General features: G+C 42.1%; 1 protein-coding gene across 1 annotated transcript; it reads right to left on the minus strand.

Moving 5' to 3' along the window:
- Positions 1–3,968: 3,968 nt before the first annotated feature.
- Positions 3,969–120,912, minus strand: LOC124805517 (trypsin alpha-3-like). Its single transcript, XM_047266080.1, has 5 exons — positions 120,822–120,912; positions 106,882–107,029; positions 32,035–32,173; positions 20,851–21,017; positions 3,969–4,128 (listed from the first exon to the last, which is right to left on the minus strand). Exons 1-5 carry the CDS (start codon positions 120,910–120,912, stop codon positions 3,969–3,971), a joined length of 705 nt encoding a protein of 234 aa, XP_047122036.1.
- Positions 120,913–144,179: the final 23,267 nt, after the last annotated feature.

Raw genomic sequence — 144,179 nt, forward strand, 5'->3', positions numbered from 1 at the left:
CCTCTCGTGATGGATATGTAACATTGGAATACGTTTAAACAAATTTTACTCGTGATTTGGAGGTCTGCAGATCGCTTCCTTCACACAATGGTAATGCTTCTTCTGAGTAAAGATTGTAAAGTTTCTACTGCATTGCTTATTGGTTCCAAATACGCAACAGCAACCACATCTGCACTCCGCAAGTGATTGGGCAGTCTGTATTAATTGGTATTTGTAGTACTTGAATTACTCTCCCTTTCTTGTTCAAGTCACGAATTATGTACAAGATGAGAGTTTGGTGATACAGCTTCCTTTACTCCGAATTTCTCTACTTTTATCACCAGTATCATTACTTTGAGGGAAGTATGTTATTGCACTTGTTTTTAAAATCAGAATTTCAGATTTTCGATACGAAGACTATCCTCTGCCCTAGGTCTTTCTTGTAGCTTCCCCCATTGATTAGACTTGTCTTTCAGATAGCTGCAGTAGTACAGAAGTTTTAAATATTATCTCGTCTAAATAGTTGCAAATATAGATCAAATTGTGAGCACCTTTGCATTCCAAGCAAATTGCTTTTAAATAGAAGACAGTGGCTGGACATTTCGGTACAGTTCCATTAAATTATTATTATTATTGTTAGAATATGTGAATACAGATGAACGCGTGAACTGAAGTTTGAAAATGTACGATACAGAAATGAAATGTCTTTGTTAAGCTGTTTCACTTATAGAGTAGCAAAATTATTATGAAGGGAAATAATTTTGTGACAAGTGAGTCATAATGGCCATGCCTTAGAGAAGGGGGAAAACTATGTAAAACATTAAAATAGTCAGTTGCCTGGCATTAGAACAGCATGCTGCGACTGAAAACCACGAAACTAAGACACGAAATATTTAAAATGGCAAATTAGTATGGAACAATAACTCCCCACCCAAAATTCCTTTAAGAATCGAAGCCTCATGTGTAAAAAATTCGTTTCACAGATCTCCGTGTTTATGACATAATTTTGCTAAGCTATGTGTGCCACACAATTTAGCAGTTACTTTCGATGTTGTGTGTGGATACTGTGAAAGGGGACTGTCTTACTGGCCATGTCGATTTTCAAGAAGTTTTGGGCGTCAATGTGAATGGAGTTACGATTTGATAAACGTTAAGCCGGCCGCGGTGGCCATGCGGTTCTAGGCGTTTCAGTCCGGAACTTAGTGACTGCTACGGTCGCAGGTTCGAATCCTGCCTTGGGCATGGATGTGTGTGATGTCCATAGGTTAGTTAGGTTTAAGTAGTTCTAAGTTCTAGGGGACTGATGACCTTTTAGAAGTTAAGTCCCATAGTGCTCAGAGCCATTTGATAAATGTAAACTCTGTAGTATCGATATTTTTGGAAATTTGTGTTAAGTTCCTGTGGGATCAAACTGCTGAGTTCATAGGTCCTTGGGCTTACTCACTACTTAATTTAACTTACGCTAAGGTCATCACACACGCCCATGCCCCGAGGGAGGACTCGAACCTCCGAAGGGAGGTAGATGCGCAAACCGTGACAAGGCCCCCAAGACCGCGCGGCTACCCCGCACGGCAGTTTCGATATAATCAAATTCTTTGTAAGTCTGTGATTTGAGACCAAAGAGCTTACAGTAAGTTAGAGAGTAGTAGTGTGCAGTGTGTGTTCGACAGTCTGGCAGAGTGCTTGGTCTGAAAAGGAAGGAAGCTTGTCTGCTGTGTAATTACTGGAGGTAGCATTATTAAAAAAGTTATTTTGTAATAATATATTTTGAGGAAGTACATTGGTGAAACTACAGTAGTCGAGTAATGATAAAATCAACTGTTTAGGTTCTACAGTGTTTTTATCCATATATTAGTAAAATTGTATTTTCTTAATGTTAGAACATTGTGTATGATTAAAGTTTGCTGTAGAAATTTAATGGCGAAGCACATGGACTTACCTAATACTTGTCATGAAAGGCAATTACACACAAGAAAATTATTAAGAAATATTTTTGTCATTTTTGAGAATTTTATAAAAAGGTTTATTGTTGTCATGGCTTAATGAAGCCTAGTTATACTTGGAATCTTTGTTTTCATTTACCAGTGGTTGAGTTTACTTTTTCATTCTTCATTCTTCACTTTCATGACCATTTTTTCACATTGCAGATTGCGAGTTGGGTACTAGGAAGCATTTTGTGAAAATTGTTAAGAGCCCATCTTGCATTGCCCATCGCAAGTACGGTAAATGAAATTTGATTTTTCACAGAGCCATCATCATGCTAATAATAACAGGTTGCACAACAGACGAGCCTTCCCAGTGCACAGGTATGCCGATAAATTTAATTACCATCAATGTTCATGTGCATTGTAAGGCACAGTGATTTCAGTGTGTTTTTGTGAGGCTTATGACCAATAAAATATTTCAAAAATGTCTGTCTTTTCAATTTTCAAGCAGTTTTAACAGAAAGTCAGGTTCGTTGATTTTTATGTTCATTTGCCGTTTAATTATAATAACTGTTCCGGTACAATGATTGCTTAAAAGACTAAAGATAAAGATTAGCAATATTCAGAGTCAACATTTTAATCTGAAGCATTTTGTGTTGCTGTTAGTTTGCATACGTCACTTTCATTGAAAACGGATTCATTTCGCGCAGGCGAATTATTTGATGTCACGGCTAGTCTGGGCTTCGAATAAGGTAGTGTGCGGCCTGCATATCTCCGTTCAAAATTAAATTTTCACATAATTGTGTTGTCCTGTAACGAAATTTACGCATGTCGGTATCAAAATAAGTTTTATCAATTTTTTCAGATTCCAACATGAGACTTACAAAATCAAAACGTTGTGTTTGATGCTAAGGCTCAACTGTACAAACAGTGAATATGGAGAAGTGAGAAATATTTTTTCCTAATTGTTTTGTGGGAAGGGAGGAGTGTGTCTCCCGAAAAAGTTCCAGAATGGTTTGAAATTATACTGTATGAATACAATCTGAGTCATTTTCGCGCCGTGAGTTGCGATGCCTCATCACCCGCCAGGTTACCTGAGAGCCCTAACGCGCTGCTTCCTGGACTCGGGTAGGCGCGCCAGCCCTGTATCGAATCCGCCCGGCGGATTTAACAACAACGGCCAGTGTGCCGGCCAGCCTGAATGTTGTTTTTAGGCGGTTTTCCACACACCCCTAGGTGAATACCGGGCTGTTCCCCACGTCCCGCCTCAGTTACACGGCTCGCAGGCATCTGAACACTTTCGCACTCTTCCATGGATTACACTAGCCACAGACAGTTGGGGTACACTCATTCTGTCCCGGGTGTATGGGGTGGCGGCAGGAAGGGCATCCAGCCAACCCTTCCACTAACATTGCCACATCCGATTAGCCATTCCGACCCTGCATATCCGTGGGAAAACAGGCACAAGTAATAGAAATAAAGAAAGTTACGGTGCCTCGTGTTATACACACAGCTTCTAATACTTGACTTATTGTGTTAAACGTTTCGCGTAAGATTATTCGTCTCTGTCAGTTGATTATGACAGCGTCATAATTTTTTAATGTGGTCAATAATTACACGAAGAACTTAAAGTGTCATTTCTGTTGTCCCTTGCACCTGTTGATGGTGTGACCTTGTAGCCCGTTAGTAATATAGAAGGAATGCAATGATGAAAAAGAGGCGCAGGTGTGGATGAGAAACATATACGGTTAACGTGTGTATTATTTTTTATTGTTGTACATAATTATCGGTTCTCGACACAACAATGAATGAGCTAGTCACATGCATAGATCCACGTCACAACCTCGTCAATGATTCTTATCGACTGAAATGAAGATAAGTACTCTTAAATAGCGCACTGCCGCAATACAGTTGTGGTAATATCCATTCGACACATAAATCGTGGACAGTTACGAGGTGTAGAATAAGGCACAGGATTTGGACTGCACGGTAAAGGAACGAAAAATTGACAAGTGAGAGACATCTGAGATGGTAGTTGATGCGGTGCAGGCATGGGTGGTGCTTTCAGGCAGAGTCGTAGTTGCGGACGTACTCGAGCACCCAGTCGGCCATCTCCGAAACGTCGGCGTAGACACCGGGGTGTCCGGCGGACACGCAGCCGGTGGCCCACGATACGACGCCGATGAGTCGCCCGTTCGCCACCAGGGGGCCGCCGGGATCGACGCTGCACGCCGCCCCCGCCTCCGGCGCCGCCACGGCGCACAGCATCCTCCTCGTCACCTCGCCCACCTTGGCGTACTTCGTTATGCAGAGCGATCTGCAAAGACAATATAGCGTTGCTGCGTATAACGTCTTTCGTCGACTGATCTACATTTTCGGTATGTGGTTGCCCTTGTAATACCACTCTCTTCAGAGGTGAAAAATTGCTATCGTCACATTATAATTATAATAATTTTCAACTTCGTCTTGCGAAAGGTCATTCAAGAGTGGAGAAAGTTGTTAGCCCAAGAAGTAACAAATGAAGCGGTTCAGATTCAGTCCTAAGAACAAAGGGGTTTACGTTGACTGGTTGGCCTTTGCGGATGACCTGGCCATTTTTGCTGACAACATAGAGGCAGCAGTCAACAAAATCAATAGACTGTCAGAAATTGCTGGAAAAGATATACTTCAGATCTCTATTCAAAAGACAAAATATATGACGAACATCTGTGATGGACCTGAATGGGTGATCACCAATCTGGGAAAAATCGGACGAGTTAAGAATTTCAGGTACCTCGGTGGAATCATCCAGGAGAATGGATTAGAAGAAGAAGTAATAAATGCCAGGATGAGGAAGTTAGACCAGTCATGCCGACTGACAAAGAATACTTATAACAAAAAGTCTATGAGTATAGGGACCAAGTTCCGATATTATAATACAGTTGTAAAACCTGAGGGCTTATATGTGTCCGAAACTTTGACCATGAATAGACAAGGTCAAGCTGAGCGGCTGGAAAAGCGAGAGCGCAGGATATCCTAGGTAATAGATGGGTTGATGGACAATGGCGATTGAGAGCAAATGAGGACTTGTACAGCAAGACAGAACCTACCGCAGCATCCATTAAGAAGAGATGATTGTTATTTTATGGTCATCTCATGTGCTCCCTGCCGCCGTTGGATAAGCACCTGCAGCAGCAAGTCGTATACTCCTGGCTCACTCATTTGTTACATAGTTTAATTCTTAATTTCTTTGCGTGTTTTTGATACTTGCATTGTTTAATTCATAAATTTCTGGCGTATTATAGTATTTGAGAGTTGTAGCATCGCGTTTTAGTACCTGAATAGTGTAAATTCGCGTAGTCGTCTGTCTTCTGTTTTTGTTTTGAACGGCCAGTGTCGGTTGGTCACAGTCAGTGTGCTCCCCGCCGCCGTTGGATAAGCAGCTGCAGCAGTAAGTCGTACACTCCTAGCTCACTCATTTGTTATATATTTTAATTCTTAATTTCTTTGCGTGTTTTTGGTACTTGCATTGTTTAATTCATAAATTTCGGGCGTATTACAGTATTTGAGAGTTGTAGCATCGCGTTTTAGTACCTGAATAGTGTAAAATCGCATAGTCTCCTTCCGCCGCCGAGCAGTGCGTCAGCAGTGCGCAAGTAGCAGCATTACTGCATTTACTAGGCAATCTTGTATTTTAATAACCGTTTAAATTTAGTGTCGATTTGTTTGCGCTATCTGTGGATTAGTTCAGACGTTCTTTGCACAACAGTTTTTAGCATGGATAGGGACTGCAACTGCTGTGTTCGGATGCAGGCTGAGTTGGCATCCCTTCGCGCCCAGCTTCAGGCAGTGTCGGTTTCGGTCACACAGCTTGAGGCCGTTGCCAATGGGCATCACTGTGGGGGTCCGGATGGGGGTTTGTCGGGGACGGCCAGCTCGTCCCACGCATCCCCCGATCGGACTACGAATGTGGTTGCCCGGGATACTGCCCACATTGAGGCTGATCCCTCACCTGTGGTAGAGTGGGAGATCGTCTCAAGGTGTGGCAGCGGGCGAAAGACATTCCGGAGGGCTGAACGGAAAGCCTCTCCAGTTTGTCTGACGAACCGGTTTCAGGCTCTGTCTCAGGCTGATACTGATCTTCGGCCTGACATGGCTGCTTGTCCTGTTCCAGAGGTTGCCCCTCAGTCTGCAAGATCCGGGCAGTCGCAGAGGGTGGGCTTACTGGTAGTTGGGAGCTCCAACGCCAGGCGCGTAATGGGGCCCCTTAGGGATTTGGCAGAAAGAGAGGGGAAGAAAACCAATGTGCACTCCGTGTGCATACCGGGGGGAGTCATTCCAGATGTGGAAAGGGTCCTTCCGGATGCCATGAAGGGTACAGGGTGCACCCATCTGCAGGTGGTCGCTCATGTCGGCACCAATGATGTGTGTCGCAATGGATCGGAGGAAATCCTCTCTGGCTTCCGGCGGCTATCTGATTTGGTGAAGACTGCCAGTCTCGCTAGCGGGATGAAAGCAGAGCTCACCATCTGCAGCATCGTCGACAGGACTGACTGCGGACCTTTGTACAGAGCCGAGTGGAGGGTCTGAATCAGAGGCTGAGACGGTTCTGCTACCATGTGGGCTGCAGATTCCTCGACTTGCGCCTTAGGGTGGTGGGGTTTCGGGTTCCGCTGGATAGGTCAGGAGTCCACTACACGCAGCAAGCGGCTGTACGGGTAGCAGGGGTTGTATGGCGTGGACTGGGTGGTTTTTTAGGTTAGATGGCCTCGGGCAAGTACTGAAAGGGCAGCAGCCTCAAAGGGTGCGGGGCAAAGTCAGGACATGCGGGGGCCAAGCTGCAATCGGTATTGTAATTTTAAACTGTCGAAGCTGCATTGGTAAAGTACCGGTACTTCAAGCGCTGATAGAAAGCACCGAAGCTGAAATCGTTATAGGTACAGAAAGCTGGCTGAAGCCAGAGATAAATTCTGCCGAAAATTTTACAGAGGTACAGACGGTGTTTAGAAAGGATAGATTGCATGCAACCGGTGGTGGAGTGTTCGTCGCTGTTAGTAGTAGTTTATCCTGTAGTGAAGTACAAGTGGATAGTTCCTGTGAATTATTATAGGTGGAGGTTACACTCAACAACCGAGCTACGTTAATAATTGGCTCCTTTTACCGACCTCCCGACTCAGCAGCATTAGTGGCAGAACAACTGAGAGAAAATCTGGAATACATTTCACATAAATTTTCTCTGCATGTTATAGTCTTAGGTGGAGATTTCAATTTACCAGATATATACTGCGACACTCAGATGTTTAGGACGGGTGGTAGGGACAGAGCATCGAGTGACAATATACTGAGAGCACTATCCGAAAATTACCTCGAGCAATTAAACAGAGAACCGACTCGTGAACATCTTGGACCTACTGATAACAAACAGACCCGAACTTTTCGACTCTGTATGTGCAGAACAGGGAATCAGTGATCATAAGGCCGTTGCAGCATCCCTGAATATGGAAGTTAATAGGAATATAAAAAAAAGGGAGGAAGGTTTATCTGTTTAGCAAGAGTAATAGAAGGCAGATTTCAGACTACCTAGCAGATCAAAACGAAAATTTCTGTTCCGACACTGACAATGTTGAGTGTTTATGGAAAAAGTTCAAGGCAATCGTAAAATGCGTTTTAGACAGGTAAGTGCCGAGTAAAACTGTGAGGGACGGGAAAAACCCACCGTGGTACAACAACAAAGTTAGGAAACTACTGCTAAAGCAAAGAGAGCTTCACTCCAAGTTTAAACGCAGCCAAAACCTCTCAGACAAACAGAAGCTAAACGATGTCAAAGTTAGCGTAAGGAGGGCTATGCGTGAAGCGTTCAGTGAATGCGAAAGTAAAATTCTATGTACCGACTTGACAGAAAACCCTAGGAAGTTCTGGTCTTACGTTAAATCAGTAAGTGGCTCGAAACAACATATCCAGACACTCCGGGATGATGATGGCATTGAAACAGAGGATGACACGCGTAAAGCTGAAATACTAAACACCTTTTTCCAAAGCTGTTTCACAGAGGAAGACCGCACTGCAGTTCCTTCTCTAAATCCTCGCACAAACGAAAAAATGGCTGACATCGAAATAAGTGTTCAAGGAATAGAAAAGCAACTGGAATCACTCAACAGAGGAAAGTCCACTGGACCTGACGGATATGAATTCGATTCTACACAGAGTACGCGAAAGAACTTGCCCCCATTCTAACAGCCGTGTACCGCAAGTCTCTAGAGGAACGGAAGGTTCCAAATGATTGGAAAAGAGCACAGGTAGTCCCAGTCTTCAAGAAGGGTCGTCGAGCAGATGCGCAAAACTATAGACCTATATCTCTGACGTCTATCTGTTGTAGAATTTTAGAACATGTTTTTTGCTCGAGTAGCATGTCGTTTTTGGAAAACCAGAATCTACTATGTAGGAATCAACATGGATTTCGGAAACAGCGATCGTGTGAGACCCAACTCGCTTTATTTGTTCATGAGACCCAGAAAATATTAGATACAGGCTCCCAGGTAGATGCTATTTTTCTTGACTTCCGGAAGGCGTTCAATACAGATCCGCACTGTCGCCTGATAAACAAAGTAAGAGCCTACGGAATATCAGACCAGCTGTGCGGCTGGATTGAAGAGTTTTTAGCAAACGGAACACAGCATGTTGTTATCAAAGGAGAGACGTCTACAGACGTTAAAGTAACCTCTGGCGTGCCACAGGGGAGTGTTATGGGACCATTGCTTTTCACAATATGTATAAATGACCTAGTAGATAATGTCGGAAGTTCCATGCGCCTTTTCGCGGATGATGCTGTAGTATACAGAGAAGTTGCAGCATTAGAAAATGGTTGCGAAATGCAGGAAGATCTGCAGCGGATAGGCACTTGGTGCAGGGAGTGGCAACTGACCCTTAACATAGACAAATGTAATGTATTGCGAATACATAGAAAGAAGGATCCTTTATTGTATGATTATATGATAGCGGAACAAACACTGGTAGCAGTTACTTCTGTAAAATATCTGGGAGTATGCGTGCGGAACGATTTGAAGTGGGATGATCATATAAAATTAATTGTTGGTAAGGCGGGTACCAGGTTGAGATTCTTTGGGAGAGTGCTTAGAGAATGTAGTCCATCAACAAAGGAGGCGGCTTACAAAACACTCGTTCGACCTATACTTGAGTATTGCTCATCAGTGTGGGATCCGTACCAGATCGTGTTGACGGAGGAGATAGGGAAGATCCAAAGAAGAGCGGCGCGTTTCGTCACAGGGTTATTTGGTAACCGTGATAGCGTTACGGAGATGTTTAACAAACTCAAGTGGCAGACTCTGCAAGAGAGGCGCTCTGCATCGCGGTGTAGCTTGCTCGCCAGGTTTCGAGAGGGTGCGTTTCTGGATGAGGTATCGAATATATTGCTTCCCCCTACTTATACCTCCCGAGGAGATCACGAATGTAAAATTAGAGAGATTAGAGCACGCACGGAGGCTTTCAGACAGTCGTTCTTCCCGCGAACCATACGCGACTGGAACAGGAAAAGGAGGTAATGACAGTGGCACGTAAAGTGCCCTCCGCCACACACCGTTGGGTGGCTTGCGGAGTATAAATGTAGATGTAGATGTAGATGTAGGATGGACGGTGACAGACTAACTAAAAGAAAAGGGAGTTTTATCCAATCTAAGAAGATGATTCGAAAAATGTGTAACAGATCTTAGGTAGATTGGTATCTCAGTAAGAGAAATTGCTGACAGGAACAAATTTAGAAGGTTGGTGAACAACGTGAACAACTACCAAGCTTTTAAAATGGCATAAACAGGCACTTCGTGTGGGCTCAGAAGATACTGGCAGGAAATCAAAGCTAGAACATGAACAAGACCTAGACACTAAAATGAATTTGGTTGTTACCACGTGGTTCATAGAGACTCAGCTCGATAATAATAAAAAATTAGGTTAATTACAGATTATTAGCTATCAATCGTAGTCTCACATGAGTTAATCGAGCTGTGACTATCGACGGCTCGTCCTTGACCCTGCATGCGGCAAAGTAACATAAATTCCATGCGCGGAAGCGGATGGAAAGCCGTCCTCACATGGAAGAGCTAACATTGATCCGGAGCTGTTTTGTCACATCGTGTTATTTCACTTTGAGGAGCCACACACATAAAATAAGTCCTGCGATATTTCGGATATGTGTTACAAAAGGATGAACCATTAATTGGTAAGAACTCTCTCAACCTCGCGAGCAGAAATTGCGAGACGTCACGGTGTATTTGTCTTTTTCAGCTGAAGCCCAAATTTGGTAGGTTTCATGCGATAACCTACACTCTATGAACACATGCTGTTTGCTAAGCACCATCAGACTGAGGATCTGTCGAAAAGGCGCTGTTATTAGGACGATTTGCTGTAATACATTTCCGGGAAATGTTATACAGGTGGTTAATAAATGTTCACCTCTAGCTATTTTCGTGTTACAACTCGAATGTTATGAAAGCACCCCGTTCTGAGGCTACGGCAATTTGGAGATTCATCAAAAACTTCTCGTTCATGGTACGTTTTTTTAATATTTACAGCTCAGTTAATAACATATCCGTGATTAGACAAGGCCTTCAGAAGATCGTAACTAATATACCAGGTAACTAGTCGTCGAAGTTCAGCGTAGTGTAGCTGGTAGAGATACCGAACTGGGAAACGACGAGTAGCTATTTGCTACCATGGCCATCTTCTGCAGCAGCTGTTAAAATCAGTTATTATTGGTTTCTCCGTCGTATGCTTACCGCATTTAATTAAAGAGAATTTTACCTCAGACGAGTTCCCCTTTTATTTACAAAGTGTCTTCTGTATTCATTTCTGTTTGTACATTTGTGGTTGCTTTAGATTAAAAATAGCAATTTGCTTATAAAGTTGATGTGCAATTTACTTACAGTGTTTCTGCCTCTTGTTTACATATTCTCCAAATCACTGCTTCTTCCCTCTCTGTAACCAGAGGTTGAGGCCGAAAGAAACATATGTACTAGGTAAGAAAAAGTGCAAAAAAGCAAAGACTGTCTTGTGTAAATGTGCAGCGAAGTTTATTTCGTATGCTAACAAAAAGGGAACAAGTAGTTTTAATCCTAGACAAATAAAAATGTTTAAACACACACATCCAATTTGCAGAATGAGCAAAGAAGTTGGTTTGTAAATAATAGCGGAACGAGTCTGGTGCAAAATTCTCTTCCATTAATTGTTATAGGCTTAAGACGGGAAAACTAATAGTAATTGAAGTGTAGCTGATTCGCGTCTTTTTGAATTCAGTTTTCCCCACCTCTGCATTTCTGAAAGGCCGTGTGACTTTCTTAATAAATTAGTAAACATATGTTCTGTAGTGTTCGATATTACCTAATTATAAGTGCGCTTTCTCTCAGGAGTGATAATGTCCATTTTTGTGAGGTTTTACTAGCTGATGTTCTTACTCACTGGATATGTAACTTTCTTTTTGTCTTATAACGTGTTTGAGTTTTTATTTATGCACGCCACAGACAGAACAACATGACTAGCTTGTGGACAAGGGAGGAAATGTTGTGTTTTAACTGAGCTAACGCAGCAGTTTTACGCGCGTCCACTTTCGTGAACAAACTGTGTGGTTTCGGAGCCACATTTAATGGACAGCTGCACCTGGAGAGCGATACAGTCGCAAATCACGTTAACTAACATGTCCGACCAGGTGGGTTTCACGTGCGCGTCCACGTCAACGTTAGCAGTCTCGTCCCGTGTGAGGACGGCTTTACAAGGAAGTGAACATGACCGGTTAGCGATGGCAGTGTGTGAGGCGACACCTCAGTAAACATTTACTGTGGAGATTACACTAGTAGGAGGAAGTCAGCTGTAAACTGTACTAGTAGTGTCGCCCATGTCAACAAGCATACGGCCGAGCTAACAACACGAAGATTCCGTGGTTTGTTTACATAGGCTCGCTGGCTGAAGATTCAAATGGTTCCGAGCACTATGGGACTTAACATCTATGGTCATCAGGCCCCTAGAACTGAGGACTACTTAAACCTAACTAAACTAAGGACATCACACAACACCCAGTCATCACGAGGCAGAGAAAATCCCTGACCCCGCCGGGAATCGAACCCGGAAACCCGCTGGCTGAAGACTGTGGTGTTCTGCAATACGGCGCGTTGTGTGTCTGTCGCTAATACGTGGCTGTGTGTTATTGAGGTGCGAGACTTCTGATGTGGGAAAGTTCTTCTGCCACATCTATCGCAGCTGGGAGTATCAGGTTAAGCGTCTTACCAAATTTGTGACTGATATGGCTTAACACAACTTTTGAGTTGTAGCTAAATATATTGATCTTCATTCTCCCAACAACAGTTGTTTTAAACAATCTGCACTGAAATGTTAGTAATTTAGACTGCTTTGGGTAGCACGTTGGAGCTTCCCTTAAAATAATACTGCGCTTCTGAGCTTTTCGTGTACCGTTCTCATTACAGAGTTTAAGTGTGAATATTTTTGTGGTCAGTATTAGGGCTAGCGTTGAAATTATTTTATATTCACTTTTCAACTGAATAATTCACATGCCCAAAGGAGGGAATTATAGGATAGTTCTGTTTTTATAGGAAATTTAAAGGTAGAACTTCTTTTATGCTACAGCGTCTAAATGTCCGCCAGAGGGATTTATCAAGAGCGCGGTTTGGTAGTTCAAGGTGCTGGAAAGGCTCGACAAGAGTGTGTTTCATTGTTGATTAATTAATTGAATTTGTTAAACTGTTTCCCACGCCCAGTTTCCCGGGTTCGATTCCCGGCTGGGTCAGGGATTTTCTCTGCCTCGTGATGGCTGGGAGTTGTGTGCTGTCCTCAGGTTAGTTAGGATTAAGTAGTTCTAAGTTCTAGGGGACTGATGACCATAGATGTTAAGTCCCATAGTGCTCACAGCCATTTTTTTGTTAAACTGTATGAAGAGCCAGTGGCTTTCAATGACCTTTGAAACAAAGCTGTTTGTTTATAATCTTGACACTTTAATCTTTTATTGGATTATAAGTGTTTCAAAGTAGATGGAAAACCAGTGATAAGCAGAGAAGGAAAAACAGAAAGGTGGAAGGAGTGTGTAGAGGGTCTATACAAGGGAGATATACTTGACGGCAATACTATGGAAATGAAAGAGGACGTAGATGGAGATGAGATGGGAGATATGATACCGCGTGAAGAATTTGACGTGCACTAAAATACCCAAGTCGAAAGAAGGCCCCAGGAATAGACAACATTCCGTTAGAATTAGTGATAGCCTTGGAAGAGTCAGCCGTGACAAAAGTCTTCCATCTGGTGAGCAATATGTAAAAGACAGGTGAAACACCCTCTTATTTCAAGAAGAATATAATAATACCAAATCTAAAGAAAGCAGGTACTAACATATGTGAAAATTAACGAACTATCAGTTTAATAAGCCACGGTTGCAAAATTCTAGCACGAATTCCTTACAGACGAATGGAAACTGGTAGAAGCCAACTGCGGGCAAGATCAGTTTTGATTGCGGAGAAATGTAGGAACAGGAGACAATAAGAACACTACCATTTTTATGGAAGAAAGGTTAAGGAAAAGCAGTAGTAGACTAAGAGAAAGCTTTTGAAAATGTTGTTTGGAATACTCTCTTTCAAATTGTAAAGGTGGTAGGGTTAAAACACAGAGAGAGAAAGGCTATTTATAATTTGTACGGAAATCAGATGGCAGTTATAAGAGTCGAGGGGTAGGAAAGGGGAGCAAAAATTGAGAAGGGAGTGAGGCAGTGTGGTAGCCTACCCCGTATGTTATTCAGTCTGTACGTTGAACAAACAGTGAAGGGAACAAAAGAAAAATTTCGAGTAGGAATTAAAGACCAGGGAGACGATATAAAAGCTCTGAGGTTTTCCAATGATATTGTAATTCTGTCAGAGAAATCAAAGCACTTGGAAGAGCAGTCGAACGGAATGGAAAAGGAGAATATAAGCTGAACATCAACAAAAGCAAAACGAGGATACTAAAATGTACTTTAAATAAATCAGGTAATGCTGAGGGAATTAGATTAAGAAATGAGATACTTAAAGTAGAAGATGAGTTTTACTATTTGGCCAGCAAAATAACTTATGATGGTCGTAGTAGAGAGGATATAAAATGTAGACCGGCAATGGCCAGAAGAACGCTTGTGAAGAAGAGAAATTTGTTAACACCGAGTATAAATTTAAGTGTCAGGAAATCTATTCATGTATTGAAATGAAACATGGAGGGTAACCAGTTTACACAATAACAGAATAGAAGCTTTTGAAATGAGGTGCTACAGAATAATGCTGAAGATTAGATGGGTAAATCACGTAACTAATGAAGAGGTACTGAGTAGAACTGGGGAGTAGAGGAATTTCTACATCTGCATCTACATGGATAATCTGCAAATCTCATTTAAATGTCTGGCAAAGAGTTCATCGAACCACCTTCACAATTCTCTATTATTCCAATCTCGTATAACGAGCGGAAAGAATGAAAACCTATAATTTTTCGTACGAGCTCTGATTTCACTTATTTTACCGTGGTGATCGTTCCTCCCTATGTAGTTCGGTGTCAAAAAACTATTTTCGCATTCGGAGGAGAATGTTGGTGATTGTAATTTCGTGAGAAGATTCCGTCGCAACGAAAAACGTCTTTCTTTTAATGATGTCCAGCCCAAATCCTGTATCATTTCTGTGACACTCTCTCCGATATTTCGCGATAATACAAAACATGCTGTCTTTCTTTGAAATTTTTCGATGTACTCCGTCAGTCCTATCTGGTAAGGGTCCCGCACCGCGCAGAATCATTCTAAAAGAGGACGGACAAGCGTCGTGTAGGTCTCCTTAGTAGGTCTGTTACATTTTCTGAGTGTCCCGCCAACAAAACGCAGTCTTTGTTTAGCCTTCCCCACAACATGATCTATGTGTTCCTTCCAATTTAAGTTGTTTGTAATTGCAATACCCTGGTATTTAGTTGAATTTACGGCTTTTAGATTAGACTGATTTATCGTGTAACCGAAGTTTAACGAGTTCATTTTAACACTTATGTGGATGACCTCACACTTTTCGTTATTTAGGGTCAACTGCCACTTTTCGCATCATTCAGATATCTTTTCTAAATCGTTTTGCAGATTGTTTTGAGCTTATGATGACTTTATTAGTCGATAAACGACAGCATCATCTGCAAACAACCGAAGACGGCTTCTCAGATTGCCTCCCAAATCGTTTATATAGATAAGGAACAGCAAAGTACCTGCAACACTACCTTGGGGAACGGCAGAAATCACTTCAGTTTTGCTCGATGACTTTCCGTCAGCTACTACGAACTGTGACGTCTCTGACAGGAAACCACAAATCCAGTCACATAACTGAGACGATATTCCATCAGCACGCAATTTCACTACGAGCCGCTTGTGTGGTACAGTGCCAAAATCCTTCCGCAATTCCAGAAATACAGAATCGATCTGAAATCCCTGGTCAGTAGCAGTTAACACAACCAAGAGCTAGTTGTGTTTCAGGGGAACGATGTTTTCTAATCCCAAGTTGACTGTGTTTCAATAGACCGTTTTCTTCGAGGTGATTCATAATGTTCGAACACAATATATGTTCCGAAATCCTGCTGCATATCGACGTTAACGATATGGGCCTGTAATTGGTGGGTTACTTCTATTACCTTTCTTGAATATTGGTGTGACCTGTGCAACTTTCCAGCCTTTGGGTGCGATCTTTCGTCGAGTGTACGGTTGCATACGATTGTTAAGTATGGAGCTAATGCATCAGCATATCACGAAAGGAATCTAATTAGTATACAGTCTGGACCAGAAGACTTGCTTTTATTAGGTAATTTAAGTTGCATCACCACTCGAAGGATATTTACTTCTACATTACTCATGTTGGCAGCTGTTCTCGAATCGAATTCTGGAATATTTACTTCTTTTGTGAAGGCATTTCGGAAGGCTGTGTTTAGGAACTTTGCTTTGGCAGCACTGACTTCCATTGCTCCATTGCTATAACGCAGAGAAGGCATTGATTGTTTGTTGCCGTTAACATACTTCACGTACGACCAGAATCTCTTTGGATATTCTGCCAGGTTTGGAGACAAAGTTTCGTTGTGGAATCTGTTATAAGCATCTTGCATTGAAGTCTGCGCTAAATTTCGAGTTTCAGTAAACGATCGCCAATCTTGGGGATTTTGCGTCTGTTTAAATTTGGCATGTTTGTTTCGTTGTTTTAGCAACAGTGTTCTAATCCGTTTTGTGTACCAAAGAGGATCAGCTCCACCGTTTGTTAATGTATTTGGTACAGATCACTCAATTGCTGCCAATAATATTTCTTTGAATTTTAGCCACATCTGGTCTACACGTATATTATTAATTTGGAATGAGTGGAGATTGTTCTCTCAGGAAGGCATCAAGTGAATTTTAATCTGCCTTTTTTAATAGGTATATTTTTCGCTTATTTTTCGAGGATTTGGGGTTACAATATTCAATTTCGCTACGAGGACCCTGTGTTCACTAATCCCTGAATCGGTTTTGATACTCATTATTCACTCAGGATTATCAAGTGTGTTTTCACAACCGTTTACTATTCACGTGGTCTCATGAACTAACTGCTCGAAATCATTTTCAGAGAATACGTTTAGCACAATTTCGGATGATATTTTACGCATACCTCCGGAATTAAACATTTATTTTCTCCAAAATATCGAGGGTAAATTAAAGTCACCACCAACTATTATCGTATGAGGAGGGTATGTTTTTGAAATCAAATTCAAGTTTTCTTTGAACTTTTCAGCAACTGTATCATCTGAATTGGGAGGTCGGTAAAAGGATCTAATTATTATTTTATTCCGTTTGCCAACAATGACCTGTGGCACGACTCGACTAGAAGATGGGATAAGTCGGTAGGACACTTTAGGAGGCATGAAGAAATTACGAATTTAGTATTAGAGGGAAGCGTAGTGTGTAAAAATCGTAAATGGAGACCAATACAGTGAGCAGGTTTAGAAGAATATAGGTTGCAGTAGGTACTCGCAAGTGAAGAGGCTTGCACAGGAAAGAGCAGCATGGAGAATTATATCAAACCAGTATTTGGACTGAAGACAACAACAACAACACACAATTTTCATCGTTTTTTAGTGCTAAGGCATTCAGTAATATTTATTATGAATGAGACAGCTAACGAAACATATTCTTAGAAATTTTCTTAAGGTAACTGGGATCGCTAGTACGTTTATTTACGGTTAAGGCGTGAAGTCAGAGCCCGCATACCAGTCAGGAACGACAGGGAAGAGAGAGCTGTGAGAAGAGGACAGACAGTCGCGCGCTGACCGACCGGCTTCCAGGACGACAACGCGACAGCAGCGGCCTTTAGGTGAAGACGACACAAGAGCCGCGTTCGACTGGTGGCGGCCCACTTTCATAGCAGCTTCAATGTTAGCCACTTCGTTAGCCGACGCATCGTAGCCTCTATCATTAACAATATCTACGTAGCACAGACTCGTGTTTGTTCTGAAAAAGATTGATTATTTTGCATGTCGCAATTTGCTTGCGACACATCTATCAAAGCTAAGTATTTGTATTGACTTCTTTAAAAAAAGCTCATTAATACGAGTTGTTTGACTGTTTGTCTAGCGAACCGTGTATGCAGATTTCTTAGACACAACTGTGGAAACTGTGAACAGACAGTTCGGTCTTCTTGAATAATGTGAAAGTGTTTTGAAAGAAACATTATACGTGGTGTATAAATCACAAATACGCTCCACTTTCTAATGAGCCCGTTACCACTGTTCCATTAACTCGGACTGTAATTGGTTTCGTGATTTTGTGTGCGATGCGAGCGTGGACGAGAGATTCCAAACAGACGGTAATGGTGACACTGTATACAGATATTGTTCGTAATTTGTACTGATCGTAATTCCAGATTAATTGAGAAGTTAGTAATTTTTAACAAGATAGCGTTTTCCGTTTTAGGGGAACCCTTTCAGCAAAGTTTGAATGGTCCTTCGAGCATCACTTACACCAGGCAGGCGCCAGACTAGCAGCTCTGGCCGTCAGAACTCTCAGTCTGACAACGAAACTAAGCAATTACCCCCGGAACGACCTGTAGGTTCTTTGTCAAAAGATGAACGGTCTGCGCAGTCGGATGTTTTTCTGGGAACGTGATATTTTAAATAACTCCCACAGCAAAAGCCTTGCCTCAGACGCTGTTCATCACGTCTTCCATGCGACGCCAAACGTCGATGGAAATGTCGGTTTGTTTCCGTTACAAACAAAATTATTTTTTAAGTGAAATTTTACGCGCCCTTTCGATATATCGGATCCAATTAGTCCCGTGCGATATTCCGTTTATCGATGTGCTAAAGTAAAACACGAAGATTAACCAACACTCCCGCAATGACAGCGCCGCCTTGGCTCGTGACGACTGTTACCGCAATGCAGAAGCGCTGATCATTCATTGCTGGAGTTCTTACAATTCTTCGTGTTTTACGCTACCTTTTAATACGTATCACTTAAACGAATAGCGCGTTAGACTAATTTGGGACCACTCTGTTGAAGGGACTCGTCATTCTACTTTGAAAGACATTTAGTTGATAGGTTTCATGTATAGTTTTGGTATATGAATTTTTGAAATCTGAATCGATTGTGAGCGAGCAGCGATGTTGTAAGCTATATCGCAGAAGTTAAGTGAGTATCTTTGAGCTGCGCGAGGGCGCAGTAGAGCAGACAATGTTTAGCTTTGGTACAGAGAGATGTCGAAGGTCAGCTGTGTTAGAGTTAGGCAAGTGAGGAAGCTATGGAAATATTATGATTCGAATTTAATGTCTCAATTTATCAGTTTCTTCAATCGACGTGGGTTGTGGAGGAAGAAATCTAATGGAATGTCAGGTAAATACAATAATGATGTCACTTTTTTTCACTATAGCTGCGCCATCGAGCTAACGTGGTCACTGCACTGAAAGTTGTTTGATTTGAGAGATAGGAGAGTGTATTGTTTGAATTTTGAGAAGTTCATTAAATTTAAAATCTGCCTTGAGCACTTTATCTCAATATACAGAAAGAACATAACGTTATCGTTTATGAGCATATTTCATTTTCTTACCAATCTTTCTCTTACAGTTCTTTTTAATGGTTGATTCAACCAAAAATGTTCAATAAACAGTTCGATTTGGAATGAACAGAGAACGCACTGCACCTCTAGAGTGTCTCTGCGTAGATATAATAATTTGCAGTTTTAGCATAGTGGCGCGCAAGACAGAGCAGTATTGCAACGCGTTGTCCAAATTTGCGCAGAATAGAGGTAAGAAGAGAATTTTATTTAATCAATCAGGGCCAACTTACTTTATTCAGAGACAGTTTTTGTGATGTAATTTGTACAAAGCCCATTACTCTAGGTTTCATGTCCAAGTTATTCAGGCAGTTTATACTGCTCAAAACTCTCGCAGCCAGATTAATAACTTACACAGTATGAAATACTTCCTGTTTCAAGACGACATGCATGCATCACCCTTGCGCTGGCGTACGGGACTGCAAGTCCCACCGCCACACCTTCACCCGCCCATGTTAGGCAAAATTCTTCTGCCTGACTCATGTAGCACTATCACCGTCAGAGGGTGGTACGGAACTACAAGTCCCACCGCCACACCTCCAAAGTGAATTGCAGTGACGGAGTCACTGCCCTGTGGAAATTTACTGCCTCACCAACACAGTTAGACCGCAATAGACCGGTGATGCTGTATTGTAACATATCACCCCGGACTACAAGTCCATTAAAAATAAAAAAAAGATGACAAATTCATTACAGTTTAAGGATGTCGCGTGAGTGTGTCCTTACGTTGGGTAGATCGTTCACCGGATCTCAACTTTTGCTTACAGTCAGTCCCTATTTTTACTTATATAACTCTCAAAGAAACTGCAAATATCTGCCGAATCGCCGGCGAAGTGTGCCTTACGATTCGTAGGAGAGGCAGCTGGTATACATACACATATATAGTGAAAAATAGTAATCTTGTAATACTCCATTGGGGCACGCCCGAAGTTAATTTTACATTTTACGTCTTATCTCCGCTGAGAATGACATGGTGTGTTCGCTTAGCTCGAAACTGTTCAGTCCAATCACAGGGCTGACTTTGTATTCCATAGGCTCGTATTTTGTTCACTAGGCGGCAATACAGACCTGTGTCGAATGCCTTAAGTCAAAGAACACGGTACTTACGTGGGACATCGTGGAATATTCCCGCTTCAGCCTCTACAAGTTCAGTTATAAATAGCCTTCAGAGTGGCGTCTGGAACGGTGGTATGTTCAAAGCAGAGAGTCGTCACTGAGTTTCCAGATATTCATAGGCACCTACGGAAACTTGGCAGTGAACAAAAGCACGGTGAGTCGGTGACGCGCCTGATATCATTGCAACAAGGTCGCGCAAACCCGTTCGATCTCCCGCGTGCCGGCTAGCCGCAGCCACCTGTGGCTCCTGTAATGTTGGAACTTGCGGACGTTCTCATTCAAGGTGATTGACGGATCACAATCAAACACCTCACTGCTCCACTTGAAGTCTCTGTTGGCAGTGTTTACGCGCAGGAGCTCACAAAGCTTCATTTGACTGTACTTCCTCATCCGCCCTACTGCCCGCACCTCACACCTTTCGACTTACATCAATTTGACCCGATAAAGTATGTGTTCCTTGGGAAGTAGTAAGTGGATGATGGGGTGGATACTGATGCAGCAAGCTGTTGGTTTAAATATCGACCAGCCTGGTAAGGTGGCGTAAGGCCGTCGAATTGAACGGAGATTGTATTAAAAAATACGATTTTGTAGCCAAAAGAATAGGGAATGATATGGTGTATTGGTATCCTCAGGAAAAAGTCTTGAATTACTTATTGAACGCCCGTCGTACATTTCAGGTTTTTATTATACTTGTGAACCATCTCTGTAAGACAGCAGCCATTACGAAGACAACTCACCTGTTGGCTACCTGTAGCGTGTCCACCAGCAGGCTGTCAGACAGGAGTCGCGGTTGTCCAGCGCCGGATCCCCAACCAGTCTGCACAGCGACGGCTCCAGTTTGGGGCTCCGTCCTGGCCAGAGGAAGGGGGCGCGCCAGCCGTCCGAGCTTGAAAGCCGAATCCACCTGCGGGACAGCACAATACATTTTGTGAAGGTAAACAGCTGGTTCATAGTCTTGTGCGAGCAGCGATTAAGGACGAAACTGCCGAAATTAACGGGTAAGCAAAGCTTATGGATGTGCCGGCAACTCCCTCACGTAAGGAAGCAGGCGTGTTGAGCTTCAACATATTGCACTACACTATATGATTATTTTTGATGATTATTTTTGCTGTATCACATGACATAACTTCTGTTTAATTACATGTTCACGGTGTTAATAGTTCTGAGTTTTCCGATTAATCCAAGGTTTAGCTGAAATAATTAACTGAAAGTACCAAAATAAAATATTCGCAACAAAATGATAACTAAGTCTTTCGCGACGGTACTGTTGTATAAAATATTCTCGGACTTCTTGCCGCGTCAGTTCAGGGTAAGACCTCGAGCCTTGGACGACTACCTCTTTTGTCTTCGTCAGGAGCAACTGACAGTCTGAACTGCTGTTGTGGTGGCCTTATACAGCCCATAGACGGCTTGTGATTTGTTGGTATTTACGTAATTCAGCCGTGGATGGTGCCAACGTCTGCGCTGGTGGTGCCACCACTCCCATAGAAACGTAAACATTGCGACTAATATCTCTGCATCTTTCCTGCACCGACAGCTCGCTTTCCGGCCGGTGTGACCGAGCGGTTCTAGGCGCTTCAGTCTGGTACCGCGACACCGCTACGGTCGCAGATTCGAATCCTGCCTCGGGAATGGATATGTGTGATGTCCTTAGGTTAGTTAGATTTAAGTAGTTCTAAGTTCTAGGGGACTGATGACCTCAGATGTTAAGTCCCATAGCGCTCATAGCCATTTGACAGCTCGCTTCCATGCACCGCTAAGATTCTATCTGCTGTCACGCTGAAGTTCTTCTGTCTTCTTATTTCTACAAGCTCCTTAATTACAGAATCCCAATATTTATGGAGATGGGACAATAATCTGTTTTGTCACACAACATTTTATACTTGTTTCTATGGCCGTGCTCAGCAACTGCAGATTTGTTCAGGTCTCGATTTTTAATATTGATGTTTTGCACAGCGGTCGGAAAGGATGTGTATGGGTTGACTGATGTAATTGCTTCCGCAATAAGGGATGTTATAAAGCCCAGGGATCCTTTCCTGCGTGATGACTGGGTGTTGTGTGATGTCCTTAGGTTAGTTAGGTTTAAGTATTTCTAAGTTCTAGGGGACTGATGACCATAGATGTTAAGTCCCATAGTACTCAGAGCCATTTGAACCATTTGATCCTTTCCTGTTTTGAGAGCAGCAAGAAAATGGTTCAAATCGCTCGGAGCACTATGGGACTCAACTGCTGAGGTCATTAGGCCCCTAGAACTAAGAACTAGTTAAACCTAACTAACCTAAGGACATCACAAACATCCATGCCCGAGGCAGGATTCGAACCTGCGACCGTAGCGGTCTCTCGGTTCCAGACTGCAGCGCGTTTAACCGCACGGCCACTTCGGCCGGCGAGAGCAGCAAGAATGATATCTTAGATGCTCCTGTGCGCGATGTAATTAATGTAACCTGTCTTTGCAGTCTTTTAAGGAGCCATACGGGATTGTGCTATATTCCTATATTCATCAATTAAAGTTGCCTCGAGGAACAGCGGAAGCAGTCTTTCACTGGTTAACTTACGTCTATCTTTAAGCGTCCGCAACTTACGTTTCTCCACCATCTCCATGACGCCCTCGCATATTCTGCCCATCGCCGTATACGCGCGTGATTGCGGAAATCTTCACTTACCTGCTCATAGAATTGCTTCAGTATCTGATGAACAATAACTAATGTGTAAGGCGTGGTATCCCAACAGTTGCTACGAGTAATCTTGACTAACATTGAAACTAAAGCAAGGTACAGACTGACTGAAAGTTTTTCAGTGATATCAGTGTAGCAAGCATCTATAGCGATGTACGGCTAAGAATGCTGTCTGTAGAAGCAGAACTGACACTAATTTTAGCTGTTTTCACACCATTTTCAATGGGCAAAGACCGTAGTATCTCCAATTAGATACGATATACTGGAAGTTGTTTTCTGTTATCCAGTTTTTGTGTGAGCGGGCCTGGTTCCCGTAAGTAAACCTGCAACAACAATGCGCCCACACGGCTGCTACAAGGGCCATGACATTTTCCACTGTGGACTCCAGGAAAAGAATCTCTTCCAATAAACGCTATATTTGTTGATGATTGGATTTCAGGCAGAAATATTGTGATGTAACTTCCATAGTTCCTGAGCTTCGAGAACCACCCACTTGGCTATGGCAAAAATCTTCAGCTTGGCAGACAAAATATTTCTGAATCCCTATGTGAAGTTAAAAAGTATGATCTCTTTAAAGTAATTATCATTTATTTAAAAAAATTTCAGGATGACCACTGTAACTCTGCGGATGGGAGTCTACGCGCGAACATCTTTCGGCTGTCCACAAGCGCCATGATAGATGCCTCTGTTCAGTTTAAATCTGTTTGTGTTTATGCGTAACTGGAAGTACGGATGAGAGACATGCACGCAGCGATTCGCTATTAATCAACTATTGAAAACACAAGCCTTGCACACTAGTTATTCTTTCATCAAATACCGAAAGATGTGAAAGCAACCGAAATTAGTTGGTAGCCTGTGATGTTTACGCAGAAAACACCATGGACGTTGGGATTACAGTAAATTCAGACTGTGCGTTTAAAGACGACCTTATTGATGTTTGTGATGAAGTGCCAAATAGGAGATTTTCTATCATCACTGCAGATGTGGTGTAGACAGTTAAGACAAAAGTAGAAGAAAACACGTCACCTAACTCTGAGGAGGGGGCCCATGAGCTCTGAAGCACGTTCAATCACATCTCACATGTGTTGGATCGGCTTCAGACCTGGCGAGCTGGGAGCCAGAAAACCAATTGGCACTCGCCATCGTGTTCCTCGAACCTCAAAATCACACTCTTGGCTTCGTGTCATGGGGCATTACCTTGTTGGGAAATGCCACTGCCATTAGGAAACGTGATCCACACGTAGGGGTACACTTGGTTTGCATCCAGTGTACGATACTCTTTGACCGTGATGGTACATTGCACGAGTTCCACTGGACCTGTGGATACCCACGAGAATGTTCTCCAGAGCACAATGGAGCCGCCACGAGCTTGTCTCCGTCCAGCAGTACAGGTGCCAAGGAGCTGTTGTCGTGGAAGACGACAGACTCGCTCACTCCCATCAGGATGATGAAGAGGCTTCCGGGATTCATCACACCGTGAAACGCTCTACCACTGTGCCGCCGTCCAGTTGTAAGTAGACTGTTTAGGTTTTTATGCTGGTAACGCCACGTAGCGCTCTATATGAAAATCGCTGACTAAGCTGTGTGAAGTCTGTGGCTGGTTGGCATTGTTGGTATGGTCGCTATTGTAGTGTTAGGCAGTTGGAAGCGAACAGCGCGTAGCGTTGGACAGTTGGAGGTGAGCCGCCAGCAGTGGTGGATGTGTGGAGAGAGATGGCGGAGTTTTGAGAGCGGATGATCTGGACGTGTGTCCATCAGAGATGGTAAATTTTTAAGACTGGATGTCATGAACTGATGTATACGTTATGACTTTTGAACGCTATTAAGGTAAATACATTGTTTGTTCTCTATCAAAATCTTTCATTTGCTAACTATGCCTGTCAGTAGTTAGTGACTTCAGTAGTTAGAATCTTTTATTTAGCTGACAGTATTGGCGCTCGCTGTATTGCAGTAGTTCGAGCAACGAAGATTTTTGTGAGGTAAGTGATTCATGAAAGGTATAGGTTAAGGTTAGTCAGGGCCATTCTTTTGCAGAGATTTTTGAAAGTCAGATTGCGTTGCGCTAAAAATATTGTGTGTCAGTTTAGTGTTGATCAGAATAAGTAAAGAGAGAAATGTCTGAGTACGTTCAGTACTGCTCAGCTGTTTCAAAATCAAATAACGTAAGGGGTTTACCAGCACTGTCATTCATAAATTTTTTTCTGGTGACGCGTCACAGTGTCGACGCTCAAGTGCCCATTTCAGTCGTAGTTGCCGGTGTCGTGGTGTTAACACTGTCACACGCATTGGTCGTCGGTTGCGGAGGCTCATCGTTAGACTGCTCGCTGCACTGTGTTCAGACAGACTTGTACTCCACTCATCATTAAACTTTGATGTTCGTTCCGACAGTTTGCCACCTGTACTATTTTACCAATCTGCCTAGACTACGACGTCCGACATCTGTTATGAAGGGTGGCCGCCCAACCCCAAGATATCTGGACTTGGTTTCACCTTGGTTTCGCTGCGTGTTGAAGCTACCCACCACAACACTCGTCGAGCACCCGCCAAGCCGTGCAGCCTCCGAAATGCTCGTGCCGAGCCTCCGGGCCCTCGCAGTCTGCCCCCGGTCAAACTCAGACAGATCGCGCGCCTTCCCCATTTTACATAAGGACAGCATGCTCGATAATATTACATGTACAATGGGTGAGTCTGATTAGCAGTCAGTCATTCCTCGCCAGCTGAAGCTGCTGTCACCTGAACAGAGTTTATGTCGATAGTTGATGGTGATCTGAATGTTCTGGCTGATGAGTGTAAAAATGCAGCAAATGAAGCAGGCGAAAGGGATTACAAACGTTTGAAAAGTCAGATTGATACAGAGTGCATAAGGGCTAATCAGGAATGGCTAGAGAATAAATGTAAGGATTCAGAAGGATATTTCACTAGGAGTAAGGCAGCAATTATAAGAGTCGAGGAGCATGGAATGGAAGCGGTGGTTGAGAAGTGAGTGAGACAGGGTTGTAGCCTATCCCCGGTGTTATTCATTCTCCTGTACAGTGAACACGCAGTAAAGGCAGCTAAAGAAAATTTGGGAGCAGAAATAGAAGATCTTGGAGAAGAAATAAAAACTTTGAAGTCTGCCGATGACATTATAATTCTGTCAGCGACTTCAAGGGACATGTATGAGGAACTGAACGGAATGGAGAGCATCTTGAAAGGAGGATATAAGATGAACATCAACAAGAGCAAAGGAAGGATAATGGAATGTGGTCGAACTAAACCAGGTGATGCTGAGGGAACAGATTAGGAAACAATACACTTCAAGTAGTAGATGACTTTTGTTATATGGGTAGCACAGTAACTGATGATGACTGAAGTAGAGAAGATATAAAATGTAGACTGGTGACAGCCAGAAAAGTGTTTCTGAAGAATAGAAATTTATTAACATCGAATATAGATTCAAATGTCAGGAAGTCTTTTCTGAACATATTTGTCTGAAATATAGCCAAGTATGGAAGTGAAACATAGGCGATAAATAGTTTACACAAAAAGAGAGTTGGAATTTCCGAAATGTGATGCTACAGAATAATGTTCTACATCTACATCTACATCTACATTGATACTCCGCAAGCCACCCAACGGTGTGTGGCGGAGGGCACTTTACGTGCCACTGTCATTACCTCCTTTTCCTGTTCCAGTCGCGTATGGTTCGCGGGAAGAACGACTGTCTGAAAGCCTCCGTGCGCGCTCTAATCTCTCTAATTTTACATTCGTGATCTCCTCGGGAGGTATAAGTAGGGGGAAGCAATATATTCGATACCTCATCCAGAAACGCACTCTCTCGGAACCTGGCGAGCAAGCTACACCGCGATGCAGAGCGCCTCTCTTGCAGAGTCTGCCACTTGAGTTTATTAAACATCTCCGTAACGCTATCACGGTTACCAAATAACCCTGTGACGAAACGCGCCGCTCTTCTTTGGATCTTCTCTATCTCCTCCGTCAGACCGATCTGGTACGGATCCCACACTGATGAGCAATACTCAAGTATAGGTCGAACGAGTGTTTTGTAAGCCACCTCCTTTGTTGATGGACTACATTTTCTAAGCACTCTCCCAATGAATCTCAACCTGGTACCCGCCTTACCAACAATTAATTTTATATGATCATTCCACTTCAAATCGTTCCACACGCATACTCCCAGATATTTTACAGAAGTAACTGCTACCAGTGTTTGTTCCGCTATCATATAATCATACAATATAAGATCCTTCTTTCTATGTATTCGCAATACATTACATTTGTCTATGTTAATGGTCAGTTGCCACTCCCTGCACCAAGTGCCTATCCGCTGCAGATCTTCCTGCATTTCGCTACAATTTTCTAATGCTGCAACTTCTCTGTATACTGCAGCATCATCCGCGAAAAGCCGCATGGAGCTTCCGACACTATCTACTAAGTCATTTATATATATTGTGAAAAGCAATGGTCCCATAACACTCCCCTGTGGCACGCCAGAGGTTACTTTAACGTCTGTAGACGTCTCTCCATTGATAACAACATGCTGTGTTCTGTTTGCTAAAAACTCTTCAATCCAGCCACACAGCTGGTCTGATATTCCGTAGGCTCTTACTTTGTTTATCAGGCGACAGTGCGGATCTGTATCGAACGCCTTCCGGAAGTCAAGAAAAATAGCATCTACCTGGGAGCCTGTATCTAATATTTTCTGGGTCTCATGAACAAATAAGGCGAGTTGGGTCTCACACGATCGCTGTTTCCGGAATCCATGTTGATTCCTACATAGTAGATTCTGGGTTTCCAGAAATGACATGATACGCGAGCAAAAAACATGTTCTAAAATTCTACAAGAGATCGACGTAAGAGATATAGGTCTATAGTTTTGCGCATCTGCTCGACGACCCTTCTTGAAGACTGGGACTATCTGTGATCTTTTCCAATCATTTGGAACCCTCCGTTCCTCTAGAGACTTGCGGTACACGTCTGTTAGAAGGGGGGCAAGTTCTTTCGCGTACTCTGTGTAGAATCGAATTGGTATCCCGTCAGGTCCAGTGGACTTTCCTCTATTGAGTGATTCCAGTTGAAGATTAGATGGGTAGATCACGTAGCTAATGAGGAGGTACTGAGTAGGACTTGCTCATAGAAGGTGTCGTGTGGTAGTACACATTCAGAGACACCAAGGGATCACCAGTTTAATATTGGAAGGAAGTGCCGGGAGTAAAATTCGTAGAGGGAGACGAGAGATGGATACAGAGGATAGATTCGGAAGGATGTAGGTTGCAGTAGTTATCAGAGGATGAAGAGGCTCGGACACGAACAGCATGGAGAGCTGCATCAAGCCAGTCTTCGGATTGCAGATCACAACAACAACAAATATTGCTACTCATAAAAGTATGTCTGGACATTATGAGAAGAATTGCAATTATTGTCCCCAACAGCGCTGGAATGTATATTGACGTCAGTAGTGGAAATTCTTAAATTTTAATTCAAGCTCTCCCAGTCTACTTGTGTTTTTGCTGAACAAACTGCTTTAATGAACTGCGTGCTCTATCTGTACACCATATTTAGACTGTTGTCCACTGTAAATTGTTGAAACGTCTGTAACCAATTATAGCCTCACCTGTTCACAATGAAGCCTCGTGAAGCACGAAATATCCTTATTGGAACTGGACACCACATATCAGGTCTTGCAGAGCACCGCTGTCACTCAGCCCTTGTGAGGCAGACTGAGGAGCTACTTGACTGAGAAGTAGCGGCTCCGGTCTCGGAAGCTGACATACGGCCGGGAGAGCAGTGTGCTGGCCACATGCGCCTCCGTATCCGCATCCAGTGACGCCTATGGGCTGAAGATGATACGGCGGCCAGTCGGTATCGTCGGGCCCTCATGGCCTGTTCGGGAGGAGTTTAGTTTTAGTTTTAGAGCACCGGTGTGTCTACAGATCATACCCACTGTATCTCACGGAACGTTTTATAGTAATCTCGGAAATGTCAAATAGATGATCTTCCGAAATCAGCTTCGACCCTTTGCCCCGCTCACAAGTCCTATATCCGCAACGGGTTAGGTATAGGGGGTGACTCGTAGGTGAGCTAACTATCTTGTAGTGTGATCGAATAATAGTGTTTCATAGATGGCAGATTTCTCAACCTGTTCCACGTCAACGCATTTAATATTCACCCAAATTTTGAGATAAATTTGATAGCCACATTCGATATTTACAATTTTTCTAAAGTCCTTCCTCAATTATAACGTTGTTTGCAAGTCCTTGGATTAGGAAGTGATCTCCTCACTCTACCGTTCCTACCAGGAAGTTGTTTCCCTCTGATTGCTATTTTGGTATAAGAGTGAATATAATTGGCGATAAACTGGAAAACTGCAATACTCTATCATTAAAATGAATTTTCTTCCGGAATTCTCTTAATGCATCAAAAAAATCTTGGACATAGAACATACGTCCATACTTTTGATTTGCATAAATGGTATCACAGTGTGACGCAATGTAGATATTGGTGTGGAAGATGGTTTTTAAAACAGTGGTGACACTTGGAGGTCCAGTGATATCATTTAAAATGGGGAAAGAAGAAAGAGTGGACTGACACGGAGCATATGAACGATGTACAACACGAAGGCAAATAAACGACTGTTGATGTTTTCATAAACAATGTTAGAAAAAGAAGAATTTATAAGAAGTGTGAATATGGAGGACAGCACGTCTAAATCTTTGTGTTCATGCGGTACGCAACTAATGATCGCGTTTTGTTTAATATAAACTGGATATATAATTTTATATCAGTGTAATCGGGGTGTCTATACACTTTTAATATTCACCCCTATTGATCATCCTACCATAAATTTTTCTCCATATATTACATTCCCGGAGACTGCCATATTACAATCAGCAATTATTTAGACGAGGAACTACGTGAAATTCAAGAAAGAAGAATGGTCATAATGGATACATCTAAAGCGAGGACAGAGTGGGCAGTACCATTTGCCATTGCAGATCGTCAGCAGGTAGGAAGAGTTTCTCTGCATACAACGTGAGTCGCAGAAAAGTAATAACAGCAGAAAGTGGTGTGGGAGAATTAATAGTGGCATGTATCAGTTCAGACTACAGTAAGCAGTTCTACTTGGAGTTGACACTGTGGAACAAATTATTTAGTAAGACAAGCTATTTGCTTAGAAACATTCTTGCAGGCGAAAGTAAATTGGATGTAACGGATTGAAATTCATTCTCATTTACTCTGTTAGTAGGAATTGCTTGTTAAGTACCAATTCACTAAGAAGTGAGTAACGGGATATTGAAGAGCACCTCAGCTTGTAACACAAATGTGCAGAAAATCTTGTGGTAGAGCCAGCTGACTTCATGCTTTCTATTTTTTAAACACTCAGCTGAGGTTGGTACACAGTAGTTTGCTGAATAGGGATATGTGGGCCAATATTCGGTCGGCATCATAAAATATAAAAAATAAGTGTTATGCAGCTATGCTGGAAATGTCGTTTCTTATTCATCACGGAATTCTTGTAATTTCCTTTCGTAGGACAGCTGGAATTGCTAAACTGCAGTTTTTTTAACTCTTTTGTTCCGCAGTTGCTTTCCAGACATTCCTTGGCAGACAGAGAAGTTTCTTAAACATCATAACTGATGTTGAATATCGTCTTTCAGCTATTTTTCTGGACTGTTGTAATTATTACAAAATAATATACCTTGATTTTAAACTCATGTAAGCAATATTTGGATATTGTCAATGAAACTGATACGAGTGTTTCTAACATTGATTTATAGATACTGCTATGACACAACGACGTGGATAAGTCTTGTAACTCCACTGCAATCAACATAGATAGTCTTGTTCTTGTTCTTGTTTTAGAGCAGTTCTTCTGCTTACTGTCATTCAAATTCTTACTAGCACAACATTAAGTAATGTACACTCCTGTGAAAATGACATAATATGTTGTAAGTAAAGATCAAATGACGTAAATGTGTGTTAATTTCTTAGTGCTGTGCTAATAAAAATACGAATGACAGCAGAGGAAAAGGTATAAAATCAGAAGAAGGGCAATAGCTATGTAGAATAGCATCTGTACTGATGAAGTAAATATTGACATAGACGATTATTACACGCAACTGAGGACGATAGAACAATGTTTGAAACTGTTACTACGGACAACTTTCTCAATAAGCCACAGTTGAAGGCTGTATAGAACTGTAAGCTGTTCCTATTGTTACAAATTTACAAATATGATTGACAACGGCCGCCTGCAGACCTGCGATATGGTTGGGGGTCTTAGTGTTCTGTTCCTATTTGAGCTAGAAACATAGGGTACAATGGCTTGGTTTAGCCCGGACCAGCTGCGGTTTGTATAGCCGTTTATACATCTACTGAGTTTCTTTACGCATGCCACTTACATGTTTAAAACTTGTGGAAATCGGTTCAAATATTATAAACGGAAGTGAAAGATATTAAAAAAACGTATACCGGATCAGTCGTCGGCAGAGTCGACAAAAACCTGTTACGGTTGCCAAGCTATTGAGCTCTAACACCAAAATTATGATAGAGTAAAAGTTGAGAACCATAATAAAAATTCTCTTATCATAGCACAAAAAGAGCCAAATATGTCCCGCACAAAGTCAGGGATGTAAAAGAAGGAAACCAAATTTTCGATTCTTCTGGAAGCTTCAAAGATACTTAAATCAAAAAATTTTGACATATTCTCTCATTTTTACAAGTCAACCTTAAGTCCCCAGCCCAGTGATCTCTCATAGCCTGTTCACACACCTGCATCTCTCAACTTTTGGTCTTAAGTCCCTGATTGTGTGCCCAAAATCCTAAAGATTCGCCAGCTGTAGTAGAGTATATAAAATATCATATGGCTGAAGAGAATAAATGTAATATCTAAAAAATTTATAAATTTTTTCCGGGGTAAAAGATTTTTGGGGCTGTATTTGCTGCTGGGGTGATGACATCATGCGTAATGTTACTTTACTTGACACAATGCGTTATATTACATGATATGAGTACTAATACTAACAAGTAAAATAGAGCGAATATGTCCAGAAGTTTTGGTTTAAATATCTTACAAGCTGCCACTTATGTCGAAATACTAGTTCCCTTCTTTTACATTTCAAACTCTGCCAGAATATATTCACTTTTTTGTGGTATAATACGAGCATTTCCCTTATGCCAAACTTATGGTTGATCTGGAAGGTGAAGGCAACTGACGTTACGAATCTTGAGCCTGTCTCAATGGCTTACCTTGATGAGGCCGATGTCGTAGTCGAGTCCGAAGAAGTCGTAGTGGACGTGAGACGCCCTGTCCGCAGCAGGGTGCAGCGCTCCGCCCCTCTTGGTGGTTTCGCTGCCAGACCGCACAGCCAGGCCGAACGTCGACAGCCTGCCCGTGGGAAAGTGAGAAAAACAGTGTTAATGTAGCGAACATATCTACATCTGTTACGTGCTCCTCATCAAGATGTGAGTGCCAGAGTGTGAATCTTGTTGAATCATGTTCTAATTTTATCTCCCAGACGACCGGTAGTTGAGCGTAGAGACATTAGAAATATACACTATTAGCCAATGAAATTGCGAATAACGAAATATTACAGTTTAATAGGAAAAAATAAATGATCAAAATTATTGGTTGTTTGGGAATATGCACTGTACGAAATTGCACACAGAGCGCTGCCAACTCTACTGTTAAAAACAGCCCTAACACGTCTGGGCATTGAGGCGAACTGAGCTTATATGACAGAGACAGTACGCCAATCCGTGCTGCTTAGCCTCATGCCGTAGTTTTTCAGTTGTCCAACTGGCGAGTGGCAAATCAGTCGTATCTAGACATATCAGGGGTCCCATATCACTCCAATTGCTCATGCCACACACCATTACAGAGCCTCCACCAGCTTGAACAGTCCCATGCTGACATGCAGGGTCCATGGGTTAATGAGGTTGTCTCCATACCCGTACACGTCCATCCGCTCGATACAATTTGAAACGAGACTCGTCCGACCAGACAACATGACAAGATGTTTTCAGTGGGTGACAAGTATAGAGAACGTCCTGGCCAGGGCCACAGTTGGATATCCTTCGTGTTGATGTAGGTCAGGGCAGCATGGGCAAGAAGTGATCTAGCGTTTTGTTATTGGCAAATAACCACAAGGTGACCTCGACCATACGGGGCAGCTACTGGCCATAATACGTCGGAAATGTAACACCTGCTGCCTTAAGTACCGGGTGTGTGAACCAGTGGTGATCGCATTGCGTGCCCAAAATATGATGAACAGAAATAGTTTTCAAATTTAAAAGAAAAGTTGATATAATTAAACAGGAACATGTAAATCAAAATGTGTGGGACTATAGGTCTTGTGCCAACAGCTTTGCCACAGTGATAACAGCAGTTCCCGTCACATCACTGCCGGGCTTAGTCAAGCACTTGTATGGGTCAGCGTCCAGGTCTGCCGGACGCTGTAGGCAAGCGGGCTGCACTCAGTTCTCGCGAAGCGAACTGCACGGACTTACCTACCATGTCACCTTTATTTGTCGCAGCGCTCAGCATATATACATCACATATGTTTGACAAGGAACACGCTGAGTGAGAGGTCGCAAGTTATGTCTTTAGTAAAACTATCTTTACTAAGACTATCTTTAGTAACAGAAAATGAGTGTCTGGGAGGTGCTGAGATCAACCTTCTATGGGATGTATCCACTGCGCTTCCCAAAGTAGACATCATCGACATTCAAGAAATGTTCAGAACAAACCATTAACTTGCACCATGAACACAGAATGAAAAATGTAGTGATACAGTGATCACGAAGGTCAGCTACTATCAAGATCGGAGCCTAACTGCTTGGGAGTTGCAAGCCGCTCAGGACCTTCAGTTAGATATCCGGTCTTAGAGAGTACATGCAGAAACATATTGCTATAACGGGCTGATGAGAACTGATGGAATGCGATGGCATGCAACCGTAATCGAAACAGTCTGCCAGGGATATTATCACGAAACTGGCTATCCTTTAAGGGGGGGAGGACGTCAGAGGGGCGCACTTGGAACAGGAGAGACACCACAGGACATTTTATTTTCTACTGTCTATACTTTTACAAAAAATTCATAAAACTTTGTCAGCATGACCAGGAAGGATTCAGGATTCACACTCATAGCAGTGGAAGTGCAAAAACATAACAAAATAAATTTTTTTAGGTAAGAAATATAATTTTTTCACTTACTGTTGGCTGCATTTGTTGCTATAGGTACATTTTTCTTCACAAGTAAGAGAAATTTTTTGATGAATTTTGCACAGCATACAAACCATACTTACAGGTGTATGAAACTCTAGAATTTTCCAAGTCTATTAAAAACTGTGGTAAAAATTGAGATAACTAACTAAAAAATCTGATTTTTTTCTAAGCATAAAGTTCAAAACGTAACAGCTCATTCATTTTTTCATAAATTAGATGGATTGTAGAGTTTCAGACCCCTGTACGCATGGTTTGTATGCTGTGCAAAATTCATCGAACAGTCTCTCTTACTTATGAAGGAATGTGTACCTGTAGCCACAAATGCAGCCAATAGTAAGTGAAAAAATGATGAAATTTCACATATAAAATGAATTATTTTGTTATGTTTTTGAACTTCCGCTGCTACGAGTGTGAATCCTGAATCCTTCCTGGTCATGCTGACAAAGTTTTATGAATTTACTTGTAAAAGTATAGACAGTAGAAATTAAAATGTCCTGTGGTGCCTCTCCTGCTCCAAGTCGGCCCGTTTGACGTCCTACCCCCCTTAAGACATGACTGCAGATTGGGAAATATGTTTTGTAGGCACAGAAGAAACATACACCCAGAGGCTGATTTTATCCAGTGGTTCCAGGTTCTGCAATGTCAGACACTTTTCAGGAGGCATAGTTTGCTCTAAAGATGTATGCATTTTATACACATACGAGTAATCAAGCCAAAGCAATTTATTTGACCACTTTGTGGCCGAAATCAGTGCTCATACGATAGTTGTATATCTCGTACGCCCATTTACCCACTCTTGTTTGCTGTGACGAAAAAATTCCCTGCTTCCCTTGCAAGATCAAGCGTATTAGAAAGAATCTTAGGGTCAGAGCACCTCCCACTTCTCGCAGCACAATAAATAACGTTCCAGCCAATTTATCATCCAGATTAACAGTTGGCATTGTTGTATATCAATGCATTAACGCATTCATGTTAGTCTTCATACTATTCTCTTGCTATCTCTTATTTCCAGATTTCCTTTAATATGCATTTCCTCTTCAAAGCCCTATTGGTCGGAGTAGAAAACGAATTCCTTACTGAACAATGGCATTAGTTTGTTTATCTCATCTACAAATATTCGGACCGATTCCACAGTTGGCTGCGCATCATCAAGTTGACACTTTGTTTGAAATTTCATTACAGTACGTCCTCCAGTTTCGTATCACTGTCTGCAATTATGAAACCATATACTGCGTCCCTTGAAATCACTGTAATATATGTCGCTCGCAGTTTGATGTCCGTGACATAATAGGTCGTTGTGATGCACATTCTGTAAAGCCCACTAACATCATTTTTTGTGACAAGTGCACCTAATCCTCCCTTGAATATCTGTAATTCTTCTTATGCACTGCATGGTCATATTGATGCCGGCTTATTCGAAATCTGTTCATAATTGTTTTTTTGATCTTCAATATACGTAATTATATTTAATACCGGCTCCTTTGACAACGATTGTCGTTCACTATGTTTCACTGCCTCAAATGGTTCAAATGGCTCTGAGCACTATGCGACTTGACATCTGAGGTCATCAGTCCTCTAGAGCTTAGAACTACTTAAACCTAACTAACCTAAGGACATCACACACATCCATGCCCGAGGCAGGATTCGAACCTGCGACCGTGGCAGACACGCGGTTCCGGACTGAAGCGCCTAGAACCGCTCGGCCACCGCGGCCGGCTGTTTCGCTGGAACAGGATTTGCGCCTCCCTGTCCGACAAGGATGATGAACTTCAAGTCTCGACACCCGTTTCAATATCATTTTCAATTGTTAATTACGTATCGTCATCACAGTGTCCGCACGGTCGGGCGTATAATACACCACACATTCCACTGACTCATCTTGCAGGAAAGTACTTCTTTTGCCCGTTCTTTCTCACTCTCCAAAATTCCTTGCGTTCTTTTCTAACGACATGTCAACTTCGTCAACTGTTGTAAATATAACGCAATGCTTGCTTTGTGTATTATTGCGACTGGTCTGCTTTGTATCAACATTACCAGCACTGTAGCACTTTTGTGAGTTACTCATCGTCTAAGCAGTTCAACTACACCAAGTAGCCTCATGCTGTACTCGCCATTGGATACCTCCTGTCCCACCCCCTGTTGTGACTGCATGGTAGACAATATGTGGGGCGTCGAATGCCGTAAACATCTTCGGCCTTTTGTGACTTCGCACTCAGGGTGTTCCTTATGAGACTTTAAAAGGTGTCTGGAATCATATAGCTTCATCTGGTTACAGCACCTATGGCTGGGTTTTAGCGTTCTCTTTAATGGAAGTACCAAGCTGGTTGAGGTGTGCATGAGACTTTGTAATGAAGAGGGAGGCATGCTATGGTTGTATGTGCAGTTGCGCAAAATCACTGTACCGGGGTGGCATAGCGCTAATGTACATTAAAAACGATACAACATTTATTTGATTTCCTTTTGTATCTGTTACCATTTCGATCGCATTCATTCAGAAACATTAAACTCATGGTAGTTTTTCACCCTCTTGATAGCCATATTGGCAGGTATAAAAATGTATCTCTGGTTTTGTTCTACTCTAGAACATATTCAGAGCCTATCAAAATCTAAATGATCTCTCGCATATGTCCGCTTGGAAGTACGTAACTGGTTTATTGAGAGTAAAAGCTTACCACTCCCATATGGTAGAAATTGTGAAACCGTCGCTATTTCCGAACAAATTTAGACAACAAGAAGCTTTAAAAGCACATGTTCAAACTTCTCTTATAAATTTTGAGTACGTTACTATGACTTCTGTCCCTGCAAAGCTAAGCAGGTTGTGCTATCTTTCTCTTCAACGGGTCGGCTTAATGAAAACCAGTCATAAATTTAATTGGGAAATTAAGGTTTCTTGCTCGCCTTTCGACCGTGTAAATAAATAAAAGAAAACTGATTTCACAGCTGGGAGAATCCAAACTTGATATTTATTTTAAGTTAATTAAGAAACGACACCGGCAGAGAAACCAAGTTAAAGAAGCCCCTGCGGGGAACCGACCTGAAATGCTAAAATGTCCGAGGAATCCTTAGGAAGTTAACTGAAACAAGTAATTAAAATCTGTATAAATAAAAGTGTGAACGAAGGATTACGCTACTAGACAATCGGCGTTCCTTACTTACTTCTTTATACTAAACATAATATTAACTCGTTGCGGATGGTTGTTCCTAATGGCGGCTCAAATAATTCACCCTGTTTCATACTGTTTTTCATACGTGACTGTTTTATCTCACAGAAGTTGTGTCGTACTTTAATAGATCTTTGTTTCTCTGCCGGTAGTCAGTCAAGAAAGATGTAATTAACTCTCTGCAAATGAGAGAATATTCTGGGAATGGATCAAATATTCCCTTACAGTGAAATATCCAAGGGCAGAAGCACTTTTGCGTACAAACATTAGACGAAAAATCTGTGCTTAGCTCTCAGTTTTTTGCGTATACTTGTATTGATCTAAGGTTCATGCATGTGCTCAAACTTGGGCGCTTAGCTTCTTAAGATCGTACAACTGCAGATGGAAATAAAATGGTTCACCCCTGCTCCACCACTGCATCTCAGATTTGAAGAAACATGAATTTCCAAGTACATATCGGTCTGTCAGCACTTTTAATGTTTTATTCAGCAAAAGTAAGACTGATTTCGTGCGTTGCTCCATTTGTTCCTAACTTTAGGAAATCGTTTAATCTCTCCTCACATTCTTCACCTGATTCCCACATTTCTGTAACTTTTATAAATGTTGTCATCTATCGCTACTTCCCGAGCCACGTAAATTAACACAATGGAATGAGTACTACCACAAATAAAAGAACTTTATTGGTACTTTTAATTTAGTGGTGAAAGGAACAGTAGAAAGTAAAAAAATATCAACTGTATGAGGATTTAAATAGTGCGTCTGCAGAAGAGGCCACGAAAATAAAAGAGACTTTGGCCTGCACCGAGGCTTATACTTTTTCATATATTCCTCATTGCACATAGGAATGCTACAAGACAGATAGACTACTGATTCTAAGTGCGCTTGGCTAGTCAATGCACTCACTGTAGCTTGTGCATTAACTCCGTGGACGTGCACAGTTAGAAATAGTGTCAATAAAAGTCATTAATTAATTTCCATCCTTCACTGTGGTTGTTGCGTAATGCTGTAGAAAATTTAATGTACGTGTATGAAACGAAATATCAAGTGGGCGAGAAATGAATTGTGTGCACCTGCCGTCAACAAACAACAAACGATGTTGTGGTGGGTACGGTCGCTTTGCAGAGTGTTTTCAGTCTGTTATTGGGACAGACACAAATAGGTTAACCCGAACATCGCGTGTTTCGTCTGTCTGCCAGTACGAATGTGGCGCTGATGTCCTATTTGCATGCAGTTTTAGTGAAGTTAAAACAGATTCACACGCAGACTGCTGTATGTTATGGAACCTGTTACAGCACGTGAACACATAATGTATTGCACGACAACATGTAACATTAATCGCATAATAAACCAGTAATGGACTGTGAGTCACAATGATGAGACTTCAGTCTCTTCGAAATGTGCAATAACGATGACGAAGATTTATTTCGGGAGTGTAGAGAAAGTACCAGTGGTTAAAACATAAAAAATTTATACCATTAATTTTCAGTTTCTACAACAGGTAAAATTAATTATTCGTAGTCTGTGTACTCACATGAACACATTCGTATGAATGCTCTTGACAACGAGCAAATATTTCAAACTAGGATGTACGATTCAGTTCATGAAAACAGAATAACTGTGGAATATTTATCACAATGAATGGATGAATGTAACTTACGAATTTAAGGTCACGCTTTTTAGGTTACTTGAGAGAGAGTCATACGGACAGAAACTGAGTTACATAGGGGCATATCGCTGCCTGAAATGAACTTGGGAAACTTTAGAAAGAAAAACTACGAATATGGAAGAATATTTGGATGTCACTCTTCCCAGACACTACTTCAGTGCATATGCACTATGCCACAACGCCCGTTGAGGGATATTTGACAGTATACTGTATACTAAGTGCACCGGATTTAATAGCGAAAACTGACACGCTGAAAGTATACGATCACAGAGACAAAACCGTTTCAGTATAGATGAGGCCGCATACGAAACCTACGCGAAATAGCTGCGTATGGTTGGTTACCAGGCGCCGAGGACTTCAAAAATGGTTCAAATGACTCTGAGCGCAATGGGTCATCAATCCCCTAGAACTTAGAACTACTTAAACCTAACTAACCTAAAGACATCACACACATCCATACCCGAGGCAGGATTTGAACCTGCGACCGTAGCAGTCGCACGGTTCTGGACTGAAGCGCCTAGAACCGCTCGACCACTGCGGCCGGCGCCGAGGACTTCGGTATGAAGTTTCGTCCCTGTCAATCCAAAGGCATTAGAAATGTAAACTTTTCGATTACGGCATCGTTATTAATTTCAATAAACCACGACTGCTATTTGATATTTCAGATATGAACACAAACAGTAACTTCATTTCTCCAAACATACAGTTATGCACACTTAAACATTTATAAAGCAAACTGAAAAATAAAAGTGTGCTCCCTTGAATTTAATGACTGCCTTACATACTCGAGGAGTCCGCTGAAGTAAGTTTTTGTAGGAATTGTGAATCTAAATGATTCCAGACACCATTAAAAGCATCCCAGAGGTGTTCCTTGCTTGCTATATGAACTCTAATTTCGATTCGTCTGTGAAAAAAACTTTTTCCTTTTTTCATGTGTCCATTTGCTACGTTACCAAGCCCATTCGAGTCTATTATTTTTGTTTACGTGCTTCAGAAGAGTATTCTCGCTGCCACACTTCCTTACAAGCCGGTAACAATCAGTTACATTTTTAATGTTGCAACAGATTTTTTTTTGTTCATTTCTACAAACTGCGCGCGAACTTTTGCTCCGGTTTTCAACATATTTCTGGAGAATTTTTCAACACGGTCAGTTGTTTTACAATGTCGTCTTGGTCTTGGTAGTTCCATACCGTTGCTTCTGACTCACACTATAGACCCGCCGCATTATTTTGCAGTTAAGGTCATAGATAAACATGCTCGTCGGAGTGCTACAATTGCAGCACGTTTGTCTACAGATGCCTGAATTCTACGAACTTTATTAATGATGTGTTCACTGTCAACTGTACTAAGGAACGGAAGTGCAGTAACGATGCAGTATTTATCGTACCACTGCTTGAAGTACACTGCGTTCAACACAGCACTATCGGGAACCGCAGAGCAGTGTGGAATTGACACTCACTCATCACACAGGTAAACAAAAAAGCCAGTTCAGGTAACTGTTTTGTATTTACACAACACTCTTCCGGATAATGTTGCCTGTAGATAAAAACCGTCATAGCCTTGACATGTTTACTGTGTTGTTCTATTCCTTTGCAGGCACGGTATCATAAAGTATCTACAGGTCATTAGATGTACAGTATTAGGATTATTGTAATTAATTAGTAATTAGTTAGTAGTATTGTAAGTCCCATGTAATTCAACAATGCCCCATGATTGCGGTATGCTACACATGTTCGGCCACTGTGGGCGAGCGGTTCCAGGCGCTTCAGTCCGGAACAGCGCTGCTGCTACGGTCGTAGGTTCGAATCCTGCCTCGGGCATAAATGTGTATGATCTCCTTAGGTTAGTTAGGTTTAAGTGGTTCTAAATCTAGGGGACTGATGATCTCAGATGTTAAGTCCCATAGTGCTTAGAGCCATTTGAACCATTTGTTATACATGAATGGTGGGGCACCGGCATGGTGTGATGCTGATAAAACTCGACGTATAACGCGCCCATATTGTCCAAGATAGATATGAAGAGCAGTGGCCCCCAAGATTAGTTGATACATGGCACGTCTTCTGAACTCTGTCGTGTGCCATCTCAAAAGTGAAGTGTACGGCACTGTCGAAGTTACGGTTGAAGAACTGTTTAGTATCGACAAGATTTACGTTGTGATCCGGGGATTTGGTGAAAATTCGTAACTTCATGCAAAGACGTGAGCAATAGTGTGCGAAGGCTGCAGAGAAAGCCACTACTAGTAGGAGAGTACAGTAAACTATAGCATGTTACGTTTTTTTTTTTTTGTCATCAGTCTACTGACTGGTTTGATGCGGCCCGCCAAGAATTCATTTCCTGTGCTAACCTCTTCATCTCAGAGTAGCACATGCAACCTACGTCCTCAATTATTTGCTTGACGTATTCCAATCTCTGTCTTCCTCTACAGTTTTTGCCCTCTACAGCTCCCTCTAGTACCATGCAAGTCATTCCCTCATGTCTTAGCAGATGTCCTACCATCCTGTCCCTTCTCCTTATCAGTGTTTTCCACATATTCCTTTCCTCTCCGATTCTACATGTTACGTACTGGAATAGAATGGTATTTCTTTTTTATATGCACCATTGCTGCCCATTTAGGTCGGGACTTAATCGACAAGTTTACATTTCAGTTGAATACACCAATAATTTATAACGTAGTCACTGATGGTTGGTAACTCATACTCAGTTATCTCGCCAACAGCTCTTTTGTGAACTCGTTTTGGTTTTGCTGTCGTATATTTTGAAGTGTGACAGATTTCATCATTAACCGTGAGTTACTATCGATATTTCTGAGTATCACAACTACTATGACTACACAAATTATTAGTGTCTCCATTTACTCTGATTAAGTCATTTATGGTAATTTTTTGTACATATTCGTTTCAGCTTGTATAAAAATACTTTCATCTAAATCTGAGGTACAAGAAAGCCAGAAAATCTTACAAGACGTGTTTATTTTAATGTCTGCATATTTTCAGTTCTCAATACAGAGGTACTTTTAAAGCAACAAATTTTTCATCTCAGTAGTAACTTTTCTTTTCTGCATCATCTGCCAAGTTGATTAAAGTCCAAATTAATCTCTGAAGCGCGAAATGTAATTTTTAATGCATAGTAAAGAAATTAACAGCCATTACTTCATGCTTAACAAAAATTTCAATTTCTGAAATCTTTTTGTTCGTAATAAAGTTACTCTTTGTTGTATTGTACACATGATCTCTTCAACTGAGTGTGGTTTTTGGAGACATATTTGTTACATCTTGAACAATAGACTGATTTGTCATGATTTCTTGAGCAAAAGTTACATCTGTGGCGCTTTTATGCCCACATGAGCTTGATGGTTGGAACTGCTCTTCCAAATGAAATGCTGAATTAATTAATGTTTTCTAACTTGTTCATAGAGTTGGTACAGTTGCACGTTGTTTCATGTGCTTTTCAGTTAGGTTTGTTGACAGTTCTTTAGTAAATTTACAGCGTGGCATCTTTGTGTTCGGATTGGAGTACTGCCATATTTCGTAACTGTGAACAATATCAATAACCATTACAGCCCATCATATGGCTAGTGGCCACCTTTTACATCTTCTTCCACATTTGTAGAGAGGACCCTTCTGATGAAGGGCATCCACCCCCCCCCCCCCCCCCAATTGTAGAATTGTAGAATAGAATAATATCAGGTTCACCACTCTGCTGATCAATGCTCTTGTCATGATGCACTGATGATGTTGTTGTTGTGGTCTTCAGTCCTGAGACTGGTTTGATGCAGCTCTCCATGCTACTCTATCCTGTGCAAGCTTTTTCATCTCCCAGTACCTACTGCAACCTACATCCTTCTGAATCTGCTTAGTGTATTCATCTCTTGGTCTCCCTCTACGATTTTTACCCTCCACGCTGCCCTCCAATACTAAATTGGTGATCCCTTGATGCCTCAGAACATGTCCTACCAACCGATCCCTTCTTCTGGTCAAGTTGTGCCACAAACTTCTCTTCTCCCCAATCCTATTCAACACTTCCTCATTAGTTATGTGATCTACCCATCTAATCTTCAGCATGCTTCTGTAGCACCACATTTCGAAAGCTTCTATTCTCTTCTTGTCCAAACTATTTATCGTCCATGTTTCACTTTCATACATGGCTACACTCCAAACGAATACTTTCAGAAATGACTTCCTGACACTTAAATCAATACTGGATGTTAACAAATTTCTCTTCTTCAGAAACGCTTTCCTTGCCATTGCCAGCCTACATTTTATATCCTCTCTACTTCGACCATCATCAGTTATTTTGCTCCCCAAATAGCAAAACTCCTTTACTACTTTAAGTGCCTCATTTCCTAATCTGATTCCCTCAGCATCACCCGACTTAATTAGGCTACATTCCATTATCCTTGTTTTGCTTTTGTTGATGTTTATCTTATATCCTCCTTTCAAGACACTGTCCATTCCATTCAACTGCTCTTCCAAGTTCTTTGCTGTCTCTGACAGAATTACAATGTCATCGGCGAACCTCAAAGTTTTTATTTCTTCTCCATGAATTTTAATACCTACTCCGAATTTTTCTTTTGTTTCCTTTACTGCTTGCTCAATATACAGATTGAACAACATCGGGGAGAGGCTACAACCCTGTCTTACTCCCTTCCCAACCACTGCTTCCCTTTCATGTCCCTCGACTCTTATAACTGCCATCTGGTTTCTGTACAAATTGTAAATAGCCTTTCGCTCCCTGTATTTTACCCCTGCCACCTTTAGAATTTGAAAGAGTGTATTCCAGTCAACATTGTCAAAAGCTTTCTCTAAGTCTACAAATGCTAGAAACGTAGGTTTGCCTTTCCTTAATCTTTCTTCTAAGATAAGTCGTAAGGTCAGTATTGCCTCACGTGTTCCAGTGTTTCTACGGAATCCAAACTGATCTTCCCCGAGGTTGGCTTCTACAAGTTTTTCCATTCGTCTGTAAAGAATTCGCGTTAGTATTTTGCAGCTGTGACTTATTAAACTGATAGTTCGGTAATTTTCACATCTGTCAACACCTGCTTTCTTTGGGATTGGAATTATTATATTCTTCTTGAAGTCTGAGGGTATTTCGCCTGTCTCATACATCTTCCTCACCAGATGGTAGAGTTTTGTCAGGACTGGCTCTCCCACGGCCGTCAGTAGTTCCAATGGAATATTGTCTACTCCGGGGGCTTTGTTTCGACTCAGGTCTTTCAGTTCTCTGTCAAACTCTTCACGCAGTATCATATCTCCCATTTCATCTTCATCTACATCCTCTTCCATTTCCATAATATTGTCCTCAAGTACATCGCCCTTGTATAGACCCTCTATATACTCCTTCCACCTTTCTGCTTTCCCTTCTTTGCTTAGAACTGGGTTTCCATCTGAGCTCTTGATATTCATACAAGTCGTTCTCTTATCTCCAAAGGTCTCTTTAATTTTCCTGTAGGCGGTATCTATCTTACCCCTAGTGAGATAGGCCTCTACATCCTTACATTTGTCCTCTAGCCATCCCTGCTTAGCCATTTTGCACTTCCTGTCGATCTCATTTTTGAGACGTTTGTATTCCTTTTTGCCTGTTTCACTTACTGCATTTTTATATTTTCTCCTTTCATCAATTAAATTCAATATTTCTTCTGTTACCCAAGGATTTCTACTAGCCCTCGTCTTTTTCCCTACTTGATCCTCTGCTGCCTTCACTACTTCATCCCTCAAAGCTACCCATTCTTCTTCTACTGTATTTATTTCCCCCATTCCTGTCAATTGCTCCCTTATGCTCTCCCTGAATCTCTGTACAACCTCTGGTTCTTTCAGTTTATCCAGGTCCCATCTCCTTAAATTCCCACCTTTTTGCAGTTTCTTCAGTTTTAATCTACAGGTCATAGCCAATAGATTGTGGTCAGAGTCCACATCTGCCCCTGGAAATGTCTTACAATTTAAAACCTGGTTCCTAAATCTCTGTCTTACCATTATATAATCTATCTGATACCTTTTAGTATCTCCAGGGTTCTTCCATGTATACAACCTTCTTTCATGATTCTTAAACCAAGTGTTAGTTATGATTATGTTGTGCTCTGTGCAAAATTCTACCAGGCGGCTTCCTCTTTCATTTCTGTCCCCCAATCCATATTCACCTACTATGTTTCCTTCTCTCCCTTTTCCTACACTCGTATTCCAGTCACCCATGACTATTAAATTTTCGTCTCCCTTCACAATCTGAATAATTTCTTTTATTTCATCATACATTTCTTCAATTTCTTCGTCATCTGCAGAGCTAGTTGGCATATAAACTTGTACTACTGTAGTAAGTGTGGGCTTCGTATCTATCTTGGCCACAATAATGCGTTCACTATGCTGTTTGTAGTAGCTTACCCGCATTCCTATTTTCCTATTCATTATTAAACCTACTTCTGCATTACCCCTATTTGATTTTATGTTTATAACCCTGTAGTCACCTGACCAGAAGTCTTGTTCCTCCTGCCACCGAACTTCACTAATTCCCACAATATCTTACTTCAACCTATCCATTTCCCTTTTTAAATTTTCTAACCTACCTGCCCGATTAAGGGATCTGACATTCCACGCTCCGATCCGTAGAACGCCAGTTTTCTTTCTCCTGATAACGACATCCTCTTGAGTAGTCCCCGCCCGGAGATCCGAATGGGGGACTATTTTACCTCCGGAATATTTTACCCAAGAGGGCGCCATCATCATGTAATCATACAGTAAAGCTGCATGCCCTCGGGAAAAATTACGGCTGTAGTTTCCCCTTGCTTTCAGTCGTTCGCAGTACCGGCACGGCAAGGCCGTTTCGGTTATTGTTACAAGGCCAGATCAGTCAATCATCCAGACTGTTGCCCTTGCAACTACTGAAAAGGCTGCTGCCCCTCTTCAGGAACCACACGTTTGTCTGGCCTCTGAACAGATACCCCTCCGTTGTGGTTGCACCTACGGTACGGCTATCTGTATCGCTGAGGCACGCAAGCCTCCCCAGCAACGGCAAGGTCCATGGTTCATGGGGGGGATGATAGCTACTGATTAACTTTTCTTAGGGTCGTAGGAACATATTGTTAAAGCATCTGTTAAACAAAATTTTGTATGTCCCATTTCATATGATTGTACCAACGTATGTCAGGCCAATCTTTTGTAATTCATTAGCCAGTTCTACAGAGGTGAACCAGTTATCTCCACTTACGTTTCTGTTTGTCTGAGCAATGGGTTGAACCAGCTTCAGAAAAGACTGTGTTGGGATGCTTAGTTTTGATCGATTTGGAGTTGTCGCCTTCCCTGAATAAATAAAGGCTTTTATCAGATTGTGGTCTTTTGCACACACAAACACAAAATTTTAACCCCCATTTTTGGGGTTTGTTTTGTAGATACACTGTAAAAGAAAAGCGTCCATGGAAACGTACTAGCATTTCATCAATTGTTGCAAATTGTGAACAGCTATAATTTGCTGCGGAGTTGGATATAAACTTGTTAAACAAGTCATAAATAGCTGCCAGCTTGTACCCTGATTGTTTTCTCTGTTCCCTAGTTGCTCGGTTATCAAATCTGATAACAGACAGAAGAAAAAGAAACCTTTCCTTGGACATTGTTGCTCTAAATATTGGTTTTCCAGTTAGCTACGTAGCAAAAAACCGGTAGTCTGCATTCTCATGATGAGATTTACGAGCACCTGCGAGATAAATCAATCGGAAAAAACACTCGCATTCCTTCTAGAGACACATGATCAACGAAAGTCCCAGTCTCACCATAATTTGCGCTCACTTCAGAAATTTGTGTGTTTGTGTGATCTACTATAGTGTTCAGCATATCATCTGTAATAAGCATAGACCATGCTTCAAATGGCATAGAAGGCTTACATTGCTGAGCAGCTCCAATCAATCACGGGTAACTGAACAAAAATATTCGATTTCCTCGTTCTAGAACCACTGGGCAGGTTTCGCGACCATTTGAACCTTTTTTCCCATATAGCAACTACCAGAATCATTTCCAGAGATTTTATCTTCTGAGACACCCATGTCAGAGATTTTAGTGTCTGTATTGTGAGTAATATGTTCACTTTCACAATCACTCATATGTTCCTGGCTTCGTTCTTCTACTACAGATTCACGTTCTACGTTATCTAAATAGTTCATAACCTCCTCCGCCGTCATAACATGTTCATCGATGCGAATAGATTCACTACTAATTGTCAGATCACATACGCCACTCAGAAGACACAATGCAATATTCAGAAATTATGCGCACGTTAAGGCTATTCTGGAGTCTTCAGTGACCCCAAAATCTTATCACCCTGTAACAAACAATGTCACGACTTGCACTAACACGTTTCCTTGAAGACAACTAAGAGAATACTTACAATCTTTGATGCGAGAGCGGCGTCATTCCAGTGATAAATAAAATAATGTTGGTGCTGGGATCAAAAATGACCCCACGATAGTAACTGTGGGTTAATTAGCATACACCCAGTACAGCGATGTAAGAAAAAGAAAAGTCCAGTTACAGCCCTACGTAGGACTTAGAAAAGACAAGTAGATCAACCAGCCATATCGGACTCAATTGAGTGGAAGTCTGTAATTATATCTAAGATCCGTTATATTAATACTGAACTTAAGTGATAGTAACATACCGAAATCACACTTTAAGTAAAAAAGTTAAATAAAAAAAATGATCCACCACGAAGAGATTATCCATATGGCACGAAAATCGATACATGTGATGTACATGTACAGTCAAAAACAGATTACAATTTCTGAAACATTGGTTCATTCATTCGAGAGAAAGAGCTTCACTAGTTGAGCAGCCAAATAGCCTGTTGGTCAATCTTCGTCCCTTATTCAAACACTTATTCGGCCTGGCATTGATTGATATCGTGTAAAATTCTGTCCAGTTGGCGGGACAAATCATCAAAATCCCGAACTGGTTTGAGAACCCTGTCCCTAATGGTCCAAACTTTCTCAGTTATGGATAGATCCGGTGATCTAACGCGCCAAGGTAGGGTTTAGCAGACACGAATTCAGGCAGCAGAAACTATCGTCCTCACATGGCGAGAGTTTTACATGCTTATCTTCATGGTGGCAAAGTCCTATCTTGGCCAGCATCGTCGGCGGATCTCTCTCTAGCTAAGAATGTTTGGAGAATTATAGGCTGGGACCTACAACCATGTCGGCACTGTGACGATTTAACGCTACAATTGGACGGAAATTGCCATAATATCCCTCAGGAGGATCTCCAATAATTCCGTCAATCACTGCCAAGCCAAGTAACTGCTTGCGTTTTTTTTTTAATTAAATTTTCTCAGTTTGTGAAGCTCTTTCTCTTGAATAAGTCATTCAGCTTTTCTGAAAACGTAATCATTTGTGTACCTGCACATGCACATCACATCTTCCAGTCATCGTGCCATTCCGATAATTACTTCGTGGGCGTTTTATTTTCTTTTCCTTTTTTTGTCTTACAGTGTAATATGATACATATTAAAAATAAAGTAGTAGAATCAGTAGAATTTTCATATTCAGAGAATTTCCTGACAATAGTTGGACTGACTGGAAAAAGATAAAACAGAACAGTTAAAATGGCCTTGATCGTTTGCAATAAACTATATTTTAGTAACTAAGCTTCAGATTTGCCTAAAACGAAAATTTATAGCCAACGTGTTTAATCACGTTTCAGTTACGGCAGTGATGCATGGACATAAGCGAAAAAGGGGTAAGTAGGGTTTGAAGGATAATGTGGCTCCCTTCGACATTTGAAAAACTTAAGTGATTCCTCGTGCACCACATACACCTTATACAGAGGACCAAGAATATCCAACGCCTTATTTAAAATACTTCTCTTTTTCTGTGTCCACAACAATAGTCGTAATCAAGCAAATCAACACACGCCGTATAACTAGACCTGGGACTTTTAGGTTCTAAAAATCTTAAATTAGGTTCCTAAAACAGGTTATAAAAGTCAGAAAATAGGTGACCAAACTCTGACATTTTATTGTCAAGAAGATAAATAGATCGACAAAAATTCACATCTTATTATTGTCCGTGTCCATAATTACAGTCACAGTAAATAACTAACACTTTCTCCAGATTTTCCGTTGAGAACCTGCATACCTAATCTGTTAATAGCATCTTATATGTCGAGAATGAGCGTCCCACAGATGTCACCGGACCTTATTTAAAAGACGCTAATACGTTCAATGGGATCACACACTCAAGTTCTGTTCATTTACCTGAGAAGATGTCAGCCACTGTGCAGAAGGTAGTCGGTCCTGGGTTTCTTTGTAGCACTGTCGGCAGTTTCATACCAAGCCTGGGACCAAGTTGAGTTTTTCAGACACGTCTTCTATGAATTGCAGTTGCGTGTGAAATTTTATGTATGCAATTTCGTAGGAAATTGTTGGGTCCTTTAGAAGATCGTTTACCTGAAGTAATGCTCACAGCCTCCTCCCGCAATTTAAGAACGATGTTACTGATGCCTTCGGAATGTTCTCTGTAATATTCCACGGCCTCTAGCCACGTTCCCCAGCCAGTAAGTATATGTTCTGGTGGAACTGGTACCTCGAGAAGTTCCTCTCCAAATAACTGGATTCTTGTAGGTGCTTCAATGAAAACCTTTTTGAAGGTTGAAACTAGCTTATTTACATGTGGGAACCAGAGACGTATCGTCTCACCTACACGATTCATGGCATGGGCCTGACATGTGACGACATGAAGCAAGGCTGGGTAAAATAATTTCAACAATTTAACAGCAGCAATCACGTATGTGGCTGCATCAGTGTAGATTACAAGTACTTTATTTTCATCTAGACTGTTGGGGAAAAGTAATTTGAGGGCTTTATTAACAAAGTGAGCAATTGTTTCCTGGTTATCCTTTTTAGCTCCTTGCTGCAGATCAGATGAGGTACAGAGCGAGTCTCAGGATATAACTTTCCTACAATGAAATCAGTCACATATCGACCTTGTCTGTCAGTTGTCTCATCGATAGAGATCCACATGTATGAATCGTCTATATCTTCCCTTATCCTGCTCAATGTATTTTCATATGACGTGCCTAAATAGTTCTTTCTCATTGTGACTACTGATGGAATGCTGCGGTGTCAGTATTTCTCTAGAAAACTTTTGGGTTGGCTGTTTTCATCTGCATTGAATGGTATGTTTGCTGTAACACTGGCTCGACACAGGTCAAGATGAAATTAGGTTTTGTTTGTTGCATTTGGTTTAGTTGCAAACGTTTGTTTCATGTTTGATTTATTTTTTAAATTAGCCTGGTGTTTCATCCCTGCAACCTGCTGACTTAAATGCGACCTCTGTTCAGAACATACCTAAAAACAAAAGGAAATGAGAAACACTTTGTGGAACAATTTACGAAACAGGGCAGGAAGCGCTGGAGGCAGATCACAAGGCTCCTCTGCCCACTGCCGGCCCACTTGACGGTTCACAGCGAGCGACAACTCTCTGAGGAAAAGGGCGGGCTGGAACAGCCTGACGTATGCTGTAGTCGTCTGAATTACGATGACGTTCACGCATGCAGGCAAACTGGATGTCATTCAATTACTGTTTTCTAAGTAGTCGGGAAGACCAGAAGAGTAGTTTGAGTCATACAAATTTTATTTGATTGGATTTTTAAATATTAAATACAATTGTACAATTAGCTTCTGATATGAAATTAGGTATTTTTGGAACTATAAAATTTCAATTTTCGTTAAATTATTTTCGTAATTTTTAGCTGGAAGGACCACAAGAGAATGTTAGTCATAAACAATTCTGTTTAACTCGATATTTAAAATTTAGATACAATCAGGTACTAACCTGAAATTAGGTATTCTTAGGTCCTATAAAACTAACGTTTTGGACCATAAATTGGCGTAGCTCGTGTATGTACAACTTTTATTACCTTTGTTAAATGAAAACCAAATAGGTTTTTACCTAAAATCCGAAGTTTGCTTATTACTCTATCAAATGAGCACCTTAATAATAATAATATCAACGCCTAAAATGATCAACTGTAGGGCACTATTCGTCTGAGCATAAGTTACCTTTTTCTAATTATAGTTAACCACATACCGCATACTGCTCCCTATGCAAAACTGCCCAAAGCCAGCTACTCTAGAGTTACGGTAGCAAAGAGAGTGTACTTAACCAGAACATGGTACGCCAGACCATCAGTTGGCAAAATTACTATTCTGGCCATATATTAAAGCTGGTGTTGTTCGTATCAGCACAAGAAGACTGTGCCTCCAAAGAAAACTAGATCATCTGTTTTATTCCATATGCAGATAGATATAATCTCTAAGGACACAGTCACACTACCTATATCTTTACATAACGCTCACATCGTCTCTCAGAAGTTTCCTACCTCAGACTTAGATCTAATATTATAACGCTTTTTTAAATTTGTCAGTCGGTTTTATGCGCTCGTGTGTGATTTCCTGTCTTACGCAAATCTCTTCGTCTCAATAATACCCATGCTCAATGTCATCATTTATTTGTTACAATCGTTGTATCTGCCATAGGTAGACGGCATCTTTCAAACGTGGAAAACGTACATTTATACACAAGTATTTCTGTCTTCGATATCCTTTGCGTTGTTTAGCTGGTAAGACTACAGATCTGCGTTGCTAGGTTGAGTGGACATTTTCCGCTCCTAAGTAGAAACGTAATAGTGCTTCTAAATCATCAGCTTTTGTTTTTATTTCACACCAAGTTAAGTTGAATAATTATTTTATACTTAGGATTTAAGAAGGTTAATAATATAGATACAATAAACTGCACTCTGAATATATCATAGACTTTATCATTGCTGTGCAGTCATGTAGTTTTGCTATCGTCACAAATAATAAAGTGAAGTTTATGTAGGAGTTATCTCCAGAAAACAGACGCTTGCCTGTAGATGGTATGTGAAACATCCCATTGTTATATGAGATTTTAATATCATAATCTGTCCACATATATTTACCAAAAAAGTCATGATTTTAGGCGAGTTACCCAAAATTGGTGTTTTGTGTAGTACTATTTCTGATCAGAGAAAAACTCTTCTTAGGACTAAGTACTTTACAATAGTTATTTCTTAAAATATGAGTAAATGTTACAGAAGTGAATAAGATGCTTTCTGACGTTAGCACAAGGGTGCTGAAACATGCTTGGATGCAAATAAAAACAGCATTAGGCGGACCACAGAATCCAATAACTTGGCAACTTTTAATATTTTTAAAATTACTACACACGCACACACACACACACACACACACACGCACACACACACACACACAAACACACACACACAAACACACACACACACCACTCCCTCGAATATTTAGGTCTACACCAGAGTCAGACTTTTAATACCTTAGAACAAAAATTGTCATCGGGTAAGTTGGTGAATCACAACTGAGTCTAAAGTGCTTTCTTTTTTGCTGATTTACGATGACTCTTTTGAACCCTAAGGAGACAGAACGTATAACTATCTCCTCCTTCGCCGAAGGCAGACTGATGTTTTCCAGCACGTTTATTACTGTAGCATCGCTAAGTAAGTTGCTGTAGAAAATGTTCTGCAACAAATATTTCCCAGTCTGCCAGGTATGTGAGTTTCTTCCTGTTCCAGTCACATATGGAACGAGCAAAGAATGACTGTTCCAGTGGCTATTATTTGTCTAATCGTCTTTACAGTTCCTATGAGAACGTTACATAGGAAGCTCTAGTATGTTTCTGGTATCCTCAGTTAATATATGTTCTTGAAAGTTTGTAATTAGACCTTCTTTCTCAGTGTTTTGTCTCATCGTGTGGTTTTCCGCAACGGCTGTTCCAATGGAATTTTTGCAGTACCTCTTAGTTTCATAATTTAAAGTCTGATAAACAGTTAACGTTGTTATTAGGTCAACACTTCGTCATTATAATCATGATCAGTTTATGGAAGCCGGCCGGAGTGGCCGAGCGGTTCTAGGCGCTACAGTCTGGAACCGCGCGAGGTCCGAATCCTGCCTCGGGCATGGATGTGTGTGATGTCCTTAGGTTAGTTAGGTTTAAGTAGTTCTAAGTTCTAGGGGACTGATGAACTCAGAAGTTAAGTCCCATAGTGCTCAGAGCCATTTGAACCGTTTAGTTTATGGAATATTTCCCTATTTCAATTTATCTGACAATAAACAAGTCATTGCTAAAGTGTTCGATTAATCTGTGTTTCCAAACGCTTAAAACTGTGGACATTCCAGTTGCAAGTTGCCTACCCAAGAGCTTCGAGGGGAACAAAAATTTAATTTTCAGTATACAGCTTCCGCCTTTGAAAACACAATTTTTTTTCTCTTTACCCTGACATGTTTCGCTTACGGTGCAACAACATCACTGTTTCTTTCTTCTTTTTGTTTTTCCTTCTCGTTACCCACTTCAACGAATCATAAGAAAAAAATGTGTTAGCTCCAATGGCTGGAGTTACAAGAGAGGCGCTGTGCATCACGGAGGGATTTACTGCTGAAATTTCGAGAGAGCGCTTTCCGGGAAGAGTCGGACAACATATTACTTCCTACCAAATATACTTCGCCTAAAGACCAAGAGGAGAAAATTCGAGAAATTAGAATCTATACAGAGGTTTACCGACGATCGTTCTTCCAATGCGCCATTCTGGAGTGGAATAGGGTTGGAGGGTTCAGTTAGTGGTACGAAAAGTATCCTCCACAACACACTATTAAGTGGCTTGCGGAATACATCATATTTAGAACAAGAACCAGTGTTACCATTTCAGTTGAGACCTATAACGCGTCTTCATCGACTGAGGGAAAGAAACGTTCACTAGGGACTGTGTTCTGAATTCGCGAAACAGCCACGTCTAGGCAGAGGAAAACTCTCATGCCACCGACGTTCATGTATTTCAGCACCGATTTGGTATTAACGTGTGGACAGGTATTCTGGACGGTCATGTGATTGTGACATACCACTTTCCACTAAAGCTAACTGGCCCTGCATACTCGAATTTCCTACAAAACGTATTGGACCCGTTCTTGGAAGCTGTGCCAACTGAATATCAGTCACAAAATTTAGTTTCAACATAATGGTGCAGCACGTAACTTCTAACGTGCGTTTCGGAGTCACCTCATGAGAAGATATGGCGAAAGATGCATAGGCCGAGGTGGTCCAACTATGTAGCCGCCGCGATCGCCGGACTTAGCTCCGATGGGTTACTTCTTGTACGGTCGTGTCCAAAGTTTAATTTACGGGACTCCTGTAGAGACAGAGGAAGATCTGCTGGCCGCTGCCCTAGAAGCTGAAGACACACCACGGAGGATGGAGGGTGTGTACCAGAACAACGTTGGTGATTGCCACAACGAGCCGCTGTCATAATGCGTCAGTACTGTGCATGCAGTGTTCTGGGTTATTTTTTTGTTTTGGAGTAATGTAAACACGCAATGTTTAAGTGATAATACAAACAAATGTGATTAAGTGATATGTGGATATTTCGTTATGTTCCCTTTCGAATTGTTATCCAATAATTGTACTGCGTCACGCCTAATTCAGTTAGTCAAGCTGAACTAATTTATGTGAACGTCTGAATTGAAAACGTCGTAAAACGGAAACGGAACCTCTCCAGACATGGGATGCTATTCTGAAGATTATGTACTCACTTCCCTCTAAAACTGCTAGAAGTTTGTAACGGGAATTTCCAAACACCCTGTATACACTAGTTCGATATTTCCATTCCTTTGAAAAGGCAAGGGAGGGGGGGGGAGGGGGGCGGTTGTGGAAGATGGAAGATAATACCTTATGAGCTGCTTTTACAGTTGTCGGATGTGTTAAAGAACTGTACATTTTGCGTAATAAGAGAAATTTCTTGTCCATACGTTTAATTTTCTTCACGGAACGATAGACGAGGCTGTTTGCGCCTCGCCCATTGCAGAGCCTCATTTCCTTTCAGATACATGTCGAGACGTTAGTGGGGCAATGACGGTTTCCATTTGAGAATATCTGTGAGAATCTCTCCGATTCTGGTATTTACCCTGCAACAAAACCTAACCCCATGCAGGCCTTGGTCAGAACAGGAGAAAAGGTGCTGTTTCAATACGCATCTTGAACAATATCTCTCGAATATAACAAAGTGAACACGTCTTACAAGTTTGGCTAATTGTTTAAAGTGTGTACAATCGATGACTTTCTCGGTCAGTGATAGTTATCTTTGAAGGCCAGATACTGCAACACGCCTCAGTCAACCGCACAAATAGGTTAGAGGCGACAGCGCCTCGAAAACAACAGCAGCTGTCATTCAGTGTTTATTCAAGTTAAATATGGAATGTCTCTGCAATTCCTGAATCTACTATCGTAACACAGGAGGGACAAGAATCTCTGGAATATTATTTTCAAACGTATTCCTATTTCGCTCGAGAGAATGTAGAGCATTCGAAATCTTACATTCAGTTGCAAGAAGCGTAGTACAGAGGCATACAGTTTCCGTATTCATTGGGAATTGGCGTTACAATATAAAAATGAGAAATGCTTCTGATATGGTGGTGCTCGGAGAAAGGACGGAACTTTCTCCTCTTTTGTCGTTTCTTTCGATTATTTCCTTTCTTTCACAGTTCCCCAAGTTTCTTTCACAATTCGGCCGGAGCCGATGGAACTTCCCCCGACGTTCGGAAGTTCATTGTCTTTGAATGAATAATTTCTCCAATTCGGTGCTGTAGCCTGCCTTTGACAGATTTTCTAGATAATCCACCTTTGGGAACAGAATACCGATTTGGGAATCACTAGATTATCGCCGGATATGTGTAACGGGGGATGCTTCCTCAAGCCGTCCTGGGAGTGTGTCACACATTTTCACTGTCCAGGACACACACCCGTGTTTTACGTATGTAGAGACAGCGACGTACTCTCGATGTCAGTGGCACTCAGTACAAACTTCAGTGTATTCCTATTTGTATGTGATGTGTTTTCGTGCTCAGATATAAAATGACGTCGTTCAGAACATGGCAGCAGACTTCAAATTCTTTTCATTTCTGAAGTCTGGTAATAAAAATATCGTTGTAAATAGAAGTGTTACTGTTTGGTGTACCTCTTTTGTAACAAACGATACAAACGTCTGTATAAAACACGAAAGTAGACGCGTTTAAAACTTGGTTAAAACCTTGGTGTACTAAAACGAGTGCTGGGTTTTAAACAGAAAACTATACTGTGCGGAAGTGAGCGTTTTAGCCCGTACTATGTCGAGGGCTTTACGAATAGAGGTTAATGTTTATTTGGGTAAAATTTGAGGAAAAAAAGTAGAACCTGTCTTTTTCATAGAAGTCACCCAGTGCTCCCTCCGTCTATTAGTTCAAATAGCTCTGAGTACTATGGGACTTAATATCTGAGGTCATCAGTCCCCTAGAACTTAGAACTACTTAAACCTAACTAACCTAAGGACATCACACACATCCATGCCCGAGGCAGGATTCGAACCTGCAACCGTAGCGGTCGCGCGATTCCAGACTGAAGCGCCCAGAACCGCTTGACCACTACCGCCGGCCCCTCAGTCTATTCTGGAACCCACACAATACCAATTCTGGGGCTCTGTGCTCCTATCAAATAGAACTCCACAGTCTTGACCACTGTGCCACGTTGCGCAGTGGAAAATTGAAAGTGCCAGGGCTAGATTTTGCAATAGTTACTGAAGAAATAACAAGATCACTGCTACTGGAATGCTGGCATTAGGAACTAATATGGTGTAGTAACAAGAAAAAGGCGAAAAAGTTTGTAGGAGCTTGAACTATCACCTACAGACAATAGGTGCGAGAAGAGCGCCAATTAGACAAGAGATAAAATACTCCTTGAAACATAATTAAAAAAAATGCTTTCAAAATTAAGGCATGTTCTTCGTGAAGTATTTTCATTTCATGGAGCTTAAGTTGATTATATCTATGTGAAATGCGCTACTTTTTGCGAAGCCGGAAACCAGCAGAGGGAAGAAAACATATACTGCTATGGTGTAATCATGATTATAATTCTAACACTTTAAAATAGTTATGGAGCCCTGAATAAATAACTCACCTTCTCTGGTGGTGTGGACAACTAAGGTGGATTGGTGCCTTCAGGGTAAACAATACTCCTTTTTACTGAGTACACAAGACTGTTATGCGTAGGATTCGTGGCTAGTACCTGCGTTGAAAGATTCTCTTAAACACCAATTCTAGCGTCCTGCTGTATCTCGCTAAATAGTTGGGAGCAATATTCTCCACACAGGCCTTAGTAGCAATTTACACTGAGAATGTGATGGAAAATTTTAAAGACGAACACATGAGATAACTCCTAGTAGAACTGGAAACACGTTTCCAAATACGCCTTATGTCTAGCCTGCTAAAGACAGCGATCAGTTATTCGGTCTGCCTTGTAACCATGACTTGAAGACTTATCTCCATGCACTTTCCAGACTCAAAGAATTGCTGTCAATAGACAAATAAAGATATCATTATCACAATATGATATGCATCGTCATCATCACTATTGTCATCATCATCATCACCACCAGCATCAGCATCGTCATCATAGACACATCATCATCGATACTTTCATCATTATAATCACTGTTATTATTATCATGATCGCCATCATTAATCTTATATGGAGCAGAGCACACAGATTCCTTGAAAGTTAACGGATGAATGGCCGTTCGCGAAATTACTTGCTATGCGTTACTGCCAGATTCATCTACATTTACGTCTACATTTACATATATACTCCACTAGCTACTGTGTGGCCTGTGGCGAAAAGTACCTTTCTCCGCAGCTAGACCTTTTCTTTCCTGTTCCACTCGCAAATATAGCGAGAGAGAAAGGACTGTTTACATGCTTCCGTATGAACCCCACCGCTTTTGTTTCCTTGTAACAGAATCACACCAAGCTCGAATTAGTTTTTATACTACTATGTAACTACGCTACTGGCCATTAAAACTGCTGCACCACGAAGATGATACGCTGCAGACGCGATATTTAACCGACCGGAAGAAGGTGCTGTGATATGCAAATGATTAGCTTTTCAGAGCGTTCACACAAGGTTGGCGCCGGTGGCGACACCTACAACGTGCTGACATGAGGAAAGTTTCCAACCGATTTTTCATACACAAACAGTAGTTGATCGGCATTGCCTCATGAAACGTTGTTGTGATACCTCGTGTAAGGAGGAGAAATGCATACCGTCACGTTTCCGACTTTGATAAAGGTCGGATTGTAGCCTTTCGCGATTGCGGTTTATAGTATCGCGTCATTGCTGCTCGCGTTGGTCGAGATCCAATGACTGTTAGCAGAATATGGAATCGGTGGGTTCAGGAGGGTAATACGGAACGCCGTGCTGGATCTCAACGGCCTCGTATCACTAGCAGTCGAGATGACAGGCATCTTATCCGCATGGCTGTAACGGATCGTGCAGCCACGTCTACATCTCTGAGTCAACAGATGGGGACGTTTGCAAGACAACAACGATCTGCACGAACAGATCGACGACGTTTGCAGCAGCATGGACTATCAGCTCGGAGATCAAGGCTGCGGTTACCCTTGACGCTGCATCACAGATAGGAGCGCCTGCGATGGTGTACTCAACGACGAACCTGGGTGCGCGAATGGGAAAACGTAATTTTTTCGGATGAATCCAGGTTCTGTATACAGTTTTATAATGGTCGCATCCGTTTTTGGCGACATCGTGGTGAACGCACATTGGAAGCGTGTATTCGTCATCGCCATACTGGCGTATCATCCGGCGTGATGGTCTGGGGTGCCATCGGTTACTCGTCTCGGTCACCTCTTGTTCTCATTGACGGCACTTCGAACAGTGGACGTTACATTTCAGATGTGTTACGACCCGTGGCTCTACCCTTAATTCGATCCCTGCTATAGCCTACATTTCAGCAGGATAATACACGACCGCATGTTGCAGGTCCCGTATGGGCCTTTCTGGATACATAAAATGTTCGACTGCTGCCCTGGCGAGCACATTCTCCAGATCTCCCACCAATTGAAAACGTCTGGTCAATGGTGGCCGAATAACTGGCTCGTCACAATACGTCAGGCACTACTCTTGACGAACTGTGGTACCGCGTTGAAGCTGCATGGGCAGCTGTATCTGTACATGCCATCCAAGCTCTGTTTGACTCAATGCCCAGGCGTATGAAGGCCGTTATTACGGTCAGAGGTGGTTGTTCTGGGTACTGATTTCTCAGGATCTATGCACCCAAATTGCTTGAAAATGTAATCACATGTCAGTTCTAGTATAATATATTTGTCCAATGAATACCGGTTTATCATCTGCATTTCTTCTTGGTATAGCAATTTTAGTCGCCAGTAGTGTAGTTTTGACCGAACGTTCATTATCTGTCAGCTAATGACAGCTAGGCAGGATATACACTGTTGAGTACTCCTTTTAAAGTTTTCCAGTTCACTCAAGATTTATTGTTGCAACAGTGCATATGGATGAAATTATTATATTTACAGATCATTAGCACAAGCGATTCTGAGGTACCAGGAAGCGACCCATGCTGAAACACCGATGTTAGTATGTGGTGTAGACTCCACGGCCAGCAGTGCAGGTACTGACTAGCATCCAGTCGTACAGACGGCGAATACCGTCATAGGATACGGTCTGCCACGCCTGCTCGACCTATCCCCGTAGTTGTGTAAGAGTTGTTAGTTGACGAGTCGCACGTGTCACTTCTCGTCCAATTATATCCCGACATTATCCTGTTGAGAAAAATTCCTTCTTGTTGTAAGGAGGCGTCTAACACAATTCCGTATTTCCAGAGCATTGGTTAGCAGAAACACCAAAGAGGAACAAGAGTTGTAGGTTATCGCACTCCAAACTATGAGGCCCGAGGTGGAGCCAGTGCGTCTTGGACGAATACACTACGTGACAGCCCTCACCAGGTCTACGTCGTACGCCCAAAAACCATCACTTGCGTGTAGGCAGAATTTGCATTCATCGCTGAAGACGATGGCGCACCATTCCTTCTTCCACGTGATCCTCTGTACCAGTGCACGCCGATGTTGCCAGAGCTAGAGGTGTGCATGCCTGTAGTCTCATTGCTAATAACAGGTTCGCATCAGTTCATGTTGATATGTCTGGGCTCACAAGCCCTCTTACCTGTAGCTGTACGATCTGCCACTACCGCCCTCAAAATACTACAATCCCGGTGGGTGTCTGTGCTGCGTGGGCCGTCCGGTTCTAGGCGCTACAGTCTGGAACCGAGCGACCGCTACGGTCACAGGTTCGAATCCTGCCTCGGGCATGGATGTGTGTGATGTCCTTAGGTTAGTTAGGTTTAATTAGTTCTAAGTTCTAGGCGACTGATGACCTTAGAACTTATGTCGCATAGTGCTCAGAGCCGTTTGAACCATTTGAAATCTGTGCTGCGTGACTGTGCAGAACAACGTTTACGGGTGTGAGACTGTTCATTTGACCACTGATACCAGCATTGCTGCACAGCTGACATAGCGAGTCAACCTTGAGTTGTAATTCTCCGAAAGGATCATCCCGCCACCAGCGAGGCCACAATTAGACTCCTTTCAAAATCATTGACTTGGCTGTAGGAAGCAGGTGTCCATCTCTTTGGCAGGGTTCCCTGTTTCCTTCGCAAGTTCGCACCGTATTGACCCTTTTTGCTGTGCGAATTCCGTATTAAATAGTGAACATAGATGATATTCTGGTAGCTATGCCACTATGCTATCTGTTGGCGGACAACATTTAAACCATTATCAGCACATCTACTAGCCCCGGGTGGTATACACAGTCATCAGATTAAAATCTACGTCGTCTTTTCAGATATACAAATTTTTTTTCCACCAGTGTAGGTGCAGAATAAAACAAATTTTTGGCACTTTGTTGTGGTTGTTGTACACTTATGCTCGTAAATTAAGGATAATTGTAGAATTTGGTGCCACACAACGTGGCACTGCACAAAACTTGCGCTAATAGCTGAGGCTCATAGGGAACACACACGACAGGTATTTGTAAGTCCACGGTATTGGTGATAAGTTGAGAAAACCGTCCCGAAACACATGTACTAGCCGGCCGGAGTGGCCGTGCGGTTCTAGGCGCTACAGTTTGGAACCGGATCAGGCTGTCGAGCAGCTGCTGGGATAAAGCTTCTCATTCTTGCACCAGTGACTGTCGAAGTTCCTGAAGTATCCTAGAGGTTTGAAGACGTGCAGCGATATGTCGACAGAGAGCATCCCAGACGTGCTCGATGGGCTTTAGGTCTGGAGAACAGGCAGGCCACTCAATTCGATTGGTATCTTCTGTTTCAAGGTACTACTCCACGATGGCAGCTCGGTGGGGCCGTGCGTTATCAGCCATCAGGAGGAAGGTGGGACCCACTGCACACCTGAAAAGGCGGACATATTGGTGCAAATTGACGTCCCGATACACCTGACCTGTTACAGTTCCTCTGTCAAAGACATGCAGAGGTGTGCGTGCACCAATCATAATCCTACCCCACACCATCAAAACACGACCTAAATACAGGTCCCTTTCAAGGACATTAAGAGGTTGGTATCCGGTTCCTGGTTCACGCCAGATGAAAACCCGGAGAGAATCACTGTTCAGACTATACCTGGACTCGTCCGTGAACATAACCTGGGATCACTGTTCCAATGACCACGTACAGTGATCTTGACACCAGGATTTATCGGCTCTCCTGTGACCAGCGGTGAATGGAATGCACCTTGCCGGCCTCCGGGCGAATAAATCATGTCTGTTCAGTCGTCTGTAGACTGTGTGTCTGGAGACAACTGTTCGAGTGGCTGCGGTAAGGTGCCGAACAAGGTTACCTGCAGTACTCCGTGGCCGTCTGCGGGCACTGATGGGGAGATATCGGTCTCCTTGTGGTGATGCACACTATGGACGTCCCGTACTGTAGCGCCTGGACACATTTCCTGTCTGCTGGAACAGTTGCCATGATCTTGAGATCACACTTTGTGGCACATGGAGGGCCCGTGCAACGAACTTCTGTGTTTAACCAGCCTCCAGTCGCTCTAGTATTCTACCCCTCATAATGTCATCAATATGTGTTCTTTGAGCCATTTTCAACACACAGTCACCATTGACACGTCTGAAAAAGTTTGCCCACTTACTCGCTGTACCGTACTCTGAAATACACCAACACACCTCTTCGTATGTGGACTGTTGCCAGCGCCACCGTGCGACGACCGCAGGTTAAATGCACCGCATGAACATTCCCCGAGGTGATTTAAACCAGCAAACCGCCCACCAGAGCGTTGTTTCGCCATGTATCAGCATTATCCTTAATTAAGAACATGAATGTAGAAAAGAAAAATTACTTTCATGCAAGTCACTGTTAAGAAAATTTCATCAATTGTGTTTATGTCTCGTATTTTGGTGAAGATACTTGTCCCTATTCCGGAATCCTTGGAATATAGCATTTGAGTATTGGTCCAGGTTTAAGCTACTCACCCATCGACGCAGTGCCCTGCTGTGACGGCCCAAATCTCAGTCAGAATGGAAGCACCGCAGTGGAAGTCCTCGTAATACTCCACACTCAGCTGAAACACAGCAGTAAACTGTACTCAGGCAGAGCAGCGAAAATGTGAAACCACACACGACTGACGAGCGTCACTGTAATGTTGGATAATGTGGCTAGCGCACTAACGCCTTTCCACAGTTTATAGGCTTAAAGTGCAGATGTCGCATTTGATGTTGGAAAAGATTCCCGAAAATAATTCCTTTATTAGATATCGACTAATACCAATTCAGTTCTATGTATTATACTGTTTAATTCTGCTCTGTTGCTTAAATTCAAATTGATACTTCCTTACAAATTTTTCCTTTTCTATGGGTATGGCTATGATGACATGTGTAGTGGTGGCTGCATCTTCTTGAGCTGATAGGCCACGACCAAGTTTCAAGAGCTCTTACAAAAGTTAGCCCTATTTATTTCACAATTTCTATTTTGAAAGTGTATTTGTGTTACCTCTCATAAAATGAGATCATAATTTTTGCAAAAAAATGTGCACAGCACTCCCATTTTGTGTGGGAAATTCCCGTATCTGAACTCCATTCGTATAATGGATGCTGTTACGTTACACGATCTTCTGAATTAGCAAATCATGAGTGACGTGGCATCAACGACTGACGATCGGTGTACATTTTCACTGTTTCACTCAGTTTTCGATTCCGCGAAAGGGATGTTGGTCGTTTTATTTTCATGCGCAAAAATCGATTACTAATTGTTTCGATTACTAATTGGCCAGCTATATCATTTGTTGTGAGATTTCATGCATACGAATTTTATTATTCCATTAACTGTACCATATCGAACTTCGAAACGGCGCGTGAAGCTATGGTCATTATTACTTTGGAGATTTTCAGTAATATTATGATCTTGATGGATCCAAAAGTGCTAGAACAGAGTGACAGTATTCGTATCGACGTTTCTGTATGTGATCTGTTACCTACAATCTTAGCCGCTTGTTTGTGATAGTGAAAACTGAGTGGACGCCTCAATGCCTACCAGTGACTCGCAAGATCCGGTGGCCAATACCTCAACATTGGTACCTATCAGTTCTCTTCCGTAACAGTCACACTGCAGGAGAGACGTCCTGCATATAAAGGGACAACCTGAGTGAGCGAGATGTGTCAGCACGTGGGGGCTTTGACTGGGTCTTGCAAACTCGACCCGGACTAGAGAAGGCAGCTACTATGACCGCAGTGCGCCGAGGACCACATTGAATTTCGTCAAAGATGCAAAGACGAGTGATATCAGTGCTCCGATCAGCTTCAGCAGAAACCTTCGCTGACAGCTTCCAGCAATTTTGTAAGCGTTGGATATGCCGTACTGTGGCGATGTTAATGGTTAATAGCTTTGTAGTAGAATTAAAGGGTTTTCCTAGTTTTTCGATACCATTAAGTAAATCTTTTAGATACACATTGCGTATAGGACAGGAAACTTCTTGAAACATTATCTATCGTGTCTCGTGAGTGTCAAATAAAATTTCCTTTCTGACCTCTTGTGGCTCAATCGCTTATGATTGTGATAGAAAAATATAGAATAAAAACCGTAAGAGATATCTCCGTACCGAGTAAGTACGTCTGTACCGCATGAAAGTGGTGAACTCAAAAAATGTCTGTGCCCTGGTGCCATACGCAAAAAAGTCACGTATAGTTGGCAGCTACTAGTTGATAATGGTATGACAGCCAGAATTGTCCAACAGTGGAAAATAAAAGAGTGTTGTCGTTTCAGAAACGAAAAGTAATTCGTATCATTTGCGGCCAACAAATGACGAGCGAAAGGAAGTAGATCATAACTAGGGTTACAATATAAATTCGATCACTAACAAAAAACTGAAATGCTATAACAAACTGGTAGGCGATGGAAATACTTTTTATCAAAATGTAATTACCTTCAAGAGAATTTTCGCAGAGCTATTAGTACTTACTAAAATACTGAAAATGCTCCACTCAAGTTCTTCCTGCAACGAACTATATTCTTGTGAAACAAGTGCAGTTCATATTGGAATAAATGTGTTCTGTGGTTTTACTCTCCCAGCATCCCAGAATAATATTGCAGCACTTATTTAACAGTGCAACACAGCACAAGAAATCAGGATCAGGAAAAATGTAAGCATCTAAATCTTCGCACCTCATTTGCTTATGTATGTCGAATAAAGTAAGCACGAGATCAATGATGAGCCTTATCATATTTGGATGCTCAGTTTGTTCGTAAACGAAGTGCGTACTTAGTTTTGTTAATACACATCTGTCACAGCACTTGCCAGAAGTGTGTACATATTCTTTGAATAGTAAAACAGAATCAAGACGATTACACGAGTCCACTGTCAAAGACACTACGGTGTCAAGCTTACACTTAAAAAGAAAAGTAAACGGCTGAGGGTATTAGCTTCTTTGTACACTTTTCCGTTGGCTACACAACGTGTGGGGAAAAGTTAGATTTTGATGTACGGAAGGTATTCTACAAGATTTCTAGAACGCTATTGGTTGTGGAGTACTCTGAGCATTCAATCCCCGACTGTGGGTTTTTAACTTTCCAAAACCTCATCATGAATTTACCCCGTTTCCTCTACCGTTCTGTTGACTAGTTCTGGCCAGTTTTCTTTTTAGGCATTTTCATGGATCTGTGCTTAGTTGCTAGTGTTCCGAAGGATAGAAGATTTACGAGGGGACTCCAAAATGTAAGTTACACATTATTAGGAAAGGCCAAGTAACTTTTATTCGAACGTGAACTACACATCACAGTGACCCAGATACATGACCCCGTTTATCAGTAATAGACACCAGGTCACCGTAAACGACAGTCGAAACGTTCTATCAATCGTTCTAGATCCCGACGATAGAAATCCGCTCCTCAGTCACGGAGACATCCTAGAGCCGCTGCGTGAACGTCCTTATAATTGTAAAATCCGCGACTGCTACGAATCAATTCTTTCACTACCCTTACATCGTGGTCTGTGGTCGATGTTAATTGTCTTATCCCCTGTCACCATCAGTCACATGTGTGCCTCCTTGGTCAAATTGTTGGTACCGTTAACTAAGACCGAACGCTGCTTTGTATTTGGTCCACAGAAGAATGGAAAAACTAATACAAGCTGATCACGGGCAAATTCAGTTTGTATTTCGCAGACATAGAAGAATGCGAGAGGCAGTACTAACCCTACGACATATCTTAGAAGACAGGGAAACGCAAACCTACTTTTAAAGCGGTTGTAGACTTAGAGAAAGCTTTTGACAATGGTGACTGGAAAACCCTATCTGAAATTCTGAAAGTAGCAGGGGTAAAATATAGGTAGCGAAAGGCCATTTAAAACTTGTGCAGAAACCAGGTGGCAGTTATGAGAGTCGAGGTACATGACAGGGAAGCAGTGGTTGAGAAGGTAGTGTGAGGAGATTGTAGCTTATCCTCTGTTATTCAATCTGCACACTGAGCAAGTAATAAAGGAAGCCAAAGGAAAATTTGGACTAGGAATTAATATTCAGGGAGAAGACATAAAAAATTTGAGGTCTGTAGATAGTACTGCAATTTTGTCACAGACGTAAAGAACTTGGAAGAGCAATTGAATGGAATGTATAATGTGTTGAAAGAAAGATAAAAGATGAACGTCAACAAACTCAAAACAATAATAAGAGAATGTATAGAATTAAGTCAGGTGATGGTGAGGGAATTAGATTAGGAAATGAGACGCTTACGGTAGTAGAAGATCTTCTCTCTTTGGGGAGCAAAATAACTAATGATGGCCGAAGTAGAGGGGATATAAAATGTAAACTGACAAAGGTAAGAAAATCGTATTTGAAGAAGAAAAATCTTTTAGCACGGAATATGGATCTTAGTGCCAGGAAATATTTTCTGACAGTATTTGCACGGAATGAAGCCATGTATGGAAATGAAACGTGGATTATAAACAGTTTGGACAAGAAGAGAATGGAGACTTTCGGAATGTGATCGTAAAGAATACTGCTGAAGATTACATGGGTAAAATTTGGAAATTTGTTGTAAGTTCCTATGGGCCCAAACTGCTGAGGTCATCGGCCCCTAGGCTTACACACTACTTAATCTAACTTAAAATAACTTACACGAAGGACAACACACACACACATGCCCGAAGGAGGACTCGAACCTCCGACGTTAGATGGGTAGATTACGTAAGTAATGAGGAGGTAATGAGTAGAATTTGGGGGAGGAGGGGAAGAAATTTTTGGTTTTACATGATAAGAAGAAGGGATCGGTTGTCAGAACACATTCTGAGACACCAAGGGATCACCAATTTAGTATACGAGGAAAGGATGCAGGTTGCAGTATTCGGAGATGAAGAGGCTTTCACATGATAAAACACCATGAAGAGCTGCATCAAACTAGTCCTCAGAATGAAGAACACAACAGCACGAGTACGCCAAAATTTCACGGCGACCGGTGTGTAATCCAGACATTTTGCTCACAAGAAACGTACTGTCTCTTATACTTCAACTTTTGAGTAAGTTTCCCTTTGCCGACCCATTGCACCCATGCAGCGTGATGCATCTGTTAACCGTACCGCACCAGAGCTGTCTACAGGGAACCTAGAAGATGTAAACTCTACTTAGAAAGAGCCACTCCTGTTGCGCAATGGTCTTAGCGTATGACGACATGTCACCCTACGTTATGTTTTCTTCCTTAACCAGTGTACGCTCCCATCCCCGATTCTTTAAATAATCGGACTCTCATGTATAAAATAGCGCCAAACGTCACATTAATTTAGAAATGAGTTAATATGATAAATATTTGACTTCAAACATGTAAGCAAGAGAAAGTTCATTTCATGTTCGAAAACTTAAGTGATGCTTTGGAAGAACTTTACCCTCACATCTAATGCTACTTTCTGGAAGTTGTGTCCCCATTGGTATCCTTGCAGGTTTGGCAACGGTTGCCATCTTCTCCAAAGTCTGAAACAAATGGGAGATTGCTGCTGGGACGAATCAGAGGCCGGCCGCGGTGGTTGTGAGGTTCTAAGCGCTCCAGTCCGGAGCCGCGCTGCTGCTACGGTCGCAGGTTCGAATCCTGCCTCGGGCATGGATGTGTGTGGTGTCCTTTGGTTAGTTAGGTTTAAGTAGTTCTAAGTTCTAGGGGACTGATGACCACAGCAGTTGAGTCCCATAGTGCTCAGAGCCATTTGAACCATTTTGAACGAATCAGAGAATGATCCCTCCGCGTTTCTGCCGGCCACGCAGAACAATTTCGCAATAAACCGCTCAGGTCAGTGGTAGCGTAGCTCCAGTTGTAATTTGGAATATTTAAACAACATCAGCGAATGAATATTTCGGAAGGTATAAGAATTTACAGAAAACGAGAGTACGCAGACGTCTTATCTGGAAAACATAGGAAAGTATATCGAGCCACCTTAAGGGTGGAAGGATAACACAATGTTCGTTCTGATCTGAATTATGAGATACGAACTGGATCATCGATATTCCCTTTCTTCACATTTTGGTGAGAGTGGTCACTCGAAGTTTAAGAATTAACTCTATAAAATTAGTTAACTGATGAAATTCATGACTGATTTTACAGTTCTGCGACCGTAGTACCTACGTATTAGTTCTCGTGATTTCTGTATAAATATAGGATTTCATCCCGTACCATCCTTCAGTGAAGGTGTGCCACTTCGATACCTGCACGGTGTAGTTAAGACCGGCACGGTATTAGCCATCATGCATATGACTCTAGCAGTCGCCAGGTTGTCATTACATTGTTCTCACGAATTACAGTGACGAATATGTGAAACTGCTCGAAAGTTGAAAAGATGAACTTTTGCAAAGATGAAATGCTATGGTTTCCATAATTCAGGCCATTGGTAAAACCTTCACTGCGGTTTGATGGTAAAGTCGCATTTTCCTTTAAATCAAATTACTCTAATTTCAAGGAAATTTATTATTTATTGCTACTACTTACACACAATTATCCTAGTAAATTTTATGTACGGAGAATGAGAAGTTAAGTAGAAGTATATTTCACCTTTGGTGGTTATCATTAATCCCATGCACTCTGGAAATATGCCATTGGTAACCGTGAAATTGTTTCAAAATTGTTCTCACCTGGTATGGGTAATTAACGAGCGATGCTCTGGAACCCTGCTGGTTCTTGGCGAACTTTCTTGGTAGAGTGTGCACGGTCTGAGAACCTGAAGAGTTCTTACATTAGTCCATGTTAATTGAGTCACTAAGAAAACATTCTGTGGTTAATTAGTATATGTTGACATTAAAAAGAAATACGCTTAGAACTACATATTAATTTTTAATGTGTAGATACTAAATTATTAGATGAAATCTTACTGGTAACCTAGTATTTTGAGACAATAAACACATTTGGATAAGTAAATAGAGAACAATAATTTCATACGCTATAAGACAAAAACCATGCCCCACAAGGGTTTTTCCAAATTGGATGGATATCAGTAAATCTACTGTCCATGTACAGACAAACATATGACTACAATTACAGAAAAATTGGATGAGTTATTCAAGAGAAGGAGCTTCAGGAATTGAGCAAGTCAATAGCCTTTATGTAAACAGCTATTCGGTTTGGCATTGATCGATAGAATCATTGCATGTTGCCCTGAGGGATGTCGTACCAGATTCCCCTTCCACTGGCGCTATACATAGTCACAATCCTGCGTTGGTTGGAGGAACTTGCCCGTAATGCTCCAAATATTCTCATTTGGGGAGAGACCCGGTGAACTTGCTGACCAAGCTAGGATTTGTCAAGCAGTAGAAACGCTCGCCGTGTACGGGCGGATAATATATTTCTGAAATGTCAGCCCAGCATAGCTTGCTATGAAGGGTAAAAAAGCGGGACGTACCGCTGTGCTGTATCGTGGCGCGGATGACAACCAAAAGGTTTCTGGTAGGAAATGAAATGGCGTTCACTACTGTCACTCCCTGTTGTCAGGCCACATGGAGGGCAACAGTCGGGTTGGTATCTCATCGCTATTTCGCGCATCTCCAGACAAGCCTTCGCTAGTCATTGAGGCTCAGTTCGAAGTGGGACTCATCACTGAAAATTCCACGGCATTCAATATAGTATCATGACGAATGAGCCCTACAAGACTGCAAACATGCATGTTGGTGTCTGTAGGCAACTGCAGTGGACACAAGGGGTGCCATGAGCTCAGCCCCGTTTTAATGAGCAACCCATTAATTGTCATTCTGGGCACTGATGCACCAGTTACGCGTCGGACCGATGATAATGATGAATCCAGGCTGTGAGTGCCTCTGTGATGATTACTCGGTCCTCACGGTATGTCGTCTCTCAAGATCGACTGCTTTCTTCTTGACGCTGTGTTCGGCCTTGGTTTAAGAATTCCTGCCAAACAACATTGGAAGAGAAGTAACACATCTAGACTGATATACAAACAGACAGTAAGTATCATCTTTGCAATGAAAAAGTAGACACTGAACTGTACATGAATAACAATGGAGTAGACAGGAAAACCTTTAGCACAAAATAGGAATAGCGTGCCTACACAACAGTTTCTATTAATAAACAAAACTAATAAAATAAAATAAAATTAGTACTAGACAAGGCTTCATCAGGAGGTATGAAAATTGGAGAGTCATACATAACAAATTAAAAGAAGAGACAGTTATCAATGTAAATACAGAATACATAAGGAACTTAAGCAATATCAATAAGATAAACAGAAATAAATAAATGCAGGAAAATGGAGGTGTTTGAGGGAACCTGCAGTCTAAGAGTGTGGTGGTACTGCATTTTAACATTAACATTGTAATCAAAGCAGTGGCTGTGTAACAGTTTTCATTAAATAAATGAGCAAAGTGGAATATGAACAGTATTTGAGGCAACTACAAGAGGTGTTAAACATGGATAGTAATGCAAGTACCAGTTAAAAGAAAGCCTTAACCATTGAAACTACAGTCTAAGTGGAATACAAAGACAACTTCAACAAAACAAAACAACTTAATGAATACAGGAAAATGGGAATATGTAGGAAGAGAGAGTGTGGGAAGTAATGAATAACAAAGAGGGTTATATGAAGTTTAGGAGAGGGGCAGTGTTGAGCTGTGTCTGGTCATTTAGGATGAGAGATGGACTATGAGCAAGATGTTAGTTAATTTCCAGGGCTTCTAGCAGGTTGAGTTTATGGCCTTTGTTTGCTAAGTGAAGTACATGGGACACTGGCTGGTAGTTTTGACCCTCACTCAGTACAGCTCAGCAAATGCAGAGTCTGAATTCTGCAACCTCCAGCTGCGTTCATGTTCAGCCACCCTAGCTGATATGTCTCTGCCTGACTGACCAATGTAAAATTTGTCACAATCAGAACAGGTGATTTTGTACACCCAACTGTTGGCTAATAACTGGATCTTGTCTTTGCTATTAAAAACACACTGGGCTGTCGTGTTCCTGACATTTTATTTTATTAGTTTTGTTTATTAATATAAACTGTTATGTACGCATGCTATTCCTATTTTGTGCTAAAGGTTTACCTGTCTACTCCATTGTTGTTCATGTACAGTTCAGTTTTTGCTTTTTCATTGCAAAGATGTTACTTACTGTATGTTTCTACATCATTCTAGATGTATTACTTCTCTTCCAATGTTGTCTGCTAACATTTAACTTCTTTGGTGAAAATTCCTGCCAACATAGGCGACTATTGGCATCGATGTTATTCAAAAGTCGAGCGATTCACTGATCACTCCTACTGGCTTCTCTGAGCTCTACTACGTGTCCTCTCTCAGATGCTGATACCTGCGTATATTGTGCACGCGTCTGTCTGCGAGGCATAGTTAAGGTCAAGCTGAGTACTCTGAATGGAATTCGCAAAGACGTTATGCCCTGATATAGAAGTGCCTCCAGTCTACTGGCCTACCCATCTGCGAGGTGAAATTGCACTGCAATGTACACACTTGTACATCGGCAATCAAAGTTCACAATTTTGGAACTTCCAGGCAGATTAAAACTGTGCCGGACCGAGACTCGAGCTCGCGACCTTTGCCTTTCGCGGGAAAGTGCTCTACTGGAATGTAACGAGATGAGGTACTGGCAGAAGTAAAGCTGTGAGGATGGGGCGTGAGTCGTGTTGGGTAGCTCAGTTGGTAGAGCACTTGCCCGCGAAAGGCAAAGGTTCTGAGTTCGAGTTTCGGCCCGGCACACAGTTTTGATCTGTCAGGAAGTTTCATATCAGCGCACACTCCGCTGCAGAGTGAAAATATCATTCTGGTTCACAATTTTGCATTTTTCGTCGATTCCTGTATGAATACAAATTTGCTTAACACTTTCTTGGAGGGTCGTTTCTGTGTCTTAGAGTGTATAATGTAGTATCAGTATAGTGGCTTGGCTTTACAAACGCTACTTAGATCTTCGTTTCACGTCTTGGCAGAAACGTACTCTCAGTTTCACATGTGTATATCTATTTGCCTTGTGTAACCAACAGATACGTAGCACCACGCGAATGTTTACTATCTTTTCACATGAAGTAAGTTTTACTCACCGTAGCACCCAAGAAGGATGACAAGTAATGCGATTAGATCTTTATACGCCATGTTGACCGAGCGTACTGCCTTCGTGGTGTGATAGGATGTCTTATATAGAGATGTCTACTGAAGCTGGTAAACACACAATTCGGTTGACGCAACATCTCATGAGTTGTTCTGACTGATAACGACGCCGAACGCACCATGAACTTTTGACACAATTCTCGCTTTGTTTGAACAGAAGATAATCGTACAAACAATGTGTTGGATAAGGCACGTGAGGCGCAATTGAAGGACTTGTCAGTTAAGTCTCACGCAAGATTAGGAAACCTGAGATGCTGTCCAATACTTATGCAATTTTACAAAAAAATGTGTGTTACATTCACGGCAGCTGACTACCAAACAATTACTTTTGTGGTGTGGCAAGAAGAGAGGAAGCTTACTTTAAGGTCGCTCTAAGCGAAGGGAGGCATTGCGTGAACAATGGTAGAATTTAAACACTAATATACTGATGATAGTTATTCAGCTCGATGACTAAAGTAAGTTACTTAAAAATGAAAGTAGCCAACCAAAAGTTTATTTTCTTTTTCGCTTCTCTCTTTCAGAACGATTTTCGTCTTTGGACTGGTTTGATTGCTTCAAAGATAAATCAAGAAACATCAAAGTAAAAACGAGACACAAAGGTTTCGAACTTGACTGTTACTTTAGAAAATATTGATTTGTTGAGGATATATACAGGGTGGTCAGAAGTAGCGTGAGTTTGCTTGTGAGGGTGTTCAGTGTAGATTAGGTTGAGAAATACTTGTTACGAAATGAAGTCGACACGTTGTGTCGTACCCGAGTTATGTAGCAATGAAATTAGCCAATCAGGCCAATGCGCGGTCAAATTCATGTGTCCCACCAGAGACGGTGTCACCAGACGTGGTTTTCGTTTGGTTTCTTAAAACGGAACAAGAGAGCGATAAAAAATTGGGCATGTGTCAGTAGTAGGTATCGGACCTGAGCAAAAACCGGAACAATATCGTGCACTATCATCTACGCTGTGACACGCATTGACAATAATATTGCGTATGGCGGACTGCTCGAATCTGCGCGCCCGGCGTTCTGCTTGGCTAACTTTGAGTGCTAATTAACTCGAAAACGGCTCAGCGTATCGATTTTGTATCTTAACTGTTACTTCGCTGTACGAGTTGTCTCCCAACAGTCTTACAAGCTTGTAAGACTGTTTCTGACCATCCTATATATGTACCGCAACCCATAACAGTGTTTAAGGACATTAACCTATTAGCGGAGCGCTTAGACAACTAACGTTCATCATCAGGCGTCAAGACATATTGTAAGGTGAAGATATCATTTTTGTTTCTGTATGTTCTCGATGTGCATATCAAAGAGAGAGCAAGTTGTGTTGCTGTTAAACAATCTTTGGTACTATCGTGGCATAGTCTTTGTCTCTGGGCAGTCTAATACATTCTTCGTTGAAGTGGGTCAGGTGATGGACGTATTCAGTAGTGCTGTGTTGGCGTGTGATGGTATCTGTTAGATGAACAAAGATTTATTGTAAAGATCAGAAAGGATCAATATGACGCATATATTTGAAGGCGAAAAGGATATAATTTTGGTTAATGCTATTATTTATGAAGGAAAGAAGTCTGGGTTAAGACTGCAGCACTGCGCACCTAATAATGATTATGTCAACAAGTTAACTTGCTCAGAGCTGAGAGAAAGACCATCCCACTTCCCTGAGTCATGCATTAACATATTAACTGATCAAGCTGTTTGATTTTTATAGACATTCTGTGTTAACATTGTACTCTCTTTAAACCTCACACCGCACACTGGAGTCCTAGGGACCGCAGCATAATTTTTATTGCGTATTACAAAGAATATGTTGGCTACAATTTATTGAAATTTTGTGTGTATTAGGTTGGTAATACTGCCTGCACGTATGCCATGTTAAATCAAACATTTGCATTGTTGTTGCTGTTGTGTCAAGCTGTAAAGATAGTTGAACGTCCTTCGGGTCTTGATTATCCCAGTGTGCATTCCGTGTAACTCGTTTATGCAAATTGAAAATAATAATTTGGTAGGCATAAAATATTGAAATATATATTGTGTGTAACTTATAACTGTTTTATTTCTATGTAACCCCATATTATTTTATTGTATTTTTCAGCGACAATGAGTAAATGACTCATAACAGATGACGATATGCACTTATGGACGAATTGGACCAGGAAGACGATTGTTTGGAGGCCTAGATTCTGATGAAGATCCTGATTTTGTCGAAATACAGCAACCATCTGGTATAGAAGAGAGTGGAGAAGACGATAATGATAGTCATGGTAGTTCTTCGAACTGAAGCATCCTCCTAGGAGAGGAAAAACTAAATCCAGACATTTAGTTACTCACTTCGCCGATGTAATGGGTCAAGGAAGGTGTATTTCTGGTCCAGTTGAAGCATGGCAATTATTTGTGACAGATGAAATGCTGGTTGTCACTTATACGAACAACGAAATTACTCGCAAAAGCATTCTTGAATCTCAATCCCCGAAAGTTGCTATAACACTACAAATATTGTAGAGCTAAGACCTGCCACTGGATTCTTATATCTCTGCGGCATAAACAAGGCTGCTCGACAGATTTAGAAGACATTTGGTCCAAGTTTCGAACTACAAGGTCACAAAGGTGATTACAGTTTTCTGCTAGTTGTCTAAGATATGATGACAAAGCAGCCACAGGCGAAGAAAAGAAGATGGCAAATTTACACTCATTCGGTAGGCCTACATCTGGACTAAATTTATTGATAACTGCAAATCCCTTTACACCCCTTTAGAATACTGTACAATAGACGAGCAACTAATGGGCTTCCGCGGCAGACGCCCATACAGAATATACACTCCTGGAAATGGAAAAAAGAACACATTGACACCGGTGTGTCAGACCCACCATACTTGCTCCGGACACTGCGAGAGGGCTGTACAAGCAATGATCACACGCACGGCACAGCGGACACACCAGGAACCGCGGTGTTGGCCGTCGAATGGCGCTAGCTGCGCAGCATTTGTGCACCGCCGCCGTCAGTGTCAGCCAGTTTGCCGTGGCATACGGAGCTCCATCGCAGTCTTTAACACTGGTAGCATGCCGCGACAGCGTGGACGTGAACCGTATGTGCAGTTGACGGACTTTGAGCGAGGGCGTATAGTGGGCATGCGGGAGGCCGGGTGGACGTACCGCCGAATTGCTCAACACGTGGGGCGTGAGGTCTCCACAGTACATCGATGTTGTCGCCAGTGGTCGGCGGAAGGTGCACTTGTCCGTCGACCTGGGACCGGACCGCAGCGACGCACGGATGCACGCCAAGACCCTTGGATCCTACGCAGTGCCGTAGGGGACCGCACCGCCACTTCCCAGCAAATTAGGGACACTGTTGCTCCTGGGGTATCGGCGAGGACCACTCGCAACCGTCTCCATGAAGCTGGCTACGGTCCTGCACACCGTTAGGCCGTCTTCCGCTCACGCCCCAACATCGTGCAGCCCGCCTCCAGTGGTGTCGCGACAGGCGTGAATGGAGGGACGAATGGAGACGTGTCGTCTTCAGCGATGAGAGTCGCCTGTGCCTTGGTGCCAATGATGGTCGTATGCGTGTTTGGCGCCGTGCAGGTGAGCGCCACAATCAGGACTGCATACGACCGAGGCACACAGGGCCAACACCCGGCATCATGGTGTGGGGAGCGATCTCCTACACTGGCCGTACACCACTGGTGATCGTCGAGGGGACACTGAATAGTGCACGGTACATCCAAACCGTCATCGAACCCATCGTTCTACCATTCTTAGACCGGCAAGGGAACTTGCTGTTCCAACAGGACAATGCACGTCCGCATGTATCCCGTGCCACCCAACGTGCTCTAGAAGGTGTAAGTCAACTACCCTGGCCAGCAAGATCTCCGGATCTGTCCCCCATTGAGCATGTTTGGGACTGGATGAAGTGTCGTCTCACGCGGTCTGCACGTCCAGCACGAACGCTGGTCCAACTGAGGCGCCAGGTGGAAATGGCATGGCAAGCCGTTCCACAGGACTACATCCAGCATTTCTACGATCGTCTCCATGGGAGAATAGCAGCCTGCATTGCTGCGAAAGGTGGATATACACTGTACTAGTGCCGACATTGTGCATGCTCTGTTGCCTGTGTCTATGTGCCTGTGGTTCTGTCAGTGTGATCATGTGATGTATCTGACCCCAGGAATGTGTCAATAAAGTTTCCCCTTCCTGGGACAATGAATTCACGGTGTTCTTATTTCAATTTCCAGGAGTGTACTTGTCTTCAAAGACGGACAAATATGGAACTAAGATTTTGATGCTGAATGATTCCAAGACGTATAACCTGCTAAACGCTATTCTATACATTTGAAACGTAGTAACGGAAAAAAATTAAGCTGTCCCACCTTATCATGTGAGATAGTTATCAGAACCCTTCATGGGGCTAATGGGAGCCTGACTGTTGACAAGTGGTTTTCGTCAGTTCCTCTTTATCAGACAGTGACTGAAAACTTTGGTTTCATAAGGATGGGAATTGTAAGAAAAAGTAAATCTGAAATACCACATTCGTTTCTACGTTCTCAAAATGTTGGAAAACCACAGCTTACCTTTGATGTTAGTAAGACGCCTCTGTCATATGTCCGAAAGAAGAATAAAGTTATACTCTTGCTGTCTAAAATGCACTACTCAAACGACATCGACAAAACAACAAGAAAACCTGAAATAATAATTCCATACAATAAAATAAAAGGTGCTGATGGCCTACGAGGATTTTCTGTGGCATTTTGGATGAAAGTAGGATAAACTTCGTGGTTCGGTTTACCCTTTCCAGCACTGAAGTGATCAGGTGATTGTGCGTTGAAACGTCCCCTTAGAAAAACTTATGGTTGACTGTGCTAATAAACCTCTTACATCATTTGATTTTCAAACGTACTCAGAGATTCAATAAAGTGGCACACAATATTTTTAGCGCAACGCAATCTGACTTTCAAAAATCCCTACAAAAGAATGGCCCTGACTAACAATAAACTATACCTTTCATGAATCACTTACCTCACAAAAATCTTCATTACTCGAACTACTGCAATGCAGCGAGCGCAAATACTGCCACCTAAATAAAAGATTCTAACTACTGAAGGCACTAACTACTGATGGGCATAGTTAGCAAATGAAAGATTTTGATAGAGAACAGACAATGTATTTACCTTAATAATATTCGAAAGTCATAAAATATATATCAGTTCATGACATCCAGTCTTACAAATTTACTGTCTCTGTCCACATCTTCCGCTCTCAAACGCCATCTCACTCCCCACATCCACTACTGCTGGCGGCTCACCTCCAACTGTCCAACGCTACAATGGAAAGTATTACAACAATGCCAACCAGCCACTGACTGCACACAACACAGACAGTGATGTTCATACAGAGCGCTACGTGGCATTACCAATGTAAAAACCTCAACAACCTACTTACAGTGTCACTTGTGTCATACGTACGTACGCGAGATTTCCAAACTCCTAAACATCCCTAGATCCACTGTTTCCTATGTAATAGTGAAGTGGAAACGTGAAGGGACACGTACAGCACGAAAGCCTACAGGCCGACCTCGTCTGTTGACTGACAGAGACCGTCGACGGTTGCAGAAGGTCGTATCCAGGCCATCACGCAGGAATTCAAAACAGCATGAGAATCCACTGCAGATACTATAACAGTTGGGCGAGGGGTGAAAAAATTTGTTCATGGTCGAGCGGCTGCTTATAAGCCACATATCACGCTGTTAAGTGCCTAACAACGCCTCGGTCAGTGTAAGGAGCGTAAACATAGGACGATTCAACAGTGGCAAAACGTTGTGTCGAGTGAGGTATCACGGTACACAATGTGGTGATCCGATGGCAGGGCGTGGGTATGGCGAATGCCCGGTGAACGTCATCTGCCAGCGTGTGTAATCCCAACAGTAAAATTCGGAGGTAATGTTTTTATGCTGTGGTCCCGTTTTTCATTGCAGGGGCCTGCACCCCTTGTTGTTTCGCATGGTACTATCACAGCACAGGCCTATACTGATGTTTTAAGCACCTTCTTGCTTCCCACTGTTGAAGAAATATTCTGGGATGGCGATTGCATCTTTCAACATGATCGAGCACCTCTTCATAATGCATGGCGTGTGGCGGAATGGTTACACGACAATAACATCCTTGTAATGGACTGGCCTGCACAGAGTCCTGACCTGAATCCTACAGAACACCTTTGCGATCTTTTGGAACGCCGACTTCATGCCAGGCCTCACGGACAGACATCGAAACTTCTCCTCAGTGTAGCACTCCTTGAATAATGGGCTGCCATTCTCCAAGAAATCTTCCAGCACCTAATTGAACGTATGTCTGAGAGAGTGAAAGGTGTCATCAAGGCTAAGGGCAGGCCAACACCATATTGAATTCCTGCATTACCTATGGAGGGCACCACGAACTTGTAAGACATTTTCAGCAAAGTGTCCGGATGCTTTTGATCACATAGTGTAACTACACTACGAAGGAATGTGAAGAGAACGCTAGAAGAAATATTGGAAATAGATATTGTGGCACCTGAAAGACCAGAACCTCTAACCAGCAAGGTGAGATGTTCACTATGTTCAAGGAAAATGGACAGAAAAACAAAAACGTCTTGCCAGGATTGTAAGAGGACGATCTGTGATGAACATAGAGCTTTAATTTGTAGAAAGTGTGCTCACTGACAATACAAATGGTGACTGAAATATTAGTTACAGTTTTTCACTTGATTCTAATATACATCAATTTCGTCGGCCGGGGTGGACGAGCGGTTCTAGGCGCTTCAGTCTGGAACCGCGCAACCGCTATGATCGCAGGTTCGAATCCTGCCTCGGGCATCGATGTGTGTGATGTCCTTAGGTTAGTTAGGTTTCAGTAGTTCTAAGTTCTACGGGAGTAAAGACCTTACATGTTAAGTCCCATAGTGCTCAAAGCCATTTGAACCATTTAAACATCAGTTTCATTTTTCTTATGCGTTTTCGCACAAATCTGCTATGATAGTAATTTTGTAAACGCCCTATGCCAAAATATCCTGTCAAAATCAAATAATCCATTATATTATATTACATTATATTACCTTATACATTGAAGTTCAGACTCATGTTGAATTTATACATTAATAAAAAATGTATATAAAAACTCATTTTCGGTATAGAATTGAGGTGTAACATGAACCAAATTTGTATACAGCGCTTTTCACACATTCTAATAACAATAGTCAAGTAGGACATTCTGTTGCACTATACACTTCAAATATGAGAAAAGAAATACAAAACATTGTTTATCAATAAAATTATGCACAATTTATAAATACCATGTGTAACTCACTGCTGTAATAAAAAAATCACTACAGGTAACTACATAGTTATTTACAATGTCTTATATACATAAGACAGTCCAATGTATATACACTCCTGGAAATTGAAATAAGAACACCGTGAATTCATTGTCCCAGGAAGGGGAAACTTTATTGACACATTCCTGGGGTCAGATACATCACATGATCACACTGACAGAACCACAGGCACATAGACACAGGCAACAGAGCATGCTCAATGTCGGCATTAGTACAGTGTATATCCACCTTTCGCAGCAATGCAGGCTGCTATTCTCCCATGGAGACGATCGTAGAGATGCTGGATGTAGTCCTGTGGAACGGCTTGCCATGCCATTTCCACCTGGCGCCTCAGTTGGACCAGCGTTCGTGCTGGACGTGCAGACCGCGTGAGACGACGCTTCATCCAGTCCCAAACACGCTCAATGGGGGACAGATCCGGAGATCTTGCTGCCCAGGGTAGTTGACTTACACCTTCTAGAGCACGTTGGGTGGCACGGGATACATGCGGACGTGCATTGTCCTGTTGGAACAGCAAGTTCCCTTGCCGGTCTAGGAATGGTAGAACGATGGGTTCGATGACGGTTTGGATGTACCGTGCACTATTCAGTGTCCCCTCGACGATCACCAGTGGTGTACGGCCAGTGTAGGAGATCGCTCCCCACACCATGATGCCGGGTGTTGGCCCTGTGTGCCTCGGTCGTATGCAGTCCTGATTGTGGCGCTCACCTGCACGGCGCCAAACACGCATACGACCATCATTGGCACCAAGGCAGAAGCGACTCTCATCGCTGAAGACGACACGTCTCCATTCGTCCCTCCATTCACGCCTGTCGCGACACCACTGGAGGCGGGCTGCACGATGTTGGGGCGTGAGCGGAAGACGGCCTAACGGTGTGCGGGACCGTAGCCCAGATTCATGGAGACGGTTGCGAATGGTCCTCGCCGATATCCCAGGAGCAACAGTGTCCCTAATTTGCTGGGAAGTGGCGGTGCGGTCCCCTACGGCACTGCGTAGGATCCTACGGTCTTGGCGTGCATCCGTGCGTCGCTGCGGTCCGGTCCCAGGTCGACGGGCACGTGCACCTTCCGCCGACCACTGGCGACAACATCGATGTACTGTGGAGACCTCACGCTCCACGTGTTGAGCAATTCGGCGGTACGTCCACCCGGCCTCCCGCATGCCCACTATACGCCCTCGCTCAAAGTCCGTCAACTGCACATACGGTTCACGTCCACGCTGTCGCGGCATGCTACCAGTGTTAAAGACTGCGATGGAGCTCCGTATGCCACGGCAAACTGGCTGACACTGACGGCGGCGGTGCACAAATACTGCGCAACTAGCGCCATTCGACGGCCAACACCGCGGTTCCTGGTGTGTCCGCTGTGCCGTGCGTGTGATCATTGCTTGTACAGCCCTCTCGCAGTGTCCGGAGCAAGTATGGTGGGTCTGACACACCGGTGTCAATGTGTTCTTTTTTCCATTTCCAGGAGTGTATTAATGACCTTAGGGCACATGATTTACGGTAACATTGTACTGAGGTCCAGTGGACCTGGTGTGCTTTCAAGAAATCTGCAACAGTGTTGTTAAGATGGGAGGCAACTGGAAATTTTGATTGGGGGCAGATTATTGTTTTACTACAGTTGCGCATTTAGTGTACAGGCAAGTTGCATTCAGGTCAGTTACAGTGCAGTTCAAATTAGGATCTGTTTAGTCAAAGGTTAGCATGTGAGTCTAACTTGGATATTAGTTTGCAGGTACATAGTTTTGGTAATAAGTAGACTTTTGTAGAGTGGGAGGTAAATTTGCGCTAAATTTAATACAGAAATGAAAATAGTGGGAAGATTACATATGTTGTCCTTTCTGGCCGGCTAGTTCATAGTTTCTTTTGGTAATACGTAGTCAGATAGTGTTGGACTTCTTGAAAGCAGAAAAACCACTGCGTAATTTTTACTGATGTTGCGCTTCTTTTTCAGACAATGGATGTAAAATTTTCAGTTTGTGTGATTTTGAGTCGTGTGACATTTATCGATTACTTTATTGCGTAAGCAGTTGGCATAATAGTAAAGCTTCTATATGGATTTCTTTTATCGTTCAGTATTTGGATGGACGATAGTACAATTTTGTTTGTTTGATCATGGTAGCAACTTTGTTTCTCTATGAAATAGTGTTTCATCATATGTAGTACCACAAAAAACGATGTGATAATCCGTCGTTGCACAAGACAACAGAGATGTTGCAAAATAACGATTCGGTACAGGATGAGATAAAACACCTTGAGCAGTTAGCAAATGCGAATAGTTGATGTGAGACTGCAGGAAACTGCGTGGATCCACAATTATTAACAGATTTAGAGAACAATAAGGAAACAGAACAAACGATAGGTAATGAACATTCTGAAGTCGATAAGTCGCCAGAAACTAGCGAAAGGTTAAAAAAGTCGCCACAGTTGTGCGAAACTTTACAGCAACTGGCAACAGACACATCAGAATTTGGCTTTACGACGGTATGTTTTGAACGAACACAACACTGTGAGGTAACGGGGGAGCTGTGGCGCCCTGAAAATACTTTGTTCGATGTTGGCGTGGGCGCACGGGCCGCTCGGCAAACCGGGGCTCGTCAGTAGCCGTGTGGTGCCGTACATTAGCCGGAGCAAGAGGGGCAGCCCCAGCGCATGGTCCAGGCCGTCCGCGTGGCTGGGAATTCCATGTTGATCCTGTGTCGAGGACAGTGCTTTGTGTCGATGAAGGCGATTTGTATGCCGGGACTGCCGAAGATGGAGGCCTTTGTGAAACCACAATGGCAGATATTTCACAGTTCATGTAGAAATTAATAATAGCCAGAGGAATCATGATACTTTAAAAAGAAACGTGTACATTACCATTATTTTCACGACAGTTCTGATGGTGTAACCAGATTTTCAATATCGTTATCAGTTTAAAGTTAAGTATCTGACTAAATTATACAAGTAACACCCAGCAACAAATTTCGAAAATCTGAACGGTTTATCCGATTTTGTCGACCGACATGTCTTTAGAAAGCTGTTAGTGTAAACCTAAATTGGTATGAATTACAGGCATGTAACTTGAATAGTACATGGGTTATTAGAGGTTGAAGTGGCCAGTTACTATGGATCGTGTCAGACCATAAGTACTTCACAGTTACACGAAAAACCGGTAGCAGCATGATTAAAAATATATTTATTCGTGTATGTCTTTGTTTAAATCCGATATATACTATTCATGAAGAAATTGGATAGATATTTACTGTGTTTTAGAAAGCACAGAGACATTATGCTACTGACCTACTTTTGTTTCTGTTCTTTTGCTATACTTTTATTTGATTTGTTTATGTATTTAATAATGTGTGATGTCCTTAGGTTTAAGTAGTTCTACGTTCTAGGGGACTGATGACCATAGATGTTAAGTCCCATAGTGCTCAGAGCCATTTGAATCATTTTTAATACTGTGTGTTAGAACGTGTTTATGGTCCAGCCGTAGGAATATTTAGTTAATTCCAAGTTATTTAAATGTAAGTCCAGTATTTCGTAAGTATCTCAATATGTTTGTGAATGTGCGTTGATTTGGAGACATCGCGGGGGCGTTCTAGCCAACCACAGCGCTCGTTACTATGGTAGGTGAGTACCAAAGACCATGGAGAGACTGGATGGAAGTGGGGCAGGAGCACCGGGTCGAACTGGACACAGTGGATTGCCGGACGGGAAGGCGCGACGGACGGTTGGAGGAAATACTCGGAGAGTGTTGATCAGTTGGCGCTTGGGCATGGGAGATAGAAATAGTTTGTAGTGCCGACGTGGGATTTCCATGGCTTCTTCAGTGAAGATGTAGTATGCGTTTAGAAGTGAATATCTCGCGAGCTATGTTGCTGCTCATAACTAATTACGTGAAGTAGGAATCTATTGTTTCTCTGTTATTCTTATATTTTATTTAATTGCTGGACCATCGACACCAATAAGTGTTTTGCAGTAATAAACAGCATTCTTAAAGGTACTTCTGCTATCATACTTTTCATTTAAAGTCGTTAAAAATACTATCAGCAGATTTTATTTCATTACAATTGAAACGCCCCCTTAGAAAAATTAATGAATTACTATGCTGATAAACCTCTTACATTATTTGATTTTCAAACAGCTGAGCAAAACTGAAGTACTCAGACATTTCGCTCTTTACCTATTTTGATCAACACTAAACTGACACATAATATTTTTAGCGCAGCGCAATCTGACTTTCAATAATCCCCACAAAAGAAAGGCCCTGACTAACATTAACCTATACCTTTCACAAATCACTTACTTCACAAAAATTTTCGTTACTCGAACTACTGCAATACAGCGAGCGCCACTACTGCCAGCTAAATAAAAGAGTCAAACTACTGAAGGCACTAACAACTGATAGGCATAGTTAGCAAATAAAAGATTTTGATAGAGAACAAACAATGTATTTACCTTAATAGTGTTCAAAAGTCATAATATATAAATTAGTTCATGACATCCAGCGTTACAAATGTACTGTCTCTGATGGACACACGTCCAGATCATTCGCTCTCAAAACTCCGCAATTTCTCTCCCCACATCCACCACTGCTGGCGGCTCACCTCCAACTGTGCAATGCTACGTGCTGTTAACAGCCAACTGCCCAATGCTACAATGGCGAGTATTACAACAATGCCAACCAGCCACAGACTGCACACAGCACAGCCAGTGATTTTCATACAGAGCGCTACGTGGTGTTACCAATATAAAAACCTAAACAGCCTACTTACACAATCTTTCATTCATAAATTTCTACATTACATTCTAAATTCGCAATTGCCGAGTGACAGGACCCTTCGACCATTCGATCCATGTGTATGTTCATATTGTATACTGTCGACTGAGCAGTATTTGGCTTGCAATGTGGAACTACGTATCCCAGTCCCTAGACAACGAAAGCAGCCAAACCTTTTAATATTTCAACTGTGAGTCTGAGGGTACGTAGTTGAGGGTCACATTTTTTATTGGAAAGCCGGCCTTCAGTCAACAATTATATATGAAATGATCGTATGGCATTGTTGGCCGGGGGGCCCCATGTGGGGAAGTTCGGCCGCCGTATTGCAAGTCCTTTTGAGCTGACTCCACTTCGGCGACTTGCGAGTCAATGATGAGAAATAATGATGATAAACACACAACAGCCAGTCATCACGAGGTAGAGAAAATCCCTGACCCCGCCGGGAATCGAACCCGGGACCCCGTGCGCAAGAAGCGAGAACGCTACCGCAAGACCACGATTATATAGAACAACACTGGATGAAACACTAGATGAGAATAGGAAATCACTTGGGGAAGAAATTGAAAATGACATTCAACCAATGATCATCAGTTTTGCAACTAGAATACGTGACCACGAAACAGAACACGAAACATGAAAACACATCAGCGTAATGAGAAGGAAGAATTGTTAGCTAATATCGACACTGTAGCTCGGAGTGCGATAGTTACACAGATGAATGAGTGGGACGAACAGCTTAACACAACGACAAGAGTAACTAACGAACGAGCGGATACTTTTATATTAAATTCTGAAGGACAAAAGTACATTTAAGCGTAATTAAAGAAGAAGTTGATGACCTGACAACGCAAATGGCAGATTTGTCAACCATTCTAACAGAGATTCAAATGACAATTCCAGTAAAATTTTCAGACACAGCAGAACACCAATCTTTAATAAATTTCGAAGACAACCTAGAGCACATTAATCAGGAAAATAAGCGTTACAGGAACACTATGAACGAAAAGGTCGAGTGTAATGAAAGGAAACTTAACCGCGACGACGAGAAGAACGAATTTCACCGTGTACATTCATATTCAGAAAGCTTGGACGATTTCCCACGAGGACACTACCGCACATCCAAATACGACAAGGATGCCGATGTGGTACGACACAGAACAATCTGGTTCGCAGTTCGTAAATTCAGAGTTCGGGAGTTACAGTAACGAAATTCAACAACAAGCTAGGACTGATCAATTCCTACACTCTTAACCCCGAATTGGCCACTTGAACACAAATCTCTGCAGTTTTTTTTTAAATGAATCTGCAGTATGAATGCGCTTGATAGTGAAAGAGTGACAAAGCGTAAATGATTTTCATGGTGTATTTTTGTAAGCTTACAGATCGCAGGCCACACAAGATCGAGTAAAACATAGCATTATAATGTTATGGACCTTTGAACACTCTGACTTCGCGAGTCCAGCAAAATACTTTGAAGATATATTACGCAGAAATCAGTACTTATCAAACCCATACAGTCCGTCAGAGTTAATTTACATTTGTTTAATAAAGTTACCTACACATTTGAGACAAGTAATTTTTTCTGGCAGGTGTAGAAATGATTTAGAAGCATTTCAAAAATTACTCCAGGAACTGGAATTGGACAGTGACAACTGTTTAACGAAAAGACATAATAATACAACAGAAACTATGACACACAAGATGCGAGTGTACCGTGTGAAAACAAGAACTATGGGAACTCGCACAAGAAACTCAACGACAGAAACTATTACAGGCGGGGTAAACGGCATCGCTCGTATGACGCACAGTTCTCGCAGCTGAATAATGATTATAATGATAGAAGAAATTTCCGGAGCTTTACTTATAAACCGCTGCCCTGGCGTACGGGACTACAAGTCCCACCGCCACACCTTCACCTGTCCATGTTAGGCAAAATTTTTCTGCCTGATTCATGTAGTACTATCACCGCCAGAGGGTGGTACGGGACTGCAAGTCCCACCGCCACACCTCCAAAGCGAATTGCAGTGACGGAGTCACTGCCCTGTGGAAATTTACTGCCTCACCAACACAGTTAGACCGCAATAGACCGGTGACGCTGTATTGTATCATATCACCCCGGACTACAAGTCCATTTAAAATATAAAAAATGCTTATTAGCTAAATGTAGTCACAGAGAGCACCCTTATTCGGATAGTAACATCCCCTCCTACTGGGCGCAATTCACATAGATCAAATCCACAAAATACATGGTGTTGTAGCTGTTATGGAAATAGCAGCCTACACAATCAAAACCATCAGAGTCACAGCAATCAACATCACAATTCACAGTGGCAAAATCCTGGAAGGGCAAGCCCAACGCGACAGATAGAAATAACTGAAGTTAGATCACCAAAACCACGAGACAATCAACAACTCCGCTATTGAAACTTTCACCTTCGTGCATATTTAATAGATTAGAAACATTTTACTGTAAGAGATTGATGATAAACAGATCTCTGTATTACATCCAATAATAAATATTTCAGCAGGCAACACTTCACTTAGCGCTGTTCTTGACTCTGGTAGCCCTATTTCTGTGGTCAGTGACACGGCATTCCACAAATGTATGACATCAGCAAATTGTCTGACTTTACGTGTAGGCAAGATTAAAATACAAGGAGAGATTTCTGGAAGAAGTGTTGACGTGAAGCTTCGAACCTATAATTTTTCGATCTGGTTTTGCTTGTTCTGCTCTTCTCTACTGAAATAACATCAGAAGTAGATTTTTTAAACAGATATAAAGCTGGTTTGAATTTCAGTGACGCCGAAGTAGGTATGGTATTGGGGGGGGGGGGGGGGTAAGTCAGTTACATTAACGTTTCCACACTGAATCCTGAAACAGCAAGAAGAAATAAATTGTTTATGTTTTTTGACAGCTAATGCATCGCAAATTTCACCTGAGTACCTTCGTAATACAGGCTTGGGACAAATATATTCACATGTTCCAAGGGATGCTCAATGAGTTACCACACGATTCTACATCGTTGTCCTCAATAGTCAACAACTATCAGATCGCATCAGGGAGTTAATACCGTTTCCAGCTTCAACAAAATTACATCATAAGGAAGTCGTAGATATAGTGCTAAACGACACCAAAACCAGCAGAAAGAAGAAAGAAATCGCAGCATGGATAAGTAAACACCAAAAATTACAGCTTGGACAGAAAATTCTTGTTAAGTCGCATCCTTTATCTTGTAAAGGCAAGAATCTTAGTCAGAGATTATTGTTTTTATATAAGGACCTAACAGGATTCGTGAAATTTTACACGACAATTTTGCGGAAACTATTAGGACATGTAAAAGCAAGGGACTTCTTCTTAATTCACATTTCAAACTATATATAGCGCAATCCTAAATACTGAAGTTGTACCCAGATGATGGAACTACGTGTCACTTACTCGAAAATGTATTTCCTGCATTACAGCGCACAGCAACAGTTGGCCATAAACAATGCTAATGCACCGCATACCAGAGCGACTCCCGTCGCGCAGAAAGCCACTTTTGACAAGAATCAGGCAACTATTGTAGCGCATCAAACTTAATTCATCGTGCAACAAATCGAGCGATTTTCTGCCACGACGCGTACACTAAACAAACTGCTAAGAACGCCGAAACTTCATCTAGGAAAGGATTAAGAATAAATAATTTCTAATAAAATGAACATTGACAGTAGTTTTTAAACAGTTCTGAGAAGGTACACAGGTTACCAGCTCAGTGTTGTTCACTTGAGAAATATTTTTGCCTATACACAGTGACGATAATACAGAGATATGTGACACTTTATACCACTTTTGATTAGATATACAGGCTGTTATAATGGTAACTGTGTTGTCTAGAAAGAGTAGAGATAGGTATTTTGATGTAGAAGCACTTCAGCATCTATTGTGAGATAGTGATGTGATTACTGAAGTATAATATCTACGATTACAGCTATGATGTGTTGTTTATGTGGACATAAGTTGACCAAAACAGAGCAGGAAATTGTTATTTGAAGTGTATATTGAGCTGAAGACAGCGAATATGGTTAATGTTGTAATAGAATAAGAGATTCATGTTGCTGAGATACGTGATATGAGAATTATAAGAATCATGATGCACACTGTAACGGGATGATGCAATGATTATGATGATTAATGTAAAGAAAAAGTGAGTTAGTTATGGTTAGGGCATAGGGACCTGTTTCTTGTTATAGTCAATTTTTGTTCCATGTGGATGCATTTCGTGTTTGTATGCGTAAAAGGTAAGTTTCTGCAAAGATGTGGCTGGATGACAACAGTGAATGAAGGTAATGTGTCTTGAGACAACACAGTTATTTCTTTGATGTGACGTTTGTGATTGTCTTATGCAAATTGTTCAACGTTTTTACTAAACATGTACTATCACCTTTTATGGGAGCAACACTACATGTAACAGTTATACTTTACAATAATTGGAAACGAGTATATTACTGTCGCCATTTGGGCATGGAGAATATTTTGCAAAGATGTGGCTCAGCACTGACTCCGCCACACTGTTTTAGCATATATACGTCACTGAACTTTTTGTGATTCGACTTTGTTGTAATATTTATTTTCTCGTTTGTACTGTTGAATGACATTTTGTCTGATTTGTATGTAGCTATGTGCACACAAAATTTAGCTTCTACTGAATTCTGTGGAGGTAATTTCCTTTCCTCTGTCTGACATATGAACTTGACATATGTACGAAACGATGTCAGAACAGTCTAGGCTTTTGAGAAATTTTAAATTCTTGAGAAGAGAAGATGAAATTCATCACTCGCAAGGTGTGACATAGACAGACATATGCAGGAAGTCTAAGGAATATTAATAAAGATGTTTTTCTTTTCAGCTTTAATCTTATTGCCACGACATATGATAAGGTTCTTTTATATACATATTTTTCTATTGACACGTGTGACATTGCAGACTGTCTTCTTGTATTTACTATGATGTTACATAATAACGTGCATTGATTTACATTAAGGAATTTTCATATTGTATTTGCCTTATACACTTATGTCATACACTGCGTTTCTTTCTAGTCCATATTCTATGTATAAATTGTTACTATATAAAGTGGCGCCGTTAGTATAACAATTGATGTGTCGGCAGCTGGGCCAACACCTTGTAGATCGAGATGGCTGAAAATGCACGCTAGACTAACGCAGACGGGCGTGAAGTACTGGAACAGGCTACGTAATTAATGCTATGAAGAAAAGTACGTAGCTGGATTAATACTTATCTTTAATCAATCATTGTGGTACATCGCTCTTGACTATTCACAGGAGACTTTAATTACAATCACTGTAAGGCTAACGGCGCCTTGCTAGTTCGTAGCCATTAACTTAGCTGAAGGCTATTCTGTCTCTCGGCTAATGAGAGAGAAAGGCTTCGTACATCTAGTCGCTAGCTAGGTCGTCCGTACAACTAGGGCGAGTGCTTGTTCGTATCACGAGACCTGCCTTGTGGTGGCGCTAGGTCTGCGCTCACACAGTGGCGACACGCGGGTCCGACATGTACTAAATGGACCGCGGCCGATTTAATCTACCACCTAGCAAGTGTGGTGTCTGGCGGTGACACCACATTCCTCCCCCGCAAATCGGCGAACGGTCGTGAGATAAGGCTTCCGCCCGCCGTGGGGAGGACCCCATGTTGACGTATGCGATGAGGTGGGGAGCCTAACAACAGGCGAGGCTGTGCCACCCGCACCCGGCCATTCGGTCCGAGGGGAGCTAGGAAACGCCTGAAAACCTAGTCCAGGGTGCACGTCAACATGCGGTGTATGCGCCCGTAACGAGACAGGAGGGGCCGAAGGGTCGACCTCCATTGCGTCGGGGTAGCCGACGCGCGATGACGTCATGTGGTCCGGAGCGGGCAAGAGGTCCATGGCGGAGGACGGCTGGTCACGGGAAGCGATCGGCGGCGCTTGACCCAGGGAGGCGCTTGGCGGCTGCAGCGAAGCGTCGAATGCGGGCGGCGCCGGCGGGAGGACCGGCGGCTGCGGCGGCGGCGACGGCGGCGGCGGCTGCTGCGGCGACTGCTGCGGCGGCGCGTCGCCATGGGGCAAAATGGAAGGCATCGTCGGTAACACCTGGGGATGAGGCGAGCCAGTAGATGGGTCCCCAGGGCGCTGACCGGACGGCACCGTCGCTGAAAGCAGACGGGGAGCGGCAGAACGCGTGCGACGACAGAGGCGCAGCTGATTGAGATGCCTACGCACGTCACCAGAGGCCCCCAAAACCAAATACATCGCGCGGCCGAGGCAGCGAAGAATGCGCCCTGCGAGCCAACGCCGTGAACCTCGATAGTTGCGATAAAATACAACGTCGCCTGGAGCAAAAGCAGGAGTCTGCCGCTGCACAGGAACCTGATGCGGCGGATGCAGCAAAGACATCAAGGTGCGATGAGGACGACCATGGAGCAACTCAGCCGGCGAGCGACCATCTCGGGGCTGAGAGCGATACGAAGACAAAAAGAGCAACAATGCGTCCTCCCGAGAATGCGACTCTTTCAACTTCAACATCTGTGACTTGAAAGTCCGGACCACTCGTTCAGCGGCACCGTTTGACTGAGGCGAAAACGGCGCGGATGTCAGATGTTGAATACCATTGGCCTGGCAGAATGACTGAAATTCTGCGGACATGAATTGTGGGCCATTGTCGGAAACAATAGTCTGCGGAAGACCTTCAATGCAAAAGATAGCAGACAACGCTTGGATGGTGGCGGAGGACGTCGTGGAAGACATCCGGACAACAAAAGGAAAATTACTGAAGGCGTCGACCAGAACCAACCATCGAGCATTCCAGAATGGACCAGCAAAATCAATATGTAAGCGTTGCCAAGGGGAAGTGGCTTTTGGCCATGCAAAGACTTTCCGCGGCGGTGCGGATTGTTGTTCGGCACACGCCATGCAAGCAGAACACATATTCGTAATCGCAGCATCGATTCCGAACCAAGTACAGTGCTGACGAGCAAGTTGTTTCGTTCGCACTATACCCCAATGTCCTTGGTGAAGAAGCCGTAAAACAGAGGACTGTAACGAACGTGGGACCACGACTCTGGACTGATCATTATCAGAACGCAACAACAAAACACCACGTCGAACAAAAAGTCTCTCCCTGTGAGCAAAACATCGGCGAACCAACGGATCCGCAATCCGAGACTTTGACAAGGGCCATTGCGTAGCAACAAAACGCAAAACAGTAGCAAGGACAGGGTCAGCAGCTGTGGCTGTAGCTACACGACGAAAATCAATCGGAAACGATTCGACCACTTCATCGGTTTCCGAATCAATGAACATGCAAGCAAGTTCGGAAGAATCGAATGCTTTATCCTCAGCAACCGGCAAACGGGACAACGCATCGGCGTTTCCGTGCTTAGCAGTGGACCGATACAAGATATCGTAGCGGTACTGCGAGAGGAAAATAGACCAGCGAATGAATTTCTGCGCTGTACGTGAGGGTACAGGCTTGTTCGGATGAAAAAGCGATGTCAAAGGTTTGTGGTCTGTGATGATGGTGAAGTGACGACCATACAAGAAATCATGGAACTTAGTAACACCAAACACGAGAGCCAAAGCTTCTTTCTCTATCTGCGAGTAATTTCTTTGCGCAGACGAGAGCAATTTGGACGCAAAGGCAATAGGGCGATCATGGGAGCCAACTTTGTGCGTAAGCACAGCACCGATCCCGAAATCCGATGCATCTACCATCAACAAAAGGGGTTTCTGGGGATCGAAAGGCGTGAGGCAAGTATTAGAAAGCAACGCCGATTTCAAGTGGCGAAAGGCGCGTTCGCATTCCGTCGTCCAGAGAGACGGAACACCTGCGCGGCGTACGCGATGAAGCGGAGCTGAAAGAGAAGAGGCATTGCGCACATGCACTCACACCTTGTGATTCTACATTGTTCAATGGTCTTGCGACCTCATCACGCAATGCGTGGGGAACATTGCGCGCTCTGAAAAATTTCGGCTGCGCGTTGACTTTCAGTTCCAAATGTGCTTCATAGTTTTTAGCGCAACCTAAGCCTGGTGCAAAAATGTCTGCAAATTCGTCACATAAGCGAGAAACACTGTCTGAAGGCACAGTCTGATTCACTGATAGGATCTGATTTACAATAGACATGTTAAACAACTGAAATAAATCAAAGCCAAACAAGTTCACTGCAGTAGAAGAACGAAGAACGTAAAACGACACAAGTTTTGTTTGTCCTTTATATGTTGCAAAAAGAGTGCACTGTCCTAACACAGGAATCGTCTGTCCGGAATAACTTTTTAACTGAACATTTGCGGCACGCAACGGAGGTGCGCCCAGTTGTTTGTACGTGTCGCGATTGAGCAATGAAACTGCAGCTCCGGTATCGAGCTGGAACGGTATCATTTTGCCTTCAAAGTCTAAGTCCACAAAAAGTTTATTGTCCTGCTGACGACAAGAGCGACTGTTTTGTGCAATTTGAACAGACACTGGTACAGAATCACTTGCTAATTGACGTGATTTCCGGCGACGTCGACGCACAGTTTTTGTGGGACGAACACAGTCACTGGGAGAGAAAGTGTCACTGGACGAAGTGGAATTAACTACATGAATGTCCATGGGCGAAGGCCCACGATCCTGTGTGTCCTTGGTTCGATTCCGGCGCGAAGCAAAGGGCCTGGAATGATTGTGAGTGTCTGATCGGAGCTTTTTCTGGCAAACACTTTGAACATGTCCTTTCCTATTGCAGAAAAAGCAAATAGCTTGGCGTGACGGGCAATGTTCATGCGAATGCCTAGTAGCACACCGCGGGCATGATTTCACTGCATTGGTGGGCTGGCGCAGCACACGTGGCTTAGAGCGCGGCGGCAGCTGCGTTTGTTTGTGCGATGGCAGTTGACCGGGCCGCGCAGCTCGCCTGACGGGCCGGTTAATGTTACACACTGCTGGCGAAGTTTCAAAAGATTCCTGAGCACAGTCAAGTGTGTCTTGTCTATCCAATATGTCTATCACTTGTTGAAGGGAGGGATTAACTAGTTTCAAAATTTGCTCCCGTATGCGAACATCAGAAACGTTCTGTGCAATTGCATCACGTACCATTGTATCTGAATAAGGAAGACCACAGTCACAGTCAAAGGCACAGTCCCTAGTAAGTCCTTGCAATGTTGCTACCCACTCCCTATTAGTTTGACCGGCCGTACGTTTTGTACGAAAAAACTTATACCGTTTTGCAACCACATTAACTGTTTCTTTGAAATAGGCATCTAAAGCAGACAAAATTTCCTCGTAGGACAGAGTTGCTACGTCGCGTCGGGGAAACAATTTCACTATCACACGGTAGGTGTACACACCGACACAAGAAAGCAAAAACGGCTGCCGCTCATTACCTTGAATTCTGTAGGCGGCGAGGTGGAAGGCAAACTGGCGGGACCATTCCCGCCAAGTCTCGTGGGTTTCATCAAAACTTCGAAATGGTGGTGCAACGGCAGGTTGTGGCTGCGGTACCGGTGAAGCAGCGGCGGCCGCATCGGTTTGAATGGCACGTTGACCCTGGACGAGCTGTCCAAGGGCACCCAATAACGCCTGCGTCTGCTGATTCTGCAAGCGATAAAATTCGGATAGTACATCTGGAGAATGTGGCGAAGCCATGACACAAATAAATTAGGGCAAAGTAAAACACAAGATCCTTTGTAGACTCGTCGCCATGTGATGTGTCGGCAGCTGGGCCAACACCTTGTAGATCGAGATGGCTGAAAATGCACGCTAGACTAACGCAGACGGGCGTGAAGTACTGGAACAGGCTACGTAATTAATGCTATGAAGAAAAGTACGTAGCTGGATTAATACTTATCTTTAATCAATCATTGTGGTACATCGCTCTTGACTATTCACAGGAGACTTTAATTACAATCACTGTAAGGCTAATGGCGCCTTGCTAGTTCGTAGCCATTAACTTAGCTGAAGGCTATTCTGTCTCTCGGCTAATGAGAGAGAAAGGCTTCGTACATCTAGTCGCTAGCTAGGTCGTCCGTACAACTGGGGCGAGTGCTTGTTCGTATCACGAGACCTGCCTTGTGGTGGCGCTAGGTCTGCGATCACACAGTGGCGACACGCGGGTCCGACATGTACTAAATGGACCGCTGCCGATTTAATCTACCACCTAGCAAGTGTGGTGTCTGGCGGTGACACCACAACAATTATGTTAAGTATAGTACTTTAGGGAGCTCTCGTAAGTCATTTAAGATGTGCAAGAAATCATGTAAGTGTGTAAGGAGGAAACAAAGAGAAAGACATAAGAAAGAGCAAAGAAATGGTTACAATGATGAAGGTAAGATGAATTGATTAGCTAGTGCTAATATGAGAAATGGTTAGGTAGGACAAATATGGGAAATGATTAGATAGGGCAAAGATGTGAAATTGCTAGGTAGAGTATAGATGACAAATGGTAGGTAGGACAATGGAGTTAAATAATATGAATTTATTAAAATGAATGAAACACACGATGGGAAGAAGTAAAGAGCACAGTAAACAGTGATATTTGTTGAATATCTGATGAAATTATACGCAAAAAAATTTAAAGGTGCACGAACTAAACGATGAAATGTAGCTAGATAACAGGCTCATTACTGATGACGTTGGGTGTAATCATAGACAGAGGTTTGACCGACTGCATAAAGTATACCTTGATATGAAGCTTGATTACTTCCCAATCCATGTTTTTCCTAATTATACATTCGTTTTGTGTATGATAACTATCCTTATGTGTTTATTTCTTGTATGTGATCACTATCCATATGTGTCTCTTTCTACATTATTCTCTATTCTTTTGTGTATTTCACTTATGTCCGTCTTCACATTGTTATTTGAATAGATTTGGAATCTTCTATAGGTCATTCTGTACATATAATAAGTATTTCTTAATGCCGTTTACTGTAAAATGTTTCATATGATTTACTTGTCTAAAGTTTCAATAATTCATTATTGTAAAATCACGATGTAATTTTTATAACTTTTTATAGACAGAAATAAAATCTTATTACTCCTGTCACTTTATGGGTAAGTGACTATCGTAAATGTAACAAATTCTAACTGATTGACCATTCACCACAGATGACTCAGACTTGCCAGGTCAGATGAAATATGTCTACTGATTATATACTGAAACATTCTGCCAAATGTTGGCATATTTCACCGATAGAATCTGCAACTGACTTTCATAAGAAACTCTTTGATAGTATAAGATGGCTTAGGATTTCTCAACGAATCTACAGTCTGCTTCAAGCAGATACTACGACATTTTATTCTTTGTGCGAGTGTGAGTCTGCTTCCACATAACTTCCCACAACAGTGACATTAGTGCAACGAGCTAGAAAAAGTTTGTTCGTTTATGACAAGGAAACACTTCAACCTACTATCATTGTGCAAATTACTTCCAACATAAGTAACTGTGCTTCAGAAATGTAGGCCTTGTGTGATACAGACACGCTATCCTACATCTTGTGTGCTACAAAAAAAGACAATGTAAATCACCAGTTCCACTTCAGTAGAAAATGTGACACATAAACATTCCAAACAGCCCAGTGCAGAACGTCCTCATATTGATCAGGAAAAAACTGCTAACTTATGAATTGCGAATTCCATTGATTAATCACTCAAATGTTCTTGAAATTTTTAAATATTTTTACTTACAGCTCTTTAACTCAAATTCTTATAAGCTGTTTTGCTCTTTGTATTTTCAACATGTTTTGTATATCGCTATCCATAATGTTTAGAATTTTTTCCTCGTCCCATTCCTCTATGGAATGACCCTGAGACCAAGTTCTACTGTATGTTATCGATGTGCATATCAGAGAGAGAGCAAGGTGTGTTGCTTTTTAACAATCTTCGGTCTAGTCATGGCACAGTTTTCGCCTCTGCGCACTCAGATACTTTGTTAGTAGAAATGTGGTAGGTAATGGGCTTATTCTGTAGCGCTGTGTTGACTTGTGATGCAGTCTGTTAGATGAAGAAAGATTTATTGTAGAGGACAGCAAGGACGAATAAGATGTATATCTTTGAAGGCAAAATGAAAATAAATTTTGTATGATATTATTATTTTTGAAGAGAAGAAGTTTGAGTTAAGACTGCGCAGCTAGGAGTGATTATTGTCAGCTAGTTATCTTCCTCAGAGCTCAGCAGAAGACCATCCCACTTCCCTGATTCAGGCATTAATACATTAACTAATTAAACTGTTTGATTTTTATAGACATTCTCTGTTAACGTTGAACCCTCTTGAAACCGTTGTCGACTTTATTAAGCATAGTATTGTTAGGACCAGTGTTATGTGTGAATATCACGAGAAGCTTTTCTCTGTTTTCTTGAATACATACTTCATTCTAAAATCATTGTCTTGGGATATTGTTTCATGGGAATAGCTACTCTTCCCACACCACTGTTTATTATTTGCATTACCACACGCGACAGTTTAAATATGTATTTAGGAACAGAAATCTACCGCACCACATGCAAAAGTTTTAGTATGTATTTAGAAATAGAAATCTAGCTTTGTCGCTCCCTGCCAGCTGTTGGCTGTTGTGCTTCCGAGAAATTTGCCACAATGTTTTGAAGAAGCTAAGCAACTGGAAATTTCGCTTAGAGTTATATTAGTGTTACTCTTCAGTTGCACATTTAATACAAAGACAAGTTTCATTCAGATTAGTTAGTAAAGTTGAAATTAGGTTCTGTTTAGTCAAAGGTTTGCAAACGAGTTTAAGCTGTATAATTGTTCACGGGCACATAGTTTCGGTAATACGTAAACTTTTACAGAGTGGGAGTACGTTTGGGTTAAGTTTAATACTGAAACAAATATAGTGGAGAGGTTAAAATATAAGTAACCAATCATTAGTTTTCTACTTATACTGTTTACGAGATTATCGCTTCTTTAATGAGTTACCAAGTTCTTCATCAGGACCAGAGCAGATGTTTCTATAAACAGAAGTAGAAAACATGTATGATTTATATCTAAAAAACAAGCATCCATGCAAATGTTTGTGGTGATGGAATTCTTGTGTCTTAGTGACTGTGCGTCTGTTTGTTGATGTGGTGGTGGAGCACCTACCTTCTTCCTTCCTGCAGCACCTTGTTTGCAATGTTTTCAATCTCTTTTTCGCATGCCACAGAGTATTTTCATAACGTTTTAATGGAGCATTAAGAACATACATACTGAATGTCTACCCCTTGTTTGTTAAGCTGATTAATTATCATGTAAGAAGTATCTCCCTTTAATATAAGCGGACGCAGTGCTCCATGATTCCCATTTCTACCGCTATGTGTCTAATTCTTTCAATTAGGCCCGATAAATCGAGATATGGGTTATGCAACGGATAACGTAACATCGGTGAATGGCCATGGAACAATACGTGCACATTAGTGACGGTAAGACTTTCTTTTTCTGATACTATGAATTCAGTGAGTCGCATGAAGTGCATAATGCATACAATGGATATGCCTGGATTGAAAATTCATAGAATACAGTCATTATCTCAGTGGTATGGATGAAGGATACTAAATAATGCTAAGAGGGAATTTCAATTATGATTCTATTTCGATAATATTTAAGAAAACTATTACTCTCTTGACAAAACATTTAAGAAAACTATTGCTCTCCGTGACAAAACATACAAGAAATCTGTTATGTTTAAGAAAACTACCACTCTCAGTGACAAAACCTCCATGAAGCACTCACTATCTCTTGCATCTCGTCATACCGGAAAAACAGACATAAGTTCGTCGCGAGTTACATCTATTAATGATTAAAATGGGCAAAAATGAATGTTACTGAATGGTGGTCTCAACACCATTTAGTTATTGTCACACCTATTTAACGCGCGGAGGAGGGAAGGATATTACCTTTCACTCTCTCAAACATTACTTGTGTTACAACACATGCAGTACCGTGCAGGTAAGTTCATGCTGAAACCGCGTATTATGCAAATGCAATGCTACGTAAGCAAGCCAGACCAGGCTTCCTGACTTAACATTATTCATACTATGATTAACGAATGGCAAATCCAGTGACTACCGTAATGAATGCTGGCAAGACGTGGCCTAGTTCGACAACAAAGAAACGAGTAAAATGGACCGTTGAATCATGAAAAATTTATATTGCTTAAATCCAGAACGAAACTATGCAACAAATGACACATTAATGAACCTATCCGCTATTGACCTAAGAACAAGAACCGTTGGTTCATGCCATCAATCACCTCGCACCTAAGTCCGCTAGTTGAAACGCATTAATCTGAAAAATTTCTACAAATAAAATATCGCTGAACATTTCCCGGTATTAATTCACACCCGAACATGCTTCATAATCAATGTTACCCCAAAAAACCTACATTAAGAATAACTTTTCTCACCATCCATGATGAGCGCCGCACCGCTGCGTCCGTCTCGTCCAATCGGCGGCCCCAGAGTGTCCTAACATAGCGCGTTCCAGGACCAACCGCCAACCGTTCAAAAATACTGGTGGTGGGCGTAGGACCTCAGTGAGAACCAACCTCACAAACTCTGCCTTGCTCATCCCCACCATCTTTGGAATCACTAACTCTCTGCCGAATCTGCTCACGTTGGTATGTTGGTGCAAAGTACCCTACTGCTACCATCTTTGACTAACCCAGATTATTATACACTCCTGGAAATTTAAATAAGAACACCGTGAATTCATTGTCCCAGGAAGGGGAAACTTTATTGACACATTCCTGGGGTCAGATACATCACATGATCACACTGACAGAACCACAGGCACATAGACACAGGCAACAGAGCATGCACAATGTCGGCACTAGTACAGTGTATATCCACCTTTCGCAGCAATGCAGGCTGCTATTCTCCCATGGAGACGATCGTAGAGATGCTGGATGTAGTCCTGTGGAACGGCTTGCCATGCCATTTCCACCTGGCGCCTCAGTTGGACCAGCGTTCGTGCTGGACGTGCAGACCGCGTGAGACGACGCTTCATCCAGTCCCAAACATGCTCAATGGGGGACAGATCCGGAGATCTTGCTGGCCAGGGTAGTTGACTTACACCTTCTAGAGCACGTTGGGTGGCACGGGATACATGCGGACGTGCATTGTCCTGTTGGAACAGCAAGATCCCTTGCCGGTCTAGGAATGGTAGAACGATGGGTTCGATGACGGTTTGGATGTACCGTGCATTATTCAGTGTCCTCTCGACGATCACCAGTGGTGTACGGCCAGTGTAGGAGATCGCTCCCCACACCATGATGCCGGGTGTTGGCCCTGTGTGCCTCGGTAGTATGCAGTCCTGATTGTGGCGCTCACCTGCACGGCGCCAAACACGCATACGACCGTCATTGGCACCAAGGCAGAAGCGACTCTCATCGCTGAGGACGACACATCTCCATTCGTCCCTCCATTCACGCCTGTCGCGACACCACTGGAGGCGGGCTGCACGATGTTGGGGCGTGAGCGGAAGACGGCCTAACGGTGTGCGGGACCGTAGCCCAGCTTCATGGAGACGGTTGCGAATGGTCCTCGCCGATACCCCAGGAGCAACAGTGTCCCTAATTTGCGGGAAGTGGCGGTGCGGTCCCCTACGGCACTGCGTAGGATCCTACGGTCTCGGCGTGCATCCGTGCGTCGCTGCGGTCCGGTCCCAGGTCGACGGGCACGTGCACCTTCCGCCGACCACTGGCGACAACATCGATGTACTGTGGAGACCTCACGCCCCACGTGTTGAGCAATTCGGCGGTACGTCCATCCGGCCTCCCGCATGCCCACTATACGCCCTCGCTCAAAGTCCGTCAACTGCGCATACGGTTCACGTCCACGCTGTCGCGGCATGCTACCAGTGTTAAAGACTGCGATGGAGCTCCGTATGCCACGGCAAACTGGCTGACACTGACGGCGGCGGTTCACAAATGCTGCGCAGCTAGCGCCATTCGACGGCCAACACCGCGGTTCCTGGTGTGTCCGCTGTGCCGTGCGTGTGATCATTGCTTGTACAGCCCTCTCGCAGTGTCGGGAGCAAGTATGGTGGGTCTGACACACCGGTGTCAATATGTTCTTTTTTCCATTTCCAGGAGTGTATATACCATGCATAATTACGTTTATCCATCCACATACATCACGGGACCAAAGGAAGAGAGAGGAGGTGTGACACCAACAGAAGAAAAAATATACACGGAAGCATTCCTGAATCCAGAGGTTAATTAGCTAGACGAAACATTGAAAGGACGTTGTCGGCGTAAAACGAATTATTAAACATGTAGAAATTAATCAGTCAGTTAAATGAAGCGTAAACCTGTAACGTTTCAATACATCTAGTAGGAAACAGCGCAAAAATGTGCTAAGGAAAAGACGACAGGTGCTTGACTACGGCGACGACAAATAGTAGTACAAATAATGTTTATGGGATTTGTGTCCGTCGATTCCTGATGACGAGCAGTGGTCGCTCTAAACACGTCACTAATAAATTAACGTCATGACATGAAAAAGCTTAAGCACTGTGATTGTTGTCGCACACACACATATCGTTTATTTAACACAGTGAAGCAAAACTAATATACCAATGTAACTGTTTTTCGCAGTGTATTAGGGTTAAATGTAACCTGCACTACTTTCCAAAGTTAAAGCAATAAACCGCTATTCACCGTCCTGTGTCTCGGTCACAATATCATCATGCCAACTGTCAGCTGATGTCCGTGCGATCGTGTTCTGCATGGAAGAGGGCATTCCGGTCGACAGACAACCACGCCAGTGATGACGTCAGGGCACCCATCAAACGTGGTAGTATTTGTTGGGTGGGACTCCACATCCACAATTGAGGTGTGCACGACCGCAGAGGGTGCAGTATAGCACATGGAACACGCCTACCACAGTCTCTACACTGGAGAGCGATAGGAAGAATGGAAGCAGGACAGTCACAAACTGATGTGGCCCGATGGCTTCATGCGAACCATTCAGTTGTTTCTCAGATGTGATGACAGTTTGTAGAGACCGAAACTGCATCCCAAATACCAGGGCAGGGCTGAGCACGTATGACCTCAGAAAGAGGACCGTTATTTGCCTGCAAGGGCACCACGGTACCGCCTTAGTACTGCACTGAAACTGGCATCGGGCCTCGCAGGAGCGACTGGACATGTTGTATCGAGGCAAACGGTATAGAGAAGGCTTCAGCAAAGTGGCTTTTCTCATCGGAGACTTGTTGTATATGTACCTCTCACGCGTTTTCACAGAAGGAAACGTATAGATTTCAGTCATCAACATGCCACCCGGATGGTTTAACAGTAGGGTAATGTTCTTCTCACAGGGCAATCCCGATTTGGCTTGGAGAGTAATTCTCGACGGATTCGCCTATGGAGGGAACGTGGTACACTATTTAGGGACCGAAGCAGTGCGGAAAACGATATCGAGAAGGATCCCTAACTGTGTAGGCAAGGGATTATGCTGACCAATCGAACAACTCTTCATGAAAACTGTAGAGGTGGAACGGTAAAGTTTAACTGCTGTCAGGTATCGTGACGAGATCTTGGGATCCATGTGCGGTTGTTGCGAGGTGCTTTGGCTCCAAACTTCGTATTTATGGACAATAATGTCCGACCTCTTGGGGAGCACGAGTGGTTCACGTCTTCTTGGAAAGGGAAATACATGGCGTGGGCTGGTCCCTCTTCCGATGTGAATCCCATAGAGCGTGTCTGGAATGCACTGCGGAGTCGGGTTGCATCACGTCGGCATCCACCAACCAAGTCCCGAGACTTGCGAGCAGCTCTGCAAGAAGAATGGGCGATATTGCCTCAACATGAGATTAATGACATCATTCACAGCATGTCCTGTCATTGTCAGTCGTTTGTTACTGCCCCAGCTGGTCACACCCCACACTGAACACATTAATCTGGTGTCGGAATGCGTTAAGTTGGAAAAAACGAGGAACATTTTTGTCCACGGTTATGCATGTTGCAGTGGTTTACGTTCCGTATTTTTTACACTGTTTCTATTTTCTGTCACCTGTTTATACAGTTTTGTGACAAAATAAACACAACGTTTCAAAATCTCCGTTGGATACTTTAATTTTGGACACCAGTGTACGTAAGTAACCTGGGCCAATACATCTGACCTTATAAAGCGAGTGTTTTTAAGGTCTGCTATTGGCTCTCCTGCCTAGGACGATGCAGGGTTGTTGTTGTAACTTCATTGGCAACATTATTTCCATGAGAATCTGAGTGCGCACATTTTTGGTTCGTTTGTTTGACAGATTTATTTTGGCATATGAGATACAGTTCTAGTTGTTCCATGGCAATGATGGATTAGGCGTAAGACGCTATTCAAATAATTTTCTTTAATACTTCAGGAGATAAACTTCCACAACTATTTGTGACTAGTTTCAATGTCAATGCCTCATTACGTACTGATCGTTCGGTTTACATAAGAGTCAGATCACATCTAGCATGCTTTTCCTCATTACGGACAAGCAGGTGATAGGAACCCCCAACAATGGCTCAGCAAATGAGTTGCTGCTTTTCTCGCTATATGTCAATTGTATTTCATCTGTGCACATTCTTGTAATTATCACTGGTAACATCCAGTTGTGTTAGGCACCAACGCTTAAACATTACTGCCGCTGCGGTACGTATGAATGACGACTCTTGCTCAGCCTCAAACTGGGTACATAACGTGATTCTTAAACTTAACATAATGTAGACACATTCTATCCCCATATCACACCGCAGGTTGATCTGTGTAGGTTTTCATGTCGGTGCCAATTTACCGTATTAGATAAGAATGACATATCTCGCTGTAGTCTTGGATGAGAATTTAATTCGGGAAGAATTAACTGCGATGGCATGCAGGAAATCTCTCTGTTGTTACATGAATTTCAAAACTTCAGAATATTTGCAACGAAAATAAATGAAAAACTAGTTTAGTCTTTAGTCCTACCAAAATTTATTGCAATGATGTAGTCCAACACGACACGACTATTGAAAACTCCAGCTAACCATGAATTCATGGGTAAGACTATGTAAAACTCATTTTTTAGATGTCATCAGTCATTCTTCTGCTCAGAGACGGTGTATTCGACCGGACAGGCGACAAGGTATTCACACTCTGTTCTTAGTCACTGGCCTCATTAGTATCCATCCTCACATAACAAATAAGCTATCGTCATTCCATAACTGCAATACGGGACTGATACTTCCAACATCTTCGCTGCACCTACGCGTAACTCTAGCTGTTTCTCCAACTTCTCTATTTTAGCCATACTATCGTATCTCTTTCATCGTTGTAAATCTGTGGTAGCTATTCCCATTACCAAGTGAAGGAGACCGTAACACCTAATAAAAAGGCGTTAACAAATCCAGGCTGTTTAATTGCAGAAATATATAAAACTCATAATTTCTCGTCACTAACCAAAGCAATAACGTCAACACTCTTTCTGACTGTGTGTAACGTATACATTTACATCTGCACTTGCGAATTCATATCTTAGTACTTACGGAGGAATGATATCTCTAAACAGTGATTCTTTGTTGTGGCCTTCGGCTGTTCCCCACAGCATAACACCAGATCCATATAAATTGTTTGTGTAGCTAGGGTAGCTAAAAGTTGTTTCTAGAGTACTAAAGAAAATGATTAATAAACAGTCTGTTTATTCTTCTGTGTTGTAGTAACAATATTGCAATAATGGCACTTAAATTTAAGTGTCCAACTAACTGTCGTATTGTTATAAATCCAGTCAAAAGACCATACAGCCAAATATAAATCACGTCGAAGTTATCTACTGCAAAAAGAAATCTTGAATACATTCTCCTATTCTTTACTGATGTTCTTCCTTCACTTGTTTCAATTTTAATTGCATTTGAGAATACAACAACACTTGGTCCATCTTCGGGCAAAAAGAAAATACAGGGTGAGCGCAAAGTCTTGACCTGATTATAAACATTTATTACAGAATAGCCGTTTGACATAACAATTTACATTTGATGCCTTTACGTAGGTTAGTGTTACTAGATTTTTTAAGACCACTAACGTTAATAAACCTCAACGTGCGCTCCCTTGGTAGCTCGGAGAATGTCCAGGCATTATTCCAGTTCCCGCCAGGTGTTTCGTATCAAGTGTTCTGTCACAGTAACCACAGCAGCTTCTATCCAAGCCTCTGACCGTGATATAGCCCCAGAAAAAAAAGTCTGGGAGGGGAGTAATGTCCGAATCGGTGGATTGGAAGGAATGGTCCAAAATCATGGCCACCCCCTTTCTCCAAACGATTACTCTGTTATAAATTTTAATAAACAGTGTAATACTTTGTCCTCACCCTGTATATAAAATGTATAAAGACATATGGATAATTGATAGAACTGTGAAAGAACATGAAAATCCTCATAAATTACACTACTTTATATTTCTAGTACATCACGAGGAAATTGATACAGATATATCAAGTCGGGACTTGGGGTCAAAATGAATAAAACAAAATACACGGTAATGAGAGGAAGAAATCAAGATAGTCAATATTTGCGCTGGAAGTACGGATGGGGATGGTTACATATACTGAAGAGTATAAACATCTATTAGTAAAAGTGACAAAAGAAGGAAAACCAAATTAAGGAATTAATTCGAGAATAAATGAATGAAACTTTGTTAACGGTACGTTAAATGGTATTTTATCAGATCACCAGATTAGAAAGGAGACAAAGATAAAGCTCCAAAAATTACTCGAAGCGTTATAACATATGGGTCAGAAGTAGGCTGACCTAATTACAGTCAGTAAAAACATTGATATAACTGGAAGGAGAGAGTCTGCAGGGATATCCAGGTGGTCGTTGGTCAGATATGAAACCATCAGGAAGAAAATGGATGACACAGGTTCGATTACTGACTCTGTATAATAAACCCAATGGATATAGCATGGACTTACGAAGAAAATACGAAGAGGACGTGAGAGGAGAGATTGCCACGAGGGATCATGGATTGGAAAAGGCAAGGAAGGAAGAAATATGGAAGCAATGAATACAGACATTTATTAAGACGAAGAAGTACTGAATAAAATTATTGACATAGGGACAAAAACGTAGAAATAAAGTAAAATTTGTTATATGGTCTTGAATTACCAAAAAATTAACTACACTGTAAAACCAGGAATCCTATTTATACTGTACTGAAGGTCTACTGAGCGTGTTGTAATTGGTACTGTAGCTGTTGCTATTGTTATTTTTATTTTTATTATTATTGTTTTGTACTGCTCATTTACTGCGTACATTGTAGTTGTTAACTGTTAAGATTATCTAAGTTCCTTATCATATGTGGTAAAACAGGTGAATGTGTAAATGAATCCATAAATAAAAAATGTTCCCATCAAGTTAAAATGACTCAACACAAGATACTTGACGCAATAAATGATGGAATATCGACTTCAGAGGAAGATATGTTTAAGGGATACACTTTATCGATGACTATTTATCGATGAATGTGTATAGTTAGGTGTATCGAGCCAAAGCTGCTGTACTCGTAATGCCATTGTGAAACTATACTCGATATAAGGATTCAGAGTGTTGATTATATAAGATATTGTCCTAAGACATTGGACTATTTGCAAACCCTTTGGCAAGTTCTTCAATAAATCAACTGATGAACACACACATTTAGGACATTCGGTAACTGCTGTAGGACAGTTTATGAAGTAAAGTATCATTGAATTTCCCTTCGAACGATACGAAACCGTACAGTCACTGACACGTAACCGAGAATTGGCGGTGAGATACAGACGTCTTTTCATTTCATTTCCCGCAACTCGTAAGGCCAACGCTGCTTTCTATTCCGGAAGCATCTGGGGAAAATGTTCGCCGTTTCTCATCCTCAGTAGAAACAATTAAGGGCCTCCTCCCGTCGGCCACACCTTGACGCAAGTGATTACAAATGTGCCTTCTGGGTTTCATCTCTCAGGCGGTGCTCGTGTGAGATACGGAGCCAAAAGGAAACCGTATAACAAAGGGAAAGGAGGCAAGGCGGAAAAATGAGCAGGAGCGCAGCTCAGTACCTATTGCTGCTACTCACATAAACTGGGCGCGCTTGTCTGTTTTGCACTAAAGGACGTGTAAATCGGCAGCCCTTACCGTACGGCGTAGAAGCCGTCTTAACTGAATCGGTAAATAAATATATTTGTAACGTTTGGAGAATAAAAAAGTTTTGAATTAGAATTCATTGTCCGTTTCGTAATAACTAGTCATGCGCACTTCACCATCTAAGGGGCGCTAGTGATACAGGAAGCAAAACTCTTAACTTACGTATATTGGAGAGAATTCGAAACAATTTAAATTGCAGATACTTGGCACCATCATTCGTGCTTCGAGTTTGGGACGTCTTCGAAGAATAAAAAGTGTTAATAAAACGGTGTGAGACGGAAGGGGAAAAGTTTGGGGAGAAGACAGTGAGAGAGAGAGAGAGAGAGAGAGAGAGAGAGAGAGAGAGAGAGAGAAGAAAAAAAGAAAATGTCGTCGAAGGAGGATTCCTGAGAGCGGGACACAGTTGTAATACGGCCAGAGGAATGTCCCTTGACCAGAACCAATATCTTGGCGCGCGCTATTCACACCCCTTAATGTGACTTCCGAGGGCTGCCTCTGGCGAACGATCGAACGGCATGCATTTTTCCACACTTTCGTTCTGAGCCCCTAGCCCCACTCCGACTGTAGCATCCGCGGCGCTCCGGCGCCTCCTCCACGGCTCTTCTGACACTCGCCACTTTCCCTCCCTGCCGCTTCTTCGCCTCCTTTCCCCGGCCCTTCTCTCTCCGCTCTTTTTTTCCGCGGGCCAGGCGCCGCTCTTTATCTCAGTAGCGTTTTCTTTTTTCGCTCGGCGCCTCTCGCCTCCGCGGTCGTCACTCCTCTCGCGCTGTTGCGGTGCATAATACCTGCGAACAGCAGCGGCGGCGGCGGCGGCGGCGACGGCGGCAGCCAAGCTGCTCTCTCGCCGCGCTTCCTCAAGCCGACCGCAGCTCAATTTCCCAAAGGCGACGCCAGCCCGCGGCCGCAGTGAATGTCCAGAGATATGGGTGTAGCCTGCTGCCCCAGGACAGCGATCTGACTGCAAATTCTAGTGATCGTTTGGGCCCGAAGAAACTCAACGATTCCGATAGCGTACGAGAAGGGCCCAAAAAGTAATGAGACTGATTTTTTATCTACCAAAGTTTATATTTTTCCAAACAACAACACTGTTCCCTTAAAAGTAGGTCTCTTCGGAGGCTATACACCAGCGGTAGTCGTTGTTCCCAGTCTTGGTAGGAGCGCTGAAAGGCTTCAACTGGGGTTCAAATGGCTCTGAGCACTACGGGACTTAACATCTGTGGTCATCAGTCCCCTAGAACTTAGAACTACTTAAACCTAACTAACCTAAGGACATCACACACATCCATGCCCGAGTCCGGATTCGAACCTGTAACTGTAGCGGTCACGCGGTTCCAGACTGAAGCGCCTAGAACCGCACGGCCACACCGACCGGCAGGCTTCAACTGGTAGGAGCTGTTACATTCCAGTCACTTTCATTTGAATGTTCTGCCGAGTTCCAAAATGAATTCCTTTTAAGATATTTTTCAATTCCTGGAAAAGAAACTGTCACAGCGACTCAGATCAGGCGAATAGGGAGGCTGCAGGACAACAGAAATGCCTTTTTAGGTCAAAAATTCAGTGCTGCAAGTGGCCGTGTGACATGGGGCGTTGTCACGATGCAGAAGGCACTTCTCTGTAATGTCTGGTTCACGCGAGTCGCCATTTTCTTGAGGTTTTCAAGGACACCATTGTAGAACACTTGGTTGATAATTTTCCTTGGCGGGAAAAAAAGCATATATGAAATGAGAACTACAAAACACAGCAGTCTTCTATTCCATCCATATTTTTTGCATATCTAGAAAGGATAAACATTTATTTTATCAACCTCTTCTCCTCCCATGTCATCATTTGGAGTGTCTGTGAGTCAAACAGAGCCTTTTAAAAATATGAAATATTTCGAAGAATATTATACAACACAAATCAAGGAAACAAATATATGAGAACAGTAATACAATGATATACTCTAAACATCCTTGTGGCATGCCCATTGTCTCCTAATCTGTACTATTTCTAATACAGTACAACATAATACCAGACAAAGTTTTCTGGATCGTTTCTCCTCCACATCCATAGGTAGAATAACACATCAAGAAATGTACAAATGTACCTCCTCTACACATATTCCATAATACCTAAAAAGCAAAACAGACAACTTCTAGGAACTTTTGGTTGACATATTCAAATGAGGTACATTGCTCATTTCATAATCCTAGAACTAACGCGAAACAAAACAAATTTGTTTGATCAACACATAATCTACAGCTAACATCAGGGAAGGGATCCTCCTAGGAACAGACAAGAAAGATACACAGTAAAATGATAGCCATGAAAACTACAAGAGAAACATGTAATAGTCATCAAAGGTAGCTACATTTACAAGCGTATCAGAGCATGGGCACAAAAATGTGGAACATCGATAAATCATTAAGGCAACATAATTAAAGATAGATACTTCTCAATTTTTCAATAAAACTTAACTGTATAAGCTCTTATATCAACAATGAAGCAACTATACAGTTCCAAAAAATATATCAGACGTAGTCTTACATGCCACTGTACTTTATAGTCAGTATTACATTTAGTTGTACGGCTGGGGAGTAAAAGGTACTGTAATAAAGCGTTCCAAATTCCCCACCGTTCCTGCTGTCGCATGTAACAGCAACACATCGCCCTTAAAGAAACTCATTACGTTGGCAATGTACCAAAAATTTTCAAGTGGGGAAAAGACACTGTAATTACATACTCATATTCACACTCCAGTAACCTTCTTACTCTTGTCTCCAAAATAGTCCTGATACTAATCTGATGGTGATAACTTCACTAACTTTAACATACATCTAAAACTATAACCTCATTATGAAGATCAAATTTCCTTAATCTACATTTACAGGTGTACAAAATTCAAAATATCTTCATGGTTTTCATGAAAAAATGAGTTTATTCATCGTTACTATGTTACAAGCGTCTTCCTTATAACCTCAGTCAACTGCAGTGTCTCTTGCGTCACCGAAAACACTACAAACATCTTAACATGGGATCAGTCGTATCAACTCAGGTACTTGCAATACTCATGAAACATTACTATTCAAATCGTCACTTTGTCATGTCATCACCATTACATCTCACAGTATCGTCTGGAATGAGTTTAAGTCTTGTTTAGCCATTATGACCACTTGTGAATCATACACAACAAGAAAAAGTACCTTCAATTGCGTCTGCATGCATAAAATACAAAAACACAAGCACTAATCACCACTTCACTACAACGTCAATACAGCCTCAACTTCACAAGTCACACCCTCGCTACTTTGTAAATAACTATTCAGTGTCAGCAGAGTCTGCGAAGAATCACTCATGCTACCATAAAAACAACCTCATTGGAAAAAAATAAACTACATCTCCCGATGTCATCAACCATTCTTTCCCTGACTTCTTATTATGGAAATAACGAACATGAACTTTTAAACCAACTGAAGCCACTTACGTTCGGCCGTAAGCCACGATTTTAAATAATTTAATAACTATTTTATTTTGTAGAGTTGTGAATTATTTAAGAATTTGCAAGTCGTGTACTAAGAACTTCTACACGTAAGAAGTTATAGTTATGTGAACTTTTGTTTTATATAAGTATATAAGTAGTCAAGACAATAGTGTTTCGATCTCATTTTGTCGTTTTGTCATTTTGTCTCAGCTTATACTATCTCATGTTGTTGGTATTGTATGACCGCTTATTATGAAAAAAATGTGATATTAATGTATTCAAAGCATTAATTTCAGAAGTAACTTCAATTTTGTCCGAAGGTTATTATCTCTGTGAGAGGGAAAAATTTTATTATAAAATATATGTGATAATTAATTTTGCATGTGAAATCAGGGAAGTAAGATGAGGAGTTTCGGCGGACAGAAATTAATTCAAAACTTAAACTGTGAGAACTTAATTCTTTTCGATCACTACATTAGGCAACCCAGCTCAGCGATCGTCAATTTTTTAATGAAATCGAACGAAAAATGAACGTAGGCATAGGATCTTTGGCTGCCAGCAATAATGGACATTGAATTTTTATAATAACACGCAAAAATATCTTTCGATGCTAATTTATCTTACTTGGAAGAGAGTAAAATTAATCTGGACAGTATTTGCTTAAATATTATTCATTGATCTATCCATCAAAGTTAAAGATAGAAAGACACTACGAAATATACACTTCTAAAACGAAACCTGTTTTTCGAAAAACTTTAAAGACAGTAAATTTTAGCATCTTCTCGCAAAGGAACTTAACAATCACCACGGAACGAGATCAGAAAGAGTACAACATTATCGATGACTAACCACTACCAACTAGTCAAGGAATATCAAGACCACAGGAGTCGTCACACAATTTAGCACCAGATACTCCCCAACTGGCAATCACATTCATGAGAAAAACCTACGTTTTTTTTTAAATTTCCGGGTTAACAAGTAGCAAGATAGAAAAATATTTGCCTTGAGATTGATGTACATAATGATGAAAGACAGATAACACTACAGAAAAATAAAATAAAAGGAACTTCCCTGCTGGGGTAGCCCTATACCTACTGCACACATGACACTAACTCTGTATTATGACTTCATGTCTGATGTACTAAACCATCCTCGGAGCTGCATAATCCTGACTCAGTACTGGGATGCTCAAGCACACTCTGCACATCACAAGACCAAATAAAAGTGGAAAATTCAAATCGTTACTGACAGTATCTAAAATGTAGATCAACAATCTCACTCAGAAGAGGAAGGTCCAAAAAAATATCAAACATGTCTAAGGATGAAATCCACGTCAGTCAGTACACCGTCTGATGATATATCATATTTACATATATTTTCGAAGAAGAAGCTGAGTAGCACCGTTCTCTAGTGGTTATGATACTACACTGTTGCATGGTGGTGGTGAGTTCAAAACTTACCTGGACTGTAGAATCTTAATTTCTACATACGGATCGAGTACATTCTGGAAGCATCCACAAATGTCAAGAAGCATTGTACCAGAATGATCTGTAGCTGTATATATACTGTATGTGCTCTGGTCGGAGGCAGTTCGTTCCGCTCTCTGGTATGTGCAAGTGCTGTATAAGCCTTCGTTAAGTGAAGTTAGTGTCCGCCATTCATCTAATTAAACCTTCTTCTACGTGACATTATTCTGGCGGAAACGCTGGGTATTGGAACTTGGGATAGCGCACATTATCGACGACACAGTGGCTACCATCAGGCCACGACGGGACGCCGTTTACGTGACGAGAAACCCGAGTTCGAGCCGTATTCAACAGATCGCAATCCACCGGAGACAGAAGAAGAAGAGACCGTTACTATGACAGAAACTGTGTGCCACCACACGAGACATATTTCCGGTTTCTCTGGAGACGATAACGAAGATCCAAGCAAGTGGCTGAAGTTATATGAGCGTATAGCAAAATGTAACAAATGAGACGACACTGTGTGTTTGGCTAACGTATTTTTCTACTTGGAGGGCACTACCAAGCAAAGGTATGAGAACAATGAGGATAAGTTCAAAAGCTGGAAAGTATTCCAGGCAGAACTGCGCAAGTATTTCGGCGACACACAACTACAGAAGTGCAAGACTGAATAAAAATTAAAATACAGAGCACAGCGACCAGGAGAAATTACAACATCTTACATTCAAGACGTCTTGGAGCTATGTAAAATAGTGGATCCTAGAATGAAGGAGGAAGATAAGGTTGCACATGTCATGAAGGGTGTTGCTGAGTACATGTATCAAGCCCTAAACCTGAAGCAGGTTTCGACAGCAGACGACTTCATAAAATGGTGCCAGTATATCGAGAGAATGCATCAAAAAATAATTACGCTTTAGAAATTTGAACGGCTTACAAATATCGCACCGACGTCTGTGATGGAGGAAGCAACTGATTTCACAAGTGTTCTTCGTCAGATGGTGGGAGAAGAAGTTCAGAAGGCACTTGGATTGCACGGAGAGCAAAAAACCGAGCCGCTTCAAGAAGTCGTAAGGGAGGAATTGGAACAGACATTGAACCCCATCTCTCTTCCTTCATGTCCTTTTAACACGGTGAAAACGTCGAGACCCAGGCGGAGCTACGTTCATACAATGAAGCATGACGAGCCTGTGTGGGCACCAAGAAGACTGACGTCTGGAGGACCCAGGGCAACCAACCAGTATGGTTTTACGGACGAGCGGGTCATGTGGTGCCCTGTTGTCGAGAAAAGCGGCGGATACTTGATGACGTCCGCGCCAGAAGACAGCAGACTGACCTTAGCCGAAGCCACCTCCGGGACGACGAAGATGAACCAGAAGATGGGGGTGCAGGACGATGTAGGTCACCATCTCCGTAGTCTAACCACTTGAGAGAGCGCTCCCCGACACGCCGATCAAGGTCCCCATCGCCGTTTAGAAGCTCCAGCCACTCACCTAACTGCCGCAGCCTGGAATACTAAAGGGTGCGACCTTCTTTGAAGGTGAGGCCTCCGAAGAGAAAAATCCTCCGCCGTCGATCATTACAAAAATGATACGAAGCTAAATCGATATGCTCATGGATGGCCGACCAGCCTAAGCTCTGGTGGACTCTGGAGCATCATATTCAGTCATCTCGGAGAAGTACCGTCGCCAGTTCCAGAAAACCGTATTCGTCGACAGCAGAACATCTCTGCTGAAGGTGGCTAATGGGAAATATGTAAAACCTACAGGAAGATGTACCATGCATGTGGGTATAAGTGGGCATACACAGCCCTTAGAATTCATCGTATTACAAGAGTGTAGTCATGACGTCGTTCTCGAATGGGACTTTTTGAAACCTTCTCGGGTAATTACAGATGGTGATCGCTCGAAGGTTATGCTAGACGAGATACTGTGGACAGGAAGATGCGCATCAGAAAGTGTGGAGACTATGTGTACTGGATGAAGTGATCATTTCTGCGGTCACCGCTACATAGGTTACTGTCATGCAATGGATCAAGCCATAGATCTCTGTAGTGGAATGTTAGAGATGGATAGCACTGATGAATAGCGTGGTCATCCCAGGCTCTGTCGTCTCGTTTAAGGACGGATTCCGTGAAGTGTGGGTAGTTAACTGTCGCCGAGAACCGCTGATTCTTCCAAGACGCATGTGCGTGGCAAGTGCTGAGCCGTTAATGTCAAAACAGCTGAGAGTCATAGAAACCTCCGATGCCGAGTCTGTGGGTGAAATTTGCGCTACCACAACGAGACAAGATCTTCTAGCTCGACCATCACCTAATTTCACAACGAAACAACAGAAGAAGCTACTTGTCATTGTTCAAGAGTTATCTGAATACTTCAATCCACAGGTGAAGAACAAATTAGACAAATCGACGATGAAGCACCGGATGAGCACTGGAGAATGTCAACCAATAAGCCCGAGAGCATACCGTGTGTCAGCATCGGAATATAGAAAAATTTGCGACGAGGTAGAGAAAGTGATGAATAATGACATCATGACATCATTGAGACTTCACAGAGCCCATGGTCGTCACCAGTGGTCCTTGTCAGGAAGAAGGACGGCAGATGGCGCTTTTGTGTTGATTACAAGAAGCTTAATAACTAAAAAGGGCGTTTTCCTTCTTCCACAAACTTACGATACACTAGATTGTCTGAAGGGGGCTAAGTATCTCTCAACCATGGACATGCAATAGTGGCAAATCGAAGTAAATGAGGCTGATCGTGAGAAAACTGCATTCATCACCCCTAAGGGCCTGTATGAGTTAAAGGTAATTCCGTTTGGCTTGTGTAATGCACCAGTAACTTTTGAACGGATGATGGATAATCTTCTACATCATCTGAATTGGACGATGTGTCTTCGTTATTTAGATGACAATATAGTGTTCTCATATACATTTGGAGGGTACGTAAAAAGACTGAGTTAAAGGTAATTCCGTTTGGCTTGTATAATGCACCAGCAACTTTTGAACGGATGATGGATAATCTTCTACGTCATCTGAATTGGACGATGTGTCTTCGTTATTTAGATGACATTATAGTGTTCTCATATACATTTGAAGGATACGTAAAAAGACTGAGGACAGTTAGTAAGTGTCTGCAACAAGGCGGACTGAAACATAATCCAAGAAAGTTTCTCCTTGGAGCAAAAGAAATCAAAATACTTGGACGCCTTGTTTCAAACGAAGATGTGCGGCCAGACCCAAAAAGGTGAGATCTATATCGGAAATTCCTATTCCTTAAAGTATTAGAGATGTGAGAAGCTTCCTCGAATTATGTTGTTTTTACCATCGTTTTATCAAAGACTTTTGTATGAAAGCCATGCCACTCCAAGAGTTGTTAAAAGCTCATGCTAAATTTATCTGGGGTTGTGCTCAACACGATCTTTCGATGTGCTGCGCAAAGCCCTGAAGACAGACCCTGTTCTTGGTCTGTGTGAACTATACACAGATGCCAGTGGGTATGGGCTCGGTGCTGTTCAGGTGCAAATTTCGGATGGAAAAGAGAAGGTTATAGCCTATGCTTCTAGGAGACTTTCAAAAGCCGAGAGAAACTACTCATCTACAGAAAGAGAAAGTCTTGCTGTGACCTGGGCCATGTGCAAATTTCGACAGTGTCTCTATGGAAGGCCATTCACAGTTGTTACACACCATCATTCACTTTGTTGGTTGACAGGTCTCAAATATCCAACAGGACGACTCGCCAGGTAGGCACCACGTCTTCAAGATTATGACAGTATCATAGCGTGCAAAGGTGAAAGAAAATACCAAGATGCCGACAGTCTCTCTAGAAATCGTGTGAAAGACCATCAAGACTTCGCTGAAGTTTGTGACTGTCTCACTGCACTCCAGGATCTCCCTGCTGAGAAGAAGAAAGACGCCAAGATATCTCAAATTATGCTTGCTTTAAATCGGTCAGAAGATGTGAAAGGTAATTACTGGACTACTTTGATCCGTTTGGAAAGAGGTTATTCCTAAACACATACGCTTAGATGTTCTACAGAAATTCCATGACACAACTGAGGCCGGACATTTAGGATTTACTAAGACACACAATAGAATCCGCAAGACATTTTTCTGGCTAGGTTTATTTAGGAATGTCCGTTACTATGCGTCGCACTGTAGAGAGTGCCAGGGGAGAAAGGCAGTTCCTCAGAAACCACCAGGCCAACTCTTACCAATTCCACCAGACAAAACGCCCTTCCAGCGTGCTGGGAATGACTTCTTCGGACTATTCCCAATGCCTGCTAATGGCAATAGATGTATTATTGTTTTCACTGGTTATCCCACACGCAATGAGATTACAAAAGCCGTGAAAACAGCAGAAGCATCCGAGGTAGCTAAGTTCATCGTGAAAGATACTGTGTTAAAACACGTTGCCCCAAGGTAGTTAGTTACGGATTGAGGGAAAGTTTTTCAATCGAATCTTGTGACAGAGATAAACCGTCAGTGCAACATTACTCATCACATTCGCAAACTAATTGGCTTACTGAACGCCTTAATAAGACCTTGGCCGACATGCTATCAATGTTCGACAACATTGAGCAGAGGAACTGGAATGAGGTGCTACCTTTCGTGACGTTTGCCTACAACACTGCCAAACAAGACACCACAGGATTTACGCCATTGTTCGACTACGACAGTGGACACTGTGTTTCCATTACATCCTGATGACGTGGACGACGACTACATCAGCCATGTATTAACCAGAGCTGGGAAAGCTAGGCCGTAAGCTCGACTTCGAACTCTGCAGACTCAAGAAAACGATCGTCGAAGGTATGCGGTGAACCACCGCATTGTTGTCTACCAGCCTGCTGACCTCGTATGGATCTTCACACCTGTTCGGAAGGTTGGTATCTCTGAGATGCTTCTCAGGCGTTACTTTGGACCTTGGAAGATAGTAAGACAGTTGTCTTATGTTGTGGTGTCACCGCCAGACACCACACTTGCTAGCTGGTAGCCTTTAAATCGGCCGCGGCCCGTTAGTATACGTCGGACCCGCGTGTCGCCACTATCAGTGATTGCAGACCGAGCGCCGCCACACGGTAGGTCTAGAGAGACTTTCTAGCACTCGCCCCAGTTGTACAGCCGACTTTGCTAGCGATGGTTCACTGACAAAAATACGCTCTCATTTGCCGAGACGATAGTTAGCGTAGCCTTCAGCTACGTCACTTGCTACGACCTAGCAAAGCGCCATTATCAGTTGCTATTGATATTGTAAATAATGTACAGACAAGAGCTACGTTGAACATTAATGGATTAAAGTTAAATACTCCACCATCTGCGTCCGTTTTTCTAAGTTCTAATTTCCTTGTCCTGTTCCAGACTTCACGCCAGCCTGCGTGAGCTAAAACGCGTGCCTTTCGGCTTCCTCTAAATTTAGTGGGTTGGTCTCCTGCCAATCCACAACAGATGTTACTTATGAAGTTGAAGTTTTCGACCCGACACAAGATGAAAGATCAGAGATACGGTCCACGTCCTTCGAATAAAGCGTTACAACGATCCTGCAACCTAGGGTAAATTCGAAGCTCCATCGACAGGCAACAAGTGAAAAGATGACGAAGAGCGTAGCGGCAAAAGAAGTTCTAAGAAGATCACCGCCAGGGAGAGCGGGAATCGGAGTATGCAGGACCGATGACTCGTTCCCGGGCTAGGAGGACGCAACACGGAGACGCTATTCTCTTATGGAGGGAGCAATGTCGCAGAAGAAGCTGAGTAGCACCGTAGTATAGTGGTTATGATACTAAACTGTTGCATGGAGGATCGTTAGTTCAAAACTCACCTGGACTGTACAATATTAATTCTGGAAGTATCCACAAATGTCAAGAAGCTTTGTACCGGAATGTTCTGTAGCTGCATATATACTGTATGTGCTCTGGCCGGAGGCAGTTCGCTCCAAGCTCTTGTATGTGCAAGTGCTGTATAAGCCTTCGTTAAGTGAAGTTTATGGTCGTCATTCATCTAAATACACCTTCTTCTAAGTGGCATTATTCTGGTGGAGAAGCTGGGAATTGGAACTTGTGTCAGCGCACGTTATCGACGACACAGTGGCTACCATCAGGCCACCAGACCGCCGTTTACGTGACGAGAAACGCGAGTTCGAGCCACATCCAACAGATCGCAATGTACCGGAGACGGAAGAAGAAGAGTACGTTAAAATAACAGCAATTGTTGCTACCACACGAGACATCTTTCTGGGTTCTCTGTCGAAGATCCAAACAAGTGGCGTATAGCTTGACCCAGAAAAGGTGAGATCTATGACGGAATGTACTATTCCTAAAAGTATTAGATATGTAAGAAGCTCCGTCGGATTATGTTTTTATTACCATCGTTTTATCAAAGATTTTTGTATCAAAGCCAGGCCACACCAAGCGTTGTTAAAAGCTCATGCTAAATTTATCTGGGGTGGTGCACAACAAGATCTTTCGATGTGCTGCGAAAAGGTCTGGAGACTGACCCTGTACTTGGTCTCTATGATGAGAGAGCACCTACAGAACTACACACAGATGCCAGTGGGTATGGGCTCGGTGCTGTTCTGCTGCAAATTTCGGCTGGAAAAGGGAAGGTTATAGCCTATGCCTCTACGACACTTGCAAAAGCCGAGAGAAACTACTCATTACAGAAAGAGAAAGTCTTGCTGTGATCTGGGCCATGCTATCAATGTTCGTCAACGTTGAGTACAGCAACTGGGATTAGGTGCTACCTTTCGTGACGTTTGCCTGTAACACCGCCAAACAAGACTCCACAGGATTTACGCCATTTTTCCTGGTGCATGGGCGTGAGGTGACTACGACGATGGACACTGTGTTTCCTTTACATCATGATGACGTGGACGACGACTACATCGGCCAGGTGTCAATCTGAGCGGAGGAAGCTCGGCAGTTAGCTCGACACCGCACCCTTCAGGCTCAAGAAAACGATAGCCGAAGGTATGTCGCGAGCCACCGCCCTGTTGTCTACCAGCCTGGTGACCTCGTATGGATCTTCAGTCTTGTTCAGAAGATTTGTTTCTCTGAGAAGCTCCTCAGGGGCTACTGTGGACCTTATAAGATAGTAAGACAGTTGTCTGATGAACTTATGAAGTTGAAGATTTTGACCCCGACACAAGAAGACGAAAGATCGGAGATGTGGTCCACGTCCTTCGAATGAAGCACTACAAAGATACTGCAACCGAGGGTAAATTCGAAGCTCCAGTGACAGGCAACAAGTGGAAAGGTGAGGAAAAGTGTAACGACAAAAGAAGTTGTAAGATCACCGCCAGGGCGAGCATCAGTCATAGGGAGTCGGAGTATGCAGGACCGACGAATCGTTCCCGGACTAGGAAGACGTAACACCGAGACGCTGTTAAGGAGGGAGCAATGTCGCAGAAGTAGCACCGTAGTGTACTGGTTATGATACTAAACTGTTGCATGGTGTGTCGTAAGCTGAAGACTCACCTTGACTGTACATTCTTAATTTCTATATTCGGTTCGAGTACGTTCTGTAAGTATCCACACATGTCAAGAAGCACTGTACCGGAATGTTCTGTAGCTGTATATATATTATATGTGTTCTGGCCGAAGGCAGTTCTCTTCAACCTCTTTTATGTGCATGTGCGGAATAAACCTTCGATAAGTGAAGTTAGTGTTCGTCATTCAGCTAATTACACCTTCTTCTACGTGACAATATAATTTTTGAACTTTATTAATTATTCTATGGCTAAAAAATATCGATCAACGAATATCACGGCTCACTGTACAGAAAATACCCACTCGTATTTGCAGTTATCACATTTCGTAAAACACCCATAGAAGTAATAAATTCTTAAGAAACGCGCATGAAGGACATCTGTAGCGTATTTTTCACTTTACAATCATCAAATGAAAGACATTACAGAATACTCATACCAGATGTCACACACACACACACACACACACACACACACACACACACACACACACACACACACACACAGGAGAACTGTATAGACCTACAAGATATTATCTCCTTAATGAAGTAAAACTACGCGAAGTTCACACAGAGATATATGGACGCATTCACAACTGTAGAATCTTGTACCGCAAGGAATCGTGAGAGAGGATGTTGTTATGGGTGTCCGGTATCCTCTATCTGCACGTGTGGAGTAACACGGTTCTTATTTACATGAATATTTACTTAACTGGAATGGAGTCCACGTTCTGTGGTTCAAGCTCATCATGAATAGTCCTCTTGCCGACAGTATCGGCAATCTTGCTATTACACACGTCAGTCTCACTGCTAGGCCCGCTAATGTCACTAATCTGGTCGCAATGTGAACTTAGTCCGCCCTGAGAATGTATTGACAGACGTGAAACTCGATGAGCGAGTCAGTGAGGCCCTCCGGCAGCAGACGCGGCCTAAATATGTACATGCTGTCGACAGGGTTGTGGCGACCTGTTGCTTCTCGGTGTGTCTCTGGCCTATCTCGTAATAGGCGCCCTTGATCCAGCACGTACTATCGATCTTCGCCCTATATCTTTGCCAACCTGTGTGCTGGCGACAGACTATGCCAGCACAACAACACACTGCAAAACCTGAGTATCACCTAAAGTTACCTACCATCTATCCTCATTGTATATGTGCCATTTACATGGGAAAGTTCGCTTATTTAATACACCACCCCAAAAAGAGAAAAAAGGAAAACGATTCATCATAAGGAATTATCGGAATGGGACAGAAAACGTTTGATTTAATGTACACATACAGAAGGAAGAAATTATTACATTTCAGAAAAATTGGAATATTTTTTCAAGAAGTAAATTAATAAAATCTGAAGAAGTCCAGTTCCAGCCGTTATACAACCAGTTACTCGGTTTGGAAATGATTGACAGAGTTGTTGGATGTCGTCATAAGGGACATAGTGCCAAATTCTGCCCAAATGGTGCGTTACATTGCGAAAATCATGAGATCATTGGAGACTCGTGCATATAACGCTCCAAACGTTCTCAGTTGAGGGCAGATTCGGCAACGTAGTTGCCCAAGGTAAGGTTTGGCAAACTCGAAGACAAACAGGAGAAACTCTCGCCATGTGCGGGCAGGCATCATGTAGCTGAAATGTACGCCCAGAATGGCTTACTATGAAGGGCAAAAAAGAGCTGTGTAGGATATCTTCGACGTAGGTTAGCATATCACTTTTTGGCAGAATATTTTTGGATGAATTACTTTAAATTTGTTTATGTAATCATCTGTGTCATTACTGCACTATTATTTATGCAATCATCTATGTCATTACTGTACTATTATCCGTGTTGTTATCTAAATTTTTGTCTGCAATTGTTTGACATGTGGATGTCCTTTTTCATGTATCTGCTTATATATGTTAAATTGGTTGCCTCATGATCATCTACATGTGGCTATTACTGTAATAACCTGACGCGTTCTACATCCTAGCGATACATTCGTGTCAAGGATCCACGGAACTCGAAAATAAATAAATAAAAGAAATAAGACGTGCCCCTGCGCTGTAAGGATGCCTCATATCGAAACCAAAGTGGTCCTGCTATAAAAGGAAATCGCATCCCAAATCAACACACGTTGTTTGCGGGCCGTATGGCGTGTGGCAGTCGCACTGGTATCCCGTCAGTGTCCGTTGCGTCTCTAGACTTGTCTTCATTGGTCATTGGGGCTGAGCTGCAAGTGGGACTCATCACTACTCCAGTCAATGAGATTCCAGGCCGAGGACTTGTCTGGAGGCGCCCTGGACGGTGGTAGGATGCCAAACGGACGGTCACCATCAGATATATCCCTTACATTGGGGATCATTCATTTTCAATTTCCTATCCCCAACATGTAATACAATATCATCCTCGGCGATGTTACCACATATGGAAAAATCTGTCATTGATTCACGTCCTCCTGGTGTCACACACACATATTCTACAATCTACTGGAGAGAGCTGGCTTCGTTGGCAAATATAAACTTAGTTGTTACAGTACAATCTGAAACAGATTTATTGTTTTCAGATAGGTAAGTGGCAATAGCTTCAGTTCCGTGTACTTTGCCTGTAATTCCAACCATTTCCTTCCTACTTAACGCTAATTCATTTGCAACAACAATATTACCAAACTCCAAGCCTGGTTTGAGCTATCGGGTTGTCCCACGCAAGTTATATTCCTTATACCATCAACTGATTTGTACTTGGCACTGGCAAGAACTCATCCATAAATTTAACTAATTCGTCATCATAATTCTCTTGATCTTCTTTAGGCACTATTACACCACCTAGTCCTAATCCATAATTAGTTAATTCTAATTCAGATACCTCTCCCAACTCTTGGCTTACGTGTACTGTGTAGTCATCAGGTACAAACACAGACTCCTTCTGAACAGATGTGAACTCTTCCAACTCTCAATTACTGGTAGATTCCGTGCCACCTGGGCCCTTGCTCCTCCCCAGTAGTCAACTTTGCCACAGCAGTAGCAAGTTCAACTTTTGTAACTGCTTTCTGTATGTCAATTTGCCCCTATTCTCGTAGATTTCGTCTTTATTTCATTAGTTTGCTTTTTTTCTCTATTAATATATCAGTATCATTTTCATTATATCCAATAAAGTTTTAATTTGTTCTCTGAAATTACTTCTGTTTTCCAACCTACCAGCGTCTCTTATCTCCGTTGTGGCTACTAACATTTTTACGAAATCCTGTGTACTCAGCCCTGTCTTCTATTGAATTTCAGAAGATCCACAAGAACGATCAGCTCCTTCAGAATGTTACGGTAAGTCACAGTTCCAAACATCAGATAAAAAAAATAATCTTAAGTCACCAAACTCTCTATGTAGCACCATAAGATCAGTAACAATGGGCAGCTCTCTTCGGTATTCTGTCTTGACACTCAGTATCGTACACTAAATCAAAGAAAAATGCACTAAAACCAACACACAGAAAAATATTCAAAAGTATCCCTCATATGAATACAAGAAATTAAATTAAATTCTCACAAAAACTTAGCATTAACTAAAGATAATCACTAAATAAAATGTCTCAACTAAATAAAATGTCTCAAAGCACAGCACACGATTTTCATTACTACTTTAAGTCTGTCCCGGTCACATAAATTTTCAGAGTCCCAGATCCACCTCTTAGATGTAAATAACTCATTGACTGAAGAAGCAAAATCACGTCAAATCTTCCACTACAGAGAAATTATCTTTTGTAACAGGCCAAAAGAACTCCGTAAATTCTTTCCATATTTAAGTCAATGGCTGGCAATGGGTAGAGTGCAAACCCACTGCCCTACTCAATAGAAGAGGCTCAACTCATGTGAATGAGTAGCAAAACCTTGAATCTAGTGTCTCGTAAAATTATCTCCATTTATTTATTAAGTATTTGTCACACGAATTACAGTTAAGAAGATGGTTACACAGAGGATCAAGTCAGAAAACCTCAGTACACTTATCCACCTTCTCCAATTACTCTTATAAAATCATAAATCCAGCCTCAAACGTCTGCAGAACTTCACATAAAAATGCACCAGAAACACACCACAAACGTTTGGCTCTGACACCACAGTAACGCTACACTAAATATTAATATATGCATATCATATGTCACATTCAAATGTTTGACGCTTAAATACTTATTCACTAAGACTGTGCACATATCTTCAATCAATGCTGCACCACATCATGACCAAGAAACTCCAATTCGTCTACCCATACAGAGAACGCAATAATCGATTCATATTAAAGAGCGACAGATAAATCGAACTTCCGTTTAAGCACAGGGAAGCCAATGACTGTCCAAGCACCAATTTAACTATCTAAAAATGCTGAATGTATAATACAAACAGTGGTAGTTCCTTATTCACACTGAACGTTTTCCTATCCTTTTATAAGTTAAAGCAACAGTCTTTGAACTTTCTAATCACTATTCGTAACATAAGATTCTTCCGGTCGCAATAACCAAAAACACTGGCAAAAAGAAATAGTGTTCAACATAACCTTGTAGGCAGAAACAAAGCAAGACAAACATGGAACACGAAAAATAACTACTATATTTCAGTTAGCAGAATTATCCACACAGATATTAAATTTTTACGCACTGTTTTCAAAGCATAGAAATATACTGTTTGTGTCTTACTCAGAAGACTTGTAATGCTACAGTATTTGATTGAAAACTGAATAATGTTTTCACACACAGGAACTGTGCCCTGACAGTAAAGTTCTCCAAAAGTAAGGTGACTGTTCAGTTTAAAGTTGGCACTACTACCGTAATAGTATCCTGTCATGCTCCAGTTTCAACAGTTTGTGCTCTGTCACAGGCAGAATATCCTAACATGACCCGAATCCAACATGTTCAACAGGTTGCGCCCTGTCACACAAACATGTCATTAATTAATGGATGAAATCTGATTATGGCACAAAAATTACACTTATCTGAGCTGTTCACACTTACTGTAATCGTGCAGCTGTAATTAATAAGTATAGCAATATGAAACTCAACACAAGTAACATGGAAAATAGTCTCTAAGATTCTAGGAATAGGGAATGTTTTTACTAACTCGACTTGTAGTCGATCAGAGTGCACTGGGGATGTAAGCTCCGTATTGTAATGATCACAGTCGTATATATAAGAACGGAAGTATGCTGTACTTTAATATCAAATATAGCATTTCTACAAGTCGCACCAATATCACAACTGTCTTCGATACTTAAAAATAGTTCACACAATGGGATACGTAATGTCCACAATTTGGGAATCGAACTTTGATGTGAAGTGAAATGTGAACGTATTAGAATACATCATTGTACCAGAGCCAAGGGTTGCACATTACATCCTGCTATCAGATAATGGTTGCAGAACATCAGTTAACACAGTTGAACTACAAGTAAGCTACCAACAAATCAGAATAAGAAGTATTGTTTTAATACAAATCATGTAATTTAGAGACAAAATCTTTGAACACAATCATACATGTGTTTTTGGTGCACAACAACACGTGTTAAGTAAAGTACAGGTAGGTACTTGTGACGTAAACAATGTTTCCATTCGGAATACAGAGAATTTAATACGCTGAACTGTAGTGACCAGTGATTTAAGTTACTTTACAAACTGACTAAACTTGGCTTCTGTACCAAGCCCTGTAACTATACAGCTCACAAGATAGTGGTTCGCTCACTGCAATACGTCCTAGAGAAGAAATAAAAAGCACATGTTTGGATTGTTACGCTACACAAGGTCATTGTGCCGATATAGTTTCTCTATGGCTCTCGACTCCCGGAAGTGTGTATCTATGCTTTCGCAACCCTCAAAGAGAAAAACGTAATAGATGTCGAATATTTGTAGTCGCCGTGACACAGAATCATCTTTGCATTGATGCTGCGCTAACTACTTCCCGAAGTAATATAGAGAAAACAAAAATGAGCATGAAAGTAGTGATTTATCAGCAGTTCTTAGCGTAAATAAGAGACTTAAATATTTCATACGTCAGTAACATAATCTGTATCATAATATATATAATATTGTTAATTTAGTCAAATTGGACACACTTACTTGTATAGATATAGATTTACATCGATTTCGTAGGGACCTCCACGAGTCGTTAATGTTTTAAGGCAAAATTATTTTTAAAAAGTAGCAAAGAAAGTGCCGAATCATGTATGGGTGAAAGAAAAGTGTGTCCTGCATTATGCAAACATTTCTCCAACGACACTTGACACGCGTTACTTAACGTGTTTGGGAATTTCATTGTAACTAACTCAAGTGAGATTAAAGTTTTACCTGATTTCCCCTAACGGCATTACACAAATATCCAGACGGTTGCTTTGAAAAGAACACGGGCGATTTCCCCTTCTTCCCCCAGTCTCTGATGACTACGTAATCGGTGAGATGTGTGAAGCCCTAAAATTTCTTGCTTACTTGCATAAATTTCGCATAAGTAATTGTATTCATACCGTATATAAATGAACTTGCTTAATCAGCCCTCAGATCGTAAAACAGCGTAAGTTCAAGTCAAACATATAAGTGGAAGATTGTGTTTCCTACCAAAGTTGCTCGTCTTTATTCGTATTTCCGAAACCGCAATTCTTTATGAGTAATAACGAAATGAAGACTTGCTTTAATGTGACTGAACTAAATGTCCAGAAGTTCCTACAACCGCTGTATCTTAGAAATGTGGCAAAGAGCTGTATCACTGGGATATGAAAATTTATAAATGTTTGTCATCTTCTACATATTTCATACCCGCTTTTGAATTGTAGTGTACCGTATTCCGAATTTTCCTCTTGACCCCTGCGACTGCGGCCTTAAGAACCATCCACCTATGAAAAAGCAGTGTAGCTCACGATGTGAGAATATCTGTACTTTAGTTCTCCAGTACTTGAGAATTGGAGCAAATAGAGTCTTGCATAAAAGTGTACACATAATTTCAAAGCTTTGCGAAAGGATAGACTTTTGTCACTTACTACATTTTCGGTGTTCATGCAGTAAAAGCACTATATGAAGCATGGCGTTATAATTTATTACTTCTTTGCAACTTTATCTATTCGCAACACTTTTGGCGAACAGTTTCCACAATTACAGCTGAAATTACGAGATACACAGTTCAGGAAGTATAACGTCAAATCCTGAGATGCGTGGAAAACTGCCGCATCATCGATGATGATTTAATTTATTACTTCTTTTCTACTAACGCTCTTCGCTACACGTTTTGCAGATAACACCCATAACTGCCCTTGAATGTACCTGGAAAAAAAAATCATTTTACGACACTTAGATTTGGAGAAGTGACGTCATAAACTCTGAGATGCGTGAGAAGCTGCTGCATCATGTCTTACGTTTGAATTTATTACTTCTTTACCATTAACTCCATGCACAGCACATTTCGCAGACAGTAGGCACATATATCACTGAACGTACCTGCTACATTAAATCATTTTTCAGCACATAGTTTAGGAGATACAACGTTAGAAATGTCAATCTATATGAAAATGAGACTCCAGGGAAAAATTGGCTAGTCATATATTTGAAATATATGTACAAATACGGATAAAATATGTCAAACATGCATGAAATGTATTTGATGTGTGCGTATGCTAGCAAAGCCCAGGGTAAATAGCTCGTCCTAAACCCCTGGAACGATTTCAGTCAAATTTGTTACACACATTACTTACAATCTTCAATCTTGAAAGATATTCTGTAGGGATATGGACCACCGACCTCCTAACGGGGTGAATGTGGTAACATGGAGGAGAGAGAAAGGAGGACGATGAGATGGACAGAGAGCGACAGGGGGGAAGGAGATAGTTCCAGATAGGAGAAGGAGGGTACAGACAGAGGCAGCAAAGAGGGGGAGATGGAGAGAAAAAATGGGGATGAACAAAGGCAGGAAAGATGAGGAGATGGACAGAGACAGGGGGAGGAAGAGAAAGACAGAAAGACAGGGGAACAGGAGAAGGACAATGAGAGGGCATGGGGGAGATGGGGGATGGAGGATGTGGACAGAGGGTGGTCGAAATGAACAAGGGAGGAGGTGGACAGGTGGGGGACTAGATAGAGCGAGGAGGTAGATGGATAAGGAGAGAGCAGAGATTGGGCAAGAGAATACAGACAGAGAGAGGGGGAAGGAAGAGATGGACAGGGAGAAAGGAGGAGGTCACAGACAAATAGAAGACTGGAATAAATAAATACCCAGACGAAGCTGGTCTCTCAGTTAATAGAAGAACAAATACAATCCATACTACTATACAGAGCACGTTGCTCATGAAAATTGTTATCCTGAATCACAGGGTCTTGGTTTAGATCGCTGGCAAGATCAGGGATTTGCTCCACCTGGGGACTGGGAATTTGTGTTGTCATCATTATATGGCCATTCGGGGAAGTGGCGAGACTGGACAATGGAAAAGTTGGGAATTTGTACGGGCGCTGACAATCTCGCAGTTGAGCGTCCCGCAAACCAGTTATCATTACCACCATCTTGAAAGTTATTACCACAAAACTCCAAAAGTTCCTGGTTGATTTTCTTAAAACTTCTAAACAATGCTGCAATAAGCGTTCGGACAGACATATAGAAAGACAAAATCTATACTAATAGTCAAACACAAGTCATTGTTTACCTTTATTATCAAAAATATAGAAAAGATCTTGACCATTTCACTTCAAACATCAACACGATACTCTAATAAGCGTTCGGACGGACATATATATAGACAAAATCTATACTAATAGTCAAAACTAAGTCATTGTATACATTTGTTATCAAAAATGTAGAAAAGATCTTGACCATTTCACTTCAAATATTTACACGATACTCTAATAAACATTTGGGCAGACATAGGCTTCAAATTTTGTTATAACTGACAAATTTTTCAGTGAAAATCTCGAAATTTCTTCATCGACTTATTTCAAATTTTTACATGATAGCTTAAATAATGATAAGCTTTTAAACAACAAATGTACAGGATTTCTACAAAAACCAACTGCGCAAAAGAAAATGTTGTGCGATGCAAAACTGAAGAAAAAGTATGGTTTCGATTTCTTTCTCGCAGTCAGATTTAAGTACGATAGCGTACAGTTATTTAAACATTACACAAATTGTTTCCTCCAGGTATGTGACTTTTCTTGGACGTTCCAAAACCAGTTTAACTCCTCCCTCCTATACACAAGTCTAAATTTTACGATACTGTTGTAAGAAACTGCTAATGCTATGAGCCAGGTAAGCTTGTATACAGATATAAATACATTATTACCAACACTCAAAAGTATGGTGATATCGCCCACACCGCTACTGATTAACTATCACTGAATGACTGACACTATTGCACAGCACGTGGAGACCACTTATGCCGATTTTAATGCCATAATTTGTAGTTTCAGTATCACACTCGGAAAAAGCATTTTTCAGAATACACTGTTCCGCCATCTATCACACAAAAAGTTTCTGTATTTTATGTTTGCAATTCCAAATTTAAGAATTTAACTATTGTTATGAAACTATTTGCGAAATATAAAAGTATGTTAGCATCAGGAGGTAGCTGAGCATTTCAGTTACGTGTGTTAGAATATTTATCTATGATCAGTCGTATATCATCTGAAAATAGGGTAGTGACGTGACGGGAGCACTCATCTCTTTGGGCGTACTAATGATCACTGTAAGTCATACGTTGTTTAGAATTTTGCAAATGTGTTTATATGCAGATCAACTGTTATGAGGAATGCTGTAAAAATATGATCGGAGTTTGTACTTAATGTGTATTAAACAAGCAGAAAGTGTGTTCCTTGTTGTTCTTCTTTTTTCGTGTAAAATAATTTACTGGCGGTCAGCTATGGACGTCGGTTCTGTTCAGCTAAACCCAAGTACCAAAAATGGTAACGAGAGCCTTTGCATCAAGTGATCGACAGTCGCTGCTACGCTCAGTTACGGAAATCTGAGATGTTTGTGCCCATGTATGTACACTAGACCACAAAAAAGGGGTTGCACCCAAGGTGAAGAGAACATGAAATTAAACTTCAGAGATCGACCGAGTAGGTAATGCTACTGGCCCCACTTATCAGTAGGATGTTGCACCTCCTCTGGCTTGGATGCATGCACTGATTCGGTTGGAAAGATTTTCCTGATGCCATTGTACACTCTCCTGAGGAAAGCTTGCCTACAGCTGTTGTAACTGGTCCATTGGGAAAGCAGACGTCCGAGTTGCCCCTTCCTCCTTCAACCTACTCTGACACGGATAGAGAAACGTGTCATGTGTGGACTAGCAGTGCTCTGTTGAAAATCGCACCACGATGCTGTCGCATAAGAGGTAACGGATGACGACGCAAGATATCTGTGACGTACCGTTGTCTAGTGAAGGTTCCCTCGCCATGACCTGATGTCGTACCCAACAGCTTCCCTCACCATGACTCCAGGAGAAATATCACTGTGTGTGTCCAAAACACTGGAAGAATAGGGGTTCTTCCCAAGTTTCCGTCATAGTTGACGATGGTCATCCGGAGTAGTATAGAAACCAGTGTTCTTCGCTGAGCACAATGAGACGCTTCTCCTCAGCCACTCGTCGGCTTCGGAGTCACGGCACTACTCCAGACACGACCTTTTGTGTTTTGGTGTTAACAGCAGCCAACTCTGGAACAGTAATTCTCCAGTTCGGCAGCCGCTGAGTCTCCATCATGACACAGAATGTTGCAAGGCGTCCATTACTTTTTCTCAGACGGTAGGCGGACGTGTGGTGAGGCTATGTTGTGGTTGGCGCGGAACACGGCGATCCTCCGTTGTGATGGTCAGACATGGTCGACCGGAAGTTTGACGACGAGTGTGCCTGTCCTCACGTTCCCATTTAGTCCAGTGTCAGCCCTCTGTCACATCCGACCGCTCAGAAAATATGGATACCGCACGATTCGGCAAGCTGGTCGGACGGAGACCCGCAACGAGGCCCGTTTGAAGTCTGTGAGATGCCCATAACACTGTCTCACACTAGTGTGCGGCAAGTATAAGGGGGTCAATGGCCTCAGATATTGAGTGATCACTGTGAAAGAGTACACACTGAAGGCTGCTTACTCCTGTGTTACCAATTGTTTCTTTCACAATTTACGACGCACATTACATATCCCTCTGGAATCTCTACAGCAGTACCAGCAGAGCTTGAAAAAACAAATGAGTTACGAAATGACGTGTAATTCACGATACTGCCACTAGGAGACTAGTAAGCAGCAATGGCTGACAATGGAAGACTGACGACACAGCAACGATCGGCAATTGTGTTACTTTTTCATGAAACGAAAAGCCTTGGTGTGACTCAGAGGCATTTACGACAACAGTTCAACACACGATGGGTCCCTTGCAAAAAGACCATCCACAGATTGTACGATAAATTTGTACACTAAGGGACAGTTTTGAAAGCGAGGCGATCTCGGCCTAAACCTGTTTGTTCGCCGGAGAATATTGAAGCGGTACGAGTTGCTGTACAGAGTAGTCCCAGGAAATCTTGTAGAAAGGCAGCAGTGCAACTGGGAATATCCAGACGCTCCGTTCAACACATTCTTAAAAGTGACCTCCATATGTACCCATACAAGATGACCTATGCACAGAAGCTCACTGAAGAACACAAGTAGCAGAGACCACTGTTTGCTCAGTGGGCGGAGGATAGGAAAGAAACTCACAACAACGTTTGGTGTTCAGACGAGGCGCAATATCATTTAGACGGTGTGGTTAACAAACGAAGTGTACACTTTTGGGCCACTGAAAACACACAAGTGCTTCATGAACGACAACATTATGCTCCGAGGATTACAGCGTGGGCAGTCACGGACTTATGGGACCCTTTTTTTTTAAGAAACTGTGAACAGCGAGCGTTATTTGAGGATGATTTGCAATAGCTTCATTCCACTGCTTCTTGCTACTGCCTGCCCTCCAACACGCAGTGGTTCATGCAGGATGGAGCAAGGCCACATACTGCAAACACGGTGTTGGAGATTTTGTACGAGGATTTCGACATACGGGTCATTTCACTCAGGTTTCCAGGTCGCTTCAATGACGGACAAAATTGGCCCCCCAATAGTCCAGACATCAATCCATGTGACTTTTTTCTTTGGAGGTACTTAAAGGAAAAAAATTTCCCGAAACGTCCACGTGATTTAATGGAGATCAGAAGACTTATTCTTCAAGCTTGCAGTGAAATTAAGGAAGACATGTGCCGTAGGGTAATCACTAACTTCAGTGTTCGTTTGAAGGAAGTTAGGAAACGAAATGGTGTACATTTTGGGCATGTGCTGAATTAGAAAAAATCTTCAAGGACGGCTCTTCATTGTAGTATATGTCCCTTTCAGATTGTATTTACAGTAAAATTTATATTCAAAAACAAAGTGGTAACACATTTCGTGCGCCACCCTGTAATTGGTATTCCACAATTCCATTTACCATGGACCTTGCCGTTGCTGGGGAGGCTTGCGTGCCTCAACGATACAGATAGCCGTACAGTAGGTGCAACCACAAGGGAGTGGTATCTGTTAAGAGGCCAGACAGATGTGTGGTTCCTGAAGAGGGTCAGCCGCCTTTTCAGTAGTTGCAGGGGCAACAGTCTGGATGACTGACTGATCTGGCCTTGTAACACTAACCTAAACGACCTTGCTGTTGTGGTACTGCGAACGGCTGAAAGCAAGGGGAAACTACAGCCGTAATTTTTCCCGAGGGCATGCAGCTTTACTGTGTGGTTAAATATTGGGTAAAATATTCTGGAGGTAAAATAGTCCCCCATTCGGATCTCCGGGCGGGGACTACTCAAGAGGAAATCGTTATCAGGAGAAAGAAAACTGGCATTCTGCGGATCGGAGCGTGGAATGTCAGATTCCTTAATCGGGCAGGTAGGTTAGAAAATTTAAAATGGGAAATGGATAGGTTGAAGTTAGATATTGTGGGAATTAGTGAAGTTCGGTGGCAGGAGGAACAAGACTTCTGGTCAGGTGACTACAGGGTTATAAACACAAAATCAAATAGGGGTAATGCAGAAGTAGGTTTAATAATGAATAGGAAAATAGGAATGCGGGTAAGCTACTACAAACAGCATAGTGAACGCATTATTGTGGCCAAGATAGATACGAAGCCCACACTTACTACAGTAGTACAAGTTTATATGCCAACTAGCTCTGCAGATGACGAAGAAGTTGAAGAAATGTATGATGAGATAAAAGAAATTATTCAAGTAGTGAAGGGAGACGAAAATTTAATAGTCATGGGTGACTGGAATTCGACAGTAGGAAAAGGGAGAGAAGGAAACATAGTAGATGGATATGAATTGGGGCTAAGAAATGAAAGAGGAAGCCGTCTGGTAGACTTTTGCACAGAGCATAACTTAATCATATCTCACACTTGGTTCAAGAATCATAAAAGAAGGTTGTGTACGTGGAAGAATCCGTGGAGATACTAAAAGGTATCAGATAGATTAGATCATGGTAATACAGAGATTTAGGAACCAGGTTTTAAATTGTAAGACATTTCCATGGGCAGATGTGGACTCTGACCACAATCTATTGGTTATGAACTGTAAATTAAAACTGAAGACATTGCAAAAAGGTGGGAATTTAAGCAGATGGGACCTGGATAAGCTGACTAAACCGGAGGTTGTACAGAGTTTCAGGGAGAGGATAAGGGAACAATTGACAGGAATGGGGGAAAGAAATACAGTAGAAGACGAATGGGTAGCTTTGAGGGACGAAGTAGTGAAGGCAGCAGAGGATCAAGTAGGTAAAAAAACGAGGTCTAGTAGAAATCCTTGGGTAACAGAAGAAATATTGAATTTAATTGATGAAAGGAGGAAATATAAAAATGCGGGAAATGAAGCAGGCTAAAAGGAATACAAACGTCTCAAAAATGAGATCGACAGGAAGTGCAAAATGGCTAAGCAGGCATGGCTAGAGGACAAATGAGGGGTAAGATAGACACAGCCTACAGGAAAATTAAAGGGGCCTTTGGAGAAAAGAGAGCCACTTGTATGAATATCAAGAGCTCAGATGGAAACCCAGTTCTAAGCAGAGAGGGGAAAGCAGAAAGGTGGAAGGAGTATGTAGAGGGTCTATACAAGGGCGATGTACTTGAGGACAATATTATTGAAATGGAAGTGGATGTAGATGAAGATGAAATGGGAGATACGATACTGCGTGAAGAATTTGACAGAGCACAGAAAGACGTGAGTCGAAACAAGGCCCCGGGAGTAGACAACATTCCATTAGAACTACTGACGGCCTTGGGAGAGCCAGTGCTGACAAAACTTTACCATGTGGTGAGCAAGATGAATGAGAGAGGCGAAATACCCTCAGACTTCAAGAAGAATGTAATAATTCCAATCCCAAAGAAAGCAGGTGTTGACAGATGTGAAAATTACCGAATATTAGTTTAATAAATCACAGCTGCAAAATACCAACACGGATTCTTTACAGACGAATGGAAAAACTGGTAGAAGCCGACCCCGGGAAAGATCAGTTTGGATTCTATAGAAATATTGGAACACGTGAGGCAATACTGACCTTACAACTTGTCTTAGAAGAAAGATTAAGGAAAGGCAAATCTACGTTTCTAGCATTTGTAGACTTAGAGAAAGCTTTTTACAATGTTAACTGGAATACTCTCTTTCAAATTCTGAAAGTGGCAGGGGTAAAATACAGGGAGCGAAAGGCTATTTACAATTTGTACAGAAACCAGATGGCAGTTATAAGAGTCGAGGGGCATGAAAGGGAAGCAACGGTTGGGAAGGGATTGAGACAGGGTTGTAGCCTCTCCCCGATGTTATTCAATCTGTATATTGAGCAAGCAGTAAAGGAAAGAAAAGGAAAATTGGGAGTAGGTATTAAAATCCAGAGAGAAGAAATAAAAACTTTGAGGTACGCCGATGACATTGTAATTCTGTCAGAGACAGCAAAGGACTTGGAAGAGCAGTTGAACGGAATGGATAGTGTCTTGAAAGGAGGATATAAGATGAACATCAACAAAAGTAAAACGAAGATAATGGAATTTAGTCGAGTTAAGTCGGGTGATGCTGAGGGAATTAAATCAGGAAATGAGACAAAGTAGTATAGGAGTTTTGCTATTTGGGGAGCAAAATAACTGATGATGGTCGAAGTAGAGAGGATATAAAATGTAGACTGGCAATGGCAAGGAAAGCGTTTCTGAAGAAGAGAAACTTGTTAACATCGAGTATAGATTTAAATGTCAGGAAGTCGTTTCTGAAAGTGTGTGGAGTGTAGCCAAGTATGGAAGTGTAACATGGACAACAAATAGTTTGGACAAGAAGAGAATAGAAGCTTTCGAAATGTGGTGCTACAGAAGAATGTTGTAGATTAGGTGGGTAGATCACGTAACTAATGAGGAGGTATTGGCTAGGATTGGGGAGAAGAGAAGTTTGTGGCACCACTTGACTAGAAGAAGGGTTCGGTTGGTAGGACATGTCCTGAGGCATCAAGGGATCACAAATTTAGCACTGGAGGGCAGCGTGGAGGGTAAAAATCGTAGAGGGAGACCAAGAGATGAATACACTAAGCAGATTCAGAAGGATGTAGGTTGCAGTAGGTACTGGGAGACGAAGGAGCTTGCACCGGATAGATTAGCATGGAGAGCTGCATCAAACCAGTCCCAGGACTGAAGACCACAACAACAACAACAGGCTGCTAAGGTTAATAGAGGGAACTTCTTAGATAATGTTTTGACAAGGAACCCATGTCTGGAAATGTATTGTTTGGATGTAAAGCAGCAATGGCTTTGCCGCATTTGTAACACCAGTCTCCATTAGATCACCGACGTTAAGCGCTGTCGGGTTTGGCTAGCGTTTGGAGTGGTGACCGTCCGTTCTGCCAAGCGCTGCTGGCAAGAGGGGTGCACTCAGCCGTTGTGAGGCCAATTGAGGAGCTACTTGATTGTAGCGGCTCCGGTCACAAAAACTGACAACTGCCGTGTGTGCGGTGTGCTGACAGTACGCCCCTCCATATCCGCATCCAGTGACGCATAAAGCTGAGGATAACACGACGGTCGGTACAGTTAGGATCTTCCGAGTCCTTTTCGGACGGAATTTACTTTCACGATGTAAAATAAGTTCTAGATTGGAAAACTTTGAAATTTCCCATTTCACAGTACGCGGCAGTGGGCCGTGATCTGTGTGCTTTACAGGAGCCAATGGCATGGTCAGTGTTTCAAGTGCTCTTCGTTGGTTCCGTTCCTTCGTGACGAAGGACATCGTCTTCCTCAAAGGCGAGAGTACGGTACGTACGTGGAACACCAAGATCAACAATCCTAGTTGCGAACATACCACTTTGTCGTAGGCACAGTCGCAACCGAATGAAAATAGTATGTGATATCATAGCTGCTAAAGGGACAGAAGACTATGCGAGCTTTTCAGGTTGTGTGCGTACTATCAAGTGCGAGATCTGAAAGTGGTCTCATTTTCAAAACTCGTTTTATATTCAAATGGTACATTCGCTTTGCTGGATTCCTGATCAAAATTTTATCTACTAAGAGCCCTCTAGAATCCCCATAAACATGTAATACGGATTGTGAAACACCACTTGCTCAATACTACGTCTAATAACAACACTAAATGCGAACACACTGGTGGCCGTCCTACGTATCGCGCAGAGTTACAACTCCAGAATTTTACATACCTGCCGATAGTGTGTACACGTACGAAGTTATTTCCACATCCGACCACATCTTCTGAGTGCTTCGCTTCTTTCTCATTCTGTGAACTTACAGACACTACAAACTCAAGCCACTCACCTATACCATATCAGAACTATATCTCGGCGACTAATTTATGATGTGAGACCTAAATGACAAATTTTTATAAAAAATGGAAAACTAATTACAAGAACTGGTTACCTGTTGTTGTTGTAGTCTTCAGTCCCGAAATTGGTTTGATGCAGCTCTCCATACTACTCTGTCCTGTGCAAGCTGCTTCATCTCCAAGTAACTACTGCAACCGACATCCTTCTGAATCTGCTAGTGTATTCATCTCTTGGGCTCCCTCTGTGATTTTTACCCTTCACGCTGCCCTCCAGTTCTAAACTGCCCTTGATGCCTCACAACGTGTCCTACCAACCAACCCATTCTTCTAGTCAATTGTGCCACAAATTCCTCTTCTCCCCAATTTGATTCAGTATCTCCTCATTACTTACGCGATCTACCCATCTAATCTTCAGCATTCTTCTGTAGCACCACATTTCGAAGACTTCTATACTCTTCTTTTTAATACTAATTATTGTCCATGTTTCACTTCCATACATGCCTACATTCCATACAAATACTTTCAGAAATGACTTCCTGACACTTAAATCTGTACTGGATATCACCAAATTTCTCTTCTTCAGAAAAGCTGGCCTTGCCGTCGCCGGTCTACATTTTATATCATCTCTACTTCGACCATCATCAGTTATTTTGCTCCCCTAATAGCTAAACCCATCTGCTACTTTAAGTGTCTCATTTCTTAACTGGTTCCCTAAGCATCAGATGATTTAATTCGACTACATTCCGTTATCCTCGGTTTGCTTTTGTTGATGTTCATCTTACATTCTCATTTCAAGACACAGTCTATTCCATTCTACTTCTCTTGCTGGTCCTTCGCTGTGTCTGACAGAATTACATTGTTATAGGCAAGCCTTAAAGTATTTATTTCTTCTCCATGGATTTTAATTCCTACGCCAACATTTTCTTTTATTTCCTTTACTGGTTGCTCAATATATAGATTGAATATGGTGGCCTATATACTAAAAAAGAAGAATTTCGAACATGTCTGCTTAGTTTCTCTACATTATTTTCACTATGAGAAACAATACTGTTTCTAGAAAAGAGCATTCTATCTCTGAAACTCTATGGAACAGAGAATAAGTGCTAAAAGTCTTCCAGACAAATTACGAGAATATTTTTTATTTTTTTATCGGTTAGAGGTTGTTCAAAAAGCCGAGAGCGCTGACAAGCTCAGGAAACAAAGAGCACATTCGGTCACCATTGTGGAGGGATCATGTGATCGTTTTCTATAGAACCTCCACTCTTTTCATGGTCAATCTCACATAGAGGCCATTCCACCGATGGGAAACCAGCTTTATCTAAGCCGTACGCTAATTCAGCAAGTATCTACAAGCTGCCGTCAACCACAAAAAAAATTTTAAGGGAAAAAGATAGCCATTAATGAAGGTGCTACAGACAAGACAAACCAAATTAATTTTCACCTAATAAACCCTCACAGCGTCATAAAAATCATCTTGGGAGCCAAAATTGCGGGAAAAGTCAAGGGGCAGGTCCAGAACACCCGCATAACATAAAGTGAAAAAGATGATTCAAATGGTTCTGAGGACTTAACTTCTGAGGTCATCAGTCCCCTAGAACTTAGAACTACACAAACCCAACTAACCTAAGGACATCACACACATCAATGACGTAGCGGTCGCGCGGTTCCATACTGCAGCGCCTAGAATCGCTCGGCCACTCTGGCTAGCGTATTTCATAAAGTTATCAGAGGGCACAGAGGAGGGCAGTTACATTAGCAAGGCGTTCCCTTTAGCGTCTGATGATGACTTATCATGTGATGTGAGAACAGAGTGCCCCACAATATTTCGTAAAGCTGAAGAGCAGTGAGGTGCTCAGCTGTACCTGATAACACGTTAGAAGGTAAACCAACGCGCGCTGTGGGAAGCGAGTGAGTCACTACCTAGTGAGGTGAAGGACGATGTTCCCCTCCCCAACGTCGCGGTTAGCACACAGCAAGTAAACAAGACTCACTGTGCCGTGCAACACGCCGCACCCGGGACGTGAGATACAACACTGGTAGCCTGATGTCACAGCCACCTGGTTGCACAGCGACACGGTGACGAGGAATAGCGCAACCAGCGGAAACATGACAACACGCAATGAGAATAACGACAGTGGCGGTCACCGCACACAGTCCGGCGATAACTCAGCGCATCAAGTTTGAGCACAGTCTGAAGCGTAAAAAAGCACGCGTAAACAAGAATGGAAAGCACCAAGCTCAAATATCAAATAAGGCCACATATATCAACAAATGAAGAAATCGAAACCGCGATTAAATATGGAATACGACGGTGATAGATATGGCACTTGGCAAAAATTGTTACTAAACAGAAGAAAATCAGACTGGTGAAGGTAAAATATTGGCCATTAAAATTGCTACACCATGAAGTTGACGTGCAACAGACGCAAATTTTAATCCACAGGAAGACGATGCTGTGATATTATATTTTCAGAGCATTCATGCAAGTTTGGCGCCGCTGGCCGGTCGATGTGACCGAGCGGTTCTAGGCGCTTCAGTCTTGAACCGCATGACCGCTACTGTCGCAGGTTCGAATCCTGCCTGGGGCACGGTTATGTGTGATGTCCTTAGTTAGGTTTAAGTAGTTCTAGGTTCTAGGGGACTGATGACCTCAGAAGTTAAGTCCCATAGTGCTCAAAGCCATTAGAACCATTCATATTTTGGCGCCGCTGGTGACACCTACTACGTGCTGACATGAGGAAAGTTTCCAACCGATTTTTCATACACAAACAGCAGTTGACCGGCGTTGCCTGGCGAAACGTTGTTGTGATGCCTCGTGTAAGGAGCAGAAATGCGTACCATCACGTTTCCGACTTTGATAAAGGTCGGATTGTAGCCTATCGCGATTGCCGTATATCGTATCGCGACATTGTTTCTCGCGTTGCTCGAGATCCAATGACTGTTAGCAGAAATTAGAATCGGTGGGTTCAGGAGGGTGATACGGAACACCGTGCTAGATCCCAACGGCCTCGTATCACTAGCTGTCGAGATGACAGGCATCTTATCCGCACGGCTCTAAAGGATCGTGCAGCCACGGCACGATCCCTGAGCCAATAGATGGGGACGTTTGCAAGACAACAACCATCTGCACGAACAGGTCGACAACGTTTGCAGCAGCATGGACTATCTTCTCGGAGACCATGGCTGCGGTTACACTTGAAGCTGCATCACAGACAGGAGTGCCTGCGATGGTGTACTCAGCGACGAACCTGGGTGCACGAATGACGAAACGTGGTTTTTTCGGATGAATTCCCTTTCTGTTTACAGCATCATGATGGTTGCATCCGTGTTTGGCGACATCGTGGTGAACGCACATTCGAAACGTGTATTCGTCATCGCCATACTGGCGTATCATCTAGCGTGATCGTATGGGGTGTCATCGGTTACACGTCTCAGTCAGCTCTTGTTGACACTGACGGAACTTTCAACAGTGGACATCACATTTCAGATGAGTTACGACCCGTGGCTCTACCCTTCATTCTATCCCTACGAAACCCTACATTTCAGCAGGATAATGCACGACGGCATGTTGCAGATCCTGTACCGGCCTTTCTGGATACAGAAAATGTTCGACTGCTGCCCTGGCCAGCACATTCTCCATATCTCTAACCAACAGAAAACGTCTGGTCAATGGTGGCCGAGCAACTGGCTCGTCATAATACGCCAGTCACTACTCTTGACGAACAGTGATATAGTGTTGAAGCTGCATGGGCGGCTGTACCAGTACACGCCATCCAAGCTCTGTTTGACTCAATGCAGAGGCGTGTCAAGGTCCTTATTACGGCCAGAGGTGGTTGACTTGGGTACTGATTTCTCAGGATCTATGCACCCAAAATTGCGTGAAAATGTAATCACAAGTCAGGTCTAATGTAATATATTTGTCCAATAAATACCCGTTTATCATCTGCATTTCTTCTTGCGGTAGCAATTTTAACGGCCAGTAGTGTAATACAAAATTGCACAGATCACTTTCAAACTACGTGATTCTACCATACTTCATTAGTACAATGAGTTTCTGGTTGAAGATTTCGGCTATCACTGTAAATCTTATTTGCACCCTATTACATGCCAGTCAGTATGAAATGTCAGCTGTCTTTATGGACTGATAATATTCTAAGACTGAGTTGAAAAATTAAGAAATTAATTATTTGCCTTGATGGATTGCGTGGTCTAACCCAACTGACATAATCTGTGTCTCTGAACGTCATATGGTCACTGATATAGATGTGTTCAACGCCGCAGGTTTAGCTCAGCATCTCATTAACCTGTAGAGCATAAATAAAGAAAGTACGAGTTGTGACATTCATCAGGAATTGTCATAAATTTAAGAAAATAGACTCATTAATTTTTCTTCCAGCGGATTATGGAAGCATGTGCGACAGAATTGGAATATAATAATGAATGGTTTATTATAGTAGTATTGAACATCTGCTGGAAATTTGATTGTGCCCAGAGATCACTCTGAATCCTACTGACCTCTCCGATAAAAGAATAAACAAAGAAATAGAGATTTTAAAACTTATTTTCTTAAAAATTCTTCCAGTAAAATTTTATTGCCTTAGTAACATTATCATTCAACTTAATTCCCACTGTGAACTTCGCAGTTGCTTACATTACGTGTTAATTCTCCTCAGTACACAAAATCAGCTAAACCAGGGTTCAGGAGGCTAGTAAGTAAGCCGAGGAGAGTTTTTACGAGGTAACTCCTGCAAGATATAAATTTGAACAAAGCATAGGCCCACATTAATCAGGACATGAATGAAATACGCAGCAGTAGTATTAATGACGTTCTTGTCTTAACTGAAAGCTAATTCCTCACAAGCGTAACCCATATTAAGCCAGAAACTACGTATAGTAACGGGTTTAGCAAGAAATAAAGCTATCTTCCAAGAAAGAGAAAACTGTGTCTTTCAGTCACAAACAGCTCCGATGTTGATGCTATAGTTCATTACTAGACGTACTACAAATTGTGGGATGACAGATAAACATACATCAAAGTGCATAAATTATGAGAAAAACATAGTCACATCAGGTGACAAGGTAATGTGCCTTAAAACAATAGATATGTTGTATTTTACTGGTTCACGCATAGAAAATGTAGCTTTGTAAACATAAACTTCGAGGGAAGATCCTCCACAACGAAACTGGCAAGATGGGAATAGAGAGCGTAGGGAAGCAGCCTACTCACGCCGTAGTAAATTCACATTAGTCTTTCCATTGTGTACCAGCCTAGTCTGCTGTAACTAGCTCTGACGTCATAAATGTTGCGAAATACTTTAAAAATCAAGTAAATAACCTACAACGTTTCTAGCATGTCAGGAGTAATACTAAATTAATATGTGTTGAATATCAGTTCGATAACTTTAACCATTTTCGAAATTTGGACGTTTTTCTGTAAAAATCATTGGCGCAACAGAAAAGAGCTAGAAACTTAAAAATTTATATTTAGATTCCTTTTTCATAATTATTTAATAAAAACAGTACTTTGGATCTCACAAATTAAAATTTTTGTGGAAATTCATGATTCTCTGGTTTTTGTCTTACAAATTAAGGAAGCAAGATAGATTAAGTAGGCTAATAAATAAGGATAGAATATTTAAATTTAAGTAGAATGGAGATTCGCTATAATCATAAAGATGTGAGAAGTTTCATTTGGTAAAACTATAGTGATAGCGTATCTTCAAAGGGCAAGTTCAGAGCTCGTCTACTGCGTGTAGTATAATTAAATTAATTCTCTCGCCCAAAATATTTAACTTAGATACGTCAAACTTTTATTATGATTACTTACCTGTGTGCTGAATGCACATTTAAATTGAGAGCTTCATCGGCCATCAGCAAAAGAAGCTATGATTTATTCAATAACTTAATGTGGTGCATTACTAGCCCAGCGGCTAGTCGGGAGAGCCGATTTGATCAGGCGTTCCCTTAGCCTTCCGCACTGCGGCTTTATATATAAGTACGCTGCACGAGGAAAAGGCCCCAGTTCTCTCCAGACGCTGAATAGCACACCATCTGTGTCAGGAGTCGCGTTGCGTCGGTATCATTGCTATAAACAGCCTCGGATGCCGTAATAAGTTACTCGGGATACGCGTAACCATGAAATCATTTTCGAGTGAAGTGTTAATTCTGGGATGACTTTAATAATCTATCTTCAGTTTGCGTATGTCGTATTTTCACGTGCCGCCGTGGGACAGACATTCTACCATTATTTAGCGTGGCGTTTGATGAACATTATCATCAAATTATGGCGAGGATTCACTTAAACATTTAATTTGGACAGTTATAGTTGCATCAGCACATTACACTCTGAACTGCTCTGTTAGTCAGATTGTGTGGATTCTTTTTTTTTTTTTCATCTGTGACTTTCAGAATATAGAGAACGTTTTATCCACGATCGTTTTTGATTATGAATCCCAGACAATCTCCTAACTCCTCAGAGCTATAAGCTGTAGCTATAGGTGTATTTCACAGATGAAGTGGGCACTAGGAATTCTAATTACAGGCTTCACGTTTTGCTAATCACTTTCTGGTTGCCAAAATTGTAGTTAGAGAGCCAATGTTGAGAACAGCAAAAGTCAGCATAAATAATACAAAACATTTTAAATAACAACATAATTTTCACCAGCCGCCCCACATATGGTGCATCGGCTGGGAACACTGCAATAATTTCTACATTCTACAATTCTATATTATATAACAAATAATTTCCACCAGCCACCCCACATATGGTGTATCGGCCGGGATGAAACTGAGTAAAGTGAAAGTGATCTTTAAATATTCGAATTCGGGAGTGAAATGCGACACGCATAGAACAGGGAAAGTATTACATGTGCATGTGGACGACGCAATTGGATTGACAACGCATCTGGATTGACGGAGCTGGCACTGAGTCTAGCGGCGCTGCCGGCATCGCGAGAAGTCTGTTTCGCCTCACTGCAGTCGTCCGCCGGAGCAACCGGAGCCGCGCCTGCAGTTGCAGGCCACGCAAACACACAGCAGCCGTCGAAGTGCCATCTGCAGTTCAAGCGCCGCGTCGCATCAGTAATCCTGGTACGCTTCGCCGGCAACGCCATACGTCGTGCAGAAGGAACTAAGTTAAGTGAAAAGCTGTTAAAACTTTTACTAACCTTCACTAAAAGACTGTCGGAAATGGAACTGCCAGACGAAACTGAGGTTAAACTTAAATCAGAACCTATGTCTGTTGAGGGAACTGTAAATCCAGACAACGGTTCAAGTGTAAATATGCATGAAAGTAGTAATGTTAAAATGAAATATGAAGTATTGTCTCCTGACAGTGGTGTGGTAAGGGGCAATGACTCAATAATAGAGACCCCTGTAGTAAAGCAGATATCAGAAATTGTTAATTTATTGGATGATAGTTTATCTGATGAATTAAAAACGAAACAGCCGTCAGAGGTGGTAGAGTTTAAACAGGAGAAGTTAGATATGACTGATCAATCAGAAGTTTCACTTAGTTTTGATGATTCTTGTGTTGGAGCTAGTTTTTCGTCACCTGAGTGTGATAAAAAGCCAGCTAGTGGGCAACTCAAAGATACTGGGGCTATTGATTTAAATGTTATATTACAAGCAATAGCTACCAGTAATGCTGAATTAAAGTCTGAGATTGTGGCCAGCCAAACTAATTTTAATAAACGATTGGAGGTAATGGACGATACCTTCAAGGCTGGTTGCAATAAGTTGAAAGAATATCTGGACAGTTTGAATTATAAAATTGATTACAATCATGAGGATATTAAGAAAAAGGTTGCTCAACAATTTTCTGAAATGTATAAAACAGTAAAATCCGAAGTTGCTGAGGTTCGCAAAGACTTCCAAATGGAAGATGTGAAGCTGGAGCAAGAGTTAACAGAAAAGATCGAGGCGGAATCTGAACTGTGCTCAGATAGGTTTAAAGATGTCAATATAAAAGTAAACGTATGTCATGCAGAAGTAAATGCAATCAAAACTGATACTACTCATGTTGTGCAAAGAGTAGATAATGTTGAAATGAAAGGATAAAATATTAGTACTGACATTGCTAACACTGAGAGTAAAGTAGCTTCAGTAACTTCTGGTAATGGTAGTATACAACAAGTTTTAGCTGCAAACGCCGCTTTTATTGGGTGTCGGCAGTTCTTGCGGTTCGATCCAGATAAAAATATCCACCCGCTAGATTTCTGGAACGATTTTGAAGATGTGATTGCACCAACTTGGTCTGAGCGAGAGAAAATCTCATTTATTAGAAGCGATTCAGCAGGTGACGCCATGCGTTGGTCTGCTGATGTTATGTTGAAATGTAAAACATTAGCAGAATTTAAAACAGCTTTCATTAATGAGTATTGGTCTAGCAATAAGCAAAATGAAGTGTTGAGAGAATTTTGGAGTGGAAAACGCTTCAATGCAGGCAAGGAATCTATTAAAGAATTTGCTAGGTCATGGTTCTCACGTTTGTCACATTTGGCCGAAAAGTTAAAACCTGAAATGATAATACTAGGTCTTGAAGCCAAACTGCCATGGTATTGCCAAACTAGAATTATATCTGCCCCTAGAGACAATCTGGATCATTTCATTGAATATTTGGAACGTGTAGAACGTGTTGCTGCCAATGAGGAGCAAGCACGTAATAACAGAAATGCTAATAACACTAGTAGTAATTTTAAGAACGAGCAGAATGGCAATGTAGGCCTAAACATCAGAACAGTAGGTGTTCGCCATCCTAAGGGAGGTAGGAATTGTAGGAATCGGAGAAATAATTATCAGAACCAACAATGGCATCCAAATGATAGTAATTTTGTTCAGAACAAAATTATGCTGGTAAACAACAGTACGGAAAGCAATGCTGTGCCAGTTAACTATAATGAAAATAAAGTAAACA

The sequence above is a fragment of the Schistocerca piceifrons genome, chromosome 7, assembly GCF_021461385.2.
Source record: "Schistocerca piceifrons isolate TAMUIC-IGC-003096 chromosome 7, iqSchPice1.1, whole genome shotgun sequence".
Classification (NCBI taxonomy): domain Eukaryota; kingdom Metazoa; phylum Arthropoda; class Insecta; order Orthoptera; family Acrididae; genus Schistocerca; species Schistocerca piceifrons.

Bases quoted from the DNA above. Each gene is read 5' to 3' on its own strand.
- LOC124805517 (XM_047266080.1), bottom strand. From the start codon at position 120,912: ATGACAGATTTTTCCATATGTGGTAACATCGCCGAGGATGATATTGTA. The intron at 21,018-32,034 runs GTAAGCCATTGA...GCTGTCCCGCAG, and splicing joins ACGACATCGGCCTCATCAAG to GTGGATTCGGCTTTCAAGCT. The intron at 4,129-20,850 runs GTGAGTTGTCTT...GGCGGCGTGCAG, and splicing joins ACGCTACAGGTAGCCAACAG to CGTCGATCCCGGCGGCCCCC.